A 122,614-nucleotide genomic window follows, 5' to 3' on the forward strand; every position below is an offset into this window, starting at 1 on the left:
ATTTGATTCCATATTATAAATACAAGCTGCTCCCATGTGCAGAAACAAGCTCCTAGATTCACCAACAATGTGACATGGTCTCATAAAAAAATATTATGTCATTGTTAAATCCATTAAAAAAAAAAAATTGCATTACTGATTAATTTACCTGCCTATTCTGGAGAGGGGCGTGCTTCCATTTTCATTTTACTTTCAGTTGACTTGGAAACAGAAACCGCTCTGTGGCCTGGACTCAGCAGGTGATAATCAGAAATGCAAATGTAGCTCCTTAGTGCACAGATTCTTCTAATCTCCTAGGGTGAACACCCTTGGAACTGTTGTTTTCAGAACACATGGCCCTGTCCAAGATTATAGGAAGCAAGTTATAAGATGCAACTCCTTGCCTTCAAGTTCTATTGTACTTCTGATTCTGGAGTAATCATTACAGGGAGAAAAAGTTACCCATCCATACTTTGATGAGTGCCTTTATCACTTCAGCAGTTAAGACAGTAAGTTCCAATGAACATACTGTATATTCATGCTATAAATTTCATATGTGCTAGGATACCAGCAGGGAAAAAATCCCGGCTTGAATTGTGGTCTTTTTTTTCAGAAGAAGAGAAAAGAATAAATTCGTATTCATTTAAAAAATATTTTTAAACAACCACAGATCACTTATTTCAAACTTTTTTTTTTTTTTTTACCTTAAACTAAACCAGAAGGTTTATTTCATGGAAATTGCTTGGGTATTGGAAAGATGTGGTGTGTTGGACTGATTGCAGAATGCTTTTGAATTAATGCAGTCATTTGCTGCTACTTTTGAAAGATACATTGTTGAACTTTTCTAACCTCCCATCTCTGCATATCTATTTTTTGTCAATTGAAAGGATTCTGTGATATTGCCTTTATGAACAAAGTTAGATATTTTTTGTCTTATATAGTCTTTATTGTGTTAAAGCTGATGAAAAATATTTTAAAAGCCATGGGAGACATCCAGGCAGTAGACTTTAAATAATTTATTTGCCAGATTTTTACCTGTAAATAGTTGTATCCTATAGATATTTTCTCACATTTCTGCTCCTTCTGCCATTCTGGTTCTGCTTATATCCTGATGTAATACTTGCTATTTTAAACGTCTCAGCAAGAAGTACTATTTCTGGTATGAAGTACTTCTTTTTTCCCTCTAGAATACTGCAGGAATAACTCAGAATATTGGAATAAAATGTTTTGTTTGAAATTGTAAAAGGCCCAGAGAGCTTTTCTGGAAATTTTAAGCATTTTTTTCCCTACAAAAGTAAAGAATATTTCTCCTGAACTTGGCCTCATTGTTCTGCTTGGCAATTGCATGATGGATATGGGTACACTTGGGGTAAGCACACAGGCCTGCCTGATCTTCTATGCTTCTGTCACCACACCTTGTTAGCAGATCACAATCAGGATTTTGGCACAGACGAACTTCTAGACTGCTCCATTACAGCCACTTACTGTTGTGTTCAAGCAGATACCCAGTTCAGACTGCAAAGTCATCTTTGACTGCACCTTTCTTCATCAGGCCTGATCACAGTGCTCCTGTAATTTAAAGTCCAGCTGAGGGGAGAGCAGCACCATTCCAGTTCACAACACCACTTCAATGGATCTGACTTCACAGCTCAGGTGTAAGAACACCTGCTGTAAGGGCCTGGCTGTCCTCTCTCAAAGCCTTGCACAGTAATGGCAAGAGTAACAGTCTTCTGGACTTGTCTAGGATTTCAAATGGAAGAACAGAATGTAAATTCCAGTTTGTGGCAGAGAATGCTTTTATTTTCTCTGCATAAACTTCTATGATTCTATTTGCAGGCACTAGGAAATTTCTTCATCCACAGGGTGAAGAAAAAAGCTGCAAAGCTGAGCTGCGGCCTTAGTTGTGAAAATGTTGAACTTTCTCTGAGCAATTTAAGCTGTCTATAGCTGACCTGTACTGCTCTTCTTTCTCTCCATCTGAAGACAGATGCATTTTCCTCAATAAGCAGACAAGATGCCACCCACTCAGATACAGTCAAAGTAAAGCACAATCTGCTGCAGAATCTTGGAATCTGAAAGTAATACAAGTAATAAAAAGTAAATGTCCATGCACTACTACCGTATTCTGGCTTATTAACATAAATGAAATGCACTTTCATTTTCTTTCTTGCTGGATAATTGATATACTTAATGCACACAGCACAGTCTTTGGAAAATCTTGAAAAGAGGACCTCGATTTGATCAGACCTATAGTTGCATTTTAAAATTAACCAATCCTTCCTTCCGGGTTGCTTGGTAGTAGCAGTACAATCTCTTGAGTTGATTTTCTGTTTGTTTGTATTATTTTTTTTGCCCTAGCAGATGCCTGGTATCTGATTTAAAATCACTCAGTAATCGTATGGCTTCTGGTTAATAGTTAAAACTGGGGTAAGGCCCGAAATTAGTTGGACATCTAACCACGCCTCTCTGTTGAGCACTCCTTTCTTGGTAGCGATTTTGAAAACACACGCCGTACTGCACTTTGATGTAGGGTTTGTGGGCTAAGGCACAAGATGTGAAGGGCCATTATCATGCCCTGGAACAGAAGGCGTTTAAGAAGTCTCGGTGACGCACACCGAGATATTCTGACATCACTGTAGACTTCTAATTCATACTGGTCCAATAATGCATCTACATCAAAACTGAAATACTTTTTACCTGTTTACTTACTTCTATTTTGCCCAACTTACTTTTGCATGACTACAGTGATGTGAAAGACAACAAAATGGAGGCTCTCTGAAGTCAATACATAGAGCATTTTTTCAGTAAAACCCATCAATTTTAACTTCCTTTTCCCATTCTGCACACATCAAGTACACACATTCATAAGAATTGCTACAGTAGTTCAAACTATCTCAGGCCCTCAGATTAAACAGGATATTAATCCTGTGGAAAACTTCAGTTTTTATAACTTTCAGTCTTATTTTCCACCCTAAGAATAATATCTATTACATATTAAAAAAAAAAAAAAAAAAAGTTTCAACAAATACAGCAGAGAATCTGAAACTCACCTGGGCCATCCTAAACTTGCTCCTTCCAAGAGCCCATCTTCTACAGGATTAAATCACCTTCAAACTTACTCTGCCTCTTGGGCAGGAGCATTCCATGCTGTTCTGATTATGTAGACTGCCAAACCTTTTAAGTGCTACCTGAATCCACATCTTTACTGCTGTACACTTGTGTGGTTCATCTGAAGCTTATCTAGCTTCTTAATTTGTTAGATAAAGAGGAGCACACTCATTTCAGATATTCATCATGCAGTTGTGATGAGGACTAATGGAGAACCTTTGGATTCTGTTTTTCTTTCTGTTCTAAGAAGTGAGATCTGCTATGAATATCAACTTTATTTGTTATATATATCAAAGATCTCAGTAACCAATTGCTACAATGGGACATTTACTTGTGTATATATATGTTTATACATAGAAACAGAGACACTGATACTTTTTTTTTTTAAAAAAAGAACAACTTTACTGCTAAGAAGGGCATCCCTGTTCCAAACTCTGAAGCTGATAAGTGGCTGGACTGCAAAACTCATGCTGGTTCTCTGAAAGCTGAAAAGACAGCAGCTTTTCCTTGAAAATCTAATAGTGAAGAAAAATGACTCCCTGTCTGATGCACTCCCTGTCTGATGTGGAAACAAAACTGAAAACCCAAGCAGTAATGCAGTTATGTAAACAAAAAACCTATTACTCAAAATTCTGAGGTGCTGTCTAAATGTCTGCCCTCTCCATGGCCTGTTGCTGGCTGGTACATATAGGATAGCAGTGAAATACCAAGCAGCTTGATGGTTGTGTTTGTGCTGCATGCATAGTGCTGCTTGTAGTATGACTGCAAAGAATTCCCTAAGTCATACACAGACTACTGCTGCTGCCTAGAGGGAACTGTGGAAACAACAGATCAATTCTTTTTAGCTAGCTATTGACTTCCAGTGAAATCCAGCAATTATGTATATTTTGATCAAAAAATTAGAAGGGGTGGCTAACACAGTGGCTGATGCATTTTCGTATTAAAAGGCACTGGATAAAGTTTTTTGTTCTTTATATATACTTCTCTTTGTACAACTAAACAGATTTGCACTCTATCTCAGTTTTTATAAGAGGTCTGGCTACTTTATTCTGTGTTCTGTGTTTCCTTTTTCCAGAAGCTCTTTAGGTCTCCTTCCCCAACCACTGAAGAAATCCTGCACTCTGTATGAAGAACCTCTTTACATTTTAAACATATCTATTACCTAGTTTTTCTAAGCTGCATGGCAGCATACCCACAGACACCTCAGGGAGACTTTAGAGATCTGTTTAAAGGTATAACATTAGAGCAACTTCATCTGAAATTAACAAGTGCCCTGCTTCCTCTCTGCGCCCCTCCAAAAGTAACTTCTGATGTATGCAGAACTGGCTGCAACAGGAATACATTTTTTCTTTAACCAAACAGTTTTCAGCATTAGCATTTCATCATCACCCTTATTAAGCAATTTTATAACAGGAAAATTTACTAGATGCTGCTTTAATGTTCACAGAGAAGTTTGCCAGAAATATTATTCCCAGCACCAACTATTTTTTTTTTTTAATCTTGCTAAAAGCTCCAACAAAGCAAGCCCAGGGAGGAAGAACCTCCAAAATTTGACTTTTCTAATGGGTAACCCAAAATAGAGCAAAATCTACGAGAAGCTCCACAAGATGAAAACTGCAACATAACACTGTAAAAAATGCTCTGCTCCCTAGAACAATTTCTCAGAAGACATTACCTGTAGAATCTGAGCAGACCACCAGGAGTCAGGCAGCTCCTCTGAAAGGAAAACTCTGTACAAGATCTTCAGGCAGGTGCTGCTCAGGCAAGACACAAAGCCCTGTCTGCAGAGACCTCATGGCATGATTCCTAGGAGAAATGGGAACATGCCTTTGGAAAACTGAGGAAGCAAGGTGGTTTAGTAGAAAAGATCACCTTTTCTTTAGTCCAAACCGTTTCCTTCATCATCAACTTACATCTGCTAGGTAGGATTTACTTATGTCACCTTGGCTTTAAATCCTGCCTAGTACTGCATGGACTCCTGCACCTTGAGAAATAGAACCCCAGCTCTCCTGGATTCCAAATGTGTCTCCTCTTCCAGGTGTTTAGAGGACTTGTCTGCAGTGCAGTTGCTTTGTACAGCACCTTTAGCAAACTAAAACCATCTCTAACTAGACACAATCAGCATCTACACTTAAGAAATTTTGTGGTTAAAGGTTCTGTCTACAATGTAACAGTAGGCTTTGTTTCACTTGTTACTGAAATACACTTTATTGAACTAGATATCTTCTGTGTTCAATTTCAGTAACTTTCTGTACAAAAATTAACTAAGAATAAAAATGTGTAAACCAAATGCACCTAGCTGCATTTTTTAAAAATAATTATTACTAAAAGGCATTTTAAAACACCAGTATCTATCTTTACAAAGGAGATTTTGAACTCCAGAAACTAACAGGCAACTCGCTACCCTCTGGAAAGCAAAGTGTATTTTTCAGTATTTATTCTCCCTGTATTACCTCCAGATTATCCTTTTTCAAGTCAAGCAAGGACAGGCATTTTATACCATGTAAAAAGAGTTAATTGCACAGGCACGTCACACAAGAGTAAGTAGAAAAGTTTGCCATAAAACTACTTTTTTGATTGTTATATAGCCACAATAAAGATATTAAAAAAAAAAAAAAAAAAAAATCAAATAAACTGCAGATAACCAGATGTCATCACCCCTGAAAGGATTAGAATGGTTTTGGCATAATCTCATTACTGAGAAAAAAAATATTCTGAGGGAAAACTGACATAACCTGCTCTGACTGTAAGCAACACCTACAGACTTCAACCAGACTTCTAACAGACAGAAGTCCTAGTAAAAAAAACAAAACAAACAAAAAAACCTACACAAAACACTAACTCTGAATTTAACAGATTTAAGACAAGTTGCAAGGTATGACGCCTAGTTGAAGTTAAATGGAGATACGTTAAAGGCTATGCTAACATCCTAAGATTTTTATATTCATACTTCTGCAGTTAAAGAATAAAGCCATTAAGAAATCAAAATACCATTTTTCCAATCAGTGTAAGTACTTGATTTTGCCAAAACATAACCTTGAAATGCTTTGGTCCTGCCAGCTGCAAAAGCACGGTTAATAATGAATAACAAAGTAAAAAAAAACAAACAAGAAAAAAAAAATGCACACAACTTGAGTTTGCTACTGATTTGTCACTGTTCTGCTTTTTCTTCTCTCTCTTTTTTTTTTTTTTTTGCACAACTTAGACAGCAGTGGTAGAACATCAAAATTATTGATGTTTATTATACTCTGAACTTGAAAATGATTTCAAGTTCAAAAGTCAGATTTAAAAATAAAGCATGAGTGATGTCTCTATAAACTACTGGTAGCCAGAACTGAGGAGATGTCAGCTGCTTGCATTAGAAAGCAATTCTGTCAAATCAGTTTCACTGTTGAAATCCTTACTATCAGCCTGTTCTCCTCCAACAACTGTGTATTTCATTCCCAGTATTATCCTGCATTTCCATTTACAGAACCAGTATTGCACACCAAATTATTCAAACAATCTTGTCTCAAGACCTAAGTCTTATGTTACCATTGGGCAATAATTCTTAAATAATTACAGGTTTCTGGAATCAAGATTAAAACGTGAGTTTTGATGTCATTCTGATTATGTTAAATGGAAAGCCTACAAAGCAAACTCAACACATAGGTGACAGAGAGGTTACTCATGTTACGAAAATTAATTTGAATTCTTCAGTAAAATCATTAAACATCAGATATTAAACAAATGCACACATGGAAGATAGTAAATGAAGTGGCAAACATTTTTAAATAACATCTTTAATTAAAGTTTTTGCAAAGGCAAAATATTAAACTTAAAATAGGTCTTAGTACATCAAAATACTAAGTTCTCTAATTGTATTCCAAGCATGGCCTTTGAAACATAATATCCTGTATATCACAGAGGAGCAACCTTGATCTGCAATTGTACAGAATGAATTTTACAAACATAATAAATATATTTACCCCCTTACACATAACAGTATATGTACAACAGCAGTTGACAATAGTAGCTCAGAACAGCAAAAAAGGATATTCCCCCACTCCATATTCTATTGGTACCCTATGCACTCTGGAACATGTCTCATTGAATGACTGTACATTTAGCTAACTCAAGGTAGTTCATCCTGGTAAAAAAAGCTCCTTTTGTTCCACAATGTCAAATCCGCCAAATAATAATTAAAAGACACATTGCATGAACTCCCTAAAAAAAGTAGACAACAGGGAAACCAATGGACTGGTTTTTACACATTTCCCAACCAATCACAGCAATGGGAAAACAAGACTTTAAATGCCAGACATCGATACAAAATGATGTGCAAGTTTCTTCATCTTTTATAGTCATTACTCTCAAAGTCTGAAAATAATTCTGATTTCAGTTGTGTGTGGAGCAGGGAAGGGGGTGGCACGCAACAAACCCCACGGTGCTGTGTAAAGCAGCCCAATATCAGTGTGCATTATCCTAAGATTACTCTTCACCTCCTGATCATCTTATTGCAGTTGATGGGAAGCTTTTGCTTTGGGAAGAATTTTTGAACATTTTGTTTTAAAAGGATTTTTTTTTTTGTTTTAAACAAACTGAGGAGACTGAATCAAAACGCACTTTACTCAACAAGGTCTCCAACTGCTTCACTGGAATTGAGAATTTTTTCTCTGGCAATGCTTTATGGTGACATAATTACTGCTAACTGTCAAATGGTGGAATTATTTTCACAGACTCAGTGAAATTTACATTAGACTTCTATTCTGCAGCAGAAATAGAAAACCATTTGTAAAAAATTCTATGACATGAAAACATGTTCTTTGCTCTTTCCTAGAAATTGTGATACAGAATTAGGTATCATAATCTTGAAAATAACTCAGACCACAATTGCTACTTTAAATTGCATTAAGGAAGCTGAATGAAGTTCAAATGCAACTTGTAAGTCCAATGTAGGAACAAGGAGTACAAAGCCTCAAAGAAATCTTGTCACTAATCAGCAACTCGGGGGATAAAATCATATTTTATTTAAATAGTCCAATATAAAGTTCCTTATGTGACTAAATTTTCTATTATCTCTTTAAAAGAAAACATATTTGAACATGTTTTCAACTTAGATGTTTTTAAATGATTGCACACACTAGAACCCAACAGAATTAGAGCAAAAAAGTTGCTTTTATGACTGAAGCACTACAGGAAATTTACTCTTTAAGGAAACCAACAGAAAAAAAAAATCTGTCATACTGGCAAAACAGGCATTCTACAAATCAAAAAAGCATAAGAGTACCAATTTTGCCCTGTTGCTCTGCAAGTTTCCATCAGTCATCATGGTTACAATTATGAAGTTACCTTTCCCCATTTTTTCTGTCATTAAAAGGTGCTCCATTATCTGTGCAAATTTTAAATAAGTCCTCTTGAAATCATTATTTGTTTCTGTAATACTGAACTATTTAAAAAATAAAAATAAAACAGCATCAAAAACTATTTCCAAGGGGAAAAAAAAAAATCATTTATGAACTATGAACATGGGAATCCCTTGCCCTCTGAAGGAATGGTTTCTGTGGAACCTAGTGAAATGGTCTGTTCAGTTACATTGTTAAAACCATGATTAAAGTTCAAGTACAATAGTAAAATTAAGCAAACTACATTCTTACAGCAAGCTGCTACAATAAAATAAAATTAAAACATGCTTTTTGATTTAAAAAAGGAACACTTGATGTAGAAATAAGAGCACAGTTTGGTATATTTGTGTTTGACTGGCTTACAGAAAACTTCACAGGTACTTGTATTTGAAAGTAACAAAACTTAGTTGAATAGCATATCATACAATTAGCTTGCAAAAGAATGCAAGTTCAGATAGCTTCAGACATCCTTCAGAACAGCCTAAACTTGAGTTATCTTTAAAATTCTGCTATCCCTTAAAAATAAATAAAAAGGCTGTGTAGTTTCTAATATGCATAAGGGGTAAAAAAAAAAATTCTAAGACATATGAAAACCAAGTGTTGTCCAAGTAATCTGGATTCCAATAGTCTCATCAGGAATCTATAGCTAAAGGGATTTTTTCCTTTTGTTGGTTTAGTTGTGCTGTTAAGGGAGTTTTTTCTTAAGTCCACTACTTAAGACTCACTGGTAATAGATTTGGAAAAGGAGAAGGAAGGAATTAGTAGGGTACAATATTGACTTCATCTCACTTGTACAAAGAAGTGTCAACAGTGGTACAAATAATAATAACAAATAAAATATCTGCTTTGTTCAGAAGAAAACAAACACCAATCAGTCTGAGAAACCTTGAAGCCCCGAGCCAAAAATGTACTCTAAATAATGACATTACAAAAGAATGAATTAGAAAAAAAACAACTTTTCATAAAGCTTATGTATGTAAATGGCTTACAACAATCATATGGCTCGAGGCGTACCTAGAGGCAGTTTTATTCTTTATCAATGAGAGCACAGATATACAAAATCACAGTAAAGAAACCCTCTTTGGAGGGGTATTTTGGAGTATTCTGTTTGTTTGTTAAAATACTACTGAGACTAACAATACATTTGAAGGCAAGTAAATCAGAGAGAATGAAAATTAGGGCAGTGCTTATATACTGCTAAAATATACCTGTGACTTCATTAAATAATGCTTAGTAAGTTTCATTCTCCAGAGTGACAGAAAAAGGGCAGAACTTATGGGTCAACTGTCTGCTTCTGCAAGTCTTTCTCAACCTAACTAAAATAAAGTCTGCTGTGTTCTTTCCAAGGACTCAGGGAAAGAAAAGTGTTTGAAATGGTGAGCCATATGGACATTCTCTCCTCAACAGTTTCTCAGGTATAATGCCCATTTCCTCTCCTCATTCAAAAGTAACTGCATTTCTGAAAGAATTTGCAAGGATATCCAATGTGTGAAGAAAAATGTTCAGTTCTCAGGAGAGAAGGGGAAGCAGAGGGAAACAACCTTGTTGCTTAAAAGAAAAATTATCACAAAACCACACCTCTGGAAAAGGCATATGAGAAAGTGGCTACACAAGATCTAGAGCCTCTAACTATGATTTTCTGTTAACAAGTCAGTCTACAGACATTTTAATAAAATTTGTGTTCTCAAAGCTGTGCAGCTCTCCTCATGAAATTACATGCCACCTGGAAACTTTAGAGAGATTAACTACTACAAGTAACTTATGGCTACACTTTTTAATAAAACACATCTTTGATTAAGAGAGCTGCAGCCAGGATTTTAAAGTTACTTTCTATATTAAAAATTTAGTGGATGTCTGTACTACGGATGTAGTAAGTAGGTGAAGGAATGCATCTGTTGTGTGATTCCCTACACATTTGATTCAGAAGCCCTCCAAAAAGCCTTTGAAGAAGTCAATGGAAGCTATATTATTTGTTTCAGTTCAACAATGCTGAAACCACCACCATACAGCAAGAATATAATTAAAAAGTTAAGCAGTCTGACTTTGGGGGCAGGGGGAGCCCAGAGCTACAGGTGCTTAGTATTTAAAAACAAACAAACAAAAAAAAAACAGTCCTAAATGAAAAGTATCACTTACATGAAATTAAAATAACTTTGAAATATAAATGATCATTTTAACATTTTATAACTGCTAGGAACAACAACTTGCTTACGGGGAACTGAACTGAAAACCACAAATAGATATTATAATTAATGAGCATATCAGAATTAAAAATATTTTCCCTATACAAGTTATTTAAAATTTAACACCTTAATTCTTACCCTTCTGTACAAAGCTTGCACGCAGTCGAAATAACATTCTGACCATCCTCACTACCAAAAGGAAGTGTTCAAAGCAAAGATTTGTACACACAATAAGCATTTTCAGATTAATAATCTATCACAGGGAAGAGTTCCTTCAATCATTGGAAGTATTTTAAAATCTTAAACCATGGGAAGAAGGGGGGGGACAAAGCCTTACATGCTAAATACCAGCTGTAGGTACCTGTATGTAGAATTGATAATTAAGGTATTCCTAACACACAAAACCAGCTCCCAGACAATGCTATAGCTGCTACAGTCCATGGCTTGCTCATCTGAAGTAGTGTCTTTGTTGCCACATTTTACCTTTGTTCCAATACTTTTGTTTATGCTTCATGTGCAGAAACACATTTTGGTTGGAGAATATGTCCAAGTCTCAACCTTTCCTGCTTTTGAACATTTTTTCCTTTTACAGGGAGTTTTTGTTTTGTTTGTCTTAAAAACTTCACCATTCTGCATCCCCAATGGCTTTGGAAAATACATAATCTCTTCCATTAAGATTCATGATGCCATCCTTGAGATGAAATTTCCATTTGTTTTTACTTCTATGGATCTAAAAATAGGGAAAAAAGTTGAAGTCTTACTCTGCATCAGAAACAGCCACTAATGCATAAAGTAAACTATATAGTAAATTACATCAGCAAGAAAAATGAAAATAACAATTAAACACACATTACCAAGTTACTATAAACATATTGAAAATCAATTCTGCATTTAGCTGTAGAGAACAAATTCTAATGACAGATCTAGCAGTTTCAGCTGCATTTTTCAAACCAGGTTAAAAAAATCTCACAGGGACTGTCAAGAAACCATGCAAATTCAAAGACATCGTAAAATACAAAGCATTTAAAAGTCTTTAGAGATGGTTGGAAAGGAAACATGAGAAATATATATCAACTTCTACTGCTTTAATAAATTATTTTAATTACAACATACCATGAAACTCCACTTGAAAGACAGATATTTCTATTTCAAACACTGAAACAAAGACTGATGCTTTAAACTTAGCCCTGAAGGAGTCCAACACTAAGTTTATTCTTTGCTTGTGCTGTCTAAATTCCATTCTACCTGCAAACTAGTTTGACTACTTTATATACAGATAGACAGTAGACTTATTTAACTTTCTACCTAAATTATTAGAGTTTGACACTAGGATTTGGAACGTTACAAACTGGTTGAAAGGTAAATGAATTATTTAAAAGACTTCAGTCTGAAAATCTCTATGTTAAAAAAAAAAAAGCATAAGATGGCATAGCTGGTAATGCATATATCTGTTAATCTTATATTCTATAGTTTGTTCTCACTGGTAAGTCATTTTATATGATTTACATTCCGGTTCTATCTTAAAGTGTCAGGTAAGAAAAGTAAGATCTCCAGCTGGGGATGATGGAACGAAGCTGAGTGCTCAACAAGCTCCATCTTCAATGAATAGAAGACTATACAGTCTTCTCAATAAAAATAGTGAGTATTTAAGGCTTGCTTTGTATAACAAAAATTTGTAAGATTAAGCTGGGTGATCAGTCTAAGTATCATCAACAACCCAAGAAATTCTAGAACAGAAAAAAAAAAGAAAAAAAGACATTCTTTCTAGCTCCACAGTGAGTCCCTATCATAATGGCCAGTGACACAATTGGGGGTTCAACTAGATGATCTCCAGAGGTCCTTCCCAACGCCTACAATTCTATGATGGTAACAGATACTTTCTTTATAATACATCTTCCCATTGACATGAGATAAAGAATAAGCAACAGTTTTAAATTCAGTATAAAGATAGAAGAATATTTTAGGGTTCTCTTATTTGTTTTCAAATAAAACATACTGTAAGCACAGAACCAATAAATCCATGCCATTAGAACAATTAAGCAATGGGACAACAAGATATTTAAAGAGAGGATCTTTCAAAGAGGTGAAATACTGTCCAAGAGAAAGATCACTTAAATTTTAACAGATTGAACACAAAAGTGTCAGTAAGCAATAACTCTCACAAACTGTTTCCAAACTAATAGTTTCTGATTATAGTCTAGAAGAGACACTGCCTTTTCTGAAAATAAAAATAATTAAAAAAAAAAGAATAGCACAGAAAGAACACTCTCCTCTGAAAATTATACAGTCATCAAAAAGAGAAATTTTTAGTTATCAATAAGCAATTTTCTAGTAAGTCTAAACCTTGATGGCTACTAATTTAATTTATGGCTACAGTAAACTACAAAGCTTACTTATGATAGTTCACTTCTCCAGAGCAAAGATGACTGACCTTTTGTTAAAGATCACAGATAGCTATGATGAAGAAAAAAATTCAACCAGATTTTTCTAGGCTTTATTCAATACCACCAAGTCTAGCTAAAAAGCATCAAACAAACAAAAACCCCACCTTTCACATAAATGACAGATAGTTCTTGCATTAACATTCACATTATAACCTTTACAGATCTACCTGTACTAGACAGTCACAAAGGGTACTTCATCACTGAAAAATTATGGCTTGAAGGAATAAGAGAAATTAGATTTCTTGCATCTGTTTTATATTTTACCTTATCATACTGACACACAACAACATTTTCCGTATCAAACAGTTCTTGTCCTTCCTCATCGCTCACATCATCTTCACTGTTAAGAGGCTCCTGAAAGAAATACATGGAAAAAGTTGCCATGTTTAGTAAAGTTACAGCTCTTATTTAGATTGTTCACGCCAGACCAGGCTACAGTCTGTTGGCACGGATCTATAAAATCACTGGAGGTGCAAAGTATTCAGCTTTCCAGCAGAGGGCTCATATACTTTTCCTTTTTGCCCTCCATGATACAAGAGGGATGTCCTTACCAATTTCAGTGCCCAGTTTCAATGTTCAGGACAGATTACGAGCACAGCATTCTTTCATCATCACATCACGTGAAATCACGACACACCACAATCACTTTCATTCCTTTATTCTAAAAGTTCTAGCACCTGCAATGTCCTTATGTGTATTTTCTTTTTTTCTGAAGCATCTAAGTAATGCAAATAAAACATTATTCACATCTCTCTCTACGTTCCATTGGAAATAGAAACTCCAGGACTTATCTTTGTCTTATGTACCACAAATGGAAACAATCTCAACACAAGCAGGAAGTTTGCAGAGGAGGAAAAAAGATATTTTAAGATGATGCAGAGACAGGTAAAAATAACTTCTCCAGATACAAGTATTTTTCCTTAAAAATAATTTTCAACTTTTTGTCTTTCTACAAGTGGCCTTTCCTCCTCAGAAGTCTTCCAAGTTGTGTTATTTCCTCTACTCTTTACTATTTCTTTAGACTTGTGCGTGTCTTGCAAGATTACAAAATGACGCCAGAAGGGTATTTACAAGCACTACTGAACTGCAAGTCTCATTTCTCCTTCCTTGCATGACCTTCCCACCTGTACTTAAGAGGATTGTCTTAAATCTCATATCTAAATTGGATACCTCTTCTAAATCATTCTCACTCCTTTCCTCAAGAACCTAACCTCTAGTGTTTGTCAAAATAGAACTCTGATGTACTGCATTCTATGCAATATGGTGAGAATGCTTCTGCAAAAGTTTCTTTTTTTCTTCTTCTTTCTCTACCTCATCTAAACAGCAAGTACTTCAAAAGCTTAAAATAACCATTAATAAATGCAAAATGGCTTTTCATAGGTCTTCTGCTTAATCATCATCTTCCCACCTGCCACCTGCCCCAAAATATATAAGCTATACTATGAAACCAGAAGTGAGAGAAGAAAAAGGCGACCAGAATTCCTGATATCAATTATTGTTATAATTAAGTTTTAAAGAATTGCTCAACTCATTAACTACCTGCTGATGAATGCTAGAAGCAAAAGTAATGGGGAGGTCTCCAGCATACTGATGATGAAGCCTTAGCATATTAAAAAAATCTACATTAAAGAACACAATATTGACGCATGATGACCCATACTTAGTAAGGCAACTATTAACATATTCAAGACTGACACTGATTGATACCAATCAGTATAATGGAAAGGGTGATGTGGACAAAACTTCTAATAGAAAAATATTGTTTGACACAACTGTAGATGTATTACAGAAAATCCAGTTTAACTCCTTGATAAAAATTTTAAGTTTTACCAGCATATATAATGCATGGGTGATACAGATGGTGAAATGCTACAAATGCTTGCATACTGGGAATCTGCAGAGAACTGTGTAAGTGATCCAACAGTTCAAAATGCATCTTACAGATTTAGGGACTACAAAGTTTCCTGCCAGAAACTGTAATAAAAGTACTTTTAGCTTATTAGCTTTTTCTTTGATGTTTTTTGGTGCAACAGAACAAAACTCAGTTAGAACCACTGTCTAAAGTCCAAAACCAAGTAAATGGAAAATCTAAACTAAACACACAGTATTATTAAGCAAGTTACTAGGAACATTTGCTCCTAATCCTAACTCCAGACTTAGTTAAATCAAGGTCAGATGTGTTTTTAAAAATGTTTTATAATCAAATTTCATTCTCAGGCCCCTTCTAGTATGATAATAAGGCAACCTAACAGTAAGTAAGATGCAAGCCACACCACGACATGTATTTGTTCTCTCAGTGTATTAGAAATACACTCACCTTTTGTCATTCCTCCTACCACCTAATTTTGGAATGCACTCTGACCCAAGCGGAGTTGATTATTTCTATTTGCTTAAGAAGGATTCATAATACCAGGGCTGACCTTCCCATACCATCAGAAACACAACTGTTGAAGTCTTTAAAAAGGCACTCATCATAATTAACATTTTTTTCTGTTATCCCCTGCCACCCCAGCTGCATTTCAACGTGCTTTAATAATACACAATTTCCACCACGTCAGTATGGGATATAAAGAAACTACAGTACATAGATAGCACTGATATTTTCAAGATTATGGGAAGGTAACATTCTTTGAGGATTATAGTATTCCTTTAAGTACCGCGGTGAAAAAATTAAAAATGAAATACAAGCATTCTGCAGTCTTCTGAAATGATGTTAATTTTACCTCTTCAACCTGGCCATCTTCACCTCCATCTTTTTCTTTGTCCTCCTCTTCATCATCATCGTAATCTTCTTCCTCATCTTCTTCTTCTTCAGATGATGTGTCTCCAGCTCCATCAACTTGGAGAACAAGTGGTGCTTGTGGTTGTGCCTGTTGTTGCTGTGGCTGCTGCTGACCAGCTGCAGGAATCTGTGCTTGAGCTGGTGTAGGGGCAGCCACTGTTGTAGGTATAACTTGAGTTTTATTTCCTGTAAAAAGGATCTGCTGAGGCTGTATAATCACTCCTGTCTGCTGAGGAATCCCTCCAGGAATTGGAGCCAAAACCTGATGGAATAGTATAGTGGTTGTTAACACACCAGACTAGCAGAAGACAATGAAGCATATGCTGTGGTGGACTTACATCTAGGGATAACCCTGCGACAGCATATCAATCTGACTTGGACTAATTAGAGAAACAAGTTACTAATACTCCACCTATATCAGACAGGTAATTACATCTTCAATAACATAACTTCTCTAATTACTTGGTACTTTTCTGCACTCAAATTCCAAGCACAGTGGAATAACGTTTAAACTCAAATAGGAGATTATTTTTAAAATTTCTTTGCAGAATACTATCTGAAAGGATAGTGACTAAAACTGTGCAAGTAATCTAATTGTCATTGGACCCATACAAAAGCAGTTTTAAACCAATGCTAGTCTGAATCTTGCAAGAATAAAAACATTTGAAATATTCCAAAATATTTCATCTTTGAAAACATCCTTAACACAATCCTTTTTAAATATACTACTTCTGTTCTGTATAATGTTTAAATTTGACAGCAAAAAATGCAAGCCCATTTAATAATTACTATCAGGTTTTTACTTTCAAGTGTATGTATTAATTTATTTTCTTTACCTGCTGTATAACAGGTGCTTGTACGCCACCAGGCTGCATTTGTGGTATGACCTGCTGTTGTAGAACAACTGGCTGCTGTGGTTGAATAATATATTGAGCTCCATTTGCAGTTCTAACTACTTGGAGGATCTGGCCTGTAGCAAGATAAATAAACACCAAATTAATCAAAGAACAGATATCTCTGTTTAAAATTACCTTAGTTTAGAAAGCTGTTTCCTGAAAGAACACTGTTAACAATTAAAGAGCATTGTATTCTGTTTTCACCCATGAAAAGATACTGTGCTATAGCAGCTGTGCCAGAAAGGAAGCATTAATAAGGCTGCTTATCATTGTGAAGTATGCAAACCAAGACTAAACCTCTAAAGCAAGACAGTATTTCAAATATTAGTTCCTACTTCCGAACATACCTCATGTTTTCTAAGATAAATTATACAAGCAGAGTACAAATGAATCACAGAATTGTAGTGGTTGGAAAGGACCTCTGGAGATCATCTAGTCCAATCATCCCTGCTAAAGTAGTTTGCACAGGAAAGCGTCCAGGCAGGTTTTGAATATCTGCAGAGAAGAAGATTCTACAACCTCTCTGGGTAGCTTGTTCCAGTGCTCTGTCACCCTCACATAAAACAAGGATTTTCTCATATTCAAATGGAACTGCATTCCAGTTGGTGCCCATCAACCCTTTTCCTGTTTCTGAGCACCACTGAAAGGAGCCCGGCTTCATCCACTTCACTCCTACCCATTAGTTACTTTTAAGAATTGATAAGATTCCCCTCTCAGTCTTCTCTTCTCCGGGCTGAGCAGCTCCAGGTTACTCAGCCTTTCCTCATATGGGAAATGCTCAAGGCCCCTCATCATCATTGTGGCTCTCTGTTGGACTCTCTATACAAGTTCCCTGTCTTTCTTGAACTGAAAAGCCCCAGAACTGGATACAGTACTCCAGATGTGGCTTCACCATGATGGAGTAGGGGGGGAAGAACACCCCCACTTGAGCAGCTGTCCACACTTTTTTTATTGCACCCCAGAATACCACTGATATCTGCTGGCTCATGGTCAACCTGTTGTCCACCAGGACACCCAGGTCTCTCTCAGCAGAGATCATTTCAAGATAGCCAGCCCTTACCCTTCACTGGTGTGTGCTGTTACTCTTCCCCAGGTGTAGGACTCTGCGCTTGCCCTCATTGAACCTCCTAATATTCCTTTCCACCCAATTCCTCAGCCTCTCCAGGTCTCACTGAATGGCAGCACAGCCTTCTGGTGTGTCAGCCACCCACCCCAGCTTTCTATTATTATCAGCAAACTTGCTGAGGGTGCACTATATCCCTTCATCCAGGTTGTTGCAGATGATGCTGCACTAGGCCCAGTACTGACCTCTGGCGAACACCGCAAGCTACAGGGCTGCAGATAGGCCCTACGACACTGACCACAATCCTCTGAGCTCTGCCAGTCAGCCAGTTCTCAATCCACCTCACTGTGCACCTATCTATCCCCCACTTCTAAAGCTTAACTATGAGGACATTACAGAAAAGCACGTTAAAAGCCTTGCTGAAGTAAAGGTACACAATATCCACATGAATATACACCAAAACAAGAAGCACAGATAGTCACATCACTTTAGTTTTATCCAATGCTGTAGTATTTCCAAGATCTAGCCAGATGGCATTCCCCTTCTGGGACTTTTGTCCCTTTGATGACCACATTATGGAAAATCCTTCTGTACATAACTGTCTTTACAAATTTGATATGTAGCTGTCTTTCTGAAAAGTCTACTCTTATATTCATTATCCACTTCACCTTCCTTTTTCCACAATACCTATATTCTGATCTCTATTTCTTTAATTAACCTGTAGCTTTATTTTTTACATCTATTCTTCACAAAATGTGTTAAGGCATGCATGCCTATACAGTTGGCTTCCAACTCTGAAAAGGGGGAGCTAAGACATATTCCAACATGCTCTTTACATTTCTATTCAAATGAAGGAGAAGAAATGAAATTAGACAATCCTTAATTTTAAATATTTCCCTAAAGATTGATTTTATTTTCTGTTCTATCAATGCAAACTACAAAAATCTCTTTAACAGGTAAGTAAATCTGAAAGGAAGGAAATACAGTTCTGCAGGCTATCCTACCCTCTCCTTAAAGAAAACATACTACAAACGTTTGCAACTGAAAAAGAAAACAATAAGCATAACAGAAATGACAATATAATATTCTTCTAAAGCACAGATGCTCTTCCTTAGGAATTAGAAGATGTTACATTTCTAGAACAGCTACACGTTTCAATTTCATTTCAACCATGTATCCATTAAACATTCAAATGCATAAAGCAGGGAGGTTAAGTGCCAGTTTTGAGCAGACTAAGTGAATTACTCTGGGAAGGAAAGCAACAGATTCTAGGAAATAAACTTTCTCAGATCTTCCTTTACTACCTCAGGCAATGCTACAGTTTGAGGCACAGTGGCTGGAAGACTGCACAAAGAAATGGATCTGGGGGTGTTGGTCAACACTTGGCTTAACATGAGCCAGCAATGTGCCCAGGAGGCCAAGCATGCCAATGGCATCATGGCTTGTACCAGAAATAGCGTTACCAGCAGGAGCAGGGAAGTGATCGCCCCCCTGTACTCAGCACTGGTGAGGCTGCACCTTGAGTACTCTGTTTGGCTGTGGGCTTCCCACTACAAGAAAGATATTGAGGTCCTGGAGCACAGTCAGAGAAAGGCAATGAAGTTGATGAGAGGGTCTGAAGGACAGGCCTTATGAGGAGTGGCTGAGGGAACTGGGAATGCTTGGTCTGGAAAAAAGGAATAAGGTCTCAGGGGAGACCTTATTGTTCTCTACGGCTACCTGAAAGGAGGTTTTAAGTGAGGTAGGATCAGCCTCTTCTCTTGTGTAACTAGTGACAGGACTAAAGGGAAAGGCCTCAAATAAAGCATCTGTTAATGAAGCTGTTCATGAAAGTCACATTTATATTATATTCTAAGCATAAAGCGTAACAGTATATAATACATGATAAATGTAAAATAAAACTGGCATTGCCAACAAAATTAGGAATTCAATTGTATGAGCACAGCAAGAACCACAATTGTTAAGGCACATCTTATCTGCAGTTACAGATAAAGCTATCCTGCACTTTTGTCACCTGCTTTTCAATACGGTTCGCATCATGCCTCACAGTACTCAGAAATATGCAAAGGGAAGTGACAGCAATGTCTGTCTTCATGCACACATCTAAAAAGCAGGGAAGACTAGCACAGAATCTGTTAGGTTCATAAGACTGGTGAGCAACAGTTCAAGCATCCACTGAAGATTCCCTGATTTTGATATATGAACAATATATGACAGCAAGTAAAATCCACAATTTCTCCCTCCCAACAAGCACCCGCAAAACCACCACATGACATCAGTGTTAAGACAGTTACCTGAATTTGTAAGTATCTGCTGAACAGGTGTAACACCAGCAGGGAGAGCCAATGTAGCTGCAGTTGCTGCAGCACTCTGAAATATAAGAAAAGCTTTTTAAGAAGTGTTACTGCCAGTGTTTTGTGTTACAAGATACTGCCTGAAAATATGTACCTCTTCTGACCTACTAATAAAATACTGCATGGCTTAGGTGGCAGTTTTACATTTTCAAAGCAGCTAAAGACATGAGCCTACAAATCTGAAAATAAGGTACTTAAGCAGTGATCATGTTCACTTGTCTTGTTTTCACAAGGAGCAGCAATCAGGTTTGCACTTTTCTTCATTCTACAAATGATCTACATTTCAAGTTCCAAATAACACAATTCTTTCAAGTGAATATATGCACGCAGCATACTGATTGCTCACAGAATGACTTATTTTTTCTCTCAAGACAGCTGGTTAGAAGTGAAATCCAAGGACTCTCAATGGGTAATGATTCTATCTTACAGAAATTAAATTTTAACGCAATAGCTCCAAACACAAAAATCTGCAGTAAGTCCTTGACTCATATAGGGAAACTGATTTCTCCAGAGGTTTTTCAACTTCAAGTGTCTAATTGCAGTTATCTTTTGAAAATCCTCCCTTTCCTCACCATGGAAGAACCATGAGAAATTACCCTCTGTTACTGAAAGGATTTAAACTTCATTACTGGGTAGAGTACATAACATCCTGATTGTAAGAAATATGATCTCCCCTTACTGATTGATTTATATAGTAGTAATACCACTTCCAAAACAACAGAAAAACAAAACTTAAAAGTGGTTTCCTGCATTCACATATCTCAAAGGCATATAAATAAATTCTCATTAGTCACTGTTCTCCAAGACATTTGAGGTCAGATATATTATTTAATATCAACCTAAAAGCTTATCAGAAACACATAAGTATTCCAACTTAGTTCTATAAAAGAGTATTTATTGAATAGTAGTCTTCTGCAGTTTACAGTTCTTTCATATTTTGACAGCACCTGAGTTTTAAAATCCCCACAGCCTCATTTTTGCAATATCCATCAACAAGACATAACAAAATAAGAGAAAAAAAAAGTTTAATTGTTGTTCTATGGAAGTTACAAATTACATTGAAATAGTTGTAAAATGCTTTAGGAAAAGCTAGATATTAGCATGCTTTCAGCTTCTGAGTACATCTTTCTATTTGAGTAATGAAATTCAGATTCTTTTCTATAAGGTCAGCAGATAATGGAGAAATGAAGGTTATGCAAGTTACCAATGCCTTGACTAATTATGAAACATTGCTTCATATGTTTTTACCAGAGAAGTTGTAAAAATGTAATAAATTCTGGTTTTAATATGTTTAATTATTATTAGCTGTTGTTTTCAAAAACCAAGTATAACTATATATATTTATTTTATTAAGCCAGAGCATTTAAAAAAGAGCAAACAACCAAAATTAACCTCTTGAGATAAAAACTGAGAGAAATGGATAAATGACCAGACTCTATATATTCTCCTATACATTAATGAATCTAAATAACATGACCAGAAAAAGTGGATCTGAGTTGCTAAATAAACTCTCATTTGTTATAAGCTTAGACTTCAGAAGAGTTGATGCTATTTCCTGTATCTAGCAAATACAATGTTTGTATCATTTAATAGTGTTGCATTAGTATGCAACAAGTACATAATGCAGATTTACACCAAGAGTACTCCAATTTCCAATTTAAATAAAGTTTAGGCTTACCACTCTTGGAATCATAGGATCATATAATCATCAAGGTTGAAAAAGACCTCCAAGATAATCCAGTCCAACCATCCACTTAAAGCAGAAATCCAGGTAAGCCCTAGGCTTTGTTACTAAAACTAAGTCCTTGGTTACTTCTAGATTGTCATTTCAGCAGCAGAACTCAGAAAGCAGACAGACGGTTTTATCATTTCCTGCTTTTAAGCATCTGATGACTAATACCAGACTTGTGTTCACTATTCAGTCAAAACAACTTATATAATGACAGCATATAGATGTACAAGCCTCAGCTTTTCTTACCATGCCCGATGCATTCATGTGTGGTATCAGCTTGGAATCTGGCACAATAACCTGCTGCTGAGGTGCTATAAACCAGAAAAATACAGCACTTCATGAATACTACACAGTCTGCCAAAAATAACATCCAAACCAAAATAACTTTGAAAAAATATCACACAAATATCAGCTGAGCTTCACAGCAAAAACAGCTACTGAGCAATCTTCGATCTTACAAGTTTTACTGTCAAGACAATATACAATAGCAGCTCTGAGGTGCAGTATGGCTATTCTGCCTTTTACAGATTTTACTTCAATGGCTTCAATTATCTATTCTGACCCTATGGAAAGTAAAATTTAAAACGTATTTCTGAAAGCTATTACAGTATTTTTTTAATAAACTTGCTGATATTCAGCATCAGAGTTCTCCAAAAACATCAACTACTAGTGATCAACTCTCAAAAAAAACAACTAAACAAAAAAAAAACACATATACACAAAAACAAAAAATATTACAAACACTGTTGCAAGAGAAAGAGCAAGTTAAGAGGACACAGCAGTTATCCTCAGATCTTCTTAGCATAGCTGTTAAACTTGTGATCTTCGCTGACTTTTTAGCGTAGCAGATGAAATATTATCAACCACCTAGCTTAGAATTGTACTGGTGTGATACAGGAAATAGACAGTTAAGCTATGAGTAATCTGTTGATCACAAAAAAGTGACCAAAAGTCTCCAACATCATTGACAGGAAATTAGAATATGACAAAGCAATATGAACTAATCATCAATATAGTATTCTCAATCCAATTCTGCAACAAAGGACACTGAAGTACAACGCTTCTTGAAAGATTCAATTGTGGGGAGAGAAGCACTACAATCCTGTACCAAGACCCAAAGTCATCTCTCCAACTTTCACAAAATCATGGCCACATGCCATAATCACACACCACACAGCAGGAACTACTTACTGTTGTCATAATTTCACTCTCTGTCTGCACCAACCCATGAAAAGAAATACTACACAAACTCGCCCAATTCTCACATTACACCACCTCCCCCATGGAAAAGGAAGTCATGCAATTAGTAAAACTGGAAGTATCTGTGAGTGAAGTGCTTTGATATCCAAATTCATTTATCTTCCACGCTGTCATTTGGTCTTAAGCCACACTGCAGGGCAACAATAAATCAGTTTAAAATATATTACTGTATTCAGGATCATTCAAGGCCAGGCTGGATGGGGAGCCTGGTCTGCTGGTTGGCGACCCTGCACATAGCAGGTGGTTGAAACTAGATGACCACTGTGGTCCTTTTCAACCCAGGCCATTCTATGATTCTAAGACAGAATCAGGGAACAGGGATTTCCATATTAGTGGTGGGCAACGTGGTCAACGGAGTCTCAGCTATTCATCTAAGCAACCACTAGAGGTCCAAGTAAAAACCAAGTCTGCAGAGTCTGCCAACTGTAACTAGTTCATTTCAAGATGCTTGTTTTTAGAGGTCTTAAGTACCAAAACAAATTTTATTCCAACAGTCACAACTGATTTATGTCCAGAAAAAAAAAAAAAGGAAAAAAAAAGGAAAACAAGAAAAAAAACACAGACCAGTAACAGGTTCCTTTCACAGTAGCTCCCCTCTGTTTTAAACATAAAACATAACATTTTTGGGGGAGGGAGAACAAAATCAGTTATAGTTCCCTCTTGTGCTTATGTCAACACAGGTTCTGATCTATGAAATCTGATAAAAATTGAAGTCCCTGATTGAGTATCACAGATAAATATTTTTATGCAATAAATGTAATAGCATACAATAACTCATGCATTTCATGAGATTTTTTTATGTAGTAAGCAAGCAGTGAAATCTAGTCATATTTACAATTCTGTAATTGAAATTTGAAAATGTTTTTCTACATGTTTCATTGAGAACATGTAAAACAGATACTACAGGAAACACTACTCTTACAGCTAACCAAATCCCACTGTGCAATCTGCTAAAGGTGCAAGAAAAACAGCCATTACGCTTTTCACTGAAAACCTGTTCCAATATGAAAAACATATCCTATGTGTATTTTGAGTGTTTTTCATATCCTAGCATCCATTTTTGCTTAATGAACTCTCTTGTTTTTAAAATTTATTTGCTCTTAGTAGCATTACTATCTTCTGAATAAATTGTCAACTTCTTTTGTATACTGTCTTGAAATCAAAAAGCAGTTCATGGATTTTTGTCACAATCTGAAAGTCATGTATTATGAAAAAGTAAGTTATGTAGAAAGAATTCAACTTTTTCAAAATCTTAAGCATATTCAAGACTAAAAGAAATGTCAAGATACCTTTTCATCTAAACAGCTCACTTGATCCATTATATGGTCAAGTAGGAGCAAAGTTTCACACAAAGACCTAAGGTTACCTGCAAAATCAACATTCTTCCCATAAATCTAGAATATGCTAAGTAAGGAGTTGGTCTAATTTCAATCTTTCACCAGAGAGGTTAGAGTGTAAGCCTGACCTTGCTGAGATGCTGGAATAAGAACCTGTTGTGGCTGAGTCTGCTGCTGCACAGTCTGCTGCGGCTGAGGTTGTGTGTGATGGTGGTGGTGATGATGCTGTTGTTGCTGCTGTTGCTGCTGCTGCTGTTGCACCTGCAACAGAAGTTGCTGCTCTTCTGAATGGAAGCCATCTACAGCCTTGGACTGCATCAGCTTGTTCTCCCACAGCTAGTTTGAGAAAGGAAAGAGAAATCTGTGAAGATTTTTACTTCACAGGATCTGTAAAAATACAGCCAGTACTAAAAAATTAAATTTGTTTTCATTATTTATCTTATGCAGTCTATTTAGCCAAAAAGCCCCTGGGCAAATACAGACCGAGGAGAAAATTCCACATAGGTAATATTTTAATGAGAAGAACTAAGTAGTCAGCTAAAAATAATCAGTCTAAGCTTTAACATTCATTTTTTCTTCCATTTGTGGAGGAACCATAGTAACTCTTACAGAAGTATGAATCAGAAAAATCTATTCTTTATTACAGCCCTTCCCAAAGCTATTTCTTCATAAAACTCCTCAATAATGTTGCTTGAAAACATACCAATAGAAACTACTGGTATACCCAAGATAATATCAAGCTGCACAAGTACTGACAGTTTTTGCCATGATATCAAACTCAGTCTCTTCAGTCCTATAGCTCCTGATGTCAGCTGAACTCTCCCAAGAAAAGCCACAACCACAAAAATGCAAAAACATAGAGGCATAAGTATTCAATAAGTAAGGGTACCCAGGACTACTGGGCCCTGCTAAGAACTCTCTAAGCCTTCATTTATTTTCCTTCTTTGCCTCTTTCTCCACTGAATCTTTTCTGGTGTGACCTGCAGAATACATCTATGACACACTCCTTCACTAAGACAAAAACATCAACTGGAGTAGACATACTTATTTTTCCAGCACAGAAACCTTTGGAGTTGTTTACCTCTAAAACACATCTTTTTCTTTTTCTTTCTTTTAAGATACAATTTTTCAGGGACTGAAGTGGTTACACTGTTGATTTAGATGTCCACTGTTAGTCTATGCCAAGTTCTGTTATGTCAAATTAGGGGAAGTAAACAAGGTGGGCAGATACTTCTGTAGAGTAGTATAATCCAAATGATATGGGACTAAAAACACGTAGATTAATATAGTGCTTCATAAATAAAAACCAGCATTTTTACTGCGTACAACAGTAGGCAGAACCAAGAAACATTTGATGTATTGATCTATTAAAAAAAAAACTTTCAGCTTACTGTTTTGAGTTCCATAAGAACTTGTTCATCCACTCCTTCATCCAGAAAAACTTCTCTGACATCATTAATGACATCTTCGATTACAGACCTGTACAGTTTAGGCTTAAAAAAAAAAAAAAAAAGAAGTTAGTATTATTTCTATTTTTTAAGAAATTCCACATTCCAACATTAGATCCTCCCTTCCTCTCACCCTCTAAAATAGTAACCTCTTACACTTGCTATACACTGCAGGTTTCTGAGTGACTTAAAACATCCAAGAAAGTATACATTAGCACAAACAGCTCTAACAAGATGGAAAGGAAAGGGAGAATTTGCTACCTTTTGTGTCAAAAGAAACTCCAAGCCATAAGGAGTGTAGGTCAAAACAAGGAAAATGAGATTGTTTACCATTTGGAAAATTTGTTTCCCATTTGCTAGTGTACATGCTGAATATGTAAAAATATTTGCATGAGTGCAAAATATTTGTGTCAAAGAACGTTAGAAGTTAAAAAAAAAAAAAAAAGGAATCTCAATAGCTCTTGCTACTAGAACAGGAATCAAATACAGCTCAGGAGGTTACTGCGTTGAAAAACATTGAAGCCTCAGAACTGCCAGTATCCATATACAAACGTCCTTGCTTAACACACCTTATTGCGGAAGCTACTGATATCAAGAGAGACAGACTTTTGTTTGCAGTTTCTACTTCACACATTTTTCAGGGGGCAAAACTACACACATACTATTACACTGATCTCATGTCTAGACTGCCATTGGCAAAGCTAACTGTCAGTTCACTTCAGGCTGCCCAGAGAGATGGTAAACTCTCTACCCTTGGAGATGCCCAAAAGTCACCTGGGCAGAGGCCTGGGCACCCTGCTCTGGGTTGGCCCACTTGTTCCTGCCAACCTCAGTCACTCTGTGAATTTTAAAACACAAGTACAATTTTAAAAAGAGTAGAAACTTTAGTGATTCGTGAGTGACATTTAATTCAAAAGCCACAGGATAACTGTATTATTCAGGTGTACTTTATAACCAAACACCACTGCTTGAACCTCTGTACATGTGTAAGTCTCAGTGGTATTCTGATTGAGTTTAATATGTGTGTGCTATATAATTGCAAGGTAGAATCATGAGCTCTGAGTTAGGACCAACCTGCAGCCTGTGAACCATACATACTTCACTGATGGAGGCTGTTCCTTGGGCTGAGCGTTGACTGTTCCTAAACTAAACTGCAACTAACTACACAATTATTTTAGATGACATCTTCCCCTACTCTACTCCCATCAGAAGTGATGCCACTTGCATCAGATACCTTGTATGCATGCAAAGCAATCTCCGTGTCCCGGCACAGTGAATTCAGTGCTCTGGAAGGGCTGTCCTTAAGGTGCATCAGCAGAAAGCCTGCACCAAGCACACACAGCAAGACTCACACAGCTGGTACTGCACAGATTTACTGCTTGCTCTTAAAGCATTTACTTTATGCATACAGAGTTGCTTAATGCATCCTCGAAGTGCTGAATTCGTTACAGATATGCTAAAGATTACATTGCACACATGTTACGAAACAGAATGGTTATGTCTCTGTTATGCACATGGCTTACCAGCCCAGAACAAAGCTGAGCAGCCAATAAGTAGGAACTTAAAGTGCACTGGTATTATAGCCTACTTGGAAGCCTGGAACCAGGATACTGTTTCCTGAAATCTGCTTAGTGCACTACACCCATAGTGTTTCAAGCAATGCCTGTGAGGCATGCTTTGGTAGTTTTTCTTAAAGAAGAAAAAAAAAAAAAAGGAAAAATAGAAAAGGCACCAAAAAGATACCACATCACTCTGGTCAGAAAATCCACAGTCCAGCATTTTGGCAAATGGCATGCTATCAGCACTCCTTTTTTTCTTAATTGTAAATTTTATCAGTTTGTCACTTTTCCACTTCGAAATATGCCAAGGAAAATCAAGGAGCTGAAATGTCAGAATTCATCCTTTCTTTTACTCATCTCTGCAGAAACTTTCTGGCCTCAAGTAACAGTGGATGTTTGCCATACTTAAAAATTACCTTTACTGCAGCTTTGTCCAAAACTCAATTTCTCCAAAAGAAAAAAACTCAATAATCCACAGACTCTTTTTCTTTCAAAACTGTATGGCATACTTATATCTAAGCTGCTAGGTACAGCATTATTAGTGCTTATGGAGACATCTGATGCAGCCTTTCAAATCCTGTCTTCTCCTGAGCACTGGTACTTCAGCTCTGTGCTGTGAAAAATACTAAGCATCATTAACAGGATTATTTTTCCACTTAGACTTAATTCATTGCAGATGCAAAAAGACATTCTACTTAATGTCATTAAGTCCTATTATTCCTATAATTAAACAAATTGCATATAGCTTACACAATTCAACTAGAACAGAAATGCTACTTGACCTACTGTTCATATTGTTTCTTATTGTATTAAAGGCATCTGTTTCTTAAAGCCCAAACCATTCCTCAAATAAATACACTTATCCTTAGGTACATGAGGTGCTTCACTTAAGTCAATGGAGCATCCTTACAACTGAAATTACAAATGAAATTCCTGGAGAATAGAGATGGCATTTTCTCCTTCAGACATCTACTGTTTTATTAATAAAGCAGACTCAGCACAAACAGGCCCTTATTCCCACTAGCAGTCACCACCTCCTGCCAGGTGTTTCCACGAGGTGTATTTACAGGTATCACTCAGAATATAAAGCCCTGAGAAAAAACACTGACATTGAGGCACAGCAAATTGGTCCCACAGCTCAGCAGTCTGCACTGTTGTGGTCACACAGTATCACAAGATACAATACACTCACGGTTATATGATTAGTAGGAGAAGGAGCAAAGAAAATATCTACACTTCATAATGAAATAGTGGCTGAGCCCCTGTGCTTCCTGATTTCACATACACATTTCCATCACACTCAGATAAACCCTGGCTGTGCACAGCTATACTGAACGCCCATGAATGGAGCAGCGGTGCTTTTCTCAAGAGCCATCTATGGCAGAATGGTGAAAAACAGCATAAAATGTTACTTCTACAGATGTAAAACCAGACATAAAATTATAGAATTTATGAACTTAAACCTCAACCTTTAAAAAGGAAGTGCACTGTATTTTTTTAGATAGGCAGTAATTGTTGGCTCTGAGTATTATTTATGAGATGCTCAAGTTGTTTATACAAACTACCTACATCCCTGGAGCTGAACGACCATCATTTATTTCACGCACTGCTTACTCAAAAGCTGAACATGGGCACGCGATTACTAAATGAGCTCCCAGTGGGCCTGTGAGTTGCATTTTGTCATAAATTTTCACACTCAATCAAAGAAAGCAACGAGAACATAACAGAAACTTAAAAGATTGCTATTAAAATAATCGTGCTTTCATCTGGTTTGTATTAAAGTGCCTCCCTCATAAAGAGCACATTACTGTAAACTTCAGGCCCTTTTAAGAGCAAACACACTCAAATCACTCTTCAATAAACACTACTCCAAGCACTTACTATAGATTAAAGACAACAATTAAAATTCCTGATTTATTAGATGCAACCACAAACACACAGAAAAGATTTGAAATCTCATATGTCCCCCTCTGGGAACATACGGAAATGATTATATTTCACTTTCTCTGTACATCTTGTAAAGAAAACTCTGAGCATGGTGAGACTGCTACACGCACACGCACTCCAAATCAGAAGAGCAAGCAGGGAGCTATTTTAAGCAATGCCACATGCCTTTGGGGGCTGCACTTCCTACATTCCATCAGTTCCAAGGGTAGAAAACCTGCACCTCTCCCTAATTACTGTTACAACTCTTGGGATCTGGGCAGTTTGGGTTTCCAATAACCATCACGTTACAAAGGAATACACACTGCACGCCTTGTGCATCTGACAGCAGTTTTCTCCTACTTACTTCTGCAGTTATCCCTGAGATGTTACCCATCTGTTTCTCCTGTCTGTGGAAATACAGCTGGGAGCTGTGTGACATGAGAACACCACACTGAAGATGTAACTACTTTTAGTCACAATTACACCAAAGAAGAGTGCAAAAGAAGTAGCATATAAAAGCTATACTGTAAGCAATTAAATGTGACACCTGTCACACCTTTACAAGGTAATTACCTTTGTCACCTGCAAAACCTTATACCACATAAAAACGTTACCATGTTATACACATCCCTTCCTAGGAAGGTCAGATTTGATCAGATGCTGAAGTGACACTATGACACACCAGGCCCAAAATCTGCCCTGCTGAAGTTATCAGCTGGCTGCAGTACTTCCACACATTCTTCTGCAACTCTGAGGTATGTATGGTTATCATTAGTACAGAATAGAACTGATTTTTACAGAGTGCAGCAAAACTGTACTGTTTTCTTGGGATTCAACCTCAATGGGAGTCAGGCTCATTTTAAGCTCCTATTATTCCGAACACTGTGATCAAACACAGGCACCTTTCAGCAGCACTTCGCAGACTTTATGCTATGTTAACACAGAGATGCAGCACTGATAAGCAAGTTGCTGAAACAAAGACATTTATAAGATCTGTGAAGATTATTCAATACAGAGATGTAGTGACCTATTAGGTAATAACTTGGTAGAAAAAGAGACATGAAACTGCTAACTTACTGTAGAGACAAAGAGCCTTTGCTATCAGTTAGAGAAGAAAGCCAGCAGTTTGTGTGTAGAACAGCCAGAAGATTTGGATCACGCACATTCAGTAACTATCCTACCAGCAGCTGACCTGCACGCAATGGCTCACTGCTGTCCCACATTTTGTTTCAGAACAGTTGATAAAATAGCAAAGCAATGCTACTTCCTTGCAATCACATGAGGGTGGGTTACAGGTAAGATTTTGGATTTAAAAAGGAAACTCTGTATCGTTTGCTTTTATATACTGCTCTGTAGTACTAAAAATATTCTAATTCAAATAATAGAGAAAATACCACAATCTTCCAAAATATCAGTGTGCCCCATCACCTTCAGTTACCAGAAGCACACAACAATCATTCATACAATCTGTGCCCAGGACCAATAAACAGAACTTCAATATTAATGCTGTTTTTGGTACAAGATCTGTACCAGAAGCTGGCAAAATGACATGAAACAAGTCCTGCATCCCTCTTTGCCACGCTGGGTAAGAACACCTAAGTTCTCCTTTCCCCATCCAGCAGCAAAACTCCTTGGATGACCATAAGGGTACACAGGGCTGCAAGCTATGAACAAAAAGACACATACACTAATAATTAATAATTTAAAAAATAATAATTTTTTAAAAAGAGGGGGGGGGGATAAAGGGGGGGGATTAAAAAGGTAAGCGTTTTCAGAAGGCTGGGAGGATGGCGGTGCCCTCTTCGTGCAGCGCACAGCCAGCCGGCACCGATTGCCGCGGGTAGCGCCGCCGCCGCCGCTCCCTGAGCGCGGAGCGAGGCAGGAGCACAAACCCGGCGAAACCCAGAGCGACAAAAAGCGCGGCCGGCAGCCTCCGCCGCGATGCACGCACCTCCCAGCCCGCTCTCGGCGGCTCTCTCCCTATTTAAAGGCTGATGTGGTGTTTAAATGGAGAGGCGGTGACGTGGGGCTGGAAAGCACCTTCCCATCCTAGCAGAGTCTATATTAGAGAGCGGCAATGGCTCTATATAAACAGGGCGGCCACAGGGAGGAGGAACACAAGGAGCGGGCAGGCAGAAAGGCAGGGGAAGCCATGATGGATCCGAGCGCCACAAGCAGGGCCGCGCCTGCCGCCGGACGCCGGGTTTGTGCCGCCGGCGCTCGGGGTGGGGGTCGGGGCCGGGGGCGCGCCGGGGACGGAGCGGCGACCGAGGGGCGACGGGATCGGCCGTGCGTGTGACTGCTTATTGCAAACCGGAGCGAGCCGTCCCGCAGCGAGCCGCCCGCCAAGGTGCAGAAAGCACGAGAAGGGACACAGGGGGGCGAGAGTTTTCTTTGTAAAATAAATACTGCCTCGCTCGCTGCAGAAAAGTTCCGGGCCGGGCCCGGCGGACCACCGCCGCGGGGCTGGGACAAGTGCTTTTCAACCATCGTCTCCTTCCGATCAAGCAACATAAAATGGCTCCAGCGGAGCCCGGGCTGCCGCCACCGCCGCGGCCGCCGCCACCCCGACACCTGGCTCGCCCCCGGACGGGCGCGGGGCCGGCGGCGCTCGCTCCTTCCCCGGGCGGCTCCCCCCACCCCCCCACTCCCACCCCGCCCGCCCCTTCCCGCCGGACCCCGGCCCGCGGCGGGCGGCCCCGGCCTCTCCCCCGCGGGGCTCCGTCCGCCGCCCGCCCCCGGGCCGCCGCCCCGCGCCCCCCGCTCCGCTCCCGCCGCCCCGCTCCCGCCGCCCCCGGCTGCGCTCTCCCCGCCCCGGCGTCGGGCGCCACAAGTTGTCTGCTGCCGCCGCCGCGCGGGGAGCGGCCCGGACCCCGCCGCCCCTTCCCGCCGCGGGCCGGGGGGGAGGGGGCCGGGGCGGCCCGAGGGACGGGGGTGCGGGGGAGGGGGCGGCGAGCCCCGCCGGCCCCCTCCACCCGCGCCGCCCGCGGGGCCCCCCTCGCCCCCCGGCCCGGTCCTTACCACGGGGTTTGTGTTAGTCGAGCTCGCCATGTCCCGAGCCCCCCGGGACGCCCCCAACCGCGGGGGGAGTCGCCCCTAAAACAATAAACCTGCCCGGCTGCGTCCCCCCTAAGCCCGCACGTCCCGCCCCGGCTCACGGGCAGCCCCGCGGCCTGGCCCGGCCTCGTTCGCCGGCCCTGGGGCTGCAGCCGCCGCCGCCAGCCGCCCGCTCTGCCCGCTTCGCCCCTTTATATAGCGAGAGCCGAGCAGCTGCGCGAGCGGCCAGAGCGAGCGGGGGACGCGCGCGGGGGGGCGGCAGATACCGCGAGAGTAGCACGCGAGAGCGCGCCGCGCGGGGCGCCGTCACGTGAGGAGCCCGCCCCGCCGCCATGACACCTACTGAGGCGGAAGTCCCCAAGCGAGGTCGCTCGTCTACTTGCCGCGCCGCCCGGCGTACCGAGGCGGAAGTCTTCGCGCGCTGCCCCGGCGGGCTCCGCGTCTCAGTCCCGCCCCGCGCGCGACGCTTGCCGTCACGGGGCTGCCGCGGGCAGCCCGCCTCCGCTTTGCGGCCCGGCCGCCTGCGATGGGCCCGACGGAGTGGATTTCGGCGGGACGCTGCCCACCGTGAGGCGGCAGCTAACAACGGCCCGGAGCGAGCCGGAGGCCAGGGCGGGACGTGGGAATTCACATCGCCTCCGCTCGGTCTGTAGGAGTGGTTTGCTCCTCGGTGTCAGTCCCTCACTGTGCAGTTCCAGGTACGCAGGAGCCCCGCCTGGCCCAGCAGGCGCTGGTGCCTTTGGTCCCAAGCCTTGAGCTGGCCCTGCTACAAGAGCCAGGGCCCAGGCTTACACTTACCTAGACTGGTGACAGAAAGCTGCAGGAAGAGGCAGCAAAAGTCGAATCACCTGTACCTTGCTTGCGTCCAGGTTGTGTTGTGGCTCACGGGCCCTCACTCGCTTGCAGAATTAGCAGTTCCTCACAGAATCTGAGACGCTGAGAACTGCTGGCTTGCTTTCAGGGTTCTGCCATTTGTCTTGGCTTCCATTTTTGCCCTCTTTATTGCCTTTTCTTTCTTTTCCATTCCCTTTGTTTATCCCCTTTCTCCATGGCAGTTTGCAAGACGCATGTAATACAGGAAAGTGTTAACCACGAGGAGCTTTATATCAGCTAACTTTCCCACTGCCACCTTCACTCAATCTTTAGGATAACTTCTGAACACAGCTTAGAGCTCCAACAGTAACCCACCTGTATAAGATCTGCTCAAGCATAAATTGAAAGCAACACTGAATTCCAGCCTTGTGCTCAAGGAATTGTTACATCCATCTCCTCAGCAAAAAACAAAACCAAAAAAACCTGCACTACAGACCATATTTGGTACATTAGCTTCAGTCTGAAGTCCCACCTACTATCTAGCCCAAGCAACATGTTTAGTAACTCCTGTCTGGTAGCCTATGACCAAAATTAATTTGTTAGGGAATAGAGGAGACCTTCACATTCCATCCTCCTAGATGCTTTAGTTCTGTGGTAGTGAGTACCTCCTTTCCCTTCTGAAGGGCAGACCTTGTATAGGCATGTGACTGATGAACCAACTCCGCTGTTCATGGCACATACTGCTGGAGCTCCAACAAAAATTACATGGGACAGATTTTTACCATCCTCTGCTGTCAATTCTACTTCTTTTTTTTCTTGGAATTTTCCACTCCCACAGCATAACCAACAGGAGTGATGAGAGTCTGCCACCTCAGCAGCTGTAACTCATGTTCTAACCTAAGCTGTACTGAAAAAGCAGCAGAAATTGAGGTCCTAGTGTTATTTCACCCTGATGTCTCCAATAAAAAGGCAGTAATCTCTCACAGAGGATTTGTGAAGTGAATCTGTAAATTGTCCAACACTCTTGGCCTTCCATTTTCTACACTTTAAATAATTGCACAAATGATCATGTAAAAATTGAGAAAGATATCAGTGAGGGCATTCACAGCCAGAGTTCACAAATAGTTTTAGCTGCCGAAGTGACTGGCACTCCACCACAAATTAATCGGATTGCAATTGATACCCTTCCTCTTTTCAACATTAAGCACAATTGCTTTCCCTAGATAGACCAGAAACCCCACTGTTTTCCAGAGTGACTCACTGTAATTCAAAAACCAACGTGGACACTACAGCAGTAGTAGCTCAGTGGGGTATCACATTCCTTTCTGATCCCCCAGAAGGTCAGATCAGTGGGAAGATCCAGTCGTGGTTTCAACAGATACCAGAATCAAGTTACTGTGTGGCACTGTAACCCACAAGCTCCTTTAACAAGCATTGCCGTGAATCAAATCAAGCCCCTCATGAGAAATTCCACCTATTGAGTCAAGTCAATGGTCCATCTAATTCAACAGCAATTCAGCTGAGGTAAAACAAGTGAATTAGGCACTTTCTGAATTCTATTCACTCCATGCTACCCCAGCACCTCAGTTGCCCTACTGTATTGCTGTTAATGAATTCACTTCAGCATTGTCAGGATTAACATGCATGTATACATATACTTCAGTAGCAACACTGATGACTTAGCATCATTAGCATAAATTACATGCAGCATTACTACTATAGCTAACTATTCTTTTTTTGCCAGTTGTGGATCACGTTAAGCCTGCTCGTTATCCTGTCTTCTTTCTCTCTAAGGTTTCTTACCATTGCCAACTCAGGGTAGCTTCACCAGGTATGGCCAGTTATACATTTTGGCCATTGCACTAAGGTTGAACTGCACAGTAATGTATTATTACACTTCATGCCCAAAGCAAGGGTGTTGATATTTGGGTACACTCCCTCCTTTGCAAGCAAATAGTTCCAATTGATAATACAAAGGAAAAACTTCTGTCCAAAAATCAAAAGCTGATCCTTTCCTGAGGAATAAACAAAGTTCAGATTCAATCCTAGGCATAATCACCTCTCTTTCTACTGAACTCCACCATCTTTTATAGCTGATACCAAACACGCAGGAATACCTGTTGGTACAAGAAGCATCCCTCATTTCTTCTCAGCAGTGAAATAAGGTGACTGACCATTGTGACATTAGCTTGCCAAGACAGCACAAAGGGAACTACGGCTATGTTCTTAATGCATCTCCTTTGTCAGAGTACCTAGGTCTTTTAAAAGAGATTTTTTCCTTTAAGGTGATAGAAGGAATCTGGAGATGAGGGAAGAGAAAGAAAAACAAAACAGTTTTCTTCATTTATGTACATTATATTGATTACAGATCTACTCTAAATTTATTTGCAAGCTGTAATGTATTGTTCTTCTTAGATATCTTCCATATTTTTCAAAAGCAGAGCTGATGTACAAGTATTTGCTAATCTGAGGAGCTAGGGTGGGACATACTTAAGTCTAAAGACTTGAAGTTGCTAAGTACCTGTGATTTCCACTGAAAGCCACCAGGTTGCAAATGAAAACCACAAAATTTTGATGCTAAATCAAAATAGATTACATTTAAGTTATCATCTTCATTTGTTTTTTGTCTCTTTTTTGTTGTTGTTGTTCATCTGAAAATAATAATAAAAAAGAACAAAAGCTACCCTTCTGTCTTCCAAGAGCAGACAGTGAATGAACCCAATCTCATTCTCTTGGAGGAACCAGTATTCAGTCAGAGTGCCCTCAATTTTTCTGTGAAAACATTACTGATCAATAAGAATAGCAACACCTCATGTTAGATAGTCTAAGATTGTTTTACAACTTCTTAGCTCTCAAAACCACAGAAAAGCTCATTAAGTGCAGCTGTGTCAGTTCATTCCCCTCTGCCCTGGGCAGGGAGAGTATTAAGCAAGGAAATGAGAATTCATTTCAACCATAGTAAAGGAGCACAAACCTGTGATGTACATGTCTTGAACTGAGACTTACTAGCAGCATGCATTTTGATTTTTCCATATTTAGTTCTTGTCCATTGTAGTAATCTACTATTGTAGCTTTCCTGACAAAGTCACTATGTGTACAAAGGCAACTTACAATTTAGAGCTACTGTATTACACTGTTTCCTTAAAAGCAAGGTAAGTCAATGAATGCTTCTCAAAAGTTTCTGAGGGTGCCATCAGTCAAGGAAGTAAACTTTTTGTCCCAGACTTTGATAGAACAGTTTTGCAGTAGAATGAGATACACATATAGTTTTAAATTGCAGTAGCACATCCTAAAATGATAAAACAGAACAAATCCAGTCTAGAAAAGGTAGTTGAAGAAAAGCTGCTTGAAGTTATGATTATACACTGTGAGTTTAGAACTTATGTCCTTGTCATGGTTTTATGATTATTGTTATCGGTATTCCACAGCATGAAGTTATGATGTGGACTTAATGCTCCAATTCCATGGATTGTTGATACTTCTGGGTCCCTGGTTCTCAGAAGAGAAGAATTACACCTCCCAAAAGGCTTTACTGTTCCATTTAGAGGCAAAAATAAAATGCCATACAAGTAATGAGATTTGCTCCTTCTTTTACTGCTTGTGTCTGCAATGTGTACTCCCTGGCCATCTCACTTTCAGCATTAGAGTAAGGCTTTTGGTTTTGGACACTCCCTCTTCTTCTTCTTCTTTTTTTTTTTTTTTTCTAAATAGCTTCAATTCCAATTATATTTTACTATATTGTGTTATCTTGCATTCCACTATCATATTTAGTAAACTAACATTTTCCCTTAGCTCATTGCTGCCATTTTGTTTTTAGGCCCATCTCCTTACCTTTTCCCTAACCCTCTTCCCCGTCTCCCAGGGCATGGATCCATGGGTCCCTCTGCCCCAATTAATTATGAAACTGGGCTGAACTGGCCCAGAAAAACGTTGACAGTTCTCTACATTGAACTCACTCTCATTACTTCCACATACTATACCAAAAAGAATGCAACTTTAAAAATAAAAAGCAAGATTTTTTTATTTATGTGTTCCTACAGAGCTGAAAGAATTGTAGGTGGTCTAAACCACAACTCAACATTTTGGGCACAGGCAGAAGATAGCAACATACACAATATAGAAGCTTTTCTAGATACAGCTAGCCCTTAAGATTTAGAAGTGACTTATTACATAAACATTATGTGCCAGCATTTCTTCTATCAGTGTTGAGGTGTTGCATAAAAATCCTTTAATTAGAATTTAATAAGAATATATTGAATGAAATTTTCCTTCTGACAGCCTGCTCTACAGAGTCTAATAGTTGGAAACAAAAGTCTGTAAGCTCACATCCCATTTGCCTCCAGCTCTAGATTTACCCCCCCCAAAAAATTTAAGTGAGGCAGAAATTGAATTTAGTAGGTTCTTTGAGTCTTATTCAAAGAAACTTCATTTTTTGTGATAGATTTGCTCTTGTATCTAGAATTTGAAGCCTGACAGCACACTCCACCAAAGCACACCAACACTAAGTTGAAGAGTCCAACATATGTACAATTGTCCTCATCAAAGCCCAACAAAGAGCCAAACCTTGCTCTAAAATGCTCTAAACATGGTTTGTGTCTACTAATTTCTTGGAAGGTTGGAGTACACAACATGATGTGCTAGACCAGACAAGGGCTGGCAAGGATTTTGCTGCACATTAAGTCTTTCTATCATGATTAGGCTGTTAGAGCCTCGGGCTTGTCACGTTTTTACAAAGTGCTTACTCAAAGTAGGAAGCATGGAGAATTCAGCTTTAATACACTTTGAGACTGTTTATCATTTGATTACGTACAGTTGTTTGAAAACAACTAATAAACATCTTGCTCATTAGAGTATGACTTAACAGGATGATAAAAATATGCACTTAGTTATGCATGCAATGTCACATAGCTACCTAGCTACTTTAAAAAGCTATCTTCCTCCTTCACACAAAATACACAACTTTCACCTTTGCTGAAGCCCTTGTTGGAAGATGACCACCTACTATTGTCTCTTTGTTACACTTACTCCTGACCCTGTGTACCCACAGAAGCAGTCTCAGGCCTTTAGAGGGTAAGGATCAATATCATAAAATCCAGGGGCCAACCCAAAGTCCTTCTTGTAAAGCTACTACTAACAGTTAAACCTTCTCTTCTCAACATCACAATTCCCATCACAATTTTAGTACAAATTCCACATCAAATTTTGCAAAGCTCTTCATTTTCTAGGAATTCTCTTACCTCCTCAGCTTTAGACTTTCACTTTCCTTAACCTCCCTCAACTTAACCCTCAAAAAAAAACCACTCAGTGTCTTACCCCATGGTCTTTATAGCAGCTATTTCTAGTGGCTTAATCAGTTACAGCTGGAGGAGGCAACTGACTTTTTCTAGGCTGTTGCCACAGGGTGCATTTATTTACATCTCGGGAGGAGTTTCTGCTGGTATACTTACAGATCAGAGATAGTTTCCTTTACATCTCTGGTTGACAAAACTATGCTAAGTTTGAAAAGAAAAAATAATTGAGACATTGATGCTGTTTTTCTCCCAGCCCTAGTGCATTCAGTGATTACATGGATTTTTTGCATCCATACTTCCTTTCCGTACAATCCTGTGCTTATTTCCTCCCTGTGCCACTGTTCTCTGCTCTTGCAGCTGTGCCAGTTCCTTGCTGTGCCATTTATTTTTGTTCTCTGCAGGCTAATTTTTAACCTGGATCAGTTTTCTGATCTAGTTCATAGGGCAACCCCACAAAAGACGTTAGCACAACTGCAGGAGCTGACAGGAGTAGAAATAAGTGACCAGTGGAGGAAATGTTTCAAAATAGCATTGTTTGCCAAATGCTTTGTCAGAAAAGCCTCCAGGACTCCTTTATGTTGAAAAATAATCGGTCTTTGCTGAAATGCACACTCCACTTGCTGTAAGCAAGCAATAATGCTTGTAATAGGAAGGTTGCTGGTTTTATAGTAGAGATTGCTTCTTTGTTTTGCGTGTGTGTTCAGGTTCAGCCTACTGTTTAGATTTCTACAGGATAAATGATTCATAATGAGAATATAGAGCACTGAGTTATTTAAATAGCTAAAAAAGCCCCTAAAATTCTGAAGGCTGAAGTACTTCTGCAGAGGTGTGAGCTAAAGGAACCCATTTGAGTTACATATTCTGTCAGAGCTACCTTGCCTAAGCGCTTTTTAAGGACTAAGATTAATCACTTGGACTGCAACTGTTGTGAATCACGGCTACTCAACTGTGATGAGGTTCCGACAACAGCCAAAGTAGTGCTGGCTCTGAGCCAGGAAGCCTAGCAACAAGGAACTCAGGTAGCAGAAAATCTGTGTTTCAAATACCAATTAGATTCTCACTGCATACAACATCCTACATTACTGATTCTAAAGCAAAGCATTACCCAGCGTACTGATAAAGGTTTTCACCAATTACTGCCATGTATTCTGGCTCCAATGTGTGAAGGTCCACAGCAAAATTGAATTCACTTCAGCAAAGTTATTCCTGATTTATGCAGGCATTGGAGGATAAAAGATTAATAGTGAAAAATTTGCAGTGATCTACAGAGTGACTTCAGGAGCCTTGCTTACCTCTTACTCCATGTGGTGTCCTATGATAAAGTAATTGCCATGGAGTATGCCAGAATACATACAGACAGCATGTAACTGTGACAGGGTGCTGGTCTGTGTATATCATAACCCATTCATTTGGGAGTGCATATGTATGATGTGGGCTAGTCATTGCTTGCAGGTGAGAGGCTGCACGTGGGATTAGTTTGTCCCATGCTTACATATTTTTTTGTGTGTCAATAAACTAAAAATTAATTGTACAAGGCAGGTTTGCTCTTCTTTGGATACTCACTGCCTCCAGGTAAAAAGTCAGTTCCTCTCTACCCAGATGAGTGGCCTAGCAAGTCTCCTGAATTGCTGAGGACCATTCAGAGCTGTTTTAGGGGCAAGCAGGCTGCACATTTCATGGAAAAATAGGGGCATATCCTACACTTCACAGTCTATTTGGTGGTGATCCTATGTCCTTTCCAGGTCTCAACATGCAATGCATCGTGCAGACATGATAAATCCTTTTTTTTTTTCTTTATCTTTTTTTTTTTTTTTTTTCCACTGTATGAGTTGTAGGATTGTTTTTCACAGGACTGGATGGAAATTTGTAGAAAATAAATCCAGTTCAGTTTTGGCTGTGTTCAGCCTTCCTAGCAAGGAATAGTGAGCGTGAACTTGGTTGTGGCCATTCCATGGCTTATGAGCAGTTAGTATGGAGTTCCCATGCTGGGCTAATTATCTTACTGGCAAAGCTGTACTAGTGTGACTGCTGGGCAGTCAAAGACTCTGGCTTTGAGAGAAAGGAAAACAGCAGGAACAAGCCAGCCCAACTCATCCTGTAATGGAGTTATAGAACCCAAGGTATTTATTGCCACTTCTAACCTGTGACCTATTTCCAGAGCTCCTTTCCACTTGTCTTCATGCTAAATGGTGTGTAACCCAGGAGTCTTGTGCATACAAAGATTTTGAAGCTGCGAACATACAAAAAATAAAAACAAACAAACAAACAAAAAACCCGTGAAGCTGCTCTTACAGATCTGAGATCATACTTTTCCTCAGTTGCTTCTTCCTACTCTTGCCTTGCTCTAAATGAAAGATTGTTTTTCTGTCTGAAACATCATCTTCAAATACAAATCTTCCTCTATTTGCATTACGACTTACTGACATCAGCCATCTCATTTTTCCCCAGAGGCAGACTCTAAACAGAGTCTGCAAGTCTATGTCTCTATTTCCCTTTTCTCAAACATATGTAGTGAGCCATCCTATCACATCCACTGCACCTGCAGTGTTGGTTGCTGTTTTTTCATATGGTCAAAGCACATGATGAGCAGAAAGCAATTTTTCCAGTAGAGAGCTTTCAGGCAACTTAATTTTTTCTTTAAGGACTGTAACTATTCTCTTATCCATGCTGCTACTCAGTATGGCTCAGTATGGTTCCTGAAGGGATGAGGCACAAATGACGTGGTATCTGAGGAACAACAACTTGTAAGCTTGTGAAAAGGGTGAAATTGTGGCCTAACAGTTCCCAGAGGAATTGCCTGGGGGTTTCTCTGTGGGCAGATTTATCCCCAGCCCAAGAGGTTTGCCCCTGAAAATGGCTTCTCACAGCCTATTGTATCCAATGCTCTCAAAGAGCAGGTGAGCAGATGCCCAGACACATTGTAGGGTGGAAAAACAAGCTGACGTGGTGCTTGCCACCCCATACGTTGTGGAGTGTGCTCTGGCTGATCCAACAGAGATGCAGTTGTGCCCAGGTCTGGCTGAATTTGTTATGCCAAGCAAACAGGACATGTACAGATGCAGTCAGCATTAATGGATATAAAGGGCTCAACACTGCCCGTGTTGGATGTGGCCTGTAGGCACCGGGAATGACTTTTCCTCAAGAATTTGTAGCTGTTGCTGCAGCCAGCTCCTGGCAGAGTCTGTGCGGTGCTGGGCTCGACTCCCATGAATGTTTTTACTGGCCAGCAGCCAAGGAGGTGCTGATGGGTATCATCTAACATGGAGCAGATGAGAGTACGTTCAAAGCCAGTGATAGTATCTCTATCCATATCACTGGCATAAGTGTGTGATTGGTCAAAGTAAGTCTCTTTCTCTCCTGCCAAAGTCAGCTGAAACTGGAGATGAAGCTGGAGGATGTGAGTAAGTGGTGCAGAACTTCAGACTCATTTTCTTTTAGATCTAACAAACCAAGAAGCACGGCAGTCATCTTTCAGCTGTACAGTTCATTCTCTTTGCACTCTTTGCAACAAATTTCTAGGTCCCTCCTGCCTAGTTTCCAACTGTGGCTTTCAAGAAACAATTCACGTGAATGTTGCTCTAGGCAATGTGCTATATTGATATCAGTGCAAGTTGCTAAAGAATGAAGAATATAAGGGCACAGAGAAGAGACATTCAAGGTAAATTACACTACATTTGGTGTAATCTGCTAAGGGCCTTGAAGGGAGAAGATGTTCCTGTGGATTAAGGAAACAATGGAGGGACTGAACTGTGTTCAGCTAGGGCCCTATCATTCCAAGGTACCAATTTAATGCTGTCATAGCTTTTATTATAAATATTATTTTTTATTGTCTGAGAGATACAGTCTTTTATTTCAGTTAGTTTTTTTGGGCTGAATTTCTTAATGTTTGGAAAAGGCTATTTCTTCAATGGCAGGTGATTGGAAAGGGCAAAGTGGTATCTTAAAATGTATAGGACATGAGATTTTGCAGCTTCACTTCATCAGAAGAGTTGACTACAAAATTAACTGTCTAGACTTTCCAGCACTATGTGAAAATATCACACCACCTATGTATATATACCATAATGGCTACTAAATGTAGATCGTACGTTTGGCTAACTTGCATCTGGACATTCAGAATCAATTACAATATGTAACCAGCATGAGTGATTTTATCACACATATTCAATTGCTCCCACGTGAAAGTGATGAAGAATCTCTTCCTTAGGCAGAAAAATTTTGTATGGGATATTGTAAACATATTGGGGCTTTTCTAGCGAAATTAAGGAGGGTGCTTGTATCAAGAAGGTAGCTATTACGAGCTCAGTTGGTTACGCTGCAATTGTTCCAACTTGAATTTAAAGGTGCAGCCACAAGAGGGAGGCAGGAGTACTTAAATGACAGCATAGTAACTGGCAGAACACAGAAATACATCGGAGAAACGTGTTTTCAAAATATGCCTCCTCGTGCTAAAATCACCCGGTAGCACTCTTATTGAGAGCAATGACTGTTAGCTGGAAATTCTGTAGAAGTAGGTTCATAATGCTTAATATGTTAAATGATCAATGTATACTGAAAATAATACATCTTTTAATTAAACCTGAAAAATAGCTAAGAAATTACTATGTAACAAGCTGAAACTGATTTTCCCGTGGATGCTGCAGAATAAAACAGTCTCCATGCTATCAGGGATTTGTTTCAAATTAATATAGTTGTGTTACTGCTGGGCTATAATACAGACGGATCATTTTATTTCAGAAAGAATACTTTTTATTACATTAATTCTTAAAAAATACAGCAGAGGATTGCGTTTAAACACTTGTATTTCCTTAGCACCTCAACAAAGAAATAAGGCACTATTATTATCCTATTCACTACTTCCAGTGTGGAGAAGGACTTTTAGGTTCACAAAGCTCAGAAGAGAAGGGTATATCTGGAGGCAGAGGGCAGATCTGGGTTCTAGTTCCTGCTCTATAACTATTTTCACAATTTAATGGAATCATAGAATCATTATTGTTTGAGTTGAAAGGGACACTTAAAGGTTCAGCTCCCCTGAAATGAACAGGGACACGTACAGTTAGATCAGGTTGTTTAGAGCCTGGTCCAGCCTGACCTTGACTGTTTCCAGGAATGGGGCATCCACCACCTCTCTGGGCAACTTGTGCCAGTGCTTCACTACCCATATCATAAAAAACTTCTTCCTTATATACTACCTAAACTTCCCCTCTTTTAGTTTGAAGCCATTTCTCCTTGTCCAATCACAACAGACCTTGCTAAATGGGACATTTAGCTCCCATTTAGATACTGAATGGCCACTCTCAGGTCTCCCCCAAGCCTTCTCTTTGTTCCAGACTGAACAGCCCCAGAGCTCTCTCTGCCTGTTCTGACAGGGGAGGTATTCCATCCCTTGAATCATTTCTGTGGCCCTCCTCTAAATTTCTTAACAGCTACAAAAATTGCAATGAAAGATTGACAAACCCATCCAGTACCCTGAACACTTAAAATCTTTGCTACCTCTTATTCTGTCTTGAACTGTTTTCACCTCTGGCTGTCAGTCCTGTCCTGCCAGCTTGTCTCAATCAAGGAGGAAAAGGGAACAAAAGTCTTACATCTACCTCAAGCACAGTGCCCTAACCACTGTGCAAGTTTATAAAGCACATTGCATATTCTGGACACAACAGTGAATGAGACTCCCCAGGAGAGAGAATGAAGGAGAATTGCTTGGCTTGAAATTTTATTTGGCTATTTAACTGTGTAAGGTGGATTCAGACATGCAAAGTCAAACCCTTTGAGAGTGTTGTCCAAATGCTTCTTGAACACTGGCAGCACAGGGCTCTGCCCACTGTTCCGAGGAGCCTGTTCCATGCCTACTGTCCTCTGGTGAAGAATTTTTCCCTACCATCCAGCCTGACCATCATCTGATGCAGTTCCACACCATTCCCTTGGACCCTATTGCTGTTACCAGAGAGCAGAGCTCAGTGCTACGCCTCCAGTCCCTGTGAGGCCATGAGGCCTCCCCTCAACCTGCTCTACTCTGGGCTGAACAGATCAAGGGATATTGGAGATATTTAAAGTGCCTTATGAACACAAAATTAAATTCAGTCTTTAGATAGGTCTGAGTCCTACTATCGATGCTTTGCAGAACAGTCAAAGACAACAGCTTTTTTGTGGTTCAGTTCAAAATCAAATTATACTGATCCACAAGCCATCTAGTATTTCATAACATTCACGTTGTTGTTGTTATTATTATTATTATTGTGGCCTATTTTTTCCTTTTGTTCCTATGGTCAGCATTTGCAGACTGAGATTGTTCAAGTCACATTTTTTTTTGTAGATCCAGGCTAGTGCCAGGACTTCATGAGATATTAACATATTTTTCTCTGATGAGATGATAACTTCAGCACATTCTGTTTTGCCACCCACACTCCCCTGGTCGTTCCTCTCATGCCAGCTGTCACTTCCTGAATGCCAGGGACATTCACTGCTCCCGTGCAAAGGATAGGTAGAACAGCTTGGGAAAAAAAATAAAACAATCCTGCCGACTGATGCAGTTCAAACAAGATTTTGATTCAACTAAAGGAGGGGATGGAAAAAGAGTCTCTAATCATCTCTTGGTTGAAAACTCTGCAATTTTGGTTTTGTTTCTCTTGACGAAAAGACAGATCTCCCCTACAGTTCTGCCTGCATCTGTGAGCTTTTGGAGCTTTCCTAATGTATTCTCTTTTAATCTAAAAGTGCTCTGAACAGGCTGCACCCTAACACGTTTCTCAGGCTCAACACAGAGAAGTAGGTCTTTCTTTTTTTTCTATTCTGCGTAAGAGAAACCCTTACAAAGGAGGCTCCCTCCCTTATGAAATTACTTTCAGCTGTATTCACAATATATTCATCCTATGCCTTCAGAAGCTCTTTAGGCTACATTACTTGCTCCAGGTTTATCTATAGCCCCTGGGGAGGCAGCAGCTGGGATCCTATGAGCAGCAGCAGCCTTCTGCACCACGGAAGTACTAGCCTGCCCTGACCCTTGTACTGCAGCACGTGTCTGCCATTGGGGTTGTATTATGGTTCCCCAGTGCAGCTGCTGGAACTGCTGCAGCCGCTCCTCTCCATCAGATTGTGCTGTTCCATCAGTCAGGATTGAAAAAGAAACCTTTCATAGCTGGTTTTCGAAACACAATTCCAACTACTTTTTTTTTTTTTTTTTTTTTTCATGGCTGTTTGTATCAGGCTTCTAATCCTGTGTCCAAAAGGATAGAGGTTTTTTTCTGAGACTCATGTGTTTCATGTTTCAGATGCATCTGCTGTGGCATAGAACTGCTGCAGCAAGATTCTGGATGAGAAACAATGGTCTCCTTCTCTTTCGCTTTACCTCAGCTAACCTTCAGCAGTTTTTTGACTACTCATAAGTTGTCAGCATATCTGAATTAGACGGTAAGAGCAGCCATGGCAACTGTGAGCACTGGGAGAAAACTGTGATGGCTTTTCCCTCCAAATTGTGCTGTCTCACTCTAATGATGTCTTTTGTTTGGGTACACTTTGTGCTGGCACTCTAACATCTCCATCTCTTGCAGGGAAATTTTTTGGCTTATCTTGAAGGACTGCATTATTGCTGAGGAACTTTAAGTTGCATGTTTTCAAACTTTCTGATTTTTATATAACTCTCCCATTTCTAATCCATTTTGCAGATTGTGAAGCTATGATGGTAAGTCTAATCCTGCACTCCCAATGTAATACTATCATTTCCTAATGTCGATGAGTATCTGAATAACAGTAAATAAAGTGCTATTGCTACAGCAATCTCAGAACTTTCCTACTTAACTTTCTTCCTTTCTTATGGCTGACATGATCTACTCTTGAATAATAAACATGAGGAATCATTCCCTGTGTGCCTCCATTTTCTTGTACTATAAAACAACTGATGTACTAACTGTGAGTTGTACTGTGGGCTCAGAAAAAATCTAAGCAGCCCTTACAATGGGTATCTGATTTTCTTCAGTCAATGAGACTGTCCAGATCTTCAGTGTGAGTGCTTCTGAGCAAGTGACTATGAGAGAAGCGGAAAAATGCATTAAATGGTATTTAATTATTTAATTATTTAATTATTTAATTTAATTTTTTAAATTTGAAAGAAAACGAAGAATCATATCAGAGGAGTCTGTAAATTGTTCTGACATTTTCCTTATTCTTGTTTTGCAGAAATATATTCTGATCACAGGAAGATCCCATTCATAGCTTTAGAATGTAAAAATTTAAGAGATCTGCTAAACAGAAGTTTCAATTCTCAATTACTTTGCTTTGGGACAGCTTCATGGAAAATGTTGGATTCTCTACTATGATCTGTTGAAAGGTTTAAGCTCTAGATCTGATTTATTTTGTTTGCAGTCTATCTTTCAGTCTAGGTGATCAAATCCATTCAAAACACTTCATTTTCCTCCTCCAAATTTAAGAAGATTGGTATCGAGTTATCAGGACATATAGCACATGCTACATACAATTTCAATTTCACAGTGAAAACGTGGGTATGCTGTTTCATCTTAACATTTATTTAAGTTTTCCCATAGTTTAAACAAAACATTACATCCCATTTCAACTCATAAAATCAAAAGGAAAACAAAAACCAACCCACCACTTCTATAAAGTTAACCAGTGTATAGACTGTCTCATTTTACAGAACAAAAAGATGGGAACGCATTACAAAATAATTATCAAACCAATCAATGTCAATAGTGCAAAGAATGGACTGCAAGTAGAAGGAAAGAGGGAGGGAGAGAAGGACGGATGGCTGGATGGATGGCTGAACAAAACAAGGCTAGGAACAGTGATGCCCATTATCAGAGAAAATTTCCTATCTCAGACAACTCATGATGTAGAAATAATTTCAATGGCAGAAGAGGATAAGTACTTCATCAATAAGTGATATGCGTTCTGCACTGACCAGTTCTGGAGATGAGTACAGCTATAAAAACAAGTTGCCAAGACTTACAGGAAAAGAATTTTTCAACCTCTTGAGCAGAGGTGACCTATGAGGGCCTTGATTATTCAAGGACCAAGGGAAATTACTGAGTTTCATACAAGCAACAGACAGAATAATTACCTCAGGCTGAACTTTGTACACCTTTTCTTGTTGCTCTTTTGCAAGAAATTGCTCTCAGTTCTGGAGGGTGAATGACCAAGAGAAAAAAAGAATTTTAGAAGCTACTGAATCATGTGGACAGGTAGACCAACAGGACTTGGGTGTCTTGCCAAGTAAATATGTCAGCCAGCAACCCACCAGGAAAGGTAGGATATTTCTGTGATGTTTCTTATGATACCACTGCAATGATGAAACTACAATCTGTCTCCTTCAGACGATGACTAAATTTGAGTCTAAATAAAATCAAAGGACAAAATTATCATTGGTTAGTTACAGTATTTCTCAGCTGAATTCATCCATTTTCCTTTGCTAACAGATATGCATATAGTTAATAAATGTAAGAGGATTTCACTAAAATTAGCTCAGCTGCCCGGAGATGATCTTCATCTTTACCCCCTGTGATCAAAGACCAATTCAGCTAATTTTTCTAGGCAAAATTCCCTGCAATACCTCAAGTACCACAGCACAAAATGAAGCAAAGTCATAACGAAAAATAGAAAGTTCAAAGTGGGAATAGCTTCAGGGAGTAAATGTATGCTTACCTTGAAGGCACATTTCCTGCATGGAACATTTTAGTACTACAAAGCTTTCAAATAAAACAAAGACAATGATTATATCTTCATCAAAAGGAGTGTTACACTGAAACTATTTAAAGAAATTCTTCCCCAAGTTTAAAAAAATAAAATTGCTCTACAGACCTATTTTATATTTAGTAATTTCTGCTACTCTAAAATGGATAAAGCCTCAGTTTTTTTCCCCTCACCCCCAACAATGGTCTAAATTACTGCTCTACCCCTAGGTTCACATAGATGAGGTTCATATGTTGAATAATTGGCACAGCTTAATTAAGCAAGAACGGTGACAGCCTCAACAGTGGCACTTAGGAGCTCAGTGTTCCTAGTACTGCTTAGTACTTATCATGGGTCTAGATTGGAAAGATCTTTGAGTGATGCCACTTGATTATATCAACATTATATTTTCTGAACATTTTGGTTGTTAGTGCTCTTTTCAAAAATCGAACTACTTACACAAGTGATTCAATGGGAACTGTGTTCACAAATACGATCTTTTGAAACTCCATCAGGATTTCAGATCTCAAAAATTCATACTTCTGAAAATTCAGTGCCAAGAACATCACAAAGATGTCCCTCAGAGATCAAAATGGATTAAAATAGGTTTTTTTATAAACCTCAATACTCCATCAGTTTTAGCTTCATAAACTCCTGCAGTCTTGGAAGAGATTCTTCTGTCATTCAAATAACTATGTAAGAGAGATTAGCTTTAGGCCCATACTCTTGTTTTCATTCATTAACTTCTAATTTAAAGAAAATAAATAATCAATGATAAAGAAGTAGAGAAATGAAGTAAATCCAGAAAACTCCAGTATGTTAATCTTTAGATTTTGGGAGCTGAAATATTTTATGGTGGAGGTATGATAGAGACTGAACAGTTTGGAATTCAACTGAAATGGAAAGTGAAATTCCTTTGATTTTTTTTCCGCTTCATTAAGGAGTACAACGTATTTTTTCTTATTTGGTACATGTTTTTGTATTTTCAAGGGATGAGGGAAAAAATGCAGAAATTCAGACACTAAGTGTCTGAATGTGGTTTGTCCACAAAACATCTCATACTTTCTCAGCGACATCTCAGAACACATTCAGTTTTGACTTGCTGGATTTCTTGCTGGTCATTTTCAGGAATTGTATGCTGGGGCTACAGGAAAAAAAAAACAGGAAAAATACCTACAAGTTCTTCAAAGGCCTCTGAAACACAAAGCGGTAACAGAGCTGAGAATCAGTCATGAATTCAGCTCCATGCTGTCAGATATTTCACAACCTATATACATAGTTATTTAATAAATAATTCTTGACAGTATATTGCTAATTTTCATCCATGGATCTCAAAACGCCTTGTGAAAGTTAATACCATTCTTCCCTTTAAAGTGAGATGATGCAAAATTTAGTATTAGCTGGTGTACCCAGAGAAGCTCTCTGGGCTTCAGTAAGATTACACACTTATTATTGAGAAGTCCTAGTAGGACTGAGGTGATATATTTACAGCATATACATTTGCCAGAGGTTGTGTAGTAACATGGCTGTGTAAATATTTATCACTAGGCATTAAAAAAAAAAAAAAAAGGCATAAAAAGGCATTTAGAAATTCCCTACAGTTTGTTTTAAATTCTACCACTGCTGGTTACAGACTCAGTATAATTAATCTCGTGCTTTATTCTGGACTGCAGTGATTTTTCATAGGAGTCACAGTGAAAGTAGTAAACCAGGATTGAATATTAATTTTCTGTTATATGAAATGTAAAATAAAATAAACCTATAAAATTATAAACAAGCTTTCATTTTAATTCATTCAAATACATTGCCACGGCTTTCCAAATCTGTGATTTTAAAGTCAGTAGAAATCTTTCAAAAGATAAATGATTTAATTAATTACTTTTTTTTTTACATCAAAAATTACCTTCAGACAAAATATTATGGAAGCCATGGAAACAGATATAAAAAAGTAAGTGTTCTGAACACTGTTTTCTTTTCTGAAAAAATATATGAATGAGTGATTTTTGCCTTTTTTTTTTTTTTTTCTCCCCAGAAAGAAAGCTTGAAACTTGCTTCTACTTTCAGTTGACTGGAGATCTAGAATTCTCCATGATGGAAGCTTGTTTTTAATTTTTGAAAAAATATTTTGGGTCTCAGTTACCTGGGATTTTATAAAGATAGCTGCAGAAAAATTACTTATATTGTAGGTTAAAGATAGAACATGAAAGCAATATTGTGTGGCAAACAAGGACAGACTTCCAAGGAGTTTGGGGAAGGCAAAAAACCTTGTTAAAGTAATACTGTTCTGACATTTTTGATAACCATCCATCTTATCCTTTAAAGAAAGCATAAAATAAAACAAACAAAAAAAACCAATAATGTATTTCCCTTAAATATCTTTCTATTTAGGAATGATCTAATGTTTTAGAAAAGTCCTTTCAGTATCATTTCTACTATAGGACATTCCCTGCTACTAGCAGCTGTAACCCTGCTAAGTCAAAATAACAGGACAGCCCTGAGTAGCACATGAAAATTCTAAGAAATTGCAGGTTTCTTGCAGCTTGTCCAAACCCCATGAAAATGTACACACTGACAGCATAGCTAAGAGAACAAGGCAGGAAAGGATAAGCAGCAGAATGGTTAGATGATTAGCTGTACTGCCAATAGCTTGTTTGCTTGATGTCTACTACATTTAACATGTAGAGTTTGTTGATTCTCCATGATGATGCTCCAGGGTTCTCAATCTGTTGATGACTTCAAAAATGAAACTTCGTATCACTGCTTCACTTGATGTTCCCTGGGTTTTATTTGGCAGTTCAGAAGGAAGTGAATCTGCTGATGACCAAACCAAGCAAAATACAGGAAAAATGCCTATTGCAGAAGGGTAAGCTTGTGAGATGAAGACTGCTTTCAGATCTGGCTGTGATGGTGGCATGTTCAGTGCAGAACCCAGATGGTGAAGAAGCACAAAAGGCAGGCTTGACTGTAAAGCGATTCATTCTGTCAATGCAACAAACGTATTGATGATAAGTACTTCAATTGTTCCAGCCCATGGGTCCTCTCCAAACAAATTACTGGTGACCTTCTTCTCAAGATACAGATAATTACAGGAAAAATAAAACTCTTTGAAGCATTATTTTAAAAGTAATACTCCATACTTTTAAAAGAAAAATATCAAAATCTTCAAGTCCTCTCTTCCAAGTCTGTTAGTTTGACTACACCTCTTGGGACTCGGAACACTGATATTCCTTCACTGTATGGCACATTCGCTGAGATCTGCAGTATCTTCTCCCTTCAGATCCTCACTCAAGCTTTTCTTCTGCTCTATTTCTACCTGGCAGAGGAAAAACAACATTGATAATGAGAAAAAAAAAACCACAAAAAATTGAAAAATCCTTAGCTGTCACTGCTCAGATGATGCAAGTCTTGGTAAAATGAGGGGATTGTAAAGAGTAATAGATTGAGGAGGGAAAGACAGATTTGATTTTCTATAAGGGTTTTAAGTCAAATCCAAACAATTTTATAATTCAACAGTGTTATAACAATTTCTGGAAGAAAAAACACCATGAAGAGAATTGGTCTCATTTTTTATTCATTCCCAGTCCCATCTGTATTTTGAATCCAAACCCAGAACCAAACCTGCAGAGTATAGGTGGCTTTCTACATGACAGCAGAAGACTAGTGTCAGTTTTAAACTCTGCAAAGCAACTGATGAAAGCAAAGAGATTTATTTGCAAAACGCACACCTATATTTTTTTTCTAAATTTCAACACCTCTAAAAATTCAGGGACAATTGAGTGTGTTTAATTCTTAGAAGGGATACTTAGGAACATCAAATATAATCTCTGAGGAATTTCAGATCCTACTAAAAATGTAATAACATTTCACATTAAAAATATTTGCCATAAGAATCTTTTCAGTATCTCTCATCTCTTACAGAAGGCAGGTAGAATGCCCATTTGTCTGCTGAGTGATCATCTACCATGCAAGTCTGGCATACTGAGATTCTTGGCAGGTATACATATTGTGTATTTTCCCATCTGTTTGTCTCCTTAGGGCAGGCAGAAAAAAAATAATAAGCGTAAAAGCAATGTGATCCTTTTGTCTGCTGTAGTACTCCCACTGTAGACTCCCACTGTAGCAGAAGTCCCTGTTCACACTCCTACTTTATCAGCTTTTCCCTAGGAACTGGTGTATGCATGCTCTTCCACAAAGCCACTGTAAGCAGTGTTAGTCCATTTTCACTGAGCCATAATCCACAGCTTGTTTGCCATGAATCTGCAGGCTGCAAATGGGGAGCCACTGCACAGAGCCTGACATATCAAATTCCCATTGGTTTGCCTAGACTTTTCAAGACAACGAAGTATGCGAAGTAACCATGGTGACAAATGCTCATTTTTACCTTGTAACTGTAGTGTGCTGAATAGTTGACCCACTTTCTCACACCAGTTTTGTCCTCAACAGAGATGGACCGAACAGTGGCTTTGGATGCAGAAGTAGTGGGCATGTCAAATTCCACATCTACATGGCGGACAAAACTGGAAGGCACTTCCCGGTCAGAGCCAAGCTCTAGGTGACAGAAGAAGCAGTGTGGATGGCCAGAAGCTGGAAAAAGAGATCAAACAGACATGAAAGTTGTCTTGCTTTGTTGAGAGAAGATTGCATCTAGGTAAAAGCAACATCATGAAACAGCAAGAAACTAAGAATCTGCCTGGGTGAACTACTCTGCATCAAGTGTCAGGATCTTATCTGCTTTAATGGCATCGAAACTCCATAAGCTCGAGATTCAGTTCAGTTTAATTAGTCAGAGTAAATAAATTAAATGAACTGCAAAAATATTGACTGTCAATCAGTCCAATTTGCTTTCAGTGGATGAAAATTCAAGATGTAAATCAACCACCGTAAGTAAAGATATTTTCTGTCTTCTTATTCCCTCAGTCTACTTAACATGCTAAGAACACTGTGGCATATCCTTCTAAAATATCATGTATTGATAGTAAGTAAAGGTAGATTTAACAGATATTTCATAGTTATTTTTGAAATGGCTATCCCCATATAAAATATCCCCATATGTTTGAAAGCAAACATACTTGATAACATTAAACTTTCCTGCATTCAAAAAGCATATTTGTGCACATCTTGGAAGTAACAATTTATTCTCATTCTAACCCTCCACAAGATGGCCAGTCATTAAAGATAGAAAGGTGAGAAACCAACCATGTTTAGTTCTGTCATCGGTACCTGATAACTTTTTGCTATTATATATTCTTCCCTTTGCTTTGCTGGACAGCAGATTTGGTTAAAAAAAAGAAGTAGGAACTGCTAGTTAAGTTACATTTGTTATATTTTTGACTGCTGTCAACTCCCTAAGCTCTTCAGCAAGCCATTTAGGTTTTGTGCCTCAATCCCTCTATCTGCAGAATGAGGTTGAGAACACTCACAGCCACTTTGGGATTTCTGACTGAAGAGAATCCTATTATAAATTCGTTTTGTAAAAACAAAACAAAACAAAACAAACAAAGAAAAGCAATCCCAAGTTCAATAAAAAAGATAAATAATATTCCCCTCCCAGTGCAAAGCACAGCAGCCCTAGTTTTGGTAACTGCTGGATATGGCCTAGACTGCATTTTCTCCTAACTTCATTTTCTGGAATGACTGAACAATTTGGGCAGAAATTCAATTTAAAAACTTCCCCAAACTTAGCATATAATACTTCAGCCTACACTGTTAACCTGTAGCAGAACACACAAGGCTCTGAATTGCAGAATGTCCAGACACCTTACTAAGAGGGCTCCCTACCTGTCCTACTTACATTAGAGGAAAGCAGAAGGCAGAGAGCCTTCAGAAAAGCCTGCAGTTGTAGCTTAGAGTTAGAAACAACCATCCCATTAAATATTTAGCTTTACTGAATTAATTCAAATAGTAAGAAATATCTGAATTTAAATTCACTTTACAATGGAATTTTTCTATAATTTAATTTCTTCCAGTAGGAATACCAACTACCAGGAAAGACCATGCACAATGCTCAAACAAATATAGAAGTTACTAATGTAAACCACATCAGCTTAGTAGACAACCAAGCAAACAGATTATGAGAGCAATTCCTCCACCAAAAGAAATACTGAGTACATCAGTGTTCATGAGTAACCTGAGGCACACAATGGACAACTTCTGTGCACCTTGTGTGTGTTCAGCAGGCTCATTCAGAGCTCCCTCTGCAACAGACAAATGCACTTTTCTAATAAAAGTTCAGGAGGAAATCATCAGACTGATTTTCTTCTAAGCCTCCTGCTTCCTTGAGCTACAGCATTCCATTCTGACTATCATGGACCTCGTAATGTAATTCATAGAGACACTTGGCTAACTGAGATTGGAGGGAATCTGTTCCAAAGCCCTCTGATGTCCTAGCATGTTTGCATTACAGGATTTAATTTACTGCAGAGGGTGCAGCAGGCAGTATGTTGGGGACCCTCAACCAAACTGGGCCCAAGTTCAACATCCAGATCCAGGCCCCACTCAGAGGCTGCAGCTCTGCCTCATTCCAGGAGTGTTTTCCCATGACTGGTGGCTGGTGGATGTTTTCCTAACATTCTGCTGGTGGATTAATAAAAAACAGAAACACCTGGAGCCCAGACTGCTGCATGTGAAACTCTGCAGGGCCTTTCTTTGTCAAATGCTGTGATTGTCTTAGTTGTGCATAAGAGAAAGGCAGTAATATTTACCAAGTTACTTTATAAATGATTTCAGCAATATGCTCATTAAAATGCAATCCACATTAGTTTTCTAGGTCAAATTATAGTCAGAGTACACACAGTCCTTCATTTGTCATATGCTATAGTCAGAAGCAAACGCTTTGTCTACAGAATAATACAGACAGTGTTGATAACAAGTTCCTACAGTGAGAGTGCAAAGGGCCCAATCCCATCCGAATGCACAGAGAGAAAACATTTAGGTAAGACAGCGAAACCACTGATAATCCTTACCAAGCCATTCCGCAGTCAGTGTACGGGCAGTGAGCAGAGGACAGACGCCACTCTGCACCCACAGCTCTGCAGAGCTGGCACTCAGGGCAGGGCACTGGGGGTCCTACCAGCCTCACACTTGTACACAGGCTGGAAATGGGCAGTGTGGCTGCTCCCCTCCTCCCTCCACTGCCTCACTCAATATCTGGAGTCCCAGGCACCAAGGCAGCTCATCAGTGGATCAGACACCTAGAGGGACCCAAAGTGTTGCCAGGGGTGAGCTGCACGTGTGGTGGTAAGAGAGCATTGAGTGTGAGTTCAAGGAACGTTCTTATACTTAGATGTTGAAAACACCGTCATTTATAAAGACTGCTGTAACTGGGAGGAGGTGAGCTACTGTGTAAACCTTGGATACTACCAAGAATGCACAAGGTTGGGAGCAGACTATGCATTCTTATTATGTGATCAGAAGTGTATGTGGTCCATCAGCCAAATCTAAGAAGGAACAGGAATAAACTTCCCTAGTTCACCCTCATAAATCAATGCTCTTGACTGGTTCCATGTACACCCCTCTTTGTTTGCCTCATACTCTGAGTAAGGAAAGCCATGGAATGAGTACTGTCAAGAAATGTAAATAGCCCTTGAGAGACAAAGTTAGAATTGAGCTACACTTAACCTATCCTGTCATCACTTTGAGATTCCTTCCCTCTCATATACCCCATGCGTTCTTGCCAAGGCAGTGCTTACAAGGCCCTTCCTTTCCCTGAAATTACATCTGGCCTGACCGGAGAGGTGAGGACACTCTCTTCCTTTCAGGATGTAAACAAATACTACAGCCCTGCATACTGCACTGTGACACTGATGGATAGGTGCTCTGTGGCAGAGTGCCAGCAGCAGTGCCGAGTGTGATTCATTTCCCCCTGACACAGGGCATGTGTAATGAAGCCTCACACTGGGAGGGACAAGATAAAGGAAGCAAGAGCCATAGATAAACATCTCCCTTGCAGCTGCAGTGGGTAAGAGAGCATTGCCTTGCAGAAGACTGAACAGAGCCACGAGTTCTGCCTCTTCTCCTTGTTTGCTACAGGCTTCTTCTGTGGTTGTATTAAAGTCTGGGGGCTTACATTTTCCCAGCTGAAACATCAGTATGGTGTAATGAGATCTTCAGAGAGGAGATGCCACAGAAGGACCAGTTTCACAGCATCTCATTCCCAGAGCTTATACAGATGGCATAGTGAGATTTTCCTCACAAGCAGGTTGTTGCTCACACACAGCCCGAGGTTAATTTTTCATTGCAATATTTTGTGAGTTCCCAAGCTCCTCTCATGTCCTGCACTGCAGAAAACACGGAGTCCTCACTTTTGTCTGTGATATCCCTCCAAATTTGTAACCTATGGTGTAACCTCGTGTCTTTGGGCTGAAATGTGATCCAAATGCTTAGAAGACCTGGATCAATGTTTTGCTAACACTGCAGCCTAAACTTGGGATAAACAACCGTACTTATAAAGTGTCAGATCTGATCCAACACTGAACTTTTTTCAGGAAACAGCAAACACAGAAACCCACTCAGTCATATAGCTGCATTACTACAGCATCAATACTAAAAAATACGCCTACATTTTAAAAAGTCTAGATGAAAAAAATAAAGAAGTAGAGTTCACCATATATAAAAAAGCAAACCTAATTTATCTTGGTATTATTGCCCAGGATGAAGAGTTGGAAGTGGAACAAACAGCAGCAATGGCCAAAGCGAACAGTAGCTTGCACATATTATTTGAATGTTTAATTATTAACAATTTAGGAGAAATGCAAAGGCTTGTAGATTTTATGTTGGTATTTTCTCTTTGAGATTAAGCTGCATTTACCTGTCTGCACTGATCACAGAAGCATTACCACAACTAGTAATTGCAAAACATTCTTTGTAATAGTTGCACTATACCTTCTGCCCTCTTCCAACCTCCCACTTCAAACACTAAGGATTAATGGCAGTGTATGTGTCAAAATACATAGCACTGGCCAGTATGTTTGCATGGCAATGGTGATGAATGGAAATGAATGGAATACAAATCACATGTATTAGAACTACAGCTTGTTATTTAGTCATGTAGCATAGTATCTTGCCTTTGGAAGTCAACTAAAACAGCCTTGCTTCCAATAACAGTGCTAAACACACAGAGATGTTTGAAGCAGAAATTCCATAGTGTACTCATAAAAGCTGAGAAAGAAGGCATATTTTTGCATCTGGAAAACTCCAATCAGTTTTTATAATTAGCAGTGTTGGCAGGATAATTAAAACTACTGCAATGAAGGGTCAGATAAATGCAGTGTGTAACTATCTGATGTCCTTCAGTACACTGCAAAGAACGTCTAAACACAGTATTCCCTGTCTTCCAAAATACATAACTTCTGTAAGTTTACTCCTGTAGAGATGGTATGCACAACTCACCTGAATTTTTGTCAGGCAGTCGGTTTATTCTCCATACAATGGAATTAAAGGCATGCTCATATTTGGCAGTTCCCAAAGTAACTCTCATGACTGGCTCAGAACCAGACAGACTGGTTGATCCAAAAGTAGCCCCCTTGTTCACCTTAGCTTTCAAAGATTTTTCCCCCAGGACACTTTCCCGGCGGAAGTTCTTCACCCACTCATTTGGCACTGGGTAGCGGATCATAACATTTTCACAAGGGACCTGAGTTAAAGGGTCACGATTAGAAGAGAATGCAGTGGACATCATCAGCCAGCTCTGCACCTCCACCTCAGCACCATTGATGCTGGCTGCTGTCCTCAGTGTGAAAGGCAAAGTTTTCTCAGCAAAAACAGTTCTGAATCGCATCAGTTCAAATCGGCAAGCATCCAAGGGGTTAAACAGGATAATACGAGAGTTATTAAATATGTCCTCATCCACACATGAATGGAACCGACAGTTGTATAATTTAATCCACTTCGTGGTAGTAGTGGGCATAATGTCTTGCCTTGCAACTATTTCATTTCCTTTGATTAGGATATCGTTAAGGCCCAGTCTGCATTCTGCCAGGCCTGAAAGGAAACTGAGAACATATATATGGGTCAGCACACTGTGCTGGAGAATCACACTATCTCCTTTGGCCAAAATGCCATGAAACTCATCCCTGACATCAACAGTGATTTCTTCTTCTTGATAGTTCAGTCCCACTGTGCTCAGATCTGTTGATGAGGCTGGCAAGTTCATCAGCGTGTCTTGCACAGCACTGATGAAGCTTAGGAAGTCCTGATAATCTGTAGTACCAAGCTTGATGATCTGCTCTCTCTCTGCTGTGTGAGCAATGGCTGGTTTAGGCTGATACTTCTTTTTCTCCTTGTAGGTTGTGCGATCCAATCTCACACTGTGTATCCTTCCATTCTCATCATAGTTCTGGAGTTTGCGCTCTGAAATCTCATGATTGATTTCAAGTTTGAATTCACGGAAAGGTTTCTCCAGTCCTTTCTCATAGAAAAGCTGAATGTATCCACTGTCAGTCAGCTTCACGTATATTGGACCCCAGTGCCTGGATGACATAATATTCTTCTTCTCTGGGATTCTGAGCATCATTGGCCATCCATCCTTTGGCTGAGATGGTGCCAGGTTAAATAAAGTGGCATCTGAATCATATGGCATTGTGGGGTCATCATCAGGCAAGGTAGGGCTGCTCACATAATCTGGGTCTCCAATCTGGAGCTGCTTCAGCTGCTCCACAGCATCTGCATGAGTTACACTTTTGTTTGCCTCTTGGAAACTGATGGTATCGGGTTCATGATGGAGAATAATGAGGGAGTCTCTTTGGCTTTTGCCTGGAATAGTGGAGACAGAAGAGCTTTTGGAACGCCTGTCTCGCTCCTCAAAGAATGAGCTGAATGGATTGATGGGTGAGGGTTGGACATCTCGTAGAGACTCATCCAAGAAGGGATTAGTAGCACTCCATGGTGGTGTTTCAAGAGAAGGCAACTTGGTTAAAGAAGAGAGATCCAGTTTTTGAATTTTGGAGAGGTCACCCAAAGTACTTTTGGGACGTTCTCTTTTCTTAAATGATGCAGTGAGGTTAAAGTTAACATCTGGAGCCTGTGTTTCTGGAGGTGAGGTGTCTATTTTCAAAGGAGAAGGATTCTGTGGTGAACAACTGATTTCATTGTCATCAAAAGTCACCCAGCTGGGAAAGCGAACCGTGGTTGGTGCAGCAGAATGCCCATTCATGGAGGTGTTGTTCAGCTGCCAGTTGACAGCCTCCATATCTACCTCTTCATCTTCTTGGAAAGATGAGGAACTGTCTTTAAAAAAAAAAGAGGGGAGGGGAGGAAATTTCAGCTAATTATTCTGAAATTATCTAGTTCTCCACACTAAAAGAAAAGCACTCTCTACACAATAGCATGCTGTATGAGAAAGACAGAAGAAAACTGGATAATATTCTGTAGAATATGGCAAGAATTAATAAAGAAAAAGATTCACTTTTAAGTAGGCAGTTGAACATAGAAAAGGAAAGCAGGAAGAAGTACAGAAGGAATGATAATAATGATTGTATCTCTTAGCTCTCATTCCAACAAAATGACCTAAGAAAAAAAGGCACCATATGAGGTGCCTAGGTGGCATTTTTACCCTAGATGTTTTCAGAAGATGTGCTCTGTAGCTTATACAGTGGGAAATTGTCTGCCAGTCCAGACATGTCTCTGAAAATCTTGTGGAGAATTTATGATCTAGGAATGTACATTTGGATAAAGAAAAACGTATTTTTGTCTTGCATTATTGGGAGCTGTTCTCAAACCTCTGCCAGAACAAGGCTCCCTTGACCACTCTCCTTGTCTTAGACTCTGCCAAGACATTTCCCCAGAAGCCAGCATTATACTGTGCTATTTCAATCCAAGCTCTTTCTGGAGGAGATAGATGCAGCAGTAATAACGTGTTTCCCAAAATGAGCATCATTTTTTCAGCATGCAGAGATTACAGGGTTTTCTTCCTGTTTTCTTCCCACTGTGCTGATGAATGAAAGTATTAAATTAAAATCTGTGGTTGCACCACAGGTTTGCCCTACATTTCATACAGAAAGGCTAGCATTTGTGCCTTTTACTTCTGATAAATATACAGATCATGTTTTACACAACACACAGTTCTTCAGCAAAAGCAGAAAAGTGACTGTAAAATGTAGCACTTCACTATGGCTGTACATCTCTGATGTGAACTTATTTTACAATAACAACAAAAACAAAATATTTAAGTCCATATTCAAATTGCTGCCAGTTACCAAAATAGATGAGCTTGATTCTCATTCTTCATAAACTATAATAGACAGTCTGAATTTTTATTTCAGCTCAATTCAGAGTATGAAATAAGGAATATTCATCTTAGCCAAAGTCCTGACATTAGCTTGTTATAATGCTTTGGATTACTTGATTTTCTGCACCTCTCATCCCAGCTGTATTAAGCTCACCCAACTCTTTGATCTAAGGATAAAATGCATCATGTAAGTTCTACAGGTTATTGTAATTGAGAATTTTATATAAAGTGGAAAAAAAAACAGTTTATTTTTCAAGCCATTGCAATAACAAAGTAATATCAAGAAAAAACATCTTTTACAGACTACTCATTCATTAGAAAGTGTTCCACTTCTTGGAAAAGAAGTTTCGCTACCTCAGTTTCTCAGATTTTCATCTCTATCCTGTCCTTTAACTTCTACCATTGCACAGTGTCTGCCTGTAGTCCCTGCTACTGGTTGCACCACTGGGCATAGCAATGGGTCCTTTATACATTAGTTTTGCCACAAGACTACAAATAGGTCTGTGAATTAACAACCAAACAGATTATCAGCCACAACCACATCCTTAACAAACAATTAAAAAAAAGAAAACAAAACACCAAGACAAACCTGATCCTCAACTCCATACTAACACCTTCTATGCTGTCTCATGTTTTCCCAGTATTTTGGTCAGGAAGCATGTAATCCCCAGAAGAAAGCAAAAGCAATGGAAGTAAGTAATAAGAAACTGTTTTTCATGGTATTTCTGGAAAAACATTATTCATTCCTTCTAGGACTTATAATAGTCCTGTGATAAGAACATCAGAGTTTCTCAAGAACACAACTCTTCTCTGCTTGCAGTTATAATTTTTTTTTTTCCTGTATTTTAGCTTTTGAATTGCAGAAACCAAGCATAACTCCAAAAATGAAGTATTAACACTTATGGCAAATTTTAGAGAGGAAGATGAGCCAAACTCCTTTAGAGTTTGTATAAAAACCAGACAGAATTCACCCCACAAATTTTCTTTCTAAACTGAAGACATTTTATAAAAGAAACCATTTTCTTTTTTTTTGTGTGTACGTTTGTTTGTTTTAACTGAGATACTCAGAAATACCACTGAAGCATTAAATAAAGATGGTTTTGTAAATGTAAGCATTTGTGTAACTTTATTCTACAGAAAAATCAATAAACCATTATTTGAATTGATACATGAAAGCATCAAATTTGGAAAGAGAAATAACCTTTCTTTCTCAAAGTAAATTCAGAAGTACATTCTTCTCTTGCCAAAGTACCATATGGTGAATTCACAAATATTTGAAGATTACAAAGGTAGTTCTAAGAAGACAGTTTTTCAGCTTTGTCTGTGAGAGTATGACTAATAGCAGGGAGGATAAAAATAACCTTATGATAATGCAGCTAAGTATTCAAAGAAACTATCTGAGAACTAGATGAAATAGTGTGTATATCTCAAGAGAAATACTGTAACTTCTGTGGAAAGAAAAATATCTCATGGTGAAAAATCCAGATGTTTCTAGGGGATAGCTTAGACAATAATGTGAAGTTTTTCCTCATCTTCACTTTTGGTGAGTTCCTCAACATAGATGAAAATGTCTAAAATGCAAATGTCCTTCAACCTGGAAACACCCTAATAGTTCTGGGAGAGATCACTTAAGAAAACAATTCCTTAGATGAACAGCTAAGCTAACTGGTTCACTACTTTGCTTCCGTAAGTGTTTTTAAAATTCCTTCCTAGAAAATAGCATCAAGAAGATGACTTGATGAACAGTCTTGCACCCAGAGAGTGGTTTCCGACTGAGAAGGATTCAATCTGAATTTAAAAAAAAAAAAAAAGGAGGAAGTGTCAACATGGAGGATATGTTTGTCATTTCTTGATTGACCATCATTTCTCTCCTAAGAAAATGACTTTGATAAGTCATGATTAGTAGAATTAAAACATTTTTAATTTGTCTGCCTTGTCAGATTCTAATCTGAAAGGTTTCTCCCGCCCATCTACACAACACAGCAGAATGTTTATCAGGAAGGAGGACAGTAGCTCTATGTCCTTTCCCTGTATGAATCTTCTATACAGCTCTGCTCTTATTCTCTCACCTAAGCAGTGTCTCCAGTTAGCACTGGCTATACCTTACTACATGCACGTGTGTACATCATTACCAAGCCATTAAATAATATGGAAACTTACAATTCCTGGTGATCAACAAAATGCCATGTAGAATTGCATCTTTTTTTTTTTTTTCTAAAGGCCTCCTAATGTTTTGTTGGCTTTACAAGTGTTCAGCAGCAAAATGCTCAATTATTTCTATATGATAAGCTGAAAAACTGTACTAGGTTATAATGGATATAGAACATTTTGCTATATAGCCCACTGAAAGGAAAGAAGGCTTTCGTCCTCTTTATTGTTTTGTCTTTTCATTTAATCTCTTCTGGCCCAAATGAACATGCGGTATCACCTTACTTATGCCCAAAGGGAAGGCACACATCCAGCTGTTAAAGGACATTGATACCCTGCAAACTGTTTATGATAGAAACTGTGTCCTACAAGTAGGAAGATTTGAAGGTGTGGCAGATCTATTGAAAAAAAAGCTGGATAAAATTACTATGTTAAAAAAATATATCTGAGCAAAAGCCCAGGTTTTTAAATCAATGAGTACTTGCCTATTTTACCTCTTGATAGTAACTAGTTTGGAGCAAATCTAAATAATCTAAATAAAGATTCTGTCACTAATGCCAAACTTTATCTGAAATGATTATGCTCATTTCACAAAGAACAGAATATAAGTGTGCAAATATCACATAAACTCAACAGAAGCCTATAAACTTGTTCATTAAATACTTCTGCTCTTTCACTGCACTTGTGAAGAGTTTCAGGTTTGCTACATGCTATGAAAGCTGGCTTCTGCAAGCTTTCCTGTTTATCACAGCTCTGTTAATGGTGGAGAATCACATGTTACTGCTGCAGACATCAATCTAAATTTTTCTAACAATTTTGCTGAACAAGGCTACAGTAAAAAAGTACCATGGAATTTATCTATAAAAGTCTGCAGCTCGAAGAACCACAGCTGTCTTGCCAATGGGAAGTTAATGTTGTTTATTTGCACAGAGAATGTCCCTGAGAGGATAACAGTTATTACCTCCATATGCTTCCTGTGTAGCTCTACTATCAATCAGTGCTGGTAGCATTTAGGGGGTACTTGGAAATACTCTCTACCAACCTGCAGGACATTTTCTTTCCATGAGATTCAGAACAGATTTTGGAGACAGAAGAAGAGGCAATTACCTGCAAAATGAGGGGCAGAACGCCCCAAACCCTTTGAGCACAAACACCCAGCAGGCTGGAAGGTACAACAGCTCTGAAAGTGATGCCTCCTATTTTATTATGCTGGCCAATAATCTGGTTCTCCATCTTGCTGAACTGTCAGTTGAAGAAGTAATGTTTTTAACTTCATGATTTACAGCACAGCTAAGAGGTATTTATTTCAGAAGAATAATCACCGGCTACATAACTGGCAGGCACAAGGTAAAGTCACTGACCTTTGCTTGCTGTGGTTCCCTTTCTATTCCTACTCCTTCCACTTAAAAGGCTTCTCAGACTATGCTGAATGGATTCATCACGGTATTTTCACCATGTTTTGTCACATCCTATTGAGACATCTGTTTGAATGGGTTTCTAACTATAGGCTACGTAAATAGGTGATTTAACCTAGTGTAGTTCTGTCCCAAATCTGCAGTAGTTCTAATACAAAATACTGAAGACCTTGTTCCCAGCAGTGGGTTAATGACTACTTAAATATAATTCCTGTTGCTTGGCTAACTACTGCAAATTCATCACAAGTCCCAAAATAAGTTTAATCATTAAAAGAAGTTTAATTATCTGAAGTTTCAAAGACGTTATGCCATAGAGATTCCAGTACTATTTAAAACACAATTTCATCTATGCTCAATTAATTTAACTCTATGAATCTCTAATCTTTATAAGAATTTCTATTTTTCATTTTAAATGTAAGCCATTGTACAGACACTATACTGAAGAAGAAACAGAAGCAAATTCTGTCTCAGCCTCTCACAGCTAGATTGCAGCAGACCTAATACTGCAAGCAAGTTGTTGAAAAAAACTGTCTTCCATACTCCATCCTAAGGGACTCTAGAAGTCAGCATAGTTTTTGCAAACTTTGTTGATGTTTTGATGTTTTCTTATTGTTCTACACCTATAGAAACTTACAGATTTGTGGGAGGTAAAACTACCATATTTCAGGCATTGGTTCCTACTGTGCTTCCTTGCTTTCAATTATTTGCCCTGTCTCCCTCACTGATGCTGACTCTTGCAACTGGAGAGGGAAGATAATATCTTCCCAGCAATTGAGCCTGACCTACCTATGAGGTGTACAGGTACCAGATGAAAGCCCAGTGGAACAGTGGTAGCTGTAGCTGGACGTTTCATTGCAACCTGCCACATATGTTACTACTTGAGGACCTTTTTTATTGCACTTGTTTTCCTTTCCTCTGTCTTTATTCAATTGAAGAAATTCACTGAGCCTGGAATTCAATCAATTCAAGTGACAGAGTCCTTTCACTATGTCTTGAGTAAAGAAAATGCTCAAGGTAACAAAATGAATTTACAACTTAGAATATCCCTGCATGATTTAAAAACATTCACTATTTAATTTGCATTATATTTACTACTGAGTAGTTAAACTCAAACATTTCAGATGTGGTATGAAATAACTGAAACAGCATTTCAGCAAATCAAAACCTACACACAGGTGGATCCCCTTTTCCTTGTGTCTTGATATCTTTGCTATGTTACCTGCTCTCAGCTACCTCTGTAGCTTTGTACAAGCTTCATTCACATCCTGCAGCCTGTAGGCAATCAGAATGGACCCGTCTAGCCTTGAAACAAAATCAAATCTGTAACGTACCTACTGCACAACACTGGTATACTAGGTATCTACAGCAGATGTATCTATAATTAGAAAACGTATTTTCCAAATATATTGTTCAGGTTTTAGTCTGAAAACACTTAGAATTTGTACACTGTTAGAAAGAATTACAGTGAAGAATGACATCATATTTGGAAATCACCTAAACAATGTTCAAAGATAACTCATATCATTTTGAAATAAAAGTGCCTGGGTGCCTGGGGCCACAGCAAGCAAGACAGGTGGAGTCTCCAATTAATACATTTATCATTTCAACAGCAAATTTCAAATTAGACATAGATCATAGGACCAGTGACAAAGGCTTTGCTGAAGTCTTTTCCTCATCTACCAGGCGTGCGACTCGATCACAGGAGATCAGGTTGGTCATAGAGGACCTGCCTTTCATGAACCCAGGCTGGCTAAGCCTGATCCCCTGGTTGTCCTGCACACACTGTGTGAGCTCCCTTAAGATAATCTGCAAGTCGCAGAAGAGTTAGTCAGTGTTTTGAGGAAATTGATAGAGCTTCCTGCAGGTAGGAATCATATGATGACATTTTAAAGTTTGGGACTGGTTTCTCAAACTGGGGTTCATGCGAAATGTTCTGAGAAACCATGTGAAACACTTAGAAACACTGAGAAACTTTTTAAAGTGAAACACTTAAATATTAACCCTGATCTTAACGATATATTGGTATTTCCTTAAACAAGGTACCAAGTCAATTTCTTCCTATAGCAGAATAAAAGAGTAGCTAAAAATACTAACTATAAGCATTTACATTAACAATAAGAGTATTTACTAATGTAGATTTTTATTAGCTTAAACTTTTGGGATTCATTAGAAGACAAACCTGAAGGTGGAACACAAAGGTGGTGGAAGGGCCTAACACTTTCAAGAAATAAAACAAATAGTATACACTGTCTTTCTGCCTTGGTGCATGAACTGAATGTATTTCAAGCCAGCATCCAACTTCCCTGAACATTTTTCTTTGTTTTCCATTGTTCTCTGTCTCCTTAAGCAAAATCACACAGACAACTGCATTTAAAGAGGTGCTCTCCAAAAGATTTAAAATCTTTATATAAAATTGCATATGACTATTGGCCATCTCAAACTAGATAGCAAAAATAAAGTATTTTAAAATTTTAACTTTTAAAGGAGAATAAAACTTTTCTAGAGATAATAGGAGATATTATGTACTACACAAAAAAGCATTATTTATCCCTTGAAAGCAGCTTCCTTTGTGTTTTGTTTGTTTGTTTTTAAAGTAAAAAAGGTTATCTTATAGACAGAAAGTAGAGTTCTTCTCTTACGTGTGAAACAATGGTGGGAATGACCCCAAAAATTTTTACAGAAAGAGAGGCTTTAACATTTAAATCCTTCTGAGAGACATGGATCTAGAAAACACATTCATTTCCTTTAGCTCAGTTCATGTGTTTCCATTAGCTGGCCAGAAGGTGGTACATTAAGACTAATGTAACTTGAGGAAGTCTTTAAGATTGTTACAAGATTTGGGAAAGACACGATGCCTATTCGAAGAGTTCACAGTGTACATGTGGCATAAAGTTACTGGTGTATAACTGGGCATCATGTGAGCCAAGCTGTGATCAGATCTCAGGTAAGTGGTGGAGAAAACAGTCTGAGGGGAAAAAAAAAAAAGCTTGTTTTTTCATATTAGTTATTTCTATTAAACCAACACAGTACACTCATAAAGCAAACATCTTAGCAACTAAGCATACATGCATGATTCATAAACAATCACAAAGCAACTTCATATCCACCCTTGAAGACACAGCATAGATACGCCACATATTTTTACCACCAGGTCATCTAACTTCACTCTCAGCAAGGTGTGCTCTGTTCAGAGGATACTGAGACTATGACTACACACCAGTTTTAGCCATTATTACTACCAGTGGAATAATTAAGCTCCCAGTTTGGCTAATATGTATGAGAAGGCGTAGATCAGAGCTGGGAAACATAAAGCCAAACCTGTTCCAGCAGACAGATCAATATGAGAATGTCAGGTTATCCGGAGAAGAATAAATTCCTCTATGCCATCTTTCATCCAAAAGGAGTAAAAAAGAAATGAGAACAGAGGAAGAGATACTCATTACATTTTTTAAAAGCAGTTCATATCAAAGTGTGTTAGCTATGATAAGTGACGACAGTTTGCCTCTGAATGTACTTTGGACTTTTCATCTATCCAGAGGTCTACTTCCCTCTCTGAGTTTAACCTCAGCAGCACATGAGAATATACGTCAGTAGTACAACTGCTGCTGAGATGAGATGGTAGAGCTCACAGAGAGATACTCTGACAAAGTAAAGAAAGGGAAATGTTACTAGTAGCCCAAGTACACTAGTTCTTGGGATAATGTTTCAGGAAGTTTATGGCATTTGGTAAGCTGAACAAATCTAAAGCCAGCACTAAAATTGCAAAGACTCCATTACTAAGGAGTCAACAGCAGCATGCTCTCTTTTGTAAAGAGCAGCTACATAAGTATTTCATATGTAGACAAGAAGGTACGTCAATCTGTCATAGTTTAATAAGCAATATGTGATGGACTAGAAACAAGCCACAGACATTTGCAAACCTTCTTCGGTTTCATTCTCAGTGCTTGAGACAGTATCACGTGGGATAAGCTTGACATTTGCAGTGGCAGCCTGCAAGCAGAAATTTGGCAACTAGTGAATCCTCCCAGAGTTTGGGGTCCCACTAAACAACGTAACCTCTGACTGCAAAGCCACGCACTGTGCTCTTATTCATAGAATCCAAAAAGCAGCTGTACTATTATGAAAGCATAGGTGGCTGGCTCTGTTAAATAAACACAAGAAATGTTTCCATACACATAGGAATACTGGAGTCAAGAGACTACTATGTGCATTGGATATCTGAAACAGTTTCACCAGTTTAGAAACTGTACTGGGAACAGCCACACACCAGTTGAGGACAATTTGGTTGTCAGTGTGAAATAGCTGCCTGCTCTCTGATTTCTAGCTGGGCAGTTTCTGCATCACTGAAGCCAACAGCATCCCAACAATCTGCCCCAGCTTGTACTGATTCTGTACCAAAAAAAAGTCACAGGGATGTCAAACATGTGGGTGCTCAATTTACTACTTACAAAAATGAACAGTGATGTTTATATCTGCATGTAATCTTGGAGGAGGCAGGACAAAGTAAATCCCTAATGACCGCTATAAAAAGATGTAAAAGTAAAACTCAGAGTGAAATACAAACATTTAAATCTCTTTACTGCAGGGGAAAAAATAGAGGGAAAAAGAAGAGAAAAAACGGACATTTGTATTTTACATCTTCACAATGTATTATTGCCCAACTCTTCTGGCTCCCCCAGTGCTTAAAAATAGTAGCACTAACTTCCTGATTCCTGCCCCCAAAGCATTTCCCAGGATCAAGTTTTATATCATATAAAGTCAGCAGCTCAGATTCTGTCTGCCAGATTTGTCTTCATATCTCAAGTCATCTGGGCAAGAGGTAAACCCATATTTATACACTACTGTTACCCTGAGCAATATCAAAATGATTTACAAGATATGCTATTTCTGTTCCTTACAAAAGAAATAAAGAACAACAAAAACATAAAGACTCATTTCCTAATTTCTAATGCAAGGCTTTGTATAAACTTAAACTTCAGCTGCATGTTTTAATAGTTTAGTTACCTGATTAACTGTTAAGACAGACTTGTTCCATAAATGGTGGTCCCATTAAGCAACATGACTGCTGGCTGCAAAGCAACACACTCTGGTCTCATCCATATCCATAGACAACATAGCTGAAGCTACATTAGAGAGCTGAAGTTATCAGTGCTCCACTTCTTCCTGAAGCTGATGCTAGCATTTCTTCCCCTTGTAACTTGTTACGTAAACATTTTTGTTTTGTTCTGTTTTAAAGTGCAGGGAAAGACATGTAACTGAGGGTAGTCAGTTCTGCCAGTCCTTCCTGACTGAGAGCACCTGGGAGCTCCAGGCTGCAGTGAAGCTTTATGAATTAACAAGTGAGGCTCTGAATGCTAAGGTGAGAGGTGCTATAACAAAGTCATATGTAGGTAAATATATATATATATATGCATTTAATTAATAGAGGGATTTTTGGCACTTAACAGAAGGACTGAAGGAGATTAGCTGGAAATATCCACATAAGTGTCACTGAAGATGAATCTATCAAAGTCACACCTCTACCCTCAACAAGCGATGATAACTACAGGTGCTTGAGAAGCAGCATGATGCACAGGATATGATACAGTAATGGACTGCAAAAGGCCGAGGTGTTAATCTGAACAATATGACTGTCCAAGTGACATTCAACTAAGAAATCTATGGCCTCTGTTCTGCAAGTTTTCTCTCTGTAGTAAAGGAAAAATACTGGTATAATGGAAGGTTAATGGCTATTGTTAAGTGTTGATGAATAGTTCATAAATCACATTCAAGCTTGTGAGCTTTCTAGGCATCTTGCAGGATAAACGAAATATGCAAGAGAGCTCTTTTAGGGAATAAAATAACTGGAAACAGTAGAAGGTGTGGTCCTTGGCTGAGTAAAACTTAACTCATGCTTGCCAAGACATTTCCTTGTGCACTGGCTGCTTGCAAGTATGAGAGCAAACAGAAAGGTGAAGAAACTGCAGTAAACGTATGGTTATGAAATCAAAGACTGGATGCCTAAGTACAGGACTGTCTGTGAACTGAAACGAGAAATGTCAGGAATTTGCTTCCTACTTTTTGTCCTCCTCTAGGCTAAGAAGTAGAGCACTATCCACAGTATTTACAAGCAAGAAGCATTCCACCAAAAATATGGGAGGTAAGCCAAAACAGCCTCTATTACCAATCAGCAATACTGTGTCTCCTGAGATCTCAGCACGACAATACTACTATTTTGAAAGTGAAAGAGTATACACACAGTTCCCTCTGCCAAGACTGACCTAGTATTAACTGGGGAAAAACTGATCCTAGTTAGAAAGAATATCTTATATCAGGTTTTGATGCTGATAGTTCGGAAATTATCATATGAATTAGTGATTTAAAATATAGTCATTTTTAAATGCATCTGCCTTGAAAAATGTTGGAACGCTAAAAATTATTATCTGGAAGACATGTTATTATACAGAAACATAATACTTAAAAAAACCCTATAATTATGTTAGAAAAAAACACCAAACTATTTCATGTCTCATTTTGCTTCAAGTAGACAGCAAGGAGCGGGACAAAGAAAGACCTGAGACACTGAGATGAAGTGGTAAGAAGAAGGGAGAAAATTGGATAAGAAGAAGAGATTTGGGAGCTTTTACAAGTCTTTGAGGTGAGCATGGGACTGCTCCTCATCCTGTGGCTGTAAGGGTGTAAAGACACGTTACTCGCTCTTCTAAACTGTGCTACTGAAAGACCTAAATATTTGCTAAATATTTGCGGGACAAATTGGGAAGACTAATATACAGCCTACAGGGCTTGATCTCAAAGAAGAAAAGTTTCCATTGAAAATATAGAGAGAAACCCTTAGGCTTCCAAACAGCGCAGAGATCTTGCTCTATCTCAAAGATAATGCAGTGCACTTTTTATGGTTAGATCAGTGCAAGCTTATTTCAGACAAAAACCCCAGCTTCATTTTTAGAATTTTTATTAAGCTTTGGCTGAAGCAGTTGCAGGACAGGCAAGGTGTTGCATAGCTCGTTTTCATCTCTCGAGGTTTTATAGATGCGTTTTGGATATATGCTGAGCAAAAATTTTTAACGGTAACAGGATAAAAGAAGAAATATTCCCATTTGTGGTAAACCTAACATTATCCTCCTACAAAGTGACTCCTCTCAGTTTTTGTCCATCCATAAATACTACAGTGGTGTCAGAAGGGCTGTCATGGAAACTGTTTTCAACAGCATGTCTGCATCAGCAACCACAACTCACAGTGGCCCCACCAGACCAACTCGACAACCACACTGAGACAATAGCAGCCAACTGCTGAAACAAATGGAGCAAATCCAGCTTCATACAGGCATGACAGAAGGATTCCCCAGGATGACAGAAGACAGAAAATTTGTCAGTGTGCTCATCTAAATGAATGTCAGTTAATTGCTCTTGCTATAAGAAAGGACTCAGTTTTTGATCCTATTATCACTATGCAATACCATCAAGCCCCTCAACTCCAATCCCAAGGCAACTGTTGATGACTCTGGGGCTATTGTGAGGGAATGGATGTTTTTATGATGCACTGTTCAGACTGGTGAGGCCATTCCCCTCATTCACACTCATCTATTCCAGGTCTGTGACTCCTTTAGCACAGCCTTTTCCTTCAGGCCAGGCTCCCACCATAAAGTCCCAGCTGTTGCAGCTATTCACAATTACAGGAAATGAACAGAACCAAATACTGTTGTACTGTTATCTTTTTTTTTTTTTTTTTTTTTTTTTTTTTAATGTCATCTGAAGTTACATTTTTCCCTTTTGCCTGTCACAGAACACAGGATTACTTAGGGTCAGTCCATAGAAGTAGCCAAAGAAGTGAAGCAACAAGCCTGTCCCAGAAGAGAAACGCCTGGGCCTTACTGCTAAATGAAAGCAACTGACCAAAAGAGAAACATGCATGCAGAAGAGAAAGAAATGACCCGTAATGCTACTGCCCTGCTCTGTGGTGAGAAGTGAAAAGCAAACCCATGCTTCCTTTTTCCTTGCATTAATTTTAACTTTACATTTCTTCCCTCCAGGCATCTTCCCTCCAAGCTACAGCTCTTTGCCTTGGTATCACACAGACTATACAGAACACAAATTCCCTTATGCTGGTCTTACACAACTTACCAGAGACCTAGTAAGTCTTCAGGATAAGGTCAGTATGAAATGGACAAGGTGATGAGAAACTTTACCGCCTTTATCAGGCAGTCCCTCCAGGCTTGTGTAGTTTTGGTGGCTCCTGAGAGATGAGGGCTGAGCACAGAATGTGACTGATGGAAAGGAAAACAAAAGGGGCCCCATAGCTGCTGTGCCCTGTAAACAAAACACAGCTTTCTGAGTCCATGTGAGATTTTGCAGAAGAGCCCTGAAGATCTGAGATCTGCCAGAAGGAAAGAGCAGCAATCAGAGAAATGAGGAGTGTGGGATAACAAAATGATAAGAGGACTTTGACTACTAAGCATGAAAAGAAAGTACACTGTAAAATGAAAAGTAATTAGTAATTTATTCCTATAAAAAGAACAAATAGGCATTCGAATGGCAACACTGGCAATGGGCAGCAAACATTTAATAGATAATCAAAGCACCCTAAAGAAGTGTTTTATTGTACTTTGGCACTAACAGGTGCAGAAGAGGAGTTGCCTGAAAAGAGCAATGCTGCTACAGATAAGAACAACTGCCTCAGTTCACTAGTGAGTTATGTTCTAATGTCCCAAGAAATAAACCGAGCACTGCCAGGGAAAATGGGATTTTTCTTCATGAAGCTAGTATTGCAGAGTTGTTTTAGTATAAGGAAATGAGGAACAGGGACTTTCTTTATCCCACTGGCTCACTTAAATATGGTGGGAGTAAAGAGTCAAGATAGAGGTCAGTTAGAAACATACCCTCAGCTGACCTCCCCTAGATTAAGAAGTTTCAAAAAGATACGTTCTGGGCTCAGGGAAATGATGCAATCTCCTCAGTGTTGTACTTCCTCAGGGACTGTAGGTCACAGGTTCATGCCATGCATCCAGACCATGCCAACATCAAACAGTGGAAACAAAAAAGGCACATCCTGAAGACCAGGAGATACACCTTGTGAAAGGCTCTGAATTTAACCTCTCACATGACATGGTATTTCTTAAAGGTTTTGTTAAGGAACACAAGTCTGACCACTGAAAATCATGAAGGAGAACTCTGCTCTTGTCATGGCTTAACGAAAGTATGTTTATGCATGAGACAGGGAAAGAGGTTGTACTAGAAGGGAGTGTGTTTACTTGAACCAGGATTTTTGTGCTTAGAAATGCTGACAGCTTGGAAGATTAAATCCTGTATTTACTAACTCAGCAGTATCCTCTCCACTAAATTTCCCCATCATCTGTGCACCACAACATAAGCAGCAGCCTAGAAAACAAGATATCTGCTTGGCATGTGGCAAAACCTGTGGCTGAATGCTCTGAGCTAGATACAAATGTAACTGTATCTTAGCATCAAGGTCACCAATGACTTTGGTTATAAGAATTGGATTCCCTTGAAGCAGACCAAATATCAGCTCTTTTACCATAGAATCCGCAGCTGTCAGATGGCAGCAGCCTGACCTTATGGGGCCACACTGCACTACACGGCCCTGTGGGCAAGCCACACTCCCTGTAACTCTTCCTGAGGGATCAGGAAGCAATTACCGAATCCCAGCAAAACCTAATTATGCCCCTTCTCCCCATCACGAACTATCATTTAGGAGAAGACAGAATTATTATTCTCCTCTCTCTCTCCCCCCTACAGTTAAAACACAAGTTATGGGATTTTTTTTTTTTCTTCAACTTTTAGCCCTGTTCAGTCCTCTCTTTGTGCTGGGCCTTTTGTCCTGGGGAAGGGCTAGCCCGGCTGGGAGCTGTGGGAAGACAACATCGGGCAGACAATGCTGCCGTCTGCAGAGCAGACATTGGTGAATGGCATAGCGATGGGCAGACAGAAGAATTTCGACCTGTTGCTATAGCAGCGGGGTGAGAGTGGAGGCAGTGCACCCGGGCTTGTGGCAGGGCCACCACTGCCCCAGCGGCCCACAAGCAATGCACTGAGGTTAATGAGGGGAAGAGATGTTAACCCCTGTGTGTCCTTCACCCATTAAGTGGATGAGGCAGGATTTGGTAAGCAGGGTCTCCTGTGGATGGGGTGGGGGGGGGTGGCAGATGCAGATTTCAAGCACTGAGCTGGAGCAAGTTAGCTGTCGCAAAACTATTTGTGAAACATTCAGGACTAGTTGCTTGTACGGACAAGCCTTGGCGCCCATTACAGAATATGAAATAGTTTGATCAAAACAATGAGCACAAAACAGGTCATGAATACAGCACACATGGAACATGCCCACTTCTGAGTCCAGAAATCACAATGTCCTGGGTTGCAGTCACTTTACAGGAAGCTCATGGATCAGGAATGCTAGATGTGGTATTGCAGCTTTAACACACAACAACAACCAAACCTGCACACTTTATCTCTTCCTCCTGCACAGAGTACTACAGTGCCAGCAATTAACAAGTCATTTATGCAAGCAGCAAAGAACAAATATAAATAGCATTGATGGTATAATCCTCTGTAAATTCAGGTTAGAAGAGGGCAGTTGTGTGGGCTTTAACTTTTGCCTCTCAGTATTTGCCTGTATATATGGGCAGCTCCAGAGCATGCAGATTTACAGACTCCATACTGAAGACAAATTGAAAGCTTTGCACAAACTGGTTGCTTTTGTGATAGTTAAGTCATTTTTAGATTATATTTGATGAAAAAAATCAATTATTTCCCTTATTAGATATCATAATATCCAGATACAGAAACAGGGAGAACACCCTCCAGCAGAGACAAAGTAATTCCCTTCCCAGCCAGGAGAACCCTGACTTTTAATACAGTGAAAGGAAGAACATCTTCGGCTGCAACAGCTGCCTCTTTCAACAGTTTGCAAACTAAGTTCATACAAGTACACTGAAGGCAGGATGTTCCTTCATCATCTTTTTGGCCCGCAAAGCAGAATAAAAGTCTCCTGAGAACAGGAGCTCTCCTGAGAATTTACGAACTTCAGGTCAGGACAGAGAGTCTCCTGGATCAGCATTCCTGACAGTGTTTCAGTGATTCTGTTTCAATCCCAGATGGAACCTATACATGCAGAGGCAGCTGTAATACAGACAAACGCTCAGTACACCTCAACAGTTTCCAGCTTCTGAAAAACTTCGGAGTTCAGTTTAAATTTGGGAAGAAACAAGTCCAGGATGATTCTTTCTGTTTGCAATTTTCAATTCATTTCCTAGCAACAGACAGCCTGGAAGGTGGGCTGCCATGGAAGGTGGGCCATGCCAAGAACATCTCACAGTTTGATAAGAGACTCCTCAGTGGGTCAGGCTCTGCGGGCCTTGCACACTGCAACAGGTGAGATGCAAACCAGAATGCCTGCATAATATGAGCAGCACATTCCATAAAAAGACAAAAAGGAGCCTTGCTTGCTATGCTGAGCGAGTAGGAACCACTTATAGATGGAAATCATGAAATCATGAAAAAGATCACTAAGATAATCTAGTCCAACCACCATCACTACTATGCCCACTGAACCATGTCCCTCAGTGCCACATCTACACGTTTCTTAAACATATCCAGGGACAGTGACTCCACTACTTCTCTGGGCAGCCTATTCCAATAACTCACCACTCTTTCTGAGAAGAATTTTTTCTTAATACCCAAATCGAGCCTCTCCTGGTGCAACTTGAGGCCATTACCTCTCATCCTATCACTTGTTGCCTAGGAGAAGAGGTCGATCCCCATGTCACCACAGTCTCCTTTCAGGTAGTTGTAGAAAGCAATGTCTCTTCTGAGCCTCCTCCTCTCCATACTAAACAATCCCATTCCCTCAGCCACTCTTCATGAGACCTGTGATCAGACTCTGTGTAAATCTCATTTACTCTTGTCTGCAAATGTGTTTCATTCAATGGTGTAGTCAACACTTAGGCATAATGCACATGGATTTCACTCACGTAAGGATGGTCAGAGGTAAGTAGGGCAACCTTATGTGATGGAGGGCACATTTGAAAGCAGTGATTCTGAAAAAAAGATTTGGATCATTATCACCTCTGGTGCAACCCTCAGTCTAAAAGAACTGATGAAATATTAGGATTTAGAAACAGAAACACAAAGCAGGAGGGAAAATAATTCACTTTGTCCACATAGTTCCTGGACAAACACTATAAGCCAGTCTTTCATACAGAATACAGGGATGCAGAAAAACTGAGGGCGGCTCAGAAAAGATCCACAAGAACTGTAAAGGAATAAAATTCCTATCACACAGGAAAAGATAAAAGCTCAAAGGAGATTTGGGAACAGTCAGTCTGTAAGCAGCTACACAGGAAATTATGAAAGAAACTCACTTTGATCTGATAAGTGATAAGGATAGTTGGAAGGCAACGTGAAGAAACTGAGATTAGAAATCACATGCAGATTTTTTTAACAGCAAAAGCAACTAACCATTAAACTGACTTACCAAAAACTCTGTGAAGTTTCTAAATCACCAGAGTGCTTTAGGCAGGTTAGGAGCTGTTCTAAGGAATTATTCTACTTCTCATGGGAACTCAACCAGAGACGTGCTACAGTTTGTGATATGCAGCAGCTTCTGCAATGCGATTGCTTTAATGATTTTTGACCTTTTAATCTGTGAAATGGAGAGTTAATTTCTAAACAGCTGTTCTCATGACTGTGCATGGGAAAAATAATGGCAACAGTTGTTTAGGTACGGGCAGTTCCATCTCACTCTTCTTGTGCTTAGGAATTTAGAAATACTTGAATGAATAATATTAGTGCTGCTCCGTTACAGAAAAATACTGATGTAACTAGGTTGAGGATGGAGAGCCGAATTGTTTTGAATTGACTGGAAAGTAAAAGTCTCAAAGAAAACCAGGACATTATTCAAGAGACCCATGATAACCGTATCTGTGAGGATGTCCTCACACAACCTGATCTCAGAATGCTCAGACACCCAAGCTCTTACACATAGTGATCCTGCAGTACAAGTACTGTACAGAAATAACATAAGAAAAAAAGAACTGCATCAAATTATGTTTTCATATAGATCACAGAACATTTAGCTGAACTTTCCTTTTTGCATTTCTGAACTCATTTCCAAATGTAAGCTTGTTTGTCATTCCAGTTGCTTTTTCCTGCATACACAAGGGTAATGCGTTTCTTGTGTTTTCAACAAACACTGGAACACTGAAGTCCTCTAACAATGCAGCACTTGACTAATCTGAATTGCTCGCTCACCCACTGAAATTCTATACAGAGCAGCTCAAAGCTGTTAATCTTGCAGCAAAACCTGCTTCCAAATGTTTCAAACCTTCCCTTTTTTGAACATCAGTAGATACAAATTTTTTTATTATCCCTTCAACAATATTTATATTGTTGATAAGAGGACTTTTTCTGCGCTTCAAATTATCTTCTAACACCACGGAGAAGCTTTTATCAACAAGGAAACAGCCTGCTTTTCCTCCGCCTGATCAGAAAAGAAATAACCTCTCACAAAAGTTCATGAACCAAACAGCCCTCCTCCTCCATATCCTTCCATGCAGCCGGCACTGTGAGCACAGCACGTTGCGTGCTGATCGAGCTGCATGCATGTAACTTACAGCCCCTTTTTAATCACTTGTTCCTGGAGGATTAAAAGTCAGTCCCCTGCCTTATCCTACCAGTTTCACAGCACCAAAGTCCCGAGGGAAACAAAACTTTCCCAAGTCAGCGACACTGCTACAGGTTCCCTAAGACTCCATCGGCTGAGATTTCTTTCTTCCAATCTTCCCCATCCGTAGCTCCGTCACCGTCCTTCCGCCAACCCACCCACCATCCAGTCACGAACTGCCCCTGCTCTTACCGTACCTTTCTTCTTAAGTTGATACACTTCCCTCTTGCTGATGGAAAAAAACAAAAAAAAAAAACAAAAAACAAAACCCACACACAACAAAAAGAAAACAAAACAAAACAAAACTTCAGATTGCTCCAATGAATGGATTCTCCCCTAACTGCGCTCACCCAGGGATTAGATAACTTCAGCTCCGCAGTGCCAGCCCTGGCGCGTCACCCTGCCGGCTGCCCGCTGCGGGAGCCGAGCGGGGAGGTATGCGCTCGGCGTGCTGCGGCAGGACCCGCGGCTCCCCGCCTGCCAATCAGCCCGGCCTGCCTGTGTGGGCAGGGCAGAGATGGAAAAATGTGCAGGTTACTTCCAGATCTGCCGCACCCAGAAGAGCAGGAGGTGGAGAGAGCAACAGGCTGAATGGGTGAGAAACTTCATGTGAAGCCCTGCCAAAGAAACTAAGCTTTTCCCCCCCTTTCTTTTACAGAAAAGCTGATTTTTTATTTTTATTTTTTATTTTTTAAACAAAACCAAACCTCCAAACATTTCAGCTCATCACCTGCAAGAAACCTGGTAGCCTGCTCCCTGTGTCAGCAGCTGAATCACTTTCTCCAGTAAATCCTTCAGATTGCAGCTGGTTTTAGGGCTAGAATTTTCTTTTTTGCTCTCAGGTGAACTGTTTTGGATTTATTTCAGACTGGGTAAAATACAGAGACAACATTTAAATGGAAAGCACTTAAATTTTAAAGACAATCCATTTTAATTTCTACTTTTGTACCTCCTATGCTATTTCTACTTTTGTACCTCCTTTCAAACTAAAGGACAGAAATTAGGAAGATGCTTCTAATCCTTAAAAGTAATATATACAGTCTTATAGAGGGAATGTGAAAGACATGCAAATACTTTTTGAAGACCAAGAATAGATTTATGGCAGAGATAACAGGATGTATCTGTTTGTGATAGCACAGGATTAGACTTCATGATCCAGGAAGTTTATTTCAGTTCTTGCCATGAAAGCCAAAATAAAGATGAAAATACAGCCCATACACCGAACAGCCTGATTTATCAAAACAGAATGCCCCATCTGCCAAATACCCTGCTAGATCTTACCAACTCTCAGAACATAGACTCTATCACCCCTATCATTACTCGTCTCTCTGTATTAAGCCGTTTGAATATACAACTGAAAACATCAGAGGCAAGCTGTCAGCTGGGGAACAGCCAGCATCCTTTTTCTCCATTGTGACATCTTAGGGTTACTCAGGTTTCTCCCATTTTCCCTTAATGATTGTTGTGGAGAAGCAAAATTTATGTGGGATTTTGACACACTGAGGAAAACATTATTTGAAGGCAATGTTATCTGGATAATTTGGAAATCATGGCAGAAATCTGGCTTACCAATAAATTACTGATTTGACATTCAAACACTTAAATCAGTATAGAAATCATTTTAAATACACTGATTTCACTGAAGAAGGTAAATGGCTTTACAGTTTGAGTGGTGGAGCATGACAGTGAGTGGAATCAACAAGCTATGATCTAGAGGTTTTGCTCTAACAATGAGCCTAATTAAATGATGAAAGGGGGACTAGATGCTGGAATGACTGATATGAACAGGTACTGTAGGGACAAGTGTGTTGTCTTCCAGCTAGGAAAGGCATAGAAGAGCATGCGGTAAAACTTTTAGCTGCCAACCTGCAGAAAAAACATGACCACCTTAACGATAGGATGCACTGGTGCTAGTCTGCAATGGGGAAGTCAGTGGTTAGATGCCCCTCTCTGGGAAGAAATACAAATGAAGAATGGCCACAAAATGTGCCTCCTTTTGCCAGCTTCTCCATCTAGGTCTTAGCAAATTTGAGCCTGAAATTAGGTAATTAATGGCAGAGTTGGATCATTTTCTAATGATCCTAAGTCTGCCAACCACTCCTTACACAACAGCATTGCTGCTCACTTTTCTCCTACACCTTGCAATAGCTATATACAGAGACAGGGCTTTCTCTATCAGTACAAAAAAGGCATCTTTTGTTTCGGAGGCTAAAAACTTCCTGGCCTATAGCAAGTTGAGGCTAAGGCAGAATGAGATGGAGAAATTAGCCCAAGGACAAATTGCTTAAATAAAAACTTGAAAAGGTGCGGAGCTTAAACAAACACCACATCTAGAAAGAGTGAAAACATGAACCTGCTCTCATGACTTTCCAAGTGAACAGTGATCCTTTTCTCACGTTATCCTTCCTCCTTTCAGCCATGTGAAACCTTTCCGTAGATAATTTTGTCTGCTGATCTGTCTTTGTGTGAAACAGGAAAGAAAGACAAGCAGGGAGATGAAGTCATCTTCTCCTAGATGCTCTCCTTTGTTTCTTGTTCCCAATTAAATCCATAATTAATCTGGCCGAGCACTGCATGAAGTGCTGGTACATTGTGGACATAGTGAAGTAAACTCGATCCCCAGTAAACAGAGGTTTTTCCCTCACGTGGTATTAGTCCCTTGACTTGTCTGATAAAAACTTTTAAACTGTGCAGTGACCTCAAAGTAGGTCGCGATCAGATTTGTGGAAAGAAATTTCTTCTTTCCAAGAAAGTCTCATGGCTTAAAAAGTTGTTATTACCTCTAAGCTGAACACCTTGAAGACAGCCTTTGAAAAAATCAGAATTCAGTCTAGAGTATCTGTTAGGCTGGGGGATTGTGTTTGGTTGTAGGAAACCCAGGCCCAACTCTATTCTTGTTCACCCAAGACAGAAGTTTGAGCTTCATGTTCTTCATTCTAAAGAAGGACTCTACACACCATGCTATTGCCAGCTCAAGTTCAGCCTTTCAAAAATTCCCAGTGAACCATGAGGGAAGTTCTGGCAAAGCCAGCATAACCACAAATTTTTTCCAACTGCCCTCACAGAAAAATTAAAAACAGCTGATCAATATTGGATGTTGAGTCCAGTCCACCCCTCTGTGACAATACACGATTTCCCTTTTGATGTTCTTTAATTTGTCAGATGTTACCATATATAAATAACCAGTGATGGGGCCTGTTTGTCAGCCTAATTGCATGAGCAAATCTCTGGACTCCATGATCACCAGGTCTATTTTTCATCACAGCTCATCAGGTTTTATTCATATGCATCCTTACAAAAGATGAAACCTGGATCAAAGTCTGTTTCAACTCACTTTCCTGACACATTTGAAGTATAGAAAACAGACAAAGTTTTACCCTTAAACAGTATCTTGTCTCTGCTGGCCTGTGTTCATCCTGCAGCAGCTGAGTGAACAAATCAAATCCAGTCTGCACAACTCAGCTGAACACAATCCTATGTCAGCTGCATTTGGCTTGGATTTATAACTTCTCTAGCAATCCCAGGGCCCTTTCCCTGGGAGGAAAAAAGGCAAAATTAAAACCCAGTGGCCCAAAATGCATTTCTGGAGTACTGTCCTGGCAGGATGGAAGTGGTGGTTCAGATCAAAATATATTCAAATAATTAAAACAAAAAAAACCCACATCGAAACATAGGAGAAACAAAGCTATAAGTAATGAAAGATATCAAGATACAAAGGGAGGAAAGATTAACCAAAAGCCAGATAACTTCAGCTATGTAATAGATGGCTCAATGCAGGCACTTATTAAAGCAAAGTATGGCTTCTCATAACTAAAAATGAATAGCTGAACCCACTAATATCAGATGAGTCTCTGCTTGCTACTTGTTTCCACATGGCTGAATCAGTGTTTTGCCAGTAAGCCCTTAAGGTCTGTGAAAAAAAGAGAATGCTTTTTCCTCACAAACCTCTTTGGATGACACCTAAATATAAAATTACTTACCTAGTGCTGCAAAGCAGCCTATGATTCACACCAAAGAGGATTGAATTTGTGTGTGTAAGTTGTAGGAAGGTGAGCCAGAAACCAAAGGTTTTACTTGTATTGTGCACACATTGTTTGTATAAATGCACATACATATACAAACACTTATGTAGAAACAGATATCACTATGCATACTGCTACATGTGTACACACTGTACAGTTATACGCATATACATATGTATATGCTTGAACAAAGAGGGAGCACCCTGTTTTTCCTGCTGTGTGCTAGCTCTGTATTCTGACTTTAAGGCACAGAAAAGGCAAAAGCCTCATTGCTGCGTAAGCCAGTGCCTGGAGGAATAAACCTGAAATCTTAACTCCTGACCATAATAAATGGAGATCATACCACTCCCTCCAGAGCAGTAATGCTGAAGGGAACAGAGATCTAATTTGAAGAAGCAGCAAAACCAGTGCCAAAGTAAATGCATCATTCCCAGGATTTATGATGAAGAAATACAGCTTAAATCCTCATCCTTTCATTCTTCTGGAGAAAAGCAAACTCTGACATGCTCAGGGAATTACATATCTGTGAAATAACTCCTAAAGCTTTAATGACTATTACAAGAAGCTGTTTTATTTGGTGTTGCCTGTAATAGCTTTAGCGTCAAGTAGAAGATGCTTTTCCATCAAAGACTTGTGGATAGTCTGTCACATTACATAGAAATCACATCTGTTGTAACTTACTTCTGATTGAAAAAAAAAAAAAAAGGTGGTAAATATCTGCCCCACAGTGCCTGAAAGAGAGAAGCCTCAGCCACCCTAAGGGCAGATATATTGCATAACTAAGTTTCTTTAATTTAGAGGAAATTTTGGCTATGATGTTTCCAATCAGGCAGCAGGCACAGACACTGTGGCAACTGGGTGCTATTGGCCTTACCCTCGTATGCCATGGGACCAAGTGCAGCACAGCTAAAATCACGTGCAAGTGACTCACGTGAGAGATGATCCTGGCAAGTTACAAAGAATGGTAGTTTCACTGAGACCGCGTGACACCACCTTGCCCAAGCAGACGGGCTGCAGAGCCACTAATTGTGCTAAGAATGTGAGAAGCCAAACAAAGGCTTTTGAAATCTGAGGCATTACGGTTGATTTGTCCAGGTCACGGTCTGAACAGATGATGAGGCCAAATAAATTCTCCAGCCCAATAACATGAAGTTTAATGAAGACTTGTTCAGTCATTCTTATTAGCAAAGAACTGCAACGTCTAAGATGGAAGGGCTGTTCTGCTTTCAATAGGACACAAAGGGTGCTAATTTTTAATATCTGCTCCATTTGATGCTCTTTAATATTCATAGACAAATTATAAAGTATGACAAGCTGAGAAAATCAACATGCAGCCGATGAAGGCAGCCTTTGCATTCAAACGGGACAAACCACAGAGCAGAACATTATTTTGGAGTATCTTCACCGCGCCCATCTTTCCTCTTCACAAGAATTAAAAATGACTTTATCCCTAATTGTGCCAGTAATAAAATGAATTATTCTCTGTCCTGCCATTCATCAAAGAACAATGGGAAAGCAAAGAACATGCTGTGTCTGTTCAAGTCCCACTTCACTGTCTTAATGATTCCCCCCCCCCCCCCCCAATCTGCACCAAAATTGGTATAGCCACCATTTTCTCCTGGTATAAACTTGAAAATTATTTTAAAATAAACTATGCCTGCAGATTTGACGCACAGCTTAGTGATCTTCTTAAACATTTCTATATGTTCACTATAACATTTTCATCTCTTTAAATATATTCTCAATTGATTGCACATAGTGAAGTGGAAATCAACTTTGTTAAGAACAAATCCACATAGTCACAAATCCAATTCCATTAACAAGAACAAATACAGAACGTTGCATTTTCCAAATACAGCTGTGGTTTTCTGAGTTGGAAGCTTTTAAAACAAACAAAACACAGCACTTAAGGAATACAGAGGGAACACTAGGTTTTTAATTTTGGGGGGGAAAAATAGCGAAGAATATTTGCCTCCAATAATTACAATGCTATTACTTTTAAAATAGCAGGATAAATTGTTTTACAATTTAGTTTCGGCTATAGCAGTTCAGTTCAACTTCAACAAATTTGCCTCTATTCAGTACTTTTCTTGTAAGTTGCATAAACACTGTAGGTGATTGCCCTATAAAACATGATGATATTTGTCTTAAAAAGACATTCACTGACTTGAGAGGAACTTTCCCAAATTATGTAAATTTAATGGAATTGGAGTCAAAATACAAGAGTATAAGGAATATAGAATATTTTTGTTTGCTTTTGAGGGTGGGAGGATTGAATGAATTTTGAAATAATGAAAATACCCTGAAAACTTTCCTCCAGAAATTGGAAATTTAAAGTTAATACATATTTTCTTAAGCAGAAATAGGGATACAGACTGCTACAGTTGGTGTTACAGCTGAAAAGATTATTGTGGTGAAAAAGGGAAAAAGAAACAAACAAGGAAGGAATACCCACCTGTATCCAAAGCAAAGATCTAGGTTTGCAGGAAAGACTCCACAGAGGAGGGATCTCCAGAAAGAGAACCTTCCCCAGCAGCGGTCAGCCCTTAAATGGGGTCTAAGAGAGGTGCAGTTGGGCTCCACTCCTTCCAGTCACACAGGTGAATTGCCTTCACCTATGCTCCCACAGCTGACTCAGTCTTTTCTCAGGTGCTCAATTGGTGGCTCAGGCTGTAACTCAACAGTTCCCAGACACAGACAAACACTGCAGCTTCAGAATTCTGCTAGGTGCAGAATTTACTATCACTGAAGAAATTTGAATTTCACTGTAGTGCACTTGAAGTCAGCATTAACTATTACTGTAGTTGGTGTTTATTTTTTCAGAGGCTACCATTAATTCATTACCTTGCAATAGTGCTACTGTGATTATCCAATAAATGAATAAGCATTTAAATTCTTAAGCAAATTTTGAAGAAATTCTTCTTTGTGAAGAAAGATCCTCAGCCAAGAAAGGGGGATGATAGTACCTTTGTTCATTTTTCTTTCACTGATAGATGGCAAAATGCAGCAGGTTCACTTGCTAGGAAGAGGCTGAACCTGCATTACAGCATTTCTAAGTGCAAAAGTACTAATGCAACACCCAGAAGTGAAAAAGCAGACAGAAGGAGAGAACATCTTGAGGAGGAGGAAGGGAAAACAGACTCTGTGAGTAAAAGAACAATTCTTAGAGCTAGGTGATGGACTTCAGAGATTTCAGCATCTGAAGTTTTATATCTACCCTTAATATCTCTGCTTCATAGATGTATAAAACTAAAACAACACACACAAAAAAGAAATCCTGGACAACAGTAGGAATTCAGACAAAAGCTACACAGGTAGAAGTTCTGCCTGATTTTTGTAAGCAGGTGTTTCAGTGCAGTTGGTACGTCAGTCTGTTGAGATGTGCAGAAAATGTCTGAGTAATTTAGTAAAATCTAGGAAATGCATAATGCTGGCAATTCTGCAGGAAAAGAATGACCTCACCTATGATCTTATCTACAGAAATACTGCAGTTTCCAACAAAAATTAACTTTACTAACTGAAGAATGAACCTTATATCCTGAAATCAGAGTCACTTCTGGGAAACAATACACAAACTTTCTAAAGGCGTACAAAGACCAGCAGGTGAAAATTGGAAATTTTTCGCCTTAAAACTCTAAGAACATGTAAGGAGGCAGTATCATTTACAATGATAGTACCTGAAACAGAACTGTCTTTCATCAGGAAGCCTTTGCTGGCTCCCTTTCCTCTTCAGAAAAGAGCCATGAGGCTTGAGAGTTATTCTGAAACTTCTTGATCAGACAGTGGAAGGGCTGATGTGGATTGAGGTCATTTCATTTGTAACACAGCAAAAAAAAACTCAAATGAAGACACAAAGCTATGGCCTATACAGATCTGTCCTCATATGTTCCTGCTTCTCATTTCTTCCCTGGAAAAATAAATCAAGAAGGGTGGCAGCTGAATTTCCAGACACTGAAGAAGAAGCCTGGAAGAGCCTGGTCACTTCAGATCTCCTCAGCAACAAGCCCCAGCAATAATGAGTTAATGTCAAGAGTCTTCCCTCACTGAAGCGCAGCTCATTGGATGGGATGAGTTCCTCCTGCTGACCTGATTTTCTTTTCATCTAGCAGAGATGGAGCTGCTGATTCAGGCAAAATTCAGTCTCTCTTCTCACCTCTTTGGTCCACAAGTTCAGCCACTGGGCTGCTCAGAGGCATGGGACAAACTGATTTTGTTCTGTGGACATAGCAGGACACTGTTCTTCAGGACAGCCTCTGCAAACCTGCTGTGCCCAGTGTCCCTCGCTGTAGCTCTTGTAAAATGCATAAAACCTTCACGTGAGAACAAAGAAAAAACTGCATAGCTCTTCAGCACCTAGGTCTCTTGCTAAGTGAACTGCATGGTGAAAGTAGATGACACTGAAGATACTTTCTCTGCATTTTCACAACAACTCTTGCACTTCCTAAAAGACCCTCACCACCACACCACTGTTAGGTGCCTTGCATCTGACTTTGTACTGAGATGCCATCCAGTGTCAATGCCTTAATTGATGGAGCATGGATCCCCCTTAGCTTCAACTTTTGTGGCAGCTCAGTTCACCTGACACTGTTTGTCTCTCAACACATATGTGACTAATTGGGAAATCAAATACTTTTCATGATGTCTGAACTATCTTGTGACAGACAGGCTGATCCATGCAAGTACAGGACACAAAGCAGCCAAAGGAGCTCAAGCAGATTTCTGAGAAAAGTCATTGGATCCTGTAATTTCAAACTGAGTAAAGTTGGAAAGTGTACCTATGGGATTTGACAACATAATGGGGAGGCTCTCATAGCACTAGTTTATATCTGAAGAATTTACACAGGTTTAAGCATAGATGTGTAACCTTAACAGTACTCTGAGTACATACCTGTGCTGCAGACCCCTGTCCCTGTGTCCTCACTGCTTTTGTAGCCATGCTAACTCAAACAGAAAGCTGCTCACAAATAGCTCAATCTGTATTTGTTTTAAGGTCAGACATACCCACCAAGCCTGAAGTTTACCATCAGCAATGGCTGACCTGTATGAACAGAGATAACAAGCTAACAACTGCACAGCCCTGCTTAAGCCTTCCCACCTAATCATAGCAGATTGCCTCATCGCAAATACAGTCTTTAATACAGGGCATGTTGGTGGCTTTACCAAGAAACGGATATTGTACTGACTGAGTTGAAGAAACACAATGAAGATTGTAGAGTCCAGTTACAGCATTTGCTGGAGAGACACTTCAGCATTCAAAAAAGCGAAACAATGTACGCGCAACTGCGTCAATGGAGTGAAATGCCCTTTCTGTTTCCCCCTCCTTGGAGACTAAGAATTCAAAAGGTTTGCAGAGAATCTTGCAGGTCTCCCAGGATACCCCATAGTTCACAGTAATAATGTGTTGCTGGAGGCAACCAAGCCTGAACAAACAAATCAATCTGGGGGAGGAGTGATGGGTTCATGAAAGCAAAGTCTCCAGTAAAGCCCCTCTATTTCTTTTATGTAAACTTTCCCACCCAAATCCCAATTCTGCTTGACTAGCGAAGGGCCTGCCGTCAGGGAAATGCAGCACAGCACCCTGGGTGGAGCTCATGTCCCACTTTCAGAGCCAGCTCACTGTGCTGCAGGCAAAGGCCCATGGCCCCGAAGGGCAGTGAGGCAATGAAACTGGCATGCCAGCTGCTGCCTCAAATCAGCGAATGCCTTCCAGTTGTCTGTTCCACTGGCCAGACCCCGCACCCAGAGCACTCTCTGGGCCCTGCATGCCATGCTGTGTTCTGTTCAGATCCCTCTCAGAGACTCATGCCTACCATAAAGCATACAAACACATGGTTAAGTGGAGGCAGCATATAATGGGCACAACCATATGGAAATCTTCATACTCTTTGCACGTTTCTGCTGGGTTTTTCTGGAGAAGGACCTGGCTGCAGCTTTTGCTGAAGGGAATCAAGAATATTGTTGGTGCTTATGCAAGAACGTGAACTTATTTTCCTTCATTCAAAACTGACAGTCTTACCACATATTTCCTGTTAAGAACATGTACATCTAAGCACCACACTCACCTTTATGCAACTGCATAAAAGAAGAAATCTAAAAAAGAAGATTCAGATCTGGGGACACATTGAAAAAAAGTGTACGTGCAACGGACTAAAGCTGGGCAACTGCATGTGCTATGTACCTATTCTTTAGAGACAGAGTTGTATGGATAGATATTATTTTAAACACTAACAGGCCTCTGCAATTAACGACCATACAACATGTACCCTATTTTTTTAAAGGGCTCAGATCTATCAGATCAGCCTGAAAACAGACTCAGAGCTACTGTGTTCCCTCTGCCCATGTCAGCATTGCTGTGTAGAGCCATACTCTTTGCAGAGTGAGCCAGAAAATCAGGACTTTCAAAGGCCCACTTTAACATAATGTGAAACCCAGGAAAGTGACAAGTCTAAGCTTATACCTTATCTGCATCTCAGATAACAATCAAAAGAGATACTTGCTAACCATCTATTTTATATGATGAGACCCTTTGTTAGGAGCCTCTTTGTCCTACACTTCACTTCTTACTTTGGTACGGAGCACTGAAGACACCTAAGTGTTAACTTACTTGAGTTTATGATGTTAATACACTAAATTATTCCACAGCCCCAAAACCTGCCTTAGGGTGTTTCAGGAAACAGCGTGCTTTGTAATTGCCATTCCATTACTGCATTTTTGAAAATGATCAACAAACCCTCATGTTAGAGCCAAAAGGTGTCTATTACAGCCACTTACCTTCTCAAATCCCACCTACACAAAGATTTCCACCAGCAAGAAGATTACTACAGGTAGCTGCACCCACAGAGTCTCACAGTGAGTGCAACAAGTTACTCCTCTTTCAGGTGCCAGCACCCTTCCTTGTGCATGCATACACAAAGCCAGCTAAAAGACATTGCACCAAAGCTAATGAATACTTGGCCACTATTCTTTAATGCAAATGATGATGCAGAATGTAGTGATAAGAGCACAAGTGGCAGGATAGATAATTAGAATGAGGGAGTGGAAATGAAAATTAACATTAATGAGGTAGGAAAAATTTTTTAAAAGATTGTTCTCCTCAGATCAGGAGAGATGATCAGTCCCATCCCTAAACTCTGACAGAACTGACAAATGCAATTACAGCTTTGTTCTCAAGGATTTTAAAAGAATCAGTTCAGGTGGGAATGGCACCACAGAACAAGAGAACAGCATACATGGTGATTATATTTGTAAGGGATAAAAATGATACTGAAAAATAATAGGGCTAAAAATCAGACTATAATACTGTACAAGGCTTTGTAATGAAAAAGTGAAAAGATTAAAAACGGATGGAATATAGTTTTAAGAGTTAGTTTGTTGCAGCTAAACCTAAGAGAATTCTCTGACAACTGATTTTCTATACCAAAAATAGACCCATCTGCATTAGAAAAAGCAAATTTATTTATTTTTTACATTTTATTATTATTTTATTTATTTAAGATTAGGTAAGAGGATTTTGGTCTCATCTACCAAAAATAAGGACAATTAATCCCAAATTGCTTATAACAACAAATGAAGAAGGTTATTCTGCAAGATTCATGTCACATCTGTTCTCCAACATTATTTGGCTTGATCGAGCCTAGACCAGCTTAGATTTGGAAGTGTTCAAAAAGAAGTACACATCAACAGTCTTCCTACAATGCTCCCATATAACTGTGGTCATGTTCTCTCTTGAAAGTGTCACACCTTTTCCCTAAGATGAAGGCCAAATAAAAGAATAATGGAGGCACAAGGCCTGATAAAATTAAACATAAAAAAATAATCAAGATAAGTTTCCAAGTGGGCACAGAAGAATAAGTTGTTACTATGAAAGGTTGAAATTTTACTTAGATTATTCCTGTATCAAAGAGTCTGATGCTGGGAGATCCCTCAGCGTTCTTCACTCTAAGTGGCTGTAAGTTCAGAAGCAATTTAGAATTGCACCAAACAAACCCAGTTTTTCTTCTCCCAACACTCAATCATAGATGGCCACTGAATGCAAGTATTCCATCTCCAATTATTCTTCAAACTGAAACATACTGCCCAGCTGCAAAATCCGTCTGAACTCCTCTGCCTTATCACGACACGTGGCTTTCTGTGCTTTAGAGAGCAATTGGAGGCAACATAAATACAGTGGTTAAGGAATGACAGCATTGCAAACACAAACACAGGGCTTTGCCATCTAGCTCACCTCACCCGCATGAGAATTACTATGTAGTAATTACTCACATCTATTCTCCAGGGATATTGCCTACATATAAAGGGAGATCAGCAATTCAGACCCATGACTGGGGCCAGAATTCTGTCGGCTTTCTTTCCATTTGCTCCAACTATGTAAAAACATAAGTGACTAGTCATGGAAATTGCAACATTCGTAGAGAACACCATGCAGGGTCAGCACTAAGCTCTTTTATAACAAAGTGTAGCCCTGTCACAAATCCACAGTCACTGTAGTCTGCTCTTCAGAATAGCCATGAGGAAAAACTCTGATGCCCAGCGCCTCATCTAATACATGTTCCATTCACTGTTTGCAGCACAAGGTCAACAACACAGATAAAATCAGAACTGAAACTACACTGGTGTAAACACAAGAAAACACTCAATTAGACAGAAGAATAACTCTCTCTAAATACGTTTATGCTCATACATACATTTTTTATTTATTTTTAGAAAAATATTTTTAATTTAAACGTTCCTACACAGTAATGAAAATCAGACCCAGTTCTTTATAACCATCACTTGCTCCTTTTGTATTTTGCCTCTTTCCTGCCTGAGACCTGATGTTTTTGAGAATGCAAAAGAGGGCAGACTAATTCATAGGATCAGGCAGGATAAAACACAGCCTAGTAGGAGTTAGTAGGAACAGATCCTTTTGAGCTTTCTTCTAACTCTTTTCTTCCTATGAAAGCAATGCTTTATCCTCTCCTACTCCATCCTGAAAGTCCTCATCACTCCTGAAGAAAAAGCAAGAATCTGATAGTCCTACAGCAGCTGAAACCATTCTTTTTCGAAGGCAGGGAAATAGAGAAGATAACTAATCAGAGTTATTTTACAGGGGAGAGAAGAGGCAGATACTGAACCTTTTAGATTAGGGGACAGCATTTAGCCTCAGCTGAGGTCACAAGAATTGGCAAAACTGAGCTCACTGACATCTCAATTCTGTTATATCACTAGGACAATCTTTTTTTTTTTTTTTACTTAAAGAATTGCATGTTAAAAGCATGAAGGATAACTGAACAGCTCCAAGTTTTGCTGTAGTTGATGTTAATCAGAAAAATATTACAGAGATACTTGCTGTGGTTATGGGTTGGGCACAGAAAAGAGTGGGTGAGGTTCCTTGGCCTGAGATATGCAGGAGGTCGGATTAGATGAAGATAATGATATCACAGTCCTCTCTTCTGTCCTCGAAGCCAGATGGCTGCAGACCAAGCCAGTTTTATAATTCTCTCTACTGAATAGATACAAGTATGCTTTGGCTTATTGTGGTACCTGTTCGTTTTTCATTCTAAAATTTCTGCCTTCTGCCAGTGGATTTCCTGTGCCTTTCATTCTTGCCATAAGTAGGGACTAAGGCAATGATCCTATTTCTCTTGCTGGTCTACTGCTTATACTTGCAGTCTTCAGCCTGCTTCATAGACAAGACTGCCATGTGACTGTAAGATGAAGAACTCACAATAGGCCAGCCTGCACAACTGAGCCCCTGATTACTCCAATGCAAAACAGGGATGAGTATTCAACACCTCTGTAGATGACACAGAGATATTTGGGTTCTTTAAAGAAGTCATTAAAGGTTAAAGAACTGATTTCCAGTACACAGGTCTGATTGGGACCACAGCTTCTTTCCGCCTTGAATTATCCAGACCTGGCTTTCTACTTCTACCTCACATATACATTAAATAAGTTAGAAATGTCTTGAAAAAGATAGTGGACTAAAACTGGATTATGGACCTTCTAAATTGCTAGTTGGTGGCTGATGGTTGCAAGAAAAAAGCACTGCTTCTGGCACTGAATAAGGACAAGAACATGTTTTGGGTTCCGTCTGCTCTTAGTGTTGAGTCCCCTCCTCCCTGAAGGCAGAGTTTGATACTGCTCCATGCAGTCCCCACAGGAGGCTCTGGCAGGCTCTCCCTTACAAAATTTGTTCTGTGTTTGCAATTTGGACACCAGAACATGCTGGTTAATAGTTACAGAGCATTGCTGAAGTACATTTCTGGGCAAAAGTCAGTAACTGTCAGAATACTCTATTTTCCCCTTTGCTCTGGTTATTAATGTTCATTATCTTCAGAGCTTGTAACAATGCTTATGGCCTTTTTCTGGCATCTAGTGCAAAAACATTGCACAGCTGTATAATCTATTCAAATTTGCTGGTTTGAAACTTACAGAACACCATTCCTTGCAATTATCATATCAGGACTCTGTATTTAGCTGTCACAGAAACAACATTTGTATGAGAACTAACACATAAAATACAAAGGGCAAGGTTTGAAAAGTTAGTGCTGCAGTTAGTTCTTACTCTCACTTATATTCAAGACAAAGCCAGAGCTGAGCTTTCCAGAATCATCTTCTCCAAGTTTTAAAAACAAAGCAGCAGAATCCCCTCAAAACTTACAGCTTATTTTGGAAATAACAAAACTCTAAAAGTTAATTCCTTGTGTTATTTATTAATTTCCTGAATTTTGAGCAGCTACGGGTCACACATACAATCTTCTATCTCTAAACATGCAGATGTTTTTAGAAAACAACAACACAGTGATTCCCTCATAATCCCAATAGCCCTTGAGTTTTAAGAGAGTGCCAAACAGTGCAAGTGTCGGCAAACTGAACTGTCAACAGCAAACCTGCTGTTTGCAGCTCTCCTTAGATACAAATCAGAACAGAAACTAGAACAGAACTGACAATAAAGCACCTAAAATATATATCATATGTTAACAAGGCTGTGCATGCATACATCTATATCTATTCACCTACAGGTAGATAGATAGATATGTAATGTTTACATCTGTCTATATCATATATATATATTCTATATCTATATTTCTATGATAATTCTATGCACGTGTATTTATAGAATTTTAGACGTAGATAGACATCAAATACATATTTATAATGTACTGTTATGATTATGTAACTATACATAAGCTTTTTAATTTAGTTATATGTAATACAGACTATTATTCTATTAAATATAAAATAATATAAAATTGATCTATTTTGTTATATATGTATCTTATACATAAGATTTATCTTATAGTTAAGTCAACATTTAAGATATATAATTAAAATTATTTTAGAGAAGTACAGTGACACGCAGAAATCCAAGGCAAGCTGAGTAAGGGAGACACTGTTTTAACAGTATTTAAGCACCTCACCTCAGAACCTCAGAACAGATCTCAAGGCCTTCAGATCTCAAATCATAGCTCCAAGACAGCCCCCCCTTTGCTCTGCTTACATGTAGACATTTGGCCTTTTTTGAAAATGGAGGCAGGCATCCATTTCAGAATGAATAAATACTTCAATTGTATCAGTAACAGAGATGTCCTGTGTTACTTATCTCGCAGAGCACAGCACAAATACCACAAGTTCCTGCTCCTTTCAGTGCTTTTTGATCCAAGCTGAGCAATGTAGCAGTGCATGGTAGAAAGTTCTGAAGCAATAGACCCCTTTACCAGCACCAAATACAGCTTTCCAACACTCTGAAATCCCAGCTGCATGGGGTTGTAAAGTGTTTGTTGTTAGAATCGTATAAACATGTCCATGTTGTAAGGACAGTCTGCTATCACTTGATCCAGATTTATTGGCTAGCTGCTGCAGGCTGGAATGGCCCTTCAGACTGACAAAGGCACTGTAAAAAGCTCCCCAGTGCCTAACATCAAACTAGAACAGACAATAAAGTGCATCATATTCCAGATGCACTGTGACTGAACAGCAAATCCTTGCTTCCAGCTCTGCTCATGCAGTATTTACCTTTGTTGCTGTAAAATCCATTGTCTTTACAGGAAATCACTAATCTTATCCTCACCCTATCTGTTGGTAGGCTTTTTGCAGTCCCCCCTTCCCTCCAGTGAGGGTAAACTCTCAGTTTGGGTCTCTTCCATCTTTCTCAGGTATCTTTGAGTTAACATCTTACATGAAGACACACTCTATATAAACTCTATGGTGCTGTTTTGCTCTTAAATTTTGTGCAGTTTGTGAGAAAGTTGACTGTCAGCCAGTCTTACCCACTTAGAGACTAACATAAACATGGGCACTACGAGGCACACTGTCACTGATGGGATTCAGTTCCTTGTATGTCTGCATTTAGACTTAACTCAGGCTTTTATCTGTTCCCATACAAAGACCTGTGCTCTGAACTTTGACTTGCAGTTGATGCTTAAGCATTTTGCATGCTTTTATCAGCAAATACACCTGCCTCAATGTCCAGTCCTGTTTCACTGAACAATCAATTAATTTCATATTCAGGTGATCCTGTGCATCTTATGAAGGGAACATACACTCTCAGTGAGGTTCAGGAAATCCATTCTCCCAACACATTGTTACATTCACCACCTGAGAGAAATACACTTTATTAAATACCTGACATGTCTGAGCTATTATGGCAGAAGCAAATCAGTTTTCATCAGACTGGAAAGCCACTACCTTCCTCAGAGTGGCCTGGATACCTTCCAAGGTACTGCAGGTGCTTATAGAAGCTCCAGGAATTGCCTTGGGAGTCTGCACAAAGCATGGGTGTGTCATTCCAGGTGTGCTTACTTGGGAACTGGACCAGAAAAAGGTATTAGTCTGCCTAACCCTTGAGCTTCTTCTGCTTTGGATCTATTCCCTGCATCTTACTTCTGAGAACAGTATTTAACATCAAAAATACTGAGATAGAAAAACTTGAAGACTGTCCTCTTACCAGCTGAATCTGCTACAGATGTTCCACCACTCGTCAGGTCCTCAGTATTAATTGATTGCAGATCAGTGTAGGAGGGAGCAATGCTGGGGCTGCTGGTGTCCTCCGAGTTGGTTGTCCAGCTGCTCTCTGATGCATGGGCTCGCTTCTCCAAAGAGCTGGAAGAGGGGGAAGTCCAGCTGGGTGCCTTTGGTGGAGACACTGGGCACAGGAAACAAACAGGGACCAGTGAGATTTGCAGGGCAATCACTCAGAAGCAGGTGATCACAGCTATTCCAGAAGTACAGTACAGGATCCTATTGAGACTCTGTAAATACAAATTCCAACAACCACAGCAACATGGTTATTTTTTAACAACACACAGCAACTTAACTACCGCCTGGCACTGTTACCTTCCATTGTGTGCCTTGCACTCCATACTGCTGGCAGCTGCTGGCTTTCCTGTTGTTCAAGCACTGTAGAAGCAGCAGTGTTACCGAGCAGTTAGATTTCATGTTTCTCTCACTGTTGAAAAGATTTGAGTACCTGTGTTGTGCAACACAGTGGAGTTCTTAGAGTATCAAAAAGTTGTTTTATTAGATTTAGTTAAGCATCTGCATCAGTGACACATGCGCAAATGTAGCAGTCATCTTAAGAAAGATGACTTAAGAAAGTCCCATGTGGGACTAGCATATACCTACTGATGTGAATTAAAAATGGCTTTTGTTTTCTGAATATGCAGAATGAAGTGCTCTGATCTGAATTAACTTCATAATATTTCTGTTCAGTTTAGGCCAAAATCTCATTCTACTCACTTGCCAGAAGTTACACTTCAAACAGTAAGCTATGCTTAACCATCATCTCCTGTTGATTAAACAGGCATACATGTGCAATACTACGAATGTGTTTTGTGAACTATCTGCCCACCATATCACTCAGACATTAGGAACAATGGATGAATCCAGGGAGGAGGAAAAAAAAAAGAATTAAAAATTCGTCCTATACTTAGGAAAAGTGCACTGATAGAGTGCATTTTAATCTCAGCATGGTAACTGTTCTCTAAGTTAGTAAATTTATGTTTATCTTTTAAATTAACAAGATGAAAGTGCATTCAAAAACAGCATTTATAGAACTAAGTGATACATACATTCACATCTCAGCATGTAATACATAACCAACCTTTATGAGGCTGAGAAACACTTTGGAAGAAAATGGCAAATTAATGTTCCAGAGGATTTCTATAAAATCTGTGATGGGACACCATCTTCTTATGGAAACATACATTTGGTGTGTGCAGTGAGAGACTATGCAAACAGTGCTTGTAGACTTACCAGCTCAGAAGTGCAAATTTATTTTATGTAGCTGTGCTATTACCCTTAGGTAAGCAAGAAGTAATCTATTTGTGTTTGTACAGCTATGATCCTATGTGCTGAGCTGCTTTGGAGTAGCAGAAGAGGAACCTAGAGTTAGGAGATACCTCCTCACCACGCACATTGACAGTTATGTTACACCAACACAACCAAAAAATCCCCACTTCTCCATCCAGCAGTTCTGCACTATGCTGATGTCTGCGAAGACACAGTGCCAATTACATGACTACAGTCTGTCTCAGCTCTTTTGTTAAGTATCCTTTGAGGTATCTGAAGAGTCAACCCCAAAACTTCACCTGAAGTGGCTTTGATGGACGGAATTCTTCATATGGACACAGAAGACAAGCTTAAAATCTGATCTCAGTATGCAAACCAGAAGCAAGAGTCATCTTATTTTTTAAAGTGAGTTTTATAAAAAGGATCTTAGATGTAAATTTGCAGTGATACTTAATTTTTACTTTTTTTTTTTTTTTAACATACAAGATACATATAAGATTTGATAATTCATATACTTATGTAATAATAACAATCTTTTTGTTAATTTGTTTTCTAAAAACAAGTGTTGCCTAATGAAGGAGACTAACTGGAACATCATTGCAGAAAACTTTGATATATTAGTTTTACTCCAGGTAATTTGCACCACTTTGGAAGAAGACCTTTTTTTTTTTCCAAGAAAGTGTATTTTATTTTGTGAAATAGCAACCACAGAGAGGTTTTACTGTAATAGGCATTCTTTAGAGCCTTACTACAGCCAAATTCCACCTACCATTGTCCTGGGTTCCCAACCTTGGAACTGGAAAAATTTTCCCTATACTGAATTGAACAACTATCAATCTCAGAAAGTGAGATAAGCTGAAGTAAATGTCCACATGCCCCTGCTACTCTCCAGCCTCTTGAATTACTGAAACAATTCCTAAATGGTGTAGGTGTTTTTCCTATTAATTTGGAATTCAGTTGATGTTAGTCGATGCAGAGGTAACACCATCCAGTTACAGCAATTCTCAGAAATGTGTTATTGCAGACCAGTTAACAGATCTAATTGTTAAGACCAGTGCCAAAACTATCACTAAATTACAAATCCCACAGCATATGAAAAATCACATCACTGTTTCCTAAAGTGATGTTTCCTTCTGTTTGCATTTTACTTTTCTTTGTTCCTAATACATTTTCATCCTAATAAATTGGCATGGCTTTCAGTACTAATCTACTAATCAGTAGATTTACTTTTAAGCATTAGTTCCTTTTTGATGCTTTGAGAATGTACTCCTTGACTCTTGCACTGTATTCCAATAAAAATTGTTAGCATCAGTGCTGTTTCCCTTCCTATCCATTCTACACAGGATCTCAGATTTTCTTGATTTTAGGACAGCAACAATTTGTCTAGTCTTCAGCTGTTGACTGTGTGTTGCATGTACTTTCCATTTTCAGACAGAACAGCACAAAATGATTAAATTGATATGTGCCTTACTGAAGGACAGTCTCACAAGGGACATTCTGCAAGTCCAGCTTGAGCAATTTAAAACCATGGAGACAAAGCTCTTGGGAAGAAGGAGTGGGGGATGGAGAAGATGATTGACAGATCTTGCCTTGCTCTAATTTTGGTGCTTTGCCAAATTCCTAATTGAATTCAAGACTGCAGCTAACACCGATAGAAAATGAGATTGCCAGCTGAAGGCCCGCTGTAGAACAAATGCAAATGTTTGTCACCAGCTGGCTGTGATCATTTGCTGATTATGTAATGTTTGTGATAGGAGCATTTGGGTGATTCTAGAATCCCAGTTTTCATTTTTGCTGTATGAGTTTGTCGAGCCTGACTAGCTAGACAATAATTACGAGAAAAATCAGATTTCTTTTTTTTCCAGCAAAAGGGAGATGTGGAAGAAAGAAGAGAAAAGCACAATGCATCATTTCTGTGACTAAATATTTCTATGGCCTCACTCAAGAGCTACTGTTTCCCAGGAAGAAAGCCACGTGATTTTGCAGCTGCCATTTGTCTATGCATGAATCTGAAAGGCAGATATATGCTGAAAGAAAGATTTTGCTAAGCATTTACTCTGCCTGAACATGGTTGAAAGGTTTACAGAAATGTCATAAATTAATATAGTGTGAACCTCACAGTGGAAATAATGTGCTTATCATTTCTGTACCTCACATTTTAACCTTTCTTCCACTTTCTATATTCTTTGTCCATGCTTTCAGTGCTGTTTCTTGCTATCAGTGCCCATAGTTTCTGCTCCCTTGATAACGTTGTCACTTTTGCCAAAACAAGGGTCCAGCATTATAGCTTGCTTTTCTTGTAAACATACTACCTACAGAATAACCACCACGTGGCAGCTGCCTTTTAAATTAGTGTTTTTTTAGAAGGTGAGCACCTTGGGACAAAGGTTCACTTTCTGAGGAACGCATGCAGCAATACAATGGCATTGAGGTCAGGAAGTAGCACATTCCTTCCCCAGGACCTGCCCTCTGTTCTCGGGGCGCTCATTTTGTAAGCCATTTTCAAAATGTGTTTCCATGCAGCCTGGCTGTTGCTCTGATTAACTGTCCAATCAGCTGAACAGATGCTTCAGCGTGGAGAGACAAACAGACGATTTCCTCAATGCTGGAGCCCTGACAGGAGCAGAGCTGGGGATGCTGAGGCTTCAGGACAAGGCACTTCGCAGCTGCCAACACAGGAAACAGGTTTCAAACACCTCCATCCTCCTCACACCAATCTGTCTGCTGATAGTTGGCGTTTATCCCCCCCACCCCCCCTCGACAGGCTATTGGCTATTGTTTGTTTGCGGGCTGTTTGCTGCTGGAAATGAACAATTGCTGTCACTGCCACCAGCTTTCCAAAGAACATGTCAGTGTGCCGTGCTTGTAACAGAAAGATTCTGGCCTTGCTGCCACCCACTGAAAAAAAGATGTGACCTGCAAATTAATTGGGAACAAAGCTGAAGCTTATCGTACATCTTGCTGTCAAAGCCCCCTCAGAGCAGACAGCCAGAGACAAAGAGCTGTCATCTCCTCTGCAGTGTGACCTCCCTTTGCTGGCTGTCAGCTGTGCTGGTTGAGCCTCTTAAAAGATGAGGTCCATTCCAAGGAGTGGAATTAGCTGATAAATATGGATTTTAAAATAAGGTTATGCATATCACCTCTTCTTAGAGAAAGTCTCCCTAGGTTTCCCATGCAGTTAATAATGAAACACTGCCTCCCACACAGTGACTACAGGGAGTAACAAAGCAAGGCTCCTGCTATGCCTGTCAGGGAAACCATCCTCCCCCATTAATCTCAGTTTGATGCTCAGTGTTGGAGTGCATTAATATTTCTTCACTTAGGCCAAGCACTAGAAGGGCAACAACGGGTGTGTTCCTTCTTCAAAAACAGCTGTGTTTTTTTGACAGTCTTCCCTCACCACCTCTTTTAGGTTTCCAAGGGCTTTGCCTATGATCTGAGTACTGTGACTTCAGTACAAACCATGAGGCACTGCTCTTGCTAAGCACAGACCTTGAAACTGGGCCACAATCCTGTAAGTACAGGAAAAGAAGTAACACATCATTAAATTAGTTTTATGGAAGTTTGTTGTTGTTGTTATGGCAAGCTTTATTTAGACTGAGCAAAGGTTTTTTGTTGTTTAATAAGAAGGTGAACTTAAGGTTTTCCAGTCAACAAGGATGCTGCAGGAGGAAGGAAATGTGGTTTAATAGCAACCAACAGATCCATTCAAAAAAGTATGCATCTATATGTATCTGTATGAGTAAGAATAAGAGAAAGTAGGAGAGTTTGTATTTCTTTCACAATAAACTATTTTACCTTATCATGAAGTTAGCTAACAAAGAGGTAAAGCACCTCAGTTTACAGTTTACAGTTACGGGTGTTATTGTTTCTGTCTTTGTCACCTGGATCTGTAAATATTTACAATTAAGACCAACGAAGAAATAAACATAAAAAGGTCTTATACAGACCTTATGAGAAAAATCACTGCCTGAATATTCCCCCACATCTCCTGCATAAAGGTGGAACTGCTGTCTCAAGTGGACTAGCTGACAAGACCTATACAAAGAACAGATGGAAAACAAAAAACTTAAATCCCAACAAAGTTGCCAGTCCAACTGTTTTGACAGAAGTGCTATTTATGTTGCAGAGAGCATTTGGTGGACTTGGTGAACAGAAAACCGTAACTTTTCAACTACTTTTGTAACTAGAAGTACGCAAGTGCAGTTATTAAGAGAATATCTCACCTTAAACAAGTAGTCAACAAATGTTTTCCTTGGGCAATTACTCAATAGTCTCATATAAGAAGGGACAGAAGTGTGTTTATACAGAAAAGCTGGAATCATATACAGCTGAATCAGTTAGCACAAGCTGAGTAGGTAAGCCTCTGCATGCATGTTTGAAGTATGTCAGAAAGAACTTTTGCATTGGAGCAAAATCACATGTAGTCCTGGAGTGAGGATCTGTTTCTGTTGTCTCTGTAAATTTCAAGCTGCTCAAGCATCAAAAGGAAGCAAAAAGAACTGCATGCTAGCTATTGGTAATTCCAAGTTTCTGGCAAAAGTGGAGAATATGAGAGGATAAAGACAACAAGCAATCACCACTCTTCCAGTTCCAGTTTACAGGGGCAAACATAGCTCAGTTTCCTTTCAGATGGCTGTTCATACTTGTACGTAAGAAACGTGACTACTATAAACCCCACTATGTTGTTTCTCCACGAATATATGTTGGTATTTTCCAAGATTGAATGAATCACAAGCTTTTCACTTTCTTTCAGTGAAGACATTAAGATTATGCTGCTAGGTCAATCCAGAACAATACTGTAAACCCTTTTGGTAACTCTGATGACATGAATTGAGTTAAAATACAGTACAAACTAATCAAAATTAAGCCTTTGAGAAACCGAAGAGCAAGGAAAATATTTGGCAGCTCTCACTGTAATTTGTTAAATTACTGGAGTGGATTTTTTCATGCATTTGCCTCACCTGCCTGTGGATGAGTTGGTGGAGCACTGGCCCATGGTGCATCCTCAAACTGAACCCAAGCTCTGATAGATGACAGTAGATCAGCTTTGGGACACACGTGGTTCTCAAGCACTGTAGAATCTTCCTTTGGCTTGTCACCTGAATTGTCTGGCTCTGTGTGCAAGAGGTCCTGAAATTCTCCATCCACATTGTGGTTCTCTTCTGAGGAAGTATCTGAGGAAGAAAAACATTTTTCCAGAGGTTCCTCAGTGCTACCTAAAATAGATACAAAAGAGAAAGGTTGGTAAGAACTACAATTACTCCACTATTTTTATTGAAGTCTCTAAAATTTGCTATTAAACAAACACAGATTTTTTTCCTTCACTTAATAAAATTTTTAACCTAACAAAATTTTTAGCCTAACACAGGGCTTAGTTTTGTACTTAAGTGTAATAGGTAAGACTTCTTTTGTGGTCAGCTGGATATTGTCTTGCACATCCAAGGACGGATTCAAACCTTGTAATGGATCTGTGCTGAGAGCTGGGAAAGCACCTAACATTTTTGGCCCAAATTCTCCTATTATACTGGGGTAATAAGGCACAATTCAACCTTTGCACACACCACTTCCACTTAAAGGCAGAATCCATATGGTACAATGGTATGCTACATGGCGCTGCATATATGACAGTATAATTCAAAACAAAAAGAATTAAAGCGTTCAAAGGAAATCAGAGTTCTCTTACCTTGTGGGTTAACAGGGAGGAGCAGCTCATCGGTGAAGGACACCCACTCAGACTGGTGGGAGGCAATGACACTAGTCAGAGACGTCATATTAGAAGCAGGCTACTCATCTTCACTCAGTTGTTATAAGAAGGAAGCAGAATGGGAAAGAGGCACAGTGAGGTTGAACCAGTAGTAGGAAACACTTTTTTTGTGCTTTCTTTTCTTTTCAAATGCTGTTAAGAAAAGATTAAATCATAACTTTTAGACGATTAAACTCAAAACCAATTGCTACTATTTTAATAATACAGACTATTAAGACACATTATTTACCTCAGGCACAGTAATACCAAAATGCTGCAACCCCTGAGAGAGGAATGTCACTTCTGTCACGAGGAGGGCTATACTTGAGCAACTCCCTGATTAAAGCATCTGAGCATCTTCAAACATCCTCATGTTAAAACAGCCCATCATAAAAACTCAGGGAAAACTCTGCCTCTTTTAAACCTAGTAAGATGTTACGAGGGAATTCTCCCTAGTCTGGCAGATTTTCATTATAATGCAACTTAATCCCAGTTCCAACATGCTGTCACATTCTTGTTCATCTTGTTGTTGTACAAAATCTGATCCTTCTCAAGAACTAGCGATAATCCACAAGTCTCATTATCGATAGCATTTATGTAGCCAGTTCTGGAACTGGGATGGGTTGCTCATGACCATCTTTGCAGTCAGGGCATGAAAGGATGTCCACTCCTTTAGCTGCACTTCCACTTCTCCTGCTTGACTGGAACGTTATATTTTAAGTTTAAAACACAGTGTCTTAAATCATGCCTGGAGTGTGATTTTGCTGCAACCCCGCAAATATTTCTACAGAAGTGGCAACATTAATTAGGATGTACTCCAATGGGACGTACCTCACGCAGATCTGAGAATCTTCCAGAGAGGATAGGACACTGCCAAGGGTGCTTAACTTTTGGCTAATAGGTGGGAAACTCAAAGCTGGGAGTGAAATTCTCCTTTTACAAACACCCATGACTGCTTCAGATATGCAGGCTACTTCAAAACTCTCAGAAGTCTAGTGACTGTATCTAGAAAAGACTGCGAGTTCTGCCCTTAATCATCTCAAGTATTGAAGCTCTTGTTGCTATGGAACGCAAGTGCTTCAGAATACTAACAGTAGACTTGGCTATTTTAAAGGGCTTTAAGAGGCACCTCTTGGCCTGCTGTCTCTCACCTAATTTATTTTATTTTGGTGAAACTTCATGTTGTTGTACAAGAACAAGCACTGAGATTTTTTCTTACTCTAAACAGTAAGGTCCAAAAAACAGAACAGTAGTTAAATACATTGACTCTTACAGCATTTTCTACAAGAAGTAGGCCATTCCATGATTATTCTATTTAGGGCCTCAAAGTTAAAGACCCATCAGCACATAAGAGTTGCTCAAATAGCTGAAGAATTCTGAAGTCTGAAAGTCACAAAATAGTCTTACACCTGATAGAGAGATTTCATGGGTTATTGTTCATTGTCTTGAACTGAAAACTTGACCTTCTAAAGCAGAAATTGAACATAAAGGACAGTTTCCTATAAACACAAAGAAGGGTTCCTCAAGATGGAATGCCGATGGTTAAGGGCAATTTGATAGAAGGTAGGTCTCCTTTCATTACAAACATTCCAGACCTTATGGCCAACTCCCCATCATTCCCTAATGTTGGGAAAACAGCCTGTACATGAGCCCCAGCATAGTTCTCATCCACTCCCATGGCAGGAGCTCTGAATTCACAGATTCACAAAATGGTTATGGTTGGCAGTGGGTTCATCTGGTCCCAACCCTGACCCTTCTCTAGACTGAGCAGTCCCAGTTCTCAGACTATCCTCACAGAAGAGCTCTTTCCAGCATGTCCATATCTCTTGTACAAGGGTCGAGAACTGGACACAGTACTTCAAATGCAGCCTCAACAGTGCTGAGCAAAGCAGAAGGATCACCTCCTCAACTCTCTTGATTGTCTTGCAACACTTTGCCTAACGCAGCCAAAAACACCATTAGCCTTCCAAGCAGCAGAGGCATGTTGCTGGCTCCCATTCAATGTGGTGTCCACCAGGACTCCCAGACGTTTTACTGCAGAGTTGCTTCCCAGCTGTGTGGCACCCAAGATGTCATGGGGCCTGAGGATCATTTATGTGGTGTGGGCAGATGTATTTGCCTGCCTTGCACAGAAATGATTTTGGGTGCTATTAAAAGAAATTGCAAAGCTAAACATAGAAGTAAACAAAGAGAAAACGAATGATCTGATATTTTGAGTCCCAGGGACTCCATAAGGAGGAAGGAGTAGATGACCTTCCTAACTTGTTTTTTCTCAAGTGACCATTTAGGCCGGGGTTTTTTTGTTGTTGTTGTTGTTTATTTTGTTTTTAGCTTGTTTAACTCACTGTAACAAGACATCTTTTCCTAAACAACTGAATACTCCTTTCTCCTGGAAAAGCCGGGAAAGCAGCATGAAATAACAGGAAATGAAACAGGAAAACAGTTTATTTTGTTCTTAATACACAGAGATGGCAGTAGAACTCTTTTTTTTTTTTTTTTTTTTGAATATCAAATGAAAATAGCAGTGAAAGAAGGCAAGAAAGCGAACTCTTTCAGCTATGTATGTACGTGAAAAAATTACACCATTATTTTAGTACAAATTTGATTCAGGATTTACACCCTACTGCCCTGGGACTTGCATTCTGTCTAAATTCACTCAAAGGTACTTCACAGTATAGTATCAGGCAGAAGCTAGATTTGTTCTGTTTGGTCTGTTCTGGTTTCACTGTTGGGTTTTTTCAAGGTGCCCTGTTATGTCAGCACCACAGAACCCTCCAATTACAGCAGAAGAAATGAGGTCCCCCAGCCTGAGATCCAGGTCAAGCTGATGGATGTGCCTTTAGGTCTTCACACCCAACAGACTATTACAAAGCCCATCATTACATGCACATTGCAACTATACAGCTTCCCCACTGCTGGAATTTTCTACAGGCTTCCCAGTCTGGTATCTGAAGGCAGTTGTGCTGGCGTACCAAAGTTATCAAAGCTTTTAGATAAGCAGCCTGAAACTGCTAAGTAGCCTGAGTAGATTTCAGTGTCAAAGATTTCCAGAGCAGAGGCATTTTGAGGATGAATGTTAGGATGAAAAAAAAAACAAACAGAAGTTTGGATTCTCTCAGCTTTCACAAGAAACCTCTAATCCCATCACCTGACCAAAATGCCTGTAACAGAATTATGAGTAACGTACAGCTAACTTCTGCATAGACTATGTGGAAAAAATATATTTTCACCTCAAATCATTTTTACTTCTTTTGGCTTTCCAAAGATCACCCGAAGGAAAAAAAAAATCCCAAGCCAAGGCATTATGAAATAAGGAGCCTTAGCCAGCATGACACCAATGTGACTGCACATTCCATTAACAAAATGATGCTGCGATTTGCAGAGGGGCCCATCTCTTCAGGATTCATTTGACAAGGCAGATAAACCTGAATCCTTTTCTTAGCAAAGCAAATTATTTTAACACTCATTATTTTAACAGTGTATAGAATACTCTGCAAGTGAATTTTGGAGTTTTTCTCCCCATCCTTTAAGACCTTCCAAACATCCACAGTTAATCCTAGAGCAATAAATTTTGGAGCCCACAAGGGCTAAGGGAACAGATAGATCCTTCTTTACTCCAAGTGAGCTACAGTTAAAGCAAAGGTTTACGCTACACGCTTTAAGCAAAAGGAGGCAAAAACTTCATGGATCAAAGTGTTCCCAGGCCAGCATTACACCTCCATACAGAAATGGAATTCATGTCAGTTTAGATTTTGTTATTTCTGGATTTGCATTATATGGATTAAGTTTTTGGTACAGAATTGGCAAAGAAGAAAAAAGGGGACTCATTTATTTGATTTTTATCAAAAAATTGTGATTCAAAATTTGTGAATGTGTGACTACTATTACACTGTAACTACAACACAAAGCTAAATATTATGCATTGATCCTAAAGGTCCTTATTATGAATTTCAGCACAGTGCTTTGACCACAAGGTCACAAAATTCTAAGAGGCTTAAATTTCTGCTTCAAGTTTCCCTTTTTTACATTACAGTTTCACAGTGGAGAATGTGAATCTACGTGACAAATGGGTGACAGTTATTTCCAGTTCATAAAAGATCACTGAGCTGGAACAAAATTCCTTGGCCATTTAGTCCTCCTGATGTTTTTATTGATGAGATTACATTACTTAATTCCTTTTTAAAATTGATGAGTGTTCACTTTAAAGTTATAGACTACTTCATTAACTAGAAATCTTCTCTCATTCCAAATCTGTGTAAATTCACAGTTTCTAGCCATTTCCTCTCGTGACACAGTTACTTGTCTCTCCTTTTGTATACTTCTGCTCCAGCAGCAAAGGAAATACCCTCCTCCTCCTTTGCTATTGCTAAGCCAGTAAGATATATCTGAGCAAGTCACATAATGACTTCTTGCCAGGGGTCTCACACCCAGCACTGTGTACATTGAGCCTTCATTTCAGGCAGAACCATTAGGCACTACGTGAATACAAAAACCAACAGTAGTAACAGCTTATGGCACCACTGAAATATGGTACATTTACAAAAACACTGTTCAAATTATGTACCTACTCACACAGTGAGACAGCAAATTCTGATATTGATCTTCAGTACACTTCAACTACATTCAACAGAAATAGCTTATTACAACTCATCATTGGACTATGGATCATCATTGGACTATTGGATCATTTCTTCAACTGCTTCAAGTTTCATATGTAAGATGCATGCTGCAGGAGGCCTTATCACCACTACTCAGAGTGGCTAGATTACAGTTAAAAGAGAAAACAGGAAAAAAAAATAGAAGTAGAATTAAAAATGAGATAATCAAATTCAAGTTTTGCTTTTCAACTATAGCCATATAAATTTAGAAGAAACTTGCTATAGACTAATTATATAATCTTACGTAGCATGAAAAATTCCTGTGATCCATACTGGAATACTGTTTTCTTGCTTATACATTCCCATATAACCCCGAGAACCTAAATGTAATTGATTACTCTAGGTCTCATTTGGCTACTGCAGGAGTCAAAGATGACAAGAAAGAGGAATAAGTTAACAAGTTCTGTTATGCATAGCTAAAAAAAGAAACTAAGTCAAAAGAGCAGTGAAGAAGCCATGACTGACCATGGCTTTTGTAACAATGAAGTTCCAAGGATTCCAGGAAGGTCTCAAGGAAAAATACATAATTTTATTTTGACCACGTCTGTTTGGCAAACCTCTACAGACAAAACAATTCTAATAGGATGAACTGCAGAGTGATTGTTTCCTTGGGCGAATCTCCAAGTGAGTGAGAGCCCATGGATTTTTCCTCTCAAATTGGCATGCAATAGGCAGTGACCAGCAGCACATCGTGGCTTGAATAATAAGCAAACTCCAAACTGGAAATCTGTTCTCAAGCATCAAAATAAATCCTAGGGATTAGGGAGCCACAGCAAGAACAAAACCCAGTGACAAATGAGACAGAAAAAAAGATATTTGAAATAAATCAAAGAAATAAATGAATTCAAATTTTATTATTACAGAAAAATAACTGCCTAAATACCTCACATAAGATTCTTACGAATGGCATAGATGATGAGAGGAGTAAAGTCATATTTGATTATTGTACATATTTCCTGATATTGACAATCACATTTTCTCCATGGATTCAGTCCCCTAGCTTATAAATTGCTCTAAGAAAGTTTCTATCAGGTTTTTGAACTTGTCCCAGTTCCCCAGTTACTCTAATTTACATGCTGTTACATGAGTTCTGTGATTTCAGATTCAGCTGAAGAAGTTCAGCCACTATCTGTGCATATAACACTCATGTGAGAACTCATGTGAGGACCAACTTGGCCTCTAAGGGAGCCAAACTGACTCACCTGTGAAGTTCCAGACCCTCTGGAAGCAGAAACTCCCTTGCCTGCTGCAGATTACTCCTAAGGAAACAGCAACCAGAGCTCTGTTCAGAACATGGCCAGGTTTACTTTATGCCATTACCAGATAGGTCATTTCCACTATCCCACGGAGTGATGGCACAGATGGCTATTTTAGACAGAGATGAAGTGAGGAAGAGTGTGCTCCTGATGATAACCAGGCTATCTGGCACACTGGGTGACAGAGAACTGGTGTGGGCTCCCTGAGTACAGGGCCATGTGCAACCACTCTAATTCTAAACAACTATGTCCACTTACTTTAACAGACTAGGTGCTCTGTCTAAACTTGCACTGCAGTCAGTGACAGAACCAGTCTAAAAGCTGAGGTGACCTGAAATGCCCTTATTTTCTCCAAACCACAAATATCCAATGGAACATAAAACCATGCCCCACAAAGACACAGCTCGGTTTTACTGGAAGCTCACATCCACTGACAGTAAGAAAAGAGAGTCTGTTGGTGATGTGTGTGGGTAAGGAAGTCATAAGCATCTCCCTCAAGAATATTTGCATCAAGTCTACTATCTGAAAGGTCAATAGCTGCCTTTTTGTTTTCTGCTTTGTTTTCTGTATTCACAATTTATCTGTCACAGAAGCTCCTCTATTTTTCAGAAAGAGCATCTTAGGTTATCTCCTGCAGACAACACCAGGATATTCAGACAGTTCAGAAGGCAATGGTCTCTCTCTTTTTGCTTTTTTTCTTTAGAAATACACATAACCAGACCCAATGAGACATGATACTATTTAATAGGCTTCAAAACCTGATACTGGAAGAAAAATATCAACATCTTCCTTTATTCTTTGTACTCCCAAGGACTTGAGTAACATAGAAATGTAGCGTAGAAGGGAAGAAATGCAGAAAAAGAAAGAATCAAATTTATTTACTTTTTCCTCAGTGATTATAAGTAAGGTCTAACAGGCAGAAACTAAGGGAAAATGCTAGACAAAAATGTTCAGCAATGATCATTCACATTCTCAGTCATGTCAGCAGCTCTACATTTCAGGACTCTTTAAATATGGCTCACTGTGGGTCCAGTATGCATTCAAAGCATGACTGAAGCCTCTGGCCGTGTAACTGCATTAGAACCAGAAGGATAATTTCCCAAACTGCAGCCTTCAAGCTCAAACCAGAATCTGAAGCAAAGACCAGCCTTTTTCTCTTACCACATAGAGCAGCAGTGCTTTAAAACTGAACTGGGAAAAGAAAAAACAAACACAAGAAACAGGCAAGATGCTAATTTATCCAGCATATTTAAAATCTGTGGATTTTCTTTCCCATCACTACTGCACAAATTGAGAACAAATACTGATCCCGGACTTCCATACATTATTACTATGCACATCACAAACTCTCTCTGATCCACATTCACTTTAATTCACAAAAGGTTGATTTACTTCACTACAATAACTGACATCCCAATCCATAATATGGGGGGGTACTGGGCTTAAAAATTGGTTTATTCTGTCAGACCCCCAGAAGTGAATCATATAAGGAGTATGTTTATCAAAAGAGAGATCCCCCTGAGCACCCTGCTTTGCACAGGCTATTTTCATAGACTATTCCAGTCTAAATCGGGCAGTCAAGCTACACAGATATATTCCATTCACTAAATCCTCTAAAAACCATTCTACCTTATTTGCTGTTGTGATGGTCATCAAAGTGTGGTTTTCTTTCTAAATTTTCAAGCTACCTCAGTGAAATAAAAAGCATGGTGTTGTACAGTTAACCATCTCAAAAAATCTATGTCACTTCAGTGTGCCAACACCCAGAACAGCTGTCCATGGGTAAGCACAGATCACAAAGCTCTACTGCACACATTCTTCTTCTAAACTGAAGCTAGTGACAAAGGAAAGTGATCATACATTTATTGAAGTACAGTACTGGATGATACACACTGTTGTAGTAAGCACACAGCCTAGCTTGCATGAAATGTCATCCTATTCTGCCAAATGCTAAAATTCCAGCAGTGTCTGTATGCCTTGCCACAGATTACTGCTTTACCGGAATCCAGTGCAACTCTAAAACCAATATTGCCTCCATCAGTGAAAGGAGAGCCAGCATAACTCCGCCACTACCTCAGGACTGATTTTTGTTGCAGAAATAACATCTAGACTTGACCTTCTGATTTACAGCCAAGTTCATGCCATTGTTCATGCTAGAAATTAGGTGAAAACCCTAATGGTGGGTATAATCAGTTGCCATCAATGAGCTTTAGTTAAACTCATTTTGGACTAAGAGAACATGAAAAAGAAGTCAGGCCCTCCCTCAAACACTAGTCACATTCAAGACAAGGCAAGAACTGGATCATTCAGACAGAGATGCTTCACTGGAGGCTGAATGCCTACAGAGCGGATGGGCATTCATCTGGCTGAGCAGTATGAACAGGACGGGAGAACAGATTCTGAGCGACTGGAAAACACAGAATCCAACTGTGAAAGCAGAGAAAAAACAAGGAGCATTGAGGAAGAAATACAGCCTTGAAAGAAAGCAGTTTGTCTGTGCTGAATGTTGGCTAGAAAGAGAGATTGGGAACACTGAGGCAGAAAGTCCTGTTCAGTTCATGTTTTCTCTGTATTTCCATGTCACTAACAGCCACATGTATAAATAACTTCTATGTACCTATACTTTTATATGACATCTTTGATAACTTCAAAGCTGAATCTGCAGTACATTTCAAAGGGATCAAGATTAAAAAGGCACAGTGAGGGAGATACTATCTGAGGGCTATGCACTCAGGCAATCTTAAAACGTGAGGCTGTCTTCTAGCCTGGGGAGGTGCTGCTTAATTATTTAAAGCCAGACAAAATACAGCACTCTGGAAGAGGTATCAGGGGAACAAGCTTGCCCCGACAGAAAATTCCTGGGATGATCCAACTGGTCTTTCCTCATTTCCAGCCTCTGGAGAGCCAATTGCAGTTATGCAACTTAGTATCAGACCAGGACACGGCAGCCCTCCAGGGCAACCCAGAGATACCATGTTTGTTGTCACTCTTTATTTTAGATGCTCTAAATATAGGTCCATTACACTCAGTGGTGCCGATTGTTTAACATGACAGCCCCTACCTTCAGGGGAATGGAAAGCACCTCTGAAAGGAAAATAGACTTGAGTAAAGGGACTCAGTACTTTCTATGCCAGTACCAAAAATATATATGTATATATGTGTGTGTATGTGCATATGTGTATATATGCATACATATATATATATGCACACACACACATTATAAACAAAGATCTTGACCAGTCAAATTAATGTACAGTACAAAATAAATGGGACTTTAAGGGCCACCTCCAACCTAACACAGCCATGAGCCAACAGAGCTATTCTGTTCCCCAGCCCACCATGTGCCTCAGTTGCACAGCATTAACAGTTCACAGTAATATTAACGCAGCATTAAAACTCTTTCCAACTCTTGGGACTCAACTCGAGTAACTTTTGGCAATGAATGTCTACCCAATGTACCAGTTTTGAAAATGGGATGCAGACAAGCAGCTGAGATACCTATGTCCCTTTTTCACAGAAGCACAGATCCAAAGGGACCAAGACCCTCAGTTTCTGTTACCTGAATGGGCAGTGACACACTTCAGCAGTTTTAAATCCAATTTCATCTAAATTTACCCAGAAAAAAAAAAAAAAAAACCAAAATCAAAAACAAAAAACAAACAAACAAAAAGCCGATTGTGTATAACTGGAAGTTAGCAGAATTAAAATAAATATTTTTTTAAAGACTGGGAAAAAAAAAAAAGGGGGTGGGGGCAATTAAAACTTTGAAGTCAGCACTCATTTCAGTGTCACAGAAAAAGCTTCATCCCTCTGTTTGGAGCTGTAGCTACCAAAGGTCTGTGGTCATTTTCAATCACTCTTACACCCAAGCATCTCTGTATCAATGTATCAATGCTTGGATTGAGCATGAGGAATACTTTTAATCTTTTCTTGGGGAAAAAAAAGTGAATACTAATACATCAGTGTCAGATTCTGAGTGCATATGAAGTGTGGTAAATCAATTCAGTCCAATCCCATTGAGTCAGTTAAATTAAACTTACAAAAGTCACAGAGATGAGTTAATTGTGAGGAGGGGAAATGCCCAGATCTGCCCCGTCTGTTCTACCACAGCCTTTTCCTTCAATGACATTTGAGATTCTGGCAATGAATACCCAATAAAACATGCACCCGGATACTCCCTGAGCCCTTATCCCTCACACTGAACCCATGTACCTTATAAGCTGGAATGACATTTAGAGTGTAGATCTGATGCTTTCATCATACACAGTTTTTGAATATGGGATATAACTTTTAGCCAGGTAAATACATGAACTTCAGTGGCATGGAAACAATATGGCTGGGATCAGAGAGGAAGGAACATTTCTGGTAGTGAGTTCCCATCCTAAGGAGTAATTAAAAAGCAACTAATCATTAAACTTCATAGTCCAAATTCCTCCCTATAGCTGCTCTAATAGAAAACAAACCAGCCTTGTGCAATGGAGTTTGACCAGCTCAGGTTTCAGTTATACAGCTAGTAATACTGATTCTCTTCGAAAACATTTAGCACTGTTTTTTCCATGCATTTCAGTCACCCACATGACCACCAAACCACTGTGCAGTTCTGCAAAATGGTACTTTCTGTTCACAAGAGGCCGCTGCTCTAGACAGTGGGAGAAGAAAAAATTGCTATATCATATACCCTCCCCATTTTCAAGAGTAAATTAGAGGTAAGGCTTTCATTTCATCTCACAGCTGGCAACCTCAAGATCCTACAGAGAAAATTAGCTTCTATAAATATTCACATCTATAAATGCCAGCTAGATCTTGGCCCAAAAGAGCATAACAAAACAAGAAACAACCCTAAAAAACTAGATCTGTGTTCTTCAGCTCACCAGATAGGTCTGATGGGGGCTCAGCTCCAGAGCACAATGGCTACTCTTTGGGGATGAGACAGCTGTGGATGGCTACAGCACCTTCACCAAATCTTGGCCAATTCTGTCTTCAGCTTCAAGTCAAAGGAATTGTGCTGAGACACTGACTTCAGTTACCTTAATAAATGGAGATGAATCACATTTCACTCAACTCCAGACACCAGAGTTCAACACCTAAGATAGTCATTCGATGCTCTGTTTATAGTCAGTGGATGGAAGATGACACCTCCAGAGAACCCTTCGTCTGGTCTATTTTAGAACAAGGTGAATCCTCCCCATGTGATGACCCATGACAACTCACTTAAGCTTACAAGTCTTTTGCACACCTAAACCAGGGCACCTGAATCTCAGTCACAAATAACATTGTGCCAATTCACAATTTCAACTTTTTTCCAGCATTTTAGGAAATGCTTTGCATCAAGCAAAGAACACACTGAAGGATTTCGGGCATGGCTGACAGCAAAAACTCTTTAATTCATGGTTCCCTTCCACCAGCCATGTAAAGTTCATGCTTAAGAAACACCCATAATGCAGTAACCTACTTGCTATAAAAGTATTTTCTATTAATAAAGCACCATTTGTCTCTTTTGCTATCCAAGGAGCATTAATATTCTCTCTTACCTTAACCTTTTCTTTTTAAACTTTATGTTTTGGTGTTTGCTTTCTCTCATAATTTTGTGTAAATATACATCAAGGATTATGTTAAATTAAAAAAAAACTAAAACAAGATTATATATATATAATATAAATAACACATATTATATTATATATAAGTTTATGCTGGCCTATCAGTGGGGGCATAGCTGAAGGGTGAAATACTTGGCATTAAGAGAGAGCTTTCACATTACTTTTTAGAGTCTTCCACTTCAGATTAACTTCAATCAGATCCCATGGAAGGAATTAGCACTTGGAGAACATTATGTGAGTACCCGGAGTGATTTGATCCCTGGCTTGGTTTTGTTTGAAATGAAACCTGTTGATGCACTCTGTTGTGAAAAGTGCAGCAAGAGTGGATTACAGGATGTTCGCTGCAGAAGTGCATTCCTGTTCTAACACACTAATGCATATGCATCCATGGTTCTTCAGAAAAGGAGGGAAGCCTGCAACCCTGGTTCTTACCCCCACAGCATTGCACTTCCTCAGTTTTTTTTTTTCCAGTTTCTATCAGAATTTTCATACCCTGACATTTTGAAAGTGATAGGATCATACGCACAGTTCATCTTATCTGCACATTTAAAAGATGAACAGTGAAAAAAAACTAATAGCAGCAGCACATAGGGAATTCATAATTTTGGGGCAGCAATCTTACCTGTATAGACATGCTTGGATGGAATTGAAGCACATTTTGAGAATCTGATAAAATTTTCAAATATTTACACACTGAGTTCCCAGACGTACGAGCTATAAGGCTTCCAATTGTGCTGCCAAGGATCCAAATGCACCTGGTCACAGACAGAGCACTGAAGACAAATACACTCATCCTAATGCACACACAGACAGGTACTCCTCCCTTGAGGTCAGTGGTTGTAAAGTTATTATATACATTAGCAGAACTTGCTGTCCTTTACAGTACTACCCAGCATAGTTGGACTGCAAAGAAAACATACCAAGAAATCAGAAAAAAAACCATCTGATTTTGTCATTGGGTATTTTATGAGTTTTTCTTTCTTTTTAAATAATGCAAGCAACTCAGAAAAAATGCCCAAGAATTTCCTTTTAAGGGCTCTCCTTTCCCAGCTGACAGCAGAGCACTCTTAGGGGGTTAGCTCACATATATTCAACTTCTACATAGCAAGGTTACATTATAAGATTGTTGCCACCATGTGAAACCTTACAGGTGTATAACTTGTACAACTTCTCTCTCCTGATTGTTTTTTTTTATTATTATTTTAAATTATTATTTAAATTCTTCCATTTTCAAAGACAAGGTTGACACTGCTGCAAAGCCTGTTGGAACTTAAGATAATAGTGATAATAGTGATAGGACAAGAGGTGAAGAGACCAGCCTCCACCTCACCACAGCCTCCTTTCAGGGAGTTGTAAAGAGCAATAAAGTCTCCCCTGAATCTCCTCTTCTCCAGACTGAACAACCTCAGTTCCCTCAGCCACTCCTCATGAGACTTGTGCTCCAGACCCTTTTTCATTGCCCTTCTCTGGATATGCTCAAAGGCTTCCATGTCTTTTTTGCAGCGAAGGGCTCAAACCTGAACACAGTACCTGAGGTGCAGACCCACCATTGCTTTGCAGAAAGCCTCGGTACAACATAGAGACTAGAAGTTGCCTGAGGCCATGGTGCTGCAAGGAGCAGCATCAAGGCAGGAGGATTGAAGCACCACGATCATGTAGTGGTTGGTTCTGCCTTGGTAAGCACAGTGCTGACGGGAAAAGCCACTGCTACAACAGGTGACAGAAGCCTCACAGAGCAGAGCATCTTGAGAGGTTTGTAACAGATTTCAACGCTATTTCTCATCCTCATTTGCTGATGCCAGACTTGAGATAGCTGAAAATGAAGCATTCTAAACACGATGTATTTAGCCCACGTACAATATGGTTTAACCCACACACAGTCTGGATTTCTCAACAGTGAACAGCACCAATAGATGAACTGCCTTCCTGAGAGCTGCAGGGAGCACTGGTGGGTGCTGAGGAGTCAAAACCAGCCCTGGGAAGATGCAGCTGCCACTTTCTTACACTGCAACTCTTGGACCTTTATCCAAACCAAACACACAACAGAGCATGAATTACACCACTGACATAACTGTTGATCCAAGGAACTCATAGGAAGGAGATCTGCAGTTAATAAGGTGCACAGGGAAGTTGTTAATTAGAACTGAGAACGTGAATTGTGAGTGCTACAGCCAGTCAGAACCAAGATGCAATGCAATATGTGAGGAAAAAAAAATTTAGCCCATTTCTCTTCTCAGGCATTTAATGGTCAGTTCTTGATGGTTTTCACATTTTAAAGATAATTTAAAAGCCAGGACTATAGAAGACCACTCATCACTGAAATGGCCAGCTGTGTTCCTCTGGTACATGCATAATGAGGTATTACATCCTGGGGAACTACTGTGACTTGCTTTGTGCTTAAGATTTTCATAGGAGTATCATGAAATAATTGTAATGCTATACAGAGAAAGGCAAAGATTATCACCTGACTAAAGCATGATACAACAGACCCAATCTAATCCACAACAAATATAACTTTACATTACAATCAGTTAGAACCCTAGAAACATTAAGGTTGGAAAAGACCTCTAAGATCATCTAGTCCAACCATCAGTCCATCACCACCATGTCTCTCAGTGTCACATCCACATGGTTCTTGAACACCTCCAGGGATGGTAACTCCACCACCTCTGTGGGCAGGCTATTCCAGTGCATTACTATACTTTGTGAGTAGAAATTTTTCCCTACTAATTTTTGGTGATGAGACAATCCAGCCATTTGAAAACTACGTATTTAGGAGGACAGTATGCATTGCATAACGCTATGTCATAGACCCTGAAGGTGGGGATAATGTCTTCATGTTTTTTTGTGATAAAACAAACTTAATCTAATAAACTCGCTCTAAACTCGCTTAGCTGCCAAATATTAAGGCAAACTCCAGAGCCCACGTGTGCATTATGCAAGATGTCACTCGTGAGCAGAGAAAAGAAAAAAGAAACTGGAGACAAACACACTGGAGAACATGAGCAGCCAGCAGTTTGAAGTTTGTGTGCCCAAACTGATAAGTGTACAAGATGCAAATTCACAGAAGGCAAGAATTAATCAGATGATTCACAAGCAAAGAAATGCTCACGTTTGCCAGATTTTTGCCTTGACAAAACTAGAAATCATATAGACACACAGAACTGTTTGAAAGGACCCTTTGAGGCTACTCGCCCTACTAACTAGCAATAAGCAGGGACACCTACAGCTAGATCAGGAAGCTCAGAGTCCAGTCCTGCCCTCCAACCAATCCTGTAAACTGATTGTAACAGTTCTCACTGAATGGCCCAGGAGGTACTGCAGAAGGTATCTGTAAAGCAACACCTGCCCCAGTGAAGGTGTCAAGTTTTTTTGTTTGTTTGTTTTTTGTTTTTCATTGAAAAACTATGCTCTAAAAGAAAAAAAAAAAAAAAGTGATACCATGGGCCTGAAAGTGAGAAGTTGTGTCCAGTTACAGCACAAGAATCAAAAGAACAAATGAGGATCAATAGAGAGAAGTGGAGCTCCAGCAGAGAAAGAGATGCAGCTCACAGAACAAACAAGCAAATGACTAAAAGCTGTTTCTGACTATATATTAGCATAAGAATTCACCTGACATGGAAATACGTACTTTGTACCTTTATGGCCTATAATTTACCAATAGCATTTGAAATAGACCATGGAAAGATGATCGGCAAGCTCTGTTTTCTTCTTACTACCTTAACCTGAGAAAGCCACTGACAACGCACAGTTCCGTAGAATGAAGAAAAGAAAAACCCAACCCAGAGTAATTACCCAGAGCAGCGGAGGGGCAGGTGGACGCGGACAGCTTCCCGCGCTGCTCCCAGCGCTCATTAACCCTCCTGCACGCAGCGCGGGGCGGTACGGGCACGGGAGCGCTCCCACGGAGGGAACACCGGGGCACAGGACAGCGCTGCCTACACTCCTCCCCACCAGCAGCGATGCAGACGGCTGCGGGAAAGGAGGAAGGCCGGCTGGAACGCGGCCCAAACGGCCGTGCTGAGGAGCGGTACCACGAACCCAGAGGGAAAACGCACCGCAACAGGGTGGGAGGGGGGGGGTCTCAGCTCTGCGAGAGCAGAGCGGTGCCCGAGGGAAGCTCAGCCAGCAGATAACACTGCCAACTCGGAGGCAGCCGCCCCAGCACCCGGCCCGTGGCCACCTGAGCTGAGTCCGGCTCCAGCTCCCACCTTCCCTCAATCTGCCGCACCGGGAAGTCGCTCCCCGGTCACCTACCTGCGGGAGTGCAGCAGCCGCTCCTCGAAGCTGCCGCCCGCCGCGAGCACGGCACGGCACGGCCGGGGGAGGAGGAGGCGGCGGCGCACTCGGCGCGGCCCCCGGCCCGCCCCACCGGGGCACCGGCAGCGCGGGGCCGCCGCCATTGGGCGCTCCCCGGCGGCGCGGGGGCGGCGGCATCGCCTCCGCATTGGCCGCGGGCGCCGCAGCTCCGCCTCTCCGCGGCCACGGCTCAGCAGCGCTGGTGCCGGCCTGCGGCGAGGAGAACCCCGGGGTGGTCGCAAATGAGCGTATGCAGGCTGTAATTTTTAACCCCACCTCAGTGCCAAGGCTTTTAACGAAAGGAAGTTGAGGACGTGCACACGGGCACCGCGCACAAACGCACAGGTGCTCGTGCACGCGCCGCACCCCTCAACAGATTTGCAGAATTGCTCCCGAGAACTCAGGAAGCACCACTTACCGGACAGCTTCCTTGCAAATTGGAGCTTACAAGCTGAAAAACGTTAATAACCGTAAACACTATAATCATGCAAATGTTAACAACCTTAATTAGTACCAGAGTCACTGAAGAAAAAAAAAAAAGTTACGTAAGTTTAAAAGCAGATCACCTGAGGAGAAGCCCTGTTGCAGAACACCAGGAATTCTGAAATGAACAGCACCACGGGGCCGCCCTGGAAAGCACCGCTCGTGGCAGAGGGCACAGCTGGTTCAGCTCGTCCAGCGCTTGCCCTGCAGGAGATCCCAAAGGGGCCACAGTTGGCAGCTGGCAGAGATCCGTGCTCCAAGGGACTGCAAAGGCTGTCAGCCCCTTCCCGGTTCTGGTCAATCCTTGAGCCTCTTTCTTCTTTTTTCTTCTTTTTGTTTTCCAAACAATCAGAATAACTTTTCTCAGCAGCACTGAGACTGTAAGCACGCCAGCAGGAGCAGTCCTAGTGGCAGTGATCACCCTATCTCACACTATAAAGGGAGCAGCACCAGGCTGTGCTTGTCAGGTTGTAATGGAGGCTCAGCATCAGAAGCCTTTTCATCTTCACTGCCCTTTTCTCTCTCAATATTGTTTACTGATATATTGTAGACAGTTTAAAGGTTGACAAAAAGCATATTTCTAAGCTTAAAAAAAATCATCCAAAGAAAAAGGCTTGCATGTAACACACCACTTTTGACTGAACACCAGGTGAAGTTCTCTGAAACACTGAACACTTTTTCAGTAAACCAGTGTTGCTGGATTCAGCATTTTAAAAGTAGGGGGAAGTACATGGTTTAGAGTATTTGATTATCTTCAGTTATTTACTCCATTATAATCATTACCCCTTCACCACAGCACCAGACAACCGTTTAACACCATTATTCTATTCAGACTTGTAAGATGATTCGCTAAGCTTTAACTTTTTGGTCTCCAAATGCTTTTACCTGTGGGACCCAGAATCCAAGCACCAGCAAGTAAAATACATCCTACAAATTCCGATTCTTTCTAAGCTTTCTAAGCATAACCAGGATTAAAAGCATGGAATCTCAAACCAAATCATTTCAATTATACATTAAGTTTCTAGCTGAAAACTGCTATTTGCACAATAGAAAAAGAGAAGTTAGAACATACTTTTTTTCTCTCCTCTAAGTAGGAGAATTTAAAATTTATTTTTATTTTTTAATTTTTATTTCAAACACCCCAAAGAGCCTTGTTTACCTACTTCAGATGGCTTGGATTTGAAGAACAAAGGTTGCGTCCTTCAGTTTTCTGGTATATAGCATAACATTGCATGTTAGCCATAGAAGTACAGTATTCTCCTCCTGGTATTCTGATCTATGTTGCAGGCAAATTTAGCAGATGAGGCTACACAGAGCATTTGAAATCATAACACTAAACGGTAGTACTGACTAGCTAAAGGCTAGAATCATGCTGAATCTTATTTAAGTACACACAATCTGACTTTTTAATTTTTATTTTATTTTAACTCAGCAATGAGTTTCATTTTTTTTTATATGAATATTTGAGATATTTCATTTTAAAGATGATACTGCATTGCATTTTTAAAAATTTCTTAACTAAGCTCCCTTATTCCCATCCACAACAATGATTCTCAAGCAAGTTTCTCTGCATATTTAACTGAGTTATATCAGTTCACAGGGTCAAATATATTTCATTTCATTAAGTTAAGCAAGGAAATGCCATTGTAACCTCTGGTGAGTGATTTAACCCTTTGTGGTACCCCAGAAGAGGCCAATCTCAGAACCGTACTGAAGCACAGCCAGAGTTTTAAACACCAATGTGCACCTGCCTCCAAATAAATAAATCTCTACTTCACACACCTGTTTACACCACATCCCAAGGAGTACAGCCACACAGGAATATTCATGCATGTGCCTTATCTACATCCATTTGTACGCAAATGGATGTAGATAAGAGGTCTTTGCTTCAGCCAACACAGGCAAACATGAACAATCATATGCTTCAAGAAAGAACGGACTGGGTATATTCAGCACATGTTCTGCAATTAGTTTAAATCCAACAACTCCACAAAAAAGTGCTGTTCCCATTATGACAAGCTATCACCTTCATTTCCCATTCCTAGACTGGGCATTTTCAGAAGGAAAGATGTTGCTCAGGTATCCAGGCATCCTTGGTTCTGTCATGTAAGAGTAAAACCACTGTAATAAGTAGCCACAGAGTTGGCTGTGATGTGAACAAATGAGAAGATTGCAGAATAGTGCTGCTACAAGTGCTACGGTCAGTGTAAAAATTAGGAAGCATTAAATGTTTTATTGCTAAAGTGAGAAGCAAAAGGATAAAGACTGCAAAGAAATTTGTTCATATGATTTGAAAACTTCCTTCCTGTAGCTGCAGGAAAATCTCACAGTACCAGAGAGCTCTCCAAGGACTAATGAGACGCTACATTAGAAAAGTTTAAAAAAGTGGTTTATTTTTAGTTTGTGAAGTGATTCATTTTCTTCCAACTATTCATTTTCAGTATTTACCATAGAGGTTTTCAGTTTTGAGCCAAAATATAAATAGATAAGAGCTATGTTTTATGAGGCTAAACATACACCAGAAACATTTAAAAATATTTCATATGAATTTATGAACTAAAAGTGACTAATGTTATGAAGATCAAAGTGCCAGGGGCTTTTAAAGTCAACATGACATTTAGCTTCTCTCAAACGAGTATTAGAAACTTCACATATGCAACTTTTTTCTTGCATCTCAATGGAGCTCTTCATTGAACATGCAAGATATCAGAGTAGGAAAGCAGTTAATATACTGTCATATTCACTAAAATAGTTAATTCAGAGACATGCATTAACTAAGAGCCTCTTCTTTCTTCTTCTGAGAAATTCCTACCTTTTATCTTCTACTGAAGACCAGATTCCTAGTAAGACATTCAGGAAGGCTGTTTGTTTAGCAAAGTAGCAGAAAAAGCCAACACAGCTGTGTATAATGAGATCACTACATTTATCTCACTGGGTTTGAATTTTCTTACTATAGGCACCTCCCGTCTGTGCAATGTTTCTCAGAGAAAAACAATCAAAACAAATGAAAAACTATTTGTGAAGATCAGCCCAATTGCATAAAAATCTAGTTGTACACCAATAATCAACTTTGGAATTGACTGCAGGATTTATACATGTTTTACATAGCTACTATTCCTGATGGACTGTCCAGTCCAACAATCAAGTTGATGAGAACCAGAGAAAATTACTACATGAAAATTTAAGTCCTCCCCATATCATAGCAACAACAGTGAAGATTATTAACTACGGGAAAATTCACCAAGCATACAAATTAATTTCAAAGAATCACAGAGTTGCAGGGGTTGAAGGGAACTCAAGAAAAGTGCTACAGCAAGTACCCTACAGGAGATCGCACAGGCAGGCATACAGTCAGGTCTTGAATATCTCCATAGAAGGAGATGACACAACCTCTCTGGGCAACTGTTGCAGGCCAGTTTCTTTTGTCTTTTTTTTTTTTTAAAAGTATAAAAATGTTGTTATCTTTCCCTGTCCACTTCAAGCAAAACATAAGAACACATCATTCTGACTTAGTCCTGTAGTAGAATTATGTGAAAGATATAGAAGAGAGCAACTTCTAAATTCTGACTAATCACAACTCAGTAGTTCAGAATTAAGTAGTACTTAATTCTTGATTTGTAACACAAGTTCTGAAGCACCTCCCAACAAGTACTCAACTCCTCTCAATATATCCATGATTTCACAGTGTCTGAAGGTACAGGAATTTCTCATTTTTGATTTCTGAAGTATTTCTTATGCATCTGGGGCACCGCTTAATATCTGATGCCCCCTAGTGGCTGCAGGCAAACATCCCAAGTAGAAACAATTCTACAGCAATTTAAAAAAAAAAAATGAAGAGCAATATTAGTAGGAGCCCTGTACAGAAATGACACAACGTGCCATAGGAAATCCAGAAAGTCTACTTACTACACTATAGCTTATACCCGTGGTTGGAAAGGAAAATGAGTTTCAAGAAGAAATAACCTGAGACAGGAAATATTGGAAGTGACAAAGAATGAAATAAATTTAAGTATTTTTAACCTTAAAAGTTGTTCTTAAAGTTTTAGAATTGTCAGTGTAAAAAACCCAGAAACCTCACTTTCGAAGAAGTCAAAATATGAGCAACTACTTCCATAAGTGAACCGCCTGAAATATCACTGTGCTTAGAAGTTTACCAGACTAACTAACAATGATGTATTTCAAGGTGAAAGCATTCCCTTGGATGTACTCCAGAATCCAATGACTATGCTACAGAAGTTAAGACGTGTTTACTACTTGCTACCTGAAATACAACTACAGTGGTTCCCCAACTTGACATACTTCTCTTTCCTGTAAACAAAAGAGAATAGAATCATAGAATAGCTTGGGTTGGAAGGGAGCTCAAGGATCATAAAACTCCAACCCCCCCCTGCCACAGGCAGGGCCACCAACCTACATATTTAATACTAGATCATGCTGCTAAGGCCCCACCCAACCTGCCCTTGAACACCACCAAGGATGGGGCATCCACAACCTCCCCAGGAAGCCTCTTCCAGCACCACACTACTC

At 39.6% G+C, this 122,614-nt stretch overlaps 3 protein-coding genes across 7 annotated transcripts; 1 reads left to right on the plus strand and 2 right to left on the minus strand.

Annotated features, from left to right (window-relative positions):
• Positions 1-6,851: 6,851 nt before the first annotated feature.
• GTF2A1 (general transcription factor IIA subunit 1) lies at positions 6,852-32,677 on the minus strand. Its single transcript, XM_031593133.2, has 9 exons — positions 32,477-32,677; positions 25,914-26,015; positions 24,651-24,858; positions 22,172-22,236; positions 20,134-20,209; positions 16,717-16,850; positions 15,822-16,142; positions 13,363-13,452; positions 6,852-11,384 (listed from the first exon to the last, which is right to left on the minus strand). The coding sequence occupies exons 1-9, from the start codon at positions 32,504-32,506 to the stop codon at positions 11,277-11,279; spliced, it is 1,134 nt and encodes a 377-aa protein (XP_031448993.1). The 5' UTR covers positions 32,507-32,677; the 3' UTR covers positions 6,852-11,276.
• A 79-nt stretch (positions 32,678-32,756) lies between these two features.
• LOC149917878 (uncharacterized) lies at positions 32,757-36,991 on the plus strand. Of its 2 annotated transcripts, none has more exons than XR_016467017.1 (2): positions 32,757-33,210; positions 36,754-36,991. XR_016467017.1 is itself a non-coding variant. In XM_090141476.1 (2 exons), exons 1-2 carry the CDS (start codon positions 32,845-32,847, stop codon positions 36,756-36,758), a joined length of 318 nt encoding a protein of 105 aa, XP_089997602.1. In that variant the 5' UTR covers positions 32,757-32,844; the 3' UTR covers positions 36,759-36,991. The 2 variants fall into 2 exon arrangements, 1 of the variants encoding a protein (XP_089997602.1); XM_090141476.1 differs by having other exon boundaries at positions 32,757-33,157.
• A 9,904-nt stretch (positions 36,992-46,895) lies between these two features.
• On the minus strand, positions 46,896-117,699 carry STON2 (stonin 2). Of its 4 annotated transcripts, none has more exons than XM_090141475.1 (7): positions 117,563-117,699; positions 101,735-101,947; positions 101,013-101,225; positions 94,706-94,903; positions 57,682-59,517; positions 52,676-52,878; positions 46,896-51,607 (listed from the first exon to the last, which is right to left on the minus strand). In XM_090141475.1, the coding sequence occupies exons 2-7, from the start codon at positions 101,820-101,822 to the stop codon at positions 51,524-51,526; spliced, it is 2,622 nt and encodes an 873-aa protein (XP_089997601.1). In that variant the 5' UTR covers positions 101,823-101,947; positions 117,563-117,699; the 3' UTR covers positions 46,896-51,523. The 4 variants fall into 4 exon arrangements, with proteins under 4 accessions (XP_089997601.1, XP_031448992.1, XP_089997599.1 ...); XM_031593132.2 differs by having other exon boundaries at positions 101,013-101,267; XM_090141473.1 differs by lacking the exon at positions 117,563-117,699 and adding an exon at positions 112,580-112,673 and having other exon boundaries at positions 101,013-101,267.
• Between the last annotated feature and the right edge of the window lie 4,915 nt (positions 117,700-122,614).

The sequence above is a fragment of the Phasianus colchicus genome, chromosome 5 (genome assembly GCF_987193195.1).
Source record: "Phasianus colchicus chromosome 5, bPhaCol1.hap1.1, whole genome shotgun sequence".
NCBI classification, from domain to species: Eukaryota; Metazoa; Chordata; class Aves; order Galliformes; family Phasianidae; genus Phasianus; species Phasianus colchicus.

What these genes read in the sequence shown, in the direction of transcription:
- GTF2A1 (XM_031593133.2), bottom strand. Translation starts at nt 32,506, where the DNA reads ATGGCGAGCTCGACTAACACAAACCCCGTG. An exon ending in AAGCACCTGTTATACAGCAG is followed by an intron (nt 16,143 to 16,716) that starts GTAAAGAAAATA and finishes CTATTCCATCAG; the next exon opens with GTTTTGGCTCCAATTCCTGG. An exon ending in AAGATGGCCAGGTTGAAGAG is followed by an intron (nt 13,453 to 15,821) that starts GTAAAATTAACA and finishes TATTTCTTTCAG; the next exon opens with GAGCCTCTTAACAGTGAAGA.
- LOC149917878 (XM_090141476.1), top strand. Translation starts at nt 32,845, where the DNA reads ATGACACCTACTGAGGCGGAAGTCCCCAAGCGAGGTCGCTCGTCTACT.
- STON2 (XM_031593132.2), bottom strand. Translation starts at nt 101,822, where the DNA reads ATGACGTCTCTGACTAGTGTCATTGCCTCCCACCAGTCTGAGTGGGTG. An exon ending in CCTCCCTGTTAACCCACAAG is followed by an intron (nt 101,268 to 101,734) that starts GTAAGAGAACTC and finishes TATCTATTTTAG; the next exon opens with GTAGCACTGAGGAACCTCTG. An exon ending in ACCAACTCATCCACAGGCAG is followed by an intron (nt 94,904 to 101,012) that starts GTGAGGCAAATG and finishes TCCTGTGCCCAG; the next exon opens with TGTCTCCACCAAAGGCACCC.